Source organism: Haliotis rubra, unplaced genomic scaffold (assembly GCF_003918875.1).
Source record: "Haliotis rubra isolate DU_JTF1 unplaced genomic scaffold, ASM391887v1 Scf1194, whole genome shotgun sequence".
Lineage (NCBI taxonomy): Eukaryota > Metazoa > Mollusca > Gastropoda > Lepetellida > Haliotidae > Haliotis > Haliotis rubra.
The window spans coordinates 362-123,526 of NW_025765108.1; the positions used below are offsets into that span (position 1 = coordinate 362).

Below are 123,165 nucleotides of genomic sequence, written 5' to 3' on the forward strand. Positions count from 1 at the left end.
ATTTCAACAAGCTGTTCCTATTATTTATTATTGATGGAAAGATGTCTTCCAGCGTTTCCATTATTATCATAAATCACAGTAGCTATGGCACCCTTATCAAAGAACAGCATGAACTTGGATTCAGTGAGAGGCCATGCTGACGAAGCTGCTATAACGGTAAAGGACAAATACCGTTATACGACATGATTCCACACTATTTATCTGTATAGCTGTGATATATTCATGATTGACAAGTGGCTGTGATTGAAGGTGTATTGCATGCAATTCATAACATGGGACTGGCAAGGAACGAAGGCCAACCAACCTTAAACTGCAGATGGTAGATGCTACATTACGCCAACAAATGCGGTATGTAAAAATTACTATATTTTGCATTAAATGTTTTCATATGCTGCGCTTTGCAGGTGTTAAAAACGTTGTTTGTCTCCTTGCCTTATGTGTTGTTTATCTGAACCACTCTCTATTAAATGTAATGTATTGCAATGAGTAACTTTCAAGTTCCACCTGCATGGCCCTAACTTCATGACTTCATCCACATGACCGTCATGATTTTCCATTTAATCACGAAGAAAGAAAAGAATTAAAGTCCACAGGTCGATCAACTATCTTTAATTTACAGTGTGTATTCTTATTTTGAAAGATGAGAACCTTAAAATGTCAATTTTGTTCCGTTAATTCAACTTTTTTGGAAGACGAAAATAGCATTTAAGTGCTTATATCATAACACCATTTGCCGCCCTAAAAAGTCTAAAATGGGTGCATAAATGAATATCAACCATGTTATTTCAATATGTATGTATCACATTCTTGCAGGAGGATATATGAGGACGAAAGCCGTTCACTTTGATATCATTCATAACCATGCAAATACCGAAAGAAAACAACATTCTAAGGTTCTGTTATGATCTTAAAACATATAATGCCGCCTATCTCCCTCTAAAGGTCTAAATGGGTGCATAAATGGCTACCATTCTTGTTACCCTAAATAAGTGGGACAGCAGGGATGCAAAGGGACGAAAGTCCGGTCCTTTCAGCTACAACTTCTACTACTAGTGGTAGTGAATACGTAATGGGCAATGGCTAGTGCCGACAAAAGTAGTTTCAGAATCAATTGAGTAGTAGTAGTAGTAGTAGTTTCAGGAATAAAGAGTAGAAGAAACTAGCAGTGGTAACGTTGCTGTAGTAGTAGAGGTTGTAGTAGTTATAGTAGCAGCAGCGGTAAGTAGTAGTCCATTAGTAACTGTGGTAGTAGTAGTAACTGTAGTAGTATTGATAGTTTCGGAATAAAGGTAGAAGAAGCAGTTAGCCAACAATGGTGTCTGTAGTAGTAGTTATTGTGGTAGTATTAGTAGTAGCAGCAGTAGTAGTAGTAGTAGTAGTGAAGTATTGGCAGCAGCGGTAGTAGTGGCGACAGCGGTAGTGAGTAGTAGTAGCAGCAGTAGTGAAGTAGTATTGATATTGGTAACAGTAGTAGTAGCAGCGGCAGCGGCAACAGTGGTAGTATAGTAGTAGTAGTAGCGGTAGTGGTAGTGGTAGTAGTAGCAGTAGTAGTAGTAGCGGCAGCAGTGGTAGTAGTAGTGGTGGTGGTGGCAGTAGCGGCAGAAGCGGTAACGGCAGCAGTGGTAGCGGTAGTGATAGCTTGATAGTAGCGGTGGTAGTGGTAACGGCCAGAGTAGCAGTAGTAGTGAGAGTGAGTGGTAGCAGTGGTAGTGGCAGTGAGTAGTGGTAGCGGTAAGTGGTAGCGGCAGTGGTAGTGTGAGTAGTAGTAGTAGCAGTAGTAGTGGTAGTGGTAGTGGTGGTGGTGGCAGTGGTAGTGAGTGAGTAGCGGTGGCAGTAGCGGTAGCAGTGGTGGTAGTAGTGGTGGTAGCAGCGGTAGTGGTAGTAGTGGCGGTAGTGTAGTAGCAGTGGTAGTAGCGGTGGTACCGGTAGTAGTAGTGGCGGTGAGTGGTAGTGGCAGTGGTAGTGGTAGTAGTGAGTAGTGGCGGTAGCAGTAGTGGTAGTGATGGTAGCGGCAGTGGTAGTGAAGTAGTAGTAGTAGTGAGTGAGTAGTGGTAGTAGCAGCAGCAGTGGTAGTAGTGGTAGTAGTAGTAGCAGTAGTAGTAGCAGCAGTAGCAGTAGTAGTAGTAGCAGCAGTAGCAGTAGTAGTGGTAGTAGCAGTAGTAGTGGTAGTAGCAGCAGCAGCAGCAGCAGTAGCAGTAGTAGCAGTAGCAGTAGTAGCAGTAGCAGCAGTAGCAGCAGTAGCAGCAGTAGCAGCAGCAGCAGCAGTAGTAGTAGTAGCAGTAGTAGCAGCAGCAGTAGCAGTAGTAGTAGCAGTAGCAGCAGTAGCAGCAGCAGTAGCAGGTAGCAGCAGTAGTAGCAGTAGCAGTAGCAGCAGTAGCAGTAGTAGCAGCAGTAGCAGCAGCAGTAGTAGTAGTAGCAGCAGTAGCAGTAGTAGCAGTAGCAGTAGTAGCAGCAGTAGCAGCAGTAGCAGTAGCAGTAGCAGCAGTAGTAGCAGTAGCAGTAGCAGTAGCAGCAGCAGTAGCAGTAGTAGCAGCAGCAGCAGTAGTAGTAGTAGTAGTAGCAGTAGCAGTAGTAGTAGTAGCAGTAGTAGTAGTAGTAGTAGTAGTAGCAGTAGTAGCAGTAGTAGTAGCAGCAGTAGCAGTAGTAGTAGTAGTAGTAGTAGTAGTAGTAGTAGTAGTAGTAGTGTTATTGATATTTTCTGACATTGAACATCATATCCATTTCCTTTCAGAAATATGTCCTGGAATCCCTACTGGCGACAACGGAAGCGGAAACGAGTTCTATCTATAACATCCATCGTCATATTTGTATCGGTCAGAATCCATTACGTTTGTGGTTTGAATAACGCATTCACAAACAGTAGCAGCCCTGGAGCTTCAACATGGAACGAATCTGGTGTCAGTCACGAAGCGTTAGCAGGGGGAATACACAACACAACATTGTCTTTCTATGAAGATGGTTTTGATCCAAAGAAGGATAATTATACCGATAAGTCTGATCCCCGTTCACCATCATCAACAGACAGAAATGAAACCGCCTCCCAAGGAAAAGGAGGTGACGGTCAGATTCACCCAACTACTAGTTCACCATATCCCCTGTACCGGCAATCTACAACAAATCTAATGGACGAGAATGATAATATTTCTCAAGTGGCTGATCAATACCATTCAGCGTCCACCCAAGATGAAGCATTTAACATATCAGCACCCATTTGGGTAACTACGGTAAACAGTTCTTACGATACTGATCTCGGGATCACCTTTACCATGGAATCTTCAGAGACCACTCCCAGAGCAGCGACCACTAGCAAGGCTGTTGGGGACATATGGTATATTTGTCATGGGATTCTGGGAACAGCCGTTGAAGTTTTGGTGTAGTTGGAAACGTCATGTCCATTGCTGTCCTCGTTCATACTGACATGCGCAGTTCCACTGGTATATTGCTGACGTCATTGGCCGTGTATGACATCATCGTGCTTACGTCATACCTGTTCCTGTTGTCGATGGACCAGATATTCCAGCACACACGTGTCTACGCCAACTTTCTCACCGACCTCCACCAACCAACCTATCCGGTCTGGTACAGCATGTCAAGTATCGCGTTCATGGGATCAAGCTACACAACTCTCGCCATCTCCATCGAGAGGCTCATCGTGGTTACTTTCCCTCTCAAGGCTTCCGCCTGGTGTACAGAATCCCGCGCAAAGGCTGCCGTCATCCCTCATCTTCATCTTCCGCTCTGTACAACATCCCCGGTACTTGGTCTTCAGCATAGTCCCTCTTGGGATGAAGCCACTCAGAAGAACGAGATCAGTTTAGAAAGGACGGAATTTTCCAAGACATACTTCTTCAAGGCTGTATACTCTGTCACAATGAACATAACCATCAAGGTGTTCCTGCCTTTGACAGTCCCTTGCTGTGTCCAGCTGTTTTATGATTAGGGCAGTGAGGAGGACCGGATGGTACGAAGAAACCTACAAGGGGGCGGTTTGGGTTCGAACCACAGCAAGTTTTCGGCCATGGTGGTAGCGGTGATGGTGTTCTCGATGACGTCCCTTCTGACTGGTGCTATGGAGGTTATACTCCTTCGCATCAACGACCAACAGTTCCAGACCGCCGATGACTGCGAGGTCGTGTGTGCTGCTGTGAGCGCTGTCTCCGAGCTAATGGCCATTTTGAACTCTGGAATTAATTTTCTGCTGTTTTGTGTTTTTGGATCAAAATTCAGAGAAGTATTTCGACGGCGGTTCTGTAAGAGACGGGAAATGGCTGCGAGGAACAGTCGCTCATATACCATGTCGCTCTCTTGATGAGTATAGAAGGTCAGGTCCTGTTTCGATTTCTGTTAAAAACGTCATCGTTTAATCGAGGCACTAGATAATACATACATAACTCTAATTTTGTCTGAATCAGAACTTTCTCTTAACTCTGCGTGAACATAATCCATGCTCTGCATTGATCTTCATAAGCTCAAAATTAGATCTTCAAGCAGAGAGGTGCGCTAATCGATTTGGAGTAACGCAACAGGCTAATTTTAATAAAATGTACATGATTTGATAAATTGGCATTAAGCAAACCCAGACATTTTCACAGGCAAAGTATTGGGTAAGTATGGTTTTGATTATAGATATGTATGATAAACTACGTTTATGACGACCACTGACTGAGTGACTGAGTTTGGTTTTACGCCGCTTTTAGCAATATTCCAGCAACATCACGGCGGGGGACACCAGAAATGGGCTTCACACATTGTACCCATGTGGGGATTCGAAACCGGATCTTCGGCGTGACGAGCCAATGCTTTAACCACTAGGCTACCCCACCGCCCCTTATGACGATCAAGTATAACGAACTGTTATTGGCTGCCGGCAACCTGCAGTATTAGTAAGTTGAAATGCGTATAACCAGGGAGACTATAGAGACTGTAGAGTATCCCTGGTATAACAAACGTGGGATGCATTGAAATGATATATAATTGGTGGTCCCTTTGAGATCGTTATACTGACTGACTGACAGTTTGGTTTTACGCCGCTTTTAGCAATATTCCAGCAAAATCACGGCGGGGGGACACCAGAAATGGGCTTCACACATTGTACCTATGTGGGGATTCGAACACGGGTCTTCGGCGTGACGAGCCAACGCTTTAACCATTAGGCTACCCCACCGCCCCTTGAGATCGTTATAACCGTAGTTGAGTATATATATACAGTATAAAATGCTCGAAGAGCTCCCTGTTTTTATGTCACTGTAGTTGATCTGCCAGGAGGCCGTGTCAGTTTTGTAACTTCTCTTGATTAGTATGTATGAATTGTTGTTTATCATTCACACATTTGAGGCAATAAAAACTATCAACAGGCATTTTGTTGTATTATGTTATGGAAATATTGTATGGACTGTTGACCCTTTCTAAATAAACTGTCAAAAAGAAATGCAAAATATCAATATTTTCTTAAAGTGTCAACTCACACTTTGCATACATGCATTAGGAACACAGTGAACCATGTGTGTTGACTGCGCTAATCAAAGAAAAAGCGTTGTTGATCCTGTTAATTTTTATGAGCGCTTCTGGTAGCTACGCCTTTGCACCTGACAACAACGGCCTAACGACAACATCTGCGCAACTTAGTAATCGTTTCCAGTCAGTCTAAAACATTAACTGACTTTTCATAAACTCAGAAGTGACACAAAATCAGCCATTTTCTTTTGACAGTGATGTTCGGGGTAAATTTTTTTACAAGAAAATATATAATATTTTCAGTATAATGCATATTACACTTAATGACTATCATAATAACACAGAAACACTGTCTTCAGAAATCTACATTTTACACATACCATTTACAAACATCATTACCCATTGCATACACTGTCCATTGCTTCCATGCTCTAATACACCTGAAAAGAAATATGTTGCCCAAGACAAAGTTTGGTTACACACAACTCACGCTCTGTTTCTGCGTGCGTGTGTAATTAATGTACAGAATCTATACTTTGAAAAGTTCCTTTGAAGTTCTATTAATCACGATCCCAAAATGATGTAATTATTATTTTAAAGGGCAAGTATACACGAAAATAAACCTTTTTGTCTTGCCCGTTTTCATCATGAAAAATGTTTGTCAAGTAGTTTTATATCCAAACCCGTACATATATCAGAAGTAACTCATTTATTTTTATCAATCTTTATATCAATTCATATTTTCAACATTTACCGAGAGTTCTGTGTCCACAATAAACACACCATGGATTATGTCCCTTGGAAATGACGTCATTGGTGCCCAAATGATAAACGAATGACGTCGTTAGACCTTATTAGACCCATTTCACGTGGTGCAGCTATAGGTGCGGTTCTTGTGTCTCGATGCGCAGACTACTGTTTTAATCCACCTGTTGCCTGGCCGTCAGCTGGCTATGTCATCAGTTCTACACTGTAATGATGTTGCAGTTTGAAAAAACGTATACATTGTACTAAATGTGTCACCACGTAACCAAATTGTATAACATTCAACCTGTGTCGGTCGCCTTTTCAACGGTATCTTTTTTCACAAAAACTAAAATGTGCACTACATCTAACTTGCCATCGGCGAATGTGCCGGCATTCTACGTTTGTTACTAAAATTACAATATGTCCTCTTCCACCTTCACTTTGATATCGATACCATATCCATGTACATCACGAAAATAAATGCAATTTGCACTTTTGAACTCTGTTTGAAATTCGTTTTTCTATATCATCCGCTCATTGTAGATCAAATATACTGAAAATTACATGCATCGTAAATCTCGCCAGTTTTTACACATTACTACATCACCATTCACTGCATTTTGCGTGTCTTAATTCAAATGTCAAAGTTTACTGGGAGAATTGAATTTAAAAGAAAAAGACCTATCATTGTGATCAGCGGTAGTTTTGTTGTTGTATGATCAAATCACTAATGCTCGTTCTGAAACATTGTCGATGAACCGAATATCGCTGAGAATGTTTTGGAAAATACTCTTGCAAACACAATTTACGTCAAAGTGAATTTTCAGCCATTTTACAGAGTGTTTATAAAATCACGTCACATGTAGATTCTATGTCGGCTGTATTTCGCCCATAAAATCAATTGTATATAGTTCAACACCATCTTCCTGACACGAATTCCTGAATTTCTCATACAGTTCAAAATAAACTGACAAATGGACTTTGTCACCAATTCGAAGTGTTTCAGTGAAATCGAACGAAATATATCAGATGCCACGCTGGGAAAGGACCACTTGTTTGAAAGGTAAACAAAGCCAATCTCAGATTTTACACTGTGCATCCGCTCGCCTACTTGTTGCATACACTTGCTCATTAGTTTTAGAACATGCATGGGAAAGGTATTGTAGCAAGCGATAGTTAAATAAAATAGGTGTATTCCCATGATTTTCTAGATTCATCACAACATATTATAGTTTCTGAAAGCATGACGCCATGACTGACGCAAACTCACGCACAACGATGACGGTACCTCTCTTAATTTCTGACTATTTCCCTTGGTCACAATGAAACAAGAAAATATCAACCAAACAACGAAAATTTCTTCGACAACTGCAGCGTACTCGTGTCAGTGAACACGCCATTTTGAAAAGTCGCTTCCCGATAGTGATATCATACGGACGTCAACATTGTTATACATATTTGGTATTTTCATCGAGGTGAGGTTATGAATGAAAACACACAAGATCAATCTGTCCTGCTGCTTACATTTTCTGTTCTTATGCTTCTTTCGAATTTTCACAAACTTTTTTCACGTGATTAATTTCAGTATTATTATCTTTTGATTTGGGACTAGACAGCAGACCAGTTTAAAATCAAGTGGCACCAATTACGTCATAATCAAAGGGCGGTAACTCAGGCCTGTTTAGCTCGGCAAACAAAGCTTCATATTGGCATAACATTTCAGCACTTATTTTGAGGGTTATACTTACATTGGTGTATATTTTCAAACATTGGTATTAACTAATTAAAACAGTTCACTTTGATTCACAGAAGAATAAATGTGATTTATTCGTGTACACTTCCCCTTTAATGTAAACTCAGTCAGGTTGCAACACGTTGTGTAACGTGAATATATGTCCGTATTTCATATTGGTACGTACGTGTATGTCAGTAAAGTATGGGTATGTGTGCGTACGTGTATGTCAGTAAGTATGGGTATGTGTACGTACGCGTATGCATTTACGTAAGAGAGCACATGAAAAGGCGTAGGTATACTGAAATGTACTAGAGTGAGTGAGTTAGTTTAGTTTTACGCCGCACTCAGCAATATTCCAGCTATATGGCGGCGGTCTGTAAGTAATCGAATCTGGACCAGACAATCCAGTGATCAACAGCATGAGCATCGATCTGCGCAATTGGGAACCGATGGCATGTGTCAACCAAGTCAGCAAGCCTGACCCGATCCCGTTAGTCGATTCTTACGACAAGCATTGGTTACTGAAGGTCAATATTCTAACCCGGGCCTTCACGGGTCGAAATGTACTAGATATTATTGGAGTTGACATTCAGTGACGTGCAAAAGCCACGTGTGTTCCATGTTTCTGGATCTAGATGTATTCGGTGGGTTGTTTGTGGTTGTTTTGTTGTTTTACGCCGCACTCAGCAATATTCCAACGGTGGCGGTCTGTAAGTAATCGAATCTGGACCAGACAATCCCGTGATCAACAGAATGAGCATCGATCTACGCAATTGGGATGATGTATTTGGTTGAAGATGTGGCAGTGCTGTATATAGGTCAGTATTTTACATATTTGTATATATTTAATGTAATGAAATAATGTATTATGTTTTACTGTAAAATACAGAATAAAATAAACTTGTATAACTTATCTATATACTTAGCTCCTGGTTGACTCATCTTTAATTCAACTTTAATACATGTACTATTTATTATTGGCATGAGTATATTTTGGGTAAGACATCCGCCCGTATCTCCCCTAAATGTTAACGATGGGGAAAAATTTCGGTAGGAATTCCACCCGTAAGCCCCGCTTGAAATGTATTATGATTATTTCTAGGGGTTAGTGTTTAGGTTTAGGGATCAGATTTAGCAATATTACGTTAGGGTTAGGGTTAGGGTGGGCTTTCTGTAAAAACCCATCTATTCTTAGGCATAGAATGATCAAAAACAAATCCAAAAAACCACCCCAAAATGGGGGTTACGGGCGGAAATCTTTCCGAATATACAACAATCCTTGAATGCATTTGATAAGTGTATTAGTTAATTACATTACACACTTAAACAGGACCTGTGCGTTATTCCTAAGCAAGTCCGGTTACAATGAAATGATACATACTGCAGTAATCAGATTTACATTGTTCATCGATTGAGAAACGTGTACATCTGTGGATTCGTCCAATGATGATACATGCTCCCTCAGCTCACACCCTGTAGCCTTTGTGGTTTTCATTCCCGCGAAACCCCAAATGTATAAATCTAGTAAGCTGTGGTATGCAAGGGACCGAACTTATAGAGTTGTTTCCCTTGTCACATTCACGATTTGTTTACAAATGGCAGCGTACCGACGACGGGTCGTAAAAGCTCGGTTGTTGAAGTCAGTGTAGAAAGTTTTGATTAATTACTAAACAGCCATGCCTGTTTCGGGCGTCAGGGGCGGGAAGTCGATGGGGAACTCAAGACAGAAAAAAGAAGATGTTGCAGAGAAGGTAAAAATAATTCGAAATATATTCAAAATTGCAAATATGATATTATGAGCCGCACGCACCTGTTACACTAGACCGCGTCTTACGCAGTTGTTTCAACTTACTGATTGGTCTTGTAAGGTGTACGGTTAAGAGAAGAAGTCACAAACTCAATCGCCCATGTGATTATCTCAGTGGTATTGAGTATTCTCCATTTTGTATGTTCAGAAATGGAGTGTTCAGGTTTTAGGTCCTTTCTCAGACCACAACAGGAATGCCATTGTTAGACATGTGGACCAGAAATGAAATTTTGCCCATCAGTTGTGTTAGCTGGAGTGAGTGAGTAAGGACGCCCCCGTTTTTTAGAAGTATTCCAGCAATATCGTGGTGGGGGACACGATAAATGGTCTTCGCACATTGTATCAATGTCGGGAATCAAACCTGGATCTTTGGTGTGACAAGCAAATACTTCAACCATTAGGCTATCCAACCTACTCTTTGTTGTACCTATGAAGATTCAGGGTAAAGTTGGTCTTCAGCAACCTTAGTAACGGGGATGACTATGACTCAACAACACAACTCATTGTTGATAATTAACAATCACAGCACTACCAATGAGGCTGTAGTATTAAGATCCGGAATTATGAAACACATTTGGCATATATAAAACCAAGTGTAACTAACCTGTAATTCACCAAAGTCAAAATCCTCCATCCATGACTTTCAAACCACCTTGCCAGGTTGGGAGAAAGACAGCAAGCGATTTCACAGTTTCCAAATGCAACTAAATTCAACATCCAATCAAGATGCTGCACATCTTCAGCCAATAGAAAACAAGGACAAGACAACAGACCTGACCTCATTAAGACTTGGCTCATTTGCATAGGAACTACTTTCAACCCTTGACCCAGTGGTGACTATAAATAAATCATGGACTTGTGAAAATGTAAACCTTTTCACTGACAATTGTATTATTGTTTAAGGTGTTATGAACTGATTCCAAACAGGAACATAAGACAAGACGTATTAAAATAGATTGCTTTTCCAGAACATTTTACAATTTGTATATTTTGTACTTGTTACACACTTGTATTTGTTACACACTTGTTTTGTACTTGTTACATTTATAATGTTTATTGTAAGAGGCGACTAACGGGATCAGGTGGTCGGGCTCGCTGGCTTGGTTGATGCATGTCATCATGTCCCAGTTGCCTGAATCACTTTCATCATGTCAGTAACCATGGTAACTGGATATTCTGGTCCAGACTCTTTTTATTTAGAGAATTCCATCATAAGCAGGAATATTGCAGAGTGCAGCTTGAAACTAAGAAACAATATTCTTGTTTAGTATTGTGCTTCAACTTAAGTTGTGTGTGTTCCAAGTTTAACATTATTAAATACATAATATGTCCTTATTAAATCAGAAAAAAGTGAATTTGAATTTGATTTCAGTTTTTGTTCATGATATCCTAATGTGAAGGTGAACTGCAGCCTTATGAGTTATGACTAATGTATGAGTCCTTAAGAGATTTCATGGTTGCTGTCTGTCATATTCTAGGTCCGTGAAATGAAGCTTCGACAGCAGAATTGGATGAAACAGAGAGATGAACACCTTACCAAACCTGAAACTGAAGCTCCAAAAACAAAGTGTTTGTTACTGATTTTACATTGCATAGAGTTTCCATTGGTGGTATTGAAATGTACCCAGGTACCTCTCTGTAGGAAGGTATTTACCTTAAAGAAACTTGAGGTGTGAAGAGTTGCAACAGAAACACTGTTGCTTTCAGGATTGTTGGCAAAAACCGACTTGTGTGGTTGTTTACAATTTGAGCAAAATTATTGAAAAGTGCTTGAAACAAATCAACATATTTCATGTACATAAAATATCTCTGAGTCTTATATTTTAAAAGAATGTGATGAAAATTATGTGTCATTGCCAAACAAAACTCATTTCTTTCCAAGCAGCTGGTAAAGAGAGTACTTCCAATGACAGAAGTGGAGCAAAGAAGGCTTCAGCTGCTGCTACACAGTCCATGTTGTCACGGACACAAAGTGCTGAGGGTCGGCTCAATACCCGACCATCCAAACCATTCAGCGCCAATGGAGGAGGACCCAGTCAAGTAAATACCAGAGGAAAGTTCCAGAATTGGCTGCAGGTGCGACACAACAGTTCTGATGTTGCCCTGGAAACAGCAGACTCTAGTGTAAGGGAGGAAGATGAAGGAACAGTTGACCTAGATGGGGCTTCAGCTTACATCCAAAGGGGAACGTCTGCCCCAGTTTGCCAACAAAGGGATGACTTTTCTGATTTTTCTGAGGGAGAATTTGAAGAGTTAAAATCAAGATTGCTGGCGCCAACAGATTTTGATGCTTTGGCAGACAGAATTGTGTCTCGTGTAAAGAAAGATCTTGATTTAAATGGTACTGATCGTCAATATAAGACAAGTAGTTACCAAAGCAAACGACATGTGTCATCAGAACTGCCATTAGAAAATGAAGATTCATCTTCTAATATGTCCAGTCACCATTGTCCTTGCTGTTCTGAAATAATGGTGGGTATTTTTTTAAGTAATTTTCTCTGATGAGTGGAAATGATTTTTTGTTATTTTGCCCAGTCCATGCACTATTTTATGTGGCCATCCTCATTTCTCCAAGAATGGTATATCTTTTTTTTCATTTCTAAGGCCAGACCAATTTTATTTCTTGTTTTGCGGATCCGCCTGTCTTATTTTTACAAGAATAAGAAAGTAAAAAACAATAAATTTTCCCCTCACTCAAAAATAAAATCCTAATGTTTTATTTGGCTTAAAAATGTAAACATACAAGAAATTTTGATTTTAGATTGTTTTTTGCCCCATATACACTTTATAAATTGCCTAAAGTAACATACTTTGAATATTTAAAAGGAATATTAGTTTGACTGGTGATTTTTGGGGGGATTTTTTCCCTCCTGCCTTTAGGTTTTCTGAGGACAAAAATCCTTAAAACAAGAAATAAAATTGGTCTGGCTTAAACTATGTTCAGAACACTGTTTTACTTAGTCTTCCATGCATTAATGTCACACAGTCACCACTTGCCAGCTAGTAGTGATGTAAAATGTCAGTTTTTTGCATGTTAGCTCAAAGGTTTTACTCATATGTATCACTAATTTCTGTTGCTAGGCAACCCTTAAGTATTCAGTAAGTCTGCTGACAACTATGCGTTTGGGACAAAATGGTGCCTTAGTGACAAGCTGTGCAGCAGTGAAGGCATAGAGCATGCTGACTGGCCAATTGACGTCCGAATTATGTCTAATGTACCCCTGCATTCAAAAGAAGCACAGTGTTTCCGCTGATTTAATAATTTATCGGACACAGTGTGTCTGGTGACCTAAAATTTTACCGGCGATTTTCAGGTATATACCGGAGAACGGAAACACTGAAGCATGCATTGTTTGATGCTTAGAAGATGTTATATCAGACTATGGAAAAAAACAGATTTCTGTGCTTGTGAGTGAAGTATATCATCTTAGAACTCATTTAAAAATGTTCAGACTCACTCTCGCGCTAACCAGCTTTGACTTTATAAAAAGGAATCTGTCTGTTCCAGATTGGTTCCCAGTTTACACCACTGTTGTTGATTCCATGTGGTCATACAGTTTGCCGGGAGTGCAGTCAAGGGAGAGAACTCTGTCCGGAGTGTTACTGTAGCATTGGCTCAACCACCTGTAACATTATGCTACAGCAGATCATACAGGAATACCAGGGCAAGAAAACTATGCAGAAGATTTCTCGGTCACAAACATACAGGAAAGATGATCAGTACAGTCCACAGAATTATCAGGAACACAAGAAAGGTAAACAGGGTCATAAAATCAGATCTTTAACTTTGCCATATCATGACGCTGATCAGAATGAAAGAAGTTTTCATCAGCACTACAGTCCTTTTAGCTCAAAACGGACCGATGAATTGCAATCTAACTCAAAAAGATTTTTGCAGAATTTATGTCCTAAAAATAAAAAAGTTGTTTCACAAACTCTCATTAAAATATTGACACAGTTCACTATTTGTTATGAGGGAGGAGTGCAAAGAGAGGAACAGCCAGGTGTGCGAGAAGCATGAGTGCTGACAAATATATTGATTCATTCACCTGTACTGTTCCATCTCTATCCTTTATCGTACACCTGGCTGTTCATAACAAATAGTGAACTGTGTCAGTATTTTAATGATAGTTTGTTAAATAACTTTTTTATTATTAGGACATAATTTCTGCCAAAAAACTCACAGAGTTGGTCTGATAATTGATTATGATCATTGTTTTGAGTATTATGTGTTTATTATTATTTGATGGAACATACTTACCGGGTACTCTGGTCTCTGTTGGCCGCGACCCATCGAGGGGGGTCGGCCTATCCATGAGAGATGATTTTGACACTGATTTTGAGGGTCTAGTTTGGGGGTCGGCTTATCCATGGGATCGGCTTATAGATGGTCATATACGGTAGTTATCGAGTTAGATTGCAATTCATCGGTCTGCTTTTGAGCCAAACCGACTATAGTAAATGTTAATGCCGTGTACAGTCCGTTAAAAACTTATGTACATGCTTTGCGTGCACCTGGCTGTTCCTATCTTTGCACTACTCCCTCGTAACAAATAGTTTTAATGAGAATTTGTTGGACAACTTTTTTTTATTTTTAGGACATAAATTCTGCAAAAAACTCACAGAGTTGGTCTGATGTTTTGATTGTGATCAGTGTTTCATCGAGTATTATATGTGTATTAGTTTTTGAGTTAGACTGCAATTCATCGGTCTGCTTTTGAGCCAAACAAACTGTAGTCAGCTGGTTAAGTTAGATTACTGATACCAGCCAATTTCAGATTCTTTATATACAAGGAGAAATCTGGCAGCAAACAGAAAAACATTTAACAGACATGAGAATTGTCCACTGATCCGGGATTTTTGTTTCATTTTTAACGTTTAGGAGATCGATGTAAATCTGCAATAAGAAACCCCCAAGATCCCCGGCTAAATTTTCAGAAATTTTTTGTGCTTTGCCGTTCTCATGTCTGATTTATGTTGCTACAAGGTTAGAACTTTAATTTTAGTCAATAGCAGACAGATTTCTGTTACTAACAGAGTGAGTGAGTGAGTTTAGTTTTACGCCGCTTTTAGCAATATTACAGCAATATCACGGTGGGGGACACCAGAAATGGGCTTCACATATTGTACCCATGTAGGGAATCGAACCCGGGTCTTCAGCGTGACGAGCGAACGCTTTAACCACAAGGCTACCCCACCGGCCCTGTTACTAACAGAGGGGTGGTGGCATGGCATTAGAGGTTAAAACATTTGCTTGTCTTGCTTAAGACCTTTCTCAGCCAACAGTCCTTATTTCAAGGAAATAGATAGACATGATGTCATGTTGGTGAGTTTAGGGGTGGTGGGATAGTCTAGTGGTTAAAGTGTTCACTTGTCACGAGAAGACTTGCATTCTCATTCCAGCTGCCAATGATTTTTCCAGTTGCAAATGTGAACACAAGAATAATTCTTTAAAAATTGCAAAATGTACTAGACTCTGATTAATTATGACCCATTCCTGGCCACTCTTGTCCCTGTGTCAGTGCATCTGGGAATGTTTTGTCTGATGTCAATCTTCAGCTTGTTGTTCCCATACCGAAATTAAATCTTTTGGTGAACATTTGCAGTAACTGCTTCAAAATGCTCTTGGGGTGGTGGGGTAGCCCAATGTTTAAGCGTTCGCTCATCACGCTGAAGACCCAGGTTTGATTCCCCACATGGGTACAATGTGTGAAGCCCATTTCTGGTGTCCCCCCGCCATGATATTGTTGAAATATTGCTAAAAGCGTCATAAAACCCAACTCACTCACTCACTCAGTTATTTGTTTGGTCTGGGGAGTTTAGGGACAGAGATATCCACTCTTCCGTTAGTGTTAGTCTGAGACTGGTGTGAAAATCTTCAGGAAAAAAGTTGATAGGTTTGAGTATTTATATAAATCACTAAATGTTGATCAATTATTGTTAAACATAAGAGAGCTAACTAATAAAAATGTTTGAAAGAAATCATAATATTTCACATCACTGGTGAGTGGTGACATACTTATGCCTGGATACCCAAGAAAACAACATTTTGTATATAATTTAGAAGCAGCCCATAGATATAGACATAGCTTTGTGTTTTATGTGAATAAATTAACAAAACATTACATCACAATTGTTTTGGTACGAAATTATCGACGACACAATTTCCCATTGACAATATTTCTGATTATTGATCTTTTAAGCCATCCCTACGAGTTGATTTCTTCCATAAGTGATCTATTTTATGTTAACTACTAGCCCCAAATCAGCTACCGACTAGTTGGATTTGACCAGTAATTCCAGTGGTATCATGTCAGCTTAATTTGGAAGGAAAGAAATCCTCATGTTAGATGTTTACCACACAGTGAAACCCACAACAATAAGGTGCATGGAGTAACCTAGTGGTTAAAGCATTCACTCATCACGCCGTAGACCTTGGTTCCATTCCCCACATGGGTACAACGTGTCAAGTCCAGGAGTTGTGTCCCCTGCAATGATAATGCTGGAATATTGCTAAAAATGGCGTAAAACTATACTCACGCACTCAACCCCACTCACTCACTCACTCTTCCTGTGTTAGTAGGTAATGGACAGCTGTTTCACGTGTAATGGGACGGTAATTGTTCCTGGGAAGTTCATTCACTCGCTCGCTCACTGACTCACTCACTTGCATCACTCACTCACTCGCATCATTCACTCGCATCACTCACTCACTCCAATGGGTATTAAACTGACAAACCAAGAAACCATTCTTGGGTTCAAACCCAGACTAAAGTCTTTGGGGGGCTACACAGCACTCACCGTAGACAACTGGTCTATATATTGTGAAGAAGATGATGTATTTCCGAGACCTGTTTTCACTTTGCAGGAACACATCCCTCAGTGGATAACAACCATTACAAAGAGCAGCTGCAGAATCTCTGTACACGCCTCGACGTCCTGTCGTCGGAGAAGACGTCCGCCCAGGTGGAGTGTGAGAGACTCTCCGATGCTATTCAGAGAGAGGCTGTGCAGGTGCGGAACATCTCGAAGGAGGAAGACAACATCTGCAGCCAGATCGACACCCTGGGAGAGAAGCTGAACATCCTGAGACAGCATCGAGGTGGAGTAATGCGAGAGTAAATGTGAAGAGATGAAGAGTGAGCGCGAGGAGGCACAGAGGCGTCTCACCATGCTGAAGGAGGCGATGGAGAGTCTGAACATTGAGCTAGAAAAGGTAAGTGGCTTTATGGTCTGTACAATGTGTACAGTTGTCAGAAATGTCATAAGCGCCCATAGATATAGACATAGCTTTGTGTTATATGTGAATAGATTAACAATGAGCGTCTGGATCGGGGGGCGCGGTGGGCGAGCTGGCTAAGGAGCCATGCTAGTATTCCAGCGAGCTTGGAGGTGCCGGGATAGAGCCCACCTGTGACCGGGTGTAAAAAACCTTGGAGTCAACTTTGTGTACAGACTCTTTCAGTGTTGTCACAACCCCTAGTGTACAGTACACAACCCTGTGCACTTAAAAGAACCCACGAATCCGTTGGTAAATGACCAGATGGTGGCCACATGAATACGTGCAAACACCTAGTTGCGGGTACAGCAACTTGGGGGAAAACTTGGACAAAGTGCTGTGACTATGTGTCCCAGTCCACCCAGCTGTGAATGGGTACCTCGTAAGGATAGAAATGCCACATTAACTCGGTGCGCCTAGTAGGCAGCAAGATTGGATGCTCCCCAAGGAGTTGAGATTGAAAATTACGATGTGCCATTGTGATGGATATCCAATAATCGAGGGAAAACAAAGCGCCTTTGAGCAGTTGTACTGGATATCGGCGCTATACAGATGTTTGTATGTATGTATGTGTAAAGAAAATGGAGAAGAAGAGAGATTCCTACAAAGTGCTATCTTCCATGCAGCTAAGTATGGTCAAAGTGCTAAAGTGCATATTTATATCATAAGAGGCGACTTCATAGATCAATGCTTATGCTGTTGATCACTGGAGCGTCTGGATCAGAATATTGCTGAGTGCATTTGTAAACAATAAACAAACAAATAAATATAAAACGAAACACATATCAGGCTTTTACCTCAACTCATGAACATAGGGGGCCGGGGACCAGTAATTATGTTTTAGGAGTCCTTGCAGGCAACAGGAGTGTCCTGTGAAGGAACAGTGTAGAGAACTGTACATTTTGATAATGTCTCTAGAGCCTGGAATGAATCATTGATCATGTGGACTCAGAGCTCCAGATAAGATTTAGCTCATGTGGGTACTGTACCCACTGTATTTTTTTGGAGTGGGTATTATGAATGTTGAGTGGGTATTTCATTTTCTGTTACCCACTGCTTTCAAATATGTGGGTATTTCAGTCATTTTACTCCCCTAAGTATTATGTCATTGAGTAAGTTTACTAAGCAGGTATGTTCTGCCTTATGTCATACATAATCAAAACCAACTTAAATATAATGGAAATGATTTCATAAAAAAATCACTCATCCTATACTGACAGTACAACACTAGTCCTATACAAACAGTACAACTTGATAGCAATCGATGTCTTTTTCATTATGCAAGTGATTTTTATAGATATATTCTGTACGCATATGTTTTAAACTTTGTGCGTATCTAACATTTTAAATATGCAACATATATTTTTCAATGCGTAACTCGAAATTTTCTGTGCGTATTTTACCCAAATACGCAGCTTATCTGGGCCTCTGTGGACTGGTGGATGAAATGATGCACGTAATAGCTCTGCAAGAAACAACCAAACACTTAGCAACGTCATACTTGTGTTGTGGGTGCAGTGAATAATATTGTAGGTCCCTCTGGACGCCAGTATATTATTATTCTGCATCCATTCCCTACTTTGTGTGTACTGGATGCACATTTGCACGTTGCACAAAACCCTGACATATGTATGAACACAAGGGTTACAGGGCTGATTATCTTACCTTTACGTGAAACGCTTTAATTTCATTAGTCAATGATGCTTTAACAAGTTTCCGTGTCAGTCTTCCCAGGAAGGTGACAATTGAAAAAAAATATTACCCGCTGCCACGGTAACCGCTAAACTCCCCACGAGAAGCTGTATCGCTAACAATCGTATTCATAATATGGCACATGCAGTCGATGGAGTTCGAAAACCGTTCGATTAGCTGTTTTTGAGTTCCGTATGTACACATTTATTTTACCCACTTTCACTGCTTTATTTAAACTATTTTATACATTGCATCGTTTGCACACTCAGCTTTCACATAATTAACCATAACTATTCTTATAGCATTTTTTAGCTTGTCAGAATATGTTTCACTGATTTTAAAAATCCAGTCTAGAGGCTTACGCCATTTTGTTTACTTGTCAAATAGTCGGTATGTCGAGCTTATCTTCAAAATAAAATAAAATGATATTTTGTACATTTAACATGGGCTAAGATAAAATCGTTGTAAACTTCTCCTCGGGTAATCGTGGTCTGATATGCGCATCTTTGTAGCAGTTTATCCTTCGCAGCTTTACCAGTTCGGGCAACAGCCCTGCTACAAAGATGTGTATATCAGACCGTATGACCCTCGAGAGAAGCGTACAACTTATAAATGATGTTTCATGTCTTGACTTGAATCTGCAACGCAACTGGACTGTTGTGAGGGTATTTGGAATAGCATTATGAGTGAGTGAGTTACGCCACTTTTAGCAATATTCCAGCAATATCACGGCGGGGGACACCTGAAATGAGCTTCACACATTGTACCCATGTGGGGAATCAAACCTGGGTGTTCAGCGTGATGAGCGAACACTTAACCATTGGGCTACCCCACCACCCCAAGAGCATTTTAAAGTTACTGCTAATGTTCACCAAAGATTTAATTTCCGTATGGGAACAACAAGCTGAAGATTGACATCAGACAGCACATTCCCAGATGCACTGACACAGGGACAAGGGTGGCCAGGAATGAGTCATAAGTAATCAGAGTCTAGTACATTTTCCAATTTCACTCTTAAAGAATTATTCTTGTGTTCACATTTGCAACTGGAAAAATCATTGGCAGCTGGAATGCAAGTGTTTACATTAGAGTTATTTCCCTTCCTCTCGAATTAGACTGGTTTGTCTCCCCTAGAACTCTTGGGTTCCTCGCTGCAATTGGCAGCAGCAAGAAGGCAAAGGACAGGACACCAGTCTGTAATCGAGCATCCCAGCCATATCTCCTCGGTTATTTCACGTTTTGATGGAATGACACTTGTTTTATATGGCAAGGATATCACATGGTTTTTTTCAGTATTAGAGTAATATGTGTACAAGGGCTTTGTAATGGCCTTAAGAAGGCCTTAAATTTATTGATAGTAAGAACCATGTTTCCGGAACAGAAAGCAGAGGTGTTAGGCTGAATACAAAGGTCAAGGATACTATGTACCTGGTACATTGTGGTGAAACAGTTAATCAAGTAATTGGTCATTCTAGACATGTTTTGAAGTGAAATCAATAATGGCTAAAAGCATGGGTCTCTCTTAACTTCCACAACAACATCGCTCACATGTATGTTGTGATGTGTGCTCACAGCCAAGCCGGTCTCCGAAGCTGCGTAGTAATCCTCATGAGTATGATCAGTAAAACAGTTAGCACCTCACTGGTTTATTTGTTTGGGGGTGGTGGGGTAGCCTAGTGGTTAAAGCTTTTAGTTCATCACGCTGAAGACCCAGGTTGATTGTCCGACAAAGGGTACAGTGTGTGAAATCCATTTCTGGTGTCCCCGCCGTGATATTGCTGGAATATTCCTAAAAGCAGCGTAAAACCAAAACTCACTCACTCACTCAATTATTTGTTTGGTATGTTTAGTATGTATGACCCAGGAGTTACCTCCCTTGGCCATTGCAACGTGTGTAGTTACCCGTTATCCATTGAAGCCTCGTCTTTGGAAAAAGACCAGTATTAGTTGTGATATATCATGATGCCAGTTTTAAATGATACAAGCCCCTGTGAACTGATGATCAAGATTCAGTTAGCCAAAGTATAAAATTTAAGGCACGACCTTGGTTTTGACTACAGAAGAATAATGTTTCAAGCATATAACTGACATGCCTTTTGTTCAGGGGCCACTTGCACAAAGCGATCTTAGAGCTACGAGTATCTTAAGACTATGCTGGAGAATGGGAGTTACAATCATTGTAGCGCTAAGATCGCTTTGTGGAGAGACCATATACCGATCGGACTTACTTAATAGAACTTACTTAATCGGAACTTACTGATGGGTGAGTGCCTCTCTGAAGACACACATGTCTACAGTGGCTGTACAGATCGATGATCAGAAGCTGGTCAGGGCTGTTTATGGAAGCAGAGCACGCAGTATGGTGAAAAAGGTACAGTAGCTGGCCATAAGTCAGTCATCATTAGTGAAATTTCCCTAGACTTACATGTTGATTACGGTAACTGTTGCAAGAATAATTTTCATAAATTGAGTTGAAGTCATTTTATTTTGATATTTTGCAAAAATATGTGTACATAATTTTCTTTCATCTTTCTTTTGATTAGTTATCGAATCACACTTGATTAAGCACCATATATAAGTACAACTTTTAATCTGTCCCATAGACAGCCATGTTAAACCTGATTGGTATGTCTAATATATGTTGTTTAAGTATTTGTAGTTTTCTTAATAATCATCGGAAAATTGAATGAAAATTATGTGTATGTAGCTGAGATGATTTCCCAGCTGGTAGATGAGTATTGAAAGCAATTCGACCGAAACTACATTCATGAAAATTATTCTTGCAAGAGTTAATTAACATGCAGGTCTATGGTAATTTCACAAATGATGACTCACTCATGGACAACTACTGTAGGTCTAAATTCAGACATCAAAGGTTTATCTAATAATACACAGCTGTTGAGGCATGTTAATTAATTTCTCAACAAAACAGCATCAAATTCATGAAGTAATAGAATTCATCCCGTGGGAATTACATTTGAATAGATTTCCTGCCAACTATACTTGTCATATGATTCGACGTAATAGTGAGTGAGTTAATATTTAACGTCACATCGGCAATACTCAGCCATATCATGACGAACTCGACGTACATTGTGTGCCAACATACATCTTTGATGTGTATTAATTAAAGGCCATGTTGTTGTGTCCTGTTCATTGTTCCGGTTGTTGCTGTAGTTGTTTCTGCTGTCAGGAGAATACTGACTGTAGTTGTGGTGATTGTGTCTGTTGTCATGGTGCTTGTCGGCAACTGGTCTGGGTGTCATGGCACTTGTTCTGGGTGTCATTGCAACTGTTCTGGGTGTCATTGCAACTGTTCTGGGTGTCATTGCAACTGTTCTGGGTGTCATTGCAACTGTTCTGGGTGTCATTGCAATTGTTCTGGGTGTCATCGCACTTGTGACATGTGTCATTGCACTTGTTTCAGTGGTCATTTCAATTGTTCCATGTGTCATTTCAATTGTTCCATCTGTCATTTCAATTGTTCCATGTGTCATTTCAATTGTTCCATGTGTCATTTCAATTGTTCCATGTGTCATTGCAATTATTTTGGATATCATTGCAATTGTTCTGGGTGTCATTTCAATTGTTCCATGTGTCATTGAAATTGTTCCATGTGTCATTGCAATTGTTTTGGGTATCATTGCAATTGTTCTGGGTGTCATTGCAATTGTTCTGGGTGTCATTGAAATTGTGCCATGTGTCATTGCAATTGTTTTGTGTATCATTGCAATTGTTCTGGGTGTCATTGCAATTGTTCTGGGTGTCATTGAAATTGTGCCATGTGTCATTGCAATTGGTTTGTGTATCATTGCAATTGTTCTGGGTGTCATTGAAATTGTGCCATGTGTCATTGCAATTGGTTTGTGTATCATTGCAATTGTTCTGGGTGTCATTGAAATTGTTCCATGTGTCATTGCAATTGGTTTGTGTATCATTGCAATTGTTCTGGGTGTCATTGAAATTGTTCCATGTGTCATTGCAATTATTCAAGGTTTCATTGCAATTCTACCAGGAGTTATGGTGCTTGTTCTAGCTGTCAAGATTATTCCACCATTCCACAACAATATTCGATAGAACGAGTTTAATAAAGTAAACAAATATTTTCAGTACTTCATAAAACAAGATCATCAGTTAAGGGATTTCTTGTTCACAGATATGCTTGCTGTATGTCATTGTAAAACTATTTTGAAAGCCAAAAACTACCATACTGATTTAATGGCAGTCATTTTGGTTAGAAACTCATCATTGTCTTATGTAGATGGTATATATACTGGACAAAATAAATTAGGGATCATGGAAATTTTTGTTTGGTAATGTTATTAAAAATAACATGATGGGAATTTATATATATTGTTCAGAATGCTTTTATTGACTTGAATACGGTTCACTGTATGCTTGTTCATGATTGGCACAAGCTCCTGAGCCGCATCAAAAAAATGTGTAAAAATTTGATTTGTGGTGTGACACTGACAATCAGTTGAGACACTGCCACGGTATTGATATAGTGTATGGTTAATTAAGAAGACCTTGGTAAATCTCTGCATGTTTATACAGCGAAACCTGTAACAATGATCTGTTAATCCAGAGATCTGGGTCCTGATCAACAAAGTGTTCGTAATGCTATGACATTTGTAAGCCAATGATAATCATCTTAATTTTAAGAATGTTGTCTTTCCTTGAAACAGTACTGTCTTGAGGAACACAGTGTTCTGGCACACAGCTTAAATTTTTCCAGAGATGCCAACCCTTACGCTTTAGGCGTAATTGTTACGATTTTGACCATTAAATTACGCCACTACACTTAATCTGCGAAAATTACGCTTTTCTACTCGTTTTTCAAAAATCAGTTAAGTGGATAAATTTTCACAGGGAAGTGTTTCATAACGCACAGGTGCAGGGGTGCAGAAATGGCCTTGCACCGATAGGAATCGCTTACTCTTGGCATCGGACTCATTCCAATTAACTTGCAAGGAATTAAAGTATGTTGAGTCACATGACCAACAATTTTCGATGTATGGAGCTTCATAATGATTGGTCAAATGTGTTTCTGTCTAGAATCTTCCTTTTCGTGAAAACGCGTGTACCATGTTGAAGCCGATGTCGGCAGACAAGTATTACACTTTTAGGTCCAAATTACACTTTTTGACCTCTAGTATTACACTTAGGTCCCAAATAGGGTTGACATCTCTGTTTTCAGTAAAACCTCTTCCTGTTATTGCTGAGCCACTTCCTGTTGATGTACCTGAAGAGATCAAGGAGGTCCCAGACTATCAGGAACATGCGGTACCAGCATGATAACACAGGAGGATTGCCCCATTCTCTGTTCATGCTCTGTGTTGTTGGTGGATATTTTTGCTGCCGTCTGCTTTGAGAGTTCCTTTTTGGGGAGAATCAGAGATTGAACCACTTTGTCAAACTCATCTGGTGGTGGTGGTGATGCTTCTGCTTTGTCACACAGTGTGTAGCAGACGCCAAAGGGCACTGACTGGAACAGACATTAGTCGATTCTAGTAAAAGTGTTAAACTTAAGATTACTCAGTCTAATCGAAAATCATACCTAATTGTTGATACCAAACAAATGACAATTCAGCCTAATTGCCAGTACACAAAGTCAGCCATCAAACCCACTCAGCCACCACAGCTTCCGCAAGAATGGAAGTCGGACTAATGGTAGTTAAGGCCATATTTGGGATTACACTTTCTCAGTCTAGACTACCAGTAGTCCCGACTTCAATTTGTGTAGAAGTCTGAAAGTCTAATCCCAAATTTAACATGTTGTATTCAGGTTGTCTCTTTTCTCGTCTGGATTTGTTGTGTGTTCTGAGAAAATGATACTGTTTGATATCAATGTTTTCTTTTGCAAGAAGCTATATGTGCATGATAAACATCCGTCAGAAAGTTGGTATGAAGATGATTTCTGATAAATGTCATCAAGAAATGAAAGTATATCAAAACCAATCTATATGTCAATGAAAAGGTCTGATGCCATTTTACATCGTAGAATGTGTGAATTAAGTTGTTTTACCTGCTGTGTCAGTAGTTCCAGTGTCTGTAGTAGAAGTGCCAGCTGCTGTGGTCGTTGTTCCTGCTGCTGTGGTCGTTGTTCCTGCTGCTGTGGTCGTTCCTGCTGCTGTTGTTGTTGTTCCAGTTGCTGTGGTCATAGTTCCTGCTGCTGTGGTTGTTGTTGCTGCTGCTGTGGTTGTTGTTCCAGCTCCTGTGGTTGTTGTTGCTGCTGCTGTTGAAGATGTGTGAACTGTTGAAGTGCCAGCTGTTGTGGTCGTTGTTCCAGCTGCTGTGGTCGTTGTTCCTGCTGCTGTGGTCATTGTTCCTGTTACTGTGGTCATTGTTCCTGCTGCTGTTGAAGATGTGTGAACTGTTGAAGTGCCAGCTGTTGTGGTCGTTGTTCCTGCTGCTGTGGTCATTATTCCTGCTGTTGCGGTTGTTGTTCCAGCTGCTGTGGTCATAATTCCAGCTGCTGTGGTCATTGTTGCTGCTGTGGTCGTTGTTCCAGCTGCTGTGGTCATTGTTCCTGCTGCTGTTGAAGATGTGTGAACTGTTGAAGTGCCAGCTGTTGTGGTCGTTGTTCCTGCTGCTGTGGTCATTGTTCCTGCTGCTGTTGAAGATGTGTGAACTGTTGAAGTGCCAGCTGTTGTGGTCGTTGTTCCAGCTGCTGTGGTCATTGTTCCTGCTGCTGTTGAAGATGTGTGAACTGTTGAAGTGCCAGCTGTTGTGGTCGTTGTTCCTGCTGCTGTGGTCATTGTTCCTGCTGCTGTTGAAGATGTGTGAACTGTTGAAGTGCCAGCTGTTGTGGTCGTTGTTCCTGCTGCTGTGGTCATTATTCCTGCTGTTGTGGTCGTTGTTCCTGCTGCTGTGGTCATTATTCCTGCTGTTGTGGTTGTTGTTCCAGCTGCTGTGGTCATAGTTCCAGCTGCTGTGGTTGTTGTTGCTGCTGCTATGGTCATTGTTGCTGCTGTGGTCGTTCCAGCTGCTGTGGTCATTGTTCTTGCTGCTGTGGTCGTTGTTCCTGCTGCTGTGGTCATTATTCCTGCTGTTGTGGTTGTTGTTCCAGCTGCTGTGGTCATAGTTCCAGCTGCTGTGGTTGTTGTTGCTGCTGCTATGGTCATTGTTGCTGCTGTGGTCGTTCCAGCTGCTGTGGTCATTGTTCCTGCTGCTGTGGTCGTTGTTCCTGCTGCTGTGGTCATTATTCCTGCTGTTGTGGTTGTTGTTCCAGCTGCTGTGGTCATAGTTCCAGCTGCTGTGGTTGTTGTTGCTGCTGCTATGGTCATTGTTGCTGCTGTGGTCGTTCCAGCTGCTGTGGTCATTGTTCTTGCTGCTGTGGTCGTTGTTCCTGCTGCTGTTGAAGATGTGTGAACTGTTGAAGTTCCATCTGTTGTGGTTGTTGTTCCTGTCGATGTTGAGTATGTATGACCTGTTGTAGTGCCAGCCGTTGTGGGTGTTGTACCTATTGTTGTGGTAGATGTTCCTGCCGATGTTGAAGATGTTTGACCTGTTGTAGTGCCAGCTGTTGTTGTAGTGGCAGTTGTTCCTGTGACTGTGACAGTTGTTCCTGTGACTGTGATAGTTGAATGTATTTGACCTGTTGTAGTTATTTCAGGCGGCGTGTTTTCAAATGCTGTGGTGCTTGTTCCAGCTGTTGGGGTGGTGGTTGTGTCATCTGTAATAGTGGTGGTTGTGTCATCTGTAGTAGTGGTTTCAGATGATGTGGTTGTGTCTCCTGTAGTAGTGGTTTCAGGTATTGTGGTGGTTGTGTCACCTGTAGTAGTGGTTTCAGGTATTGTGGTGGTTGTGTCATCTGTAGTAGTGGTTTCAGGTATTGTGGTGGTTGTGTCACCTGTAGTAGTGGTTTCAGATATTGTGGTGGTTGTGTCATCTGTAGTAGTGGTTTCAGGTATTGTGGTGGTTGTGTCACCTGTAGTAGTGGTTTCAGATATTGTGGTGGTTGTCTCACCAGTAGTAGTGGTTTCAGATGATGTGGTTGTGTCACCTGTTGTGATGGTTTCAGGTATTGTGGTGGTTGTGTCATCTGTTGTAGTGGTTTCAGATGATGTGGTTGTGTCACCTGTAGCAGTGGTTTCAGGTATTGTGGTGGTTGTGTCACCTTTAGTGGTGGTTTCAGATGATGTGATGGTTGTGTCACCTGTAGTAGTGGTGGTTGTGTCACCTGTAGTAGTGGTGGTTGTGTCACCTGTAGTAGAGGTGGTTGTGTCACCTGTAGTAGTGGTTTCAGGTATTGTGGTTGTTGTGTCACCTTTAGTGGTGGTTTCAGATGATGTCGTTGTGTCACCTGTAGTAGTGGTGGTTGTGTCACCTGTAGTAGTGGTGGTTGTGTCACCTGTAGTAGTGGTTTCAGACGTTGTGGTGGTTGTGTCACCTGTAGTAGTGGTGGTTGTATCACCTGTAGTAGTGGTGGTTGTGTCCCCTGTAGTAGTGGTGGTTGTGTCACCTGTAGTAGTGGTGGTTGTGTCACCTGTAGTAGTGGTGGTTGTGTCACCTGTAGTAGTGGTTTCAGACGTTGTGATGGTTGTGTCACCTGTAGTAGTGGTGGTTGTATCACCTGTAGTAGTGGTGGTTGTGTCCCCTGTAGTAGAGGTGGTTGTGTCACCTGTAGTAGTGGTGGTTGTGTCACCTGGAGCAGTGGTGGTTGTGTCACCTGTAGTAGAGGTGGTTGTGTCACCTGTAGTAGTGGTGGTTGTGTCACCTGTAGTAGTGGTGATTGTGTCACCTGTAGTAGTGGTTTCAGATGTTGTGGTGGTTGTGTCACCTGTAGTAGTGGTGGTTGTGTCACCTGTAGTAGTGGTGGTTGTGTCACCTGTAGTAGTGGTGGTTGTGTCACCTGTAGTAGAGGTGGTTGTGTCACCTGTAGTAGTGGTGGTTGTGTCACCTGTAGTAGTGGTGGTTGTGTCACCTGTAGTAGAGGTGGTTGTGTCACCTGTAGTAGTGGTGGTTGTGTCACCTGTAGTAGTGGTGATTGTGTCACCTGTAGTAGTGGTTTCAGATGTTGTGATGGTTGTGTCACCTGAAGTAGTGGTGGTTGTGTCACCTGTAGTAGTGGTGGTTGTGTCACCTGTAGTAGTGGTGGTTGTGTCACCTGTAGTAGTTGTTTCAGGTATTGTGGTGGTTGTGTCACCTGTAGTAGTGGTTTCAGATGTGGTGATTGTGTCACCTATAGTAGTGGTTTCAGATGACGTGGTGGTTGTGTCACCCGTGGTTCCAGAGTAGTGGTGGTTGTGTCACCTGTGTAGTGGTGGTTGTGTCATCTGTAGTGGTAATTGTGTCACCTGTAGTGGTGGTTTCAGATGTTGTGGTGGTTGTGTCACCTGTAGTAGTGGTGGTTGTGTCACCTGTAGTAGTGGTGGTTGTGTCACCTGTAGTAGTGGTTTCAGATGTTGTGGTGGTTGTGTCACCTGAAGTAGTGGTGGTTGTGGTACCTGTAGTAGTGGTGGTTGTGTCACCTGTAGTAGAGGTGGTTGTGTCACCTGTAGTAGTGGTGGTTGTGTCACCTGTAGTAGTGGTGATTGTGTCACCTGTAGTAGTTGTTTCAGGTATTGTGGTGTTTGTGTCACCTGTAGTAGTGGTGGTTGTATCACCTGTAGTAGTGGTGATTGTATCACCTGTAGTAGTGGTGGTTGTGTCACCTGTAGTAGTGGTGATTGTGTCACCTGTAGTAGTGGTGTTTGTGTCACCTGTAGTTGTGGTGTTTGTGTCACCTGTAGTAGTGGTGGTTGTGTCACCTGTAGTAGTGGTGATTGTGTCACCTGTAGAAGTTGTTTCAGATGTGGTGCTTGTGTCACCTGTAGTAATGTTTTCAGGTATTGTGGTGGTTGTGTCATCTGTAGTAGTGGTGGTTGTGTCATCTGTAGTAGTGGTTTCAGATGTTGTGGTGGTTGTGTCACCTGTAGTAGTGGTGGTTGTGTCACCTGTAGTAGTGGTTTCAGATGATGTGGTTGTTGTGTCACCTGTAGTAGTGGTGGTTGTGTCACCTGTAGTAGTGGCGGTTGTGTCACCTGTAGTAGTGGTTTCAGATGATGTGGTTGTTGTGTCACCTGTAGTAGTGGTGGTTGTGTCACCTGTAGTAGTGGTGGTTGTGTCATCTGTAGTAGTTGTTTCAGATGTTGTGGTGGTTGTGTCACCTGTAGTTGTGCTGGTTGTGTCATCTGTAGTAGTTGTTTCAGATGTTGTGGTGGTTGTGTCACCTGTAGTAGTGGTGGTTGTGTCACCTGTAGTAGTGGTTTCAGATGATGTGGTTGTTGTGTCACCTGTAGTAGTGGTGGTTGTGTCACCTGTAGTAGTGGTGGTTGTGTCATCTGTAGTAGTGGTTTCAGATGATGTGGTTGTTGTGTCACCTGTAGTAGTGGTGGTTGTGTCACCTGTAGTAGTGGTGGTTGTGTCATCTGTAGTAGTTGTTTCAGATGTTGTGGTGGTTGTGTCACCTGTAGTTGTGCTGGTTGTGTCATCTGTAGTAGTTGTTTCAGATGTTGTGGTGGTTGTGTCACCTGTAGTAGTGGTGGTTGTGTCATCTGTAGTAGTGGTTTCAGATGATGTGGTTGTTGTGTCACCTGTAGTAGTGGTGGTTGTGTCACCAGTAGTAGTGGTCTCAGATGACGTGGTGGTTGTGTCATCCTGTAGTAGTGGTGGTTGTGTCACCAGTGTAGTGGTTTTCAGATGTGGTGGTTGTGTGGTGGTTGTGTCATCATCTGTAGTAGTGGTTTCCAGATGTTGTGGTGGTTATGTCACCTGTTGTAGTGTGCTGGTTGTGTCACCTGTAGTAGTTGTTTTCAGATGACGTGGTGGTTGTGTCATCTGTAGTAGTGGTGGTTGTGTCACCTGTAGTTGTGGTGGTTGTGTCAGCTGTAGTTGTGGTGGTTGTGTCACCTGTAGTTGTGGTGGTTGTGTCAGCTGTAGTTGTGCTGGTTGTGGCAGCTGTAGTAGTGGTGGTTGTGTCATCTCTAGTAGTGGATTCAAGTATTATGGCGGTTGTTTCGGGTGTTGTAGTTGTTCCAGTTCTTGTTGTGGAACCTGCTGTTGTGGTTCCAGTGGTACCAGTTTCAGGTGTTTCAGGTGGTGTCATTGTTCCAGCTGTTGTAGTGGCCGTTCCGGATGTTGTTCTTGTGGAACCTGCTGTTGTGGTTCCAGTGGTACCAGTTTCAGGTGTTTCAGGTGGTGTCATTGTTCCAGCTGTTGTAGTGGCCGTTCCAGATGTTGTTCTTGTGGAACCTGCTGTTGTGGTTCCAGTGGTACCAGTTTCAGGTGTTGTGGCAGTTGTTTCAAGTGTTGTAGTTGTTCCAGTTGTTGTGGAACTGGTTGTTGTGGAACTGGTTGTTTCAGATGTTGAGGTTCTGGCTGTAGTGGTTGTGTCGCCTGAAATAGTTCCAGCTGTCATAGTGCTTGTTTCAACAGTGTTGGTGGCTGTTGAAGCTGTTGTGGTGGTTGTGGCACCTGAAGTCATGCTTTCAACTGTAGTTATGGTTGTTTCAGGTATTGTTGTCATGGTGGTTGTGTCATCTGTTCTAGAGTTTCCAGATGGCATCGTGGTTGCTCTAGTTATAATGGAAGTTGTTGTTCCACCCAACCAGGTAGTTGTTCCAGCTGTCATGGTAGTTTCAGAGGTCATTCCAGCTGTCATGGTGGTTTCAGAGGTCATTCCAGCTGTCATGGTGGTTTCAGAGGTCATTCCAGCTGTCATGGTGGTTTCAGAGGTCATTCCAGCTGTCATGGTAGTTTCAGAGGTCATTCCAGCTGTCATGGTAGTTTCAGAGGTCATTCCAGCTGTCATGGTAGTTTCAGAGGTCATTCCAGCTGTCATGGTAGTTTCAGAGGTCATTCCAGCTGTCATGGTAGTTTCAGAGGTCATTCCAGCTGTCATGGTAGTTTCAGAGGTCATTCCAGCTGTCATGGTAGTTTCAGAGGTCATTCCAGCTGTCGAAATGGTTGTTCCACTTGTCCTAGTGCCCAAGCTTCCTGTCACTGTTGCTGATCCTGTTGTAGTGTCTGATGACGCAGGCATGTTTGACGTCGTCGAATAATAAATTGCTGGAAACATTAATTTATATTGATACAGACTATTGGTGTTAATTGAACATTTAACACTGCAGTCAACAATATTCCTGCCGCAATAACACTGAGTAAGTAATCTGTACCAGAAAAGCACAGGAAAAACATTGTGATACATGAAATTCCTTTCTTCAATATTACAAGTCACATGTAGATCTGACCAGCAGATGCCATCTGCCCAATGAATACTGCTTGAGGTGCAGCAAATTTGGCAGAGGTTAGAAGGCCATCAGAAATAGTGGTCCAGAATAGTGGTTGCTGTGTTACAGCTGGGATATTGCTGAGTGAAGATTGGAGATAATCTTAAACTTTGAAACTGGAGTACACAAGAACCTAAACTGTTTGGTTCATTTAAAATCATGTTTGAGCAAAATGTTCGTATCATCGTCTGGAATCTTCTAGTGATGAATGGTAGGCTTAATATCTTAAAACAAAGCCATAAAATATTTTATGTGGTAAATTTCTCGGGAGAACATAATACAATAATCGATGGTAATCCCTTGATCGAGGTAATTAGTTGTATTATTAGAAGTATTTGTTTTGAAAAATGGAAATGTTTTGTTATCACTTGATTAGCAGACAGGTGAAACTAACGACAGGTGTGACATACCTGTACATATCATTCCAAAGACGTAGTCCTTCATCAGCTGCAGCTCACTGAGATGCTGGCCCTTCATGCAGTTGAGGGACGCTGGAGCTGAAGCAATAGCTTCAATCTCATCCACATCCGCATCTTCGACCCCAACGACAAAGATATGTATTCCTGCCGCCTTGGCCTCATCAGCCATCGTGATGGCAGACGTGGACATAATGTTTGATGCCGAATCAGTAATGAGGATGGCCACGTTGGGAACGTCCGGCCTGTCTCCTGCAGACTCCATGAACACCTGCTGCCTCACCGCCCACAGACCCAGAGCGATGTTGGTGAAAGACCAACTCTGGTACTGGACACCACCGATGGCGCTGATGATGGCCTCTCTGCTGGAATATGTATTCAGTTGTAACTCTATCTTAATGTTGACGTCAAATGTGATGAGGGCAACTCGAACCTTCCCATCGTCAGTGCTGGCTGATTGGAGGATGTGGGTTAGGAAGGTTTCGGTAAGGTTTGGCGCTACTGTTCCAATCTGAGAATGAATCACGAACACCACATCTAATGGGGCTCCTGAGCAATCTTCAGACACCGCTGAAATAAAGTGAATATCAGGTGTAATTAAAGTGTGACCACTTTGTAGGGCTGCAACGAATACACTATGTGGCGAATATGATACGTATCATGAATATTGGGTAACGAATACGAATAATTATTCACGAATACAATATTGTAGTTAAGTCATTGATGCACAATATGGAACGCCCATGTTGACAGTTTTGATTCGTCACAGCAATAACCAGTGATCTCACTCAAATTTGGTATGTAATAGTTATAGTCAGCAGTACCATGTGCAGTCTTTCCAAACTAACATGACTTGCACTACTGCAATGCTAGTACAAGTTCCATTCTTGCATATCTCACTTTTGAAAGGGACATAATGGTTCAAGTAAAACATGCTGCCTTAAAAAAATCATAAATATTCGTTAATATTCGGTTCTGGTGACCACGAATAATGAATTGAATTCATGAAGGGCTACGATTCGATTCACCGAATATGCGAGTGAATCGTTACAGCCATACCACTTTGTAAGTTAACACTAGTTGAATAAAAGGCAAGTGTTAGGATTAAGGTAAATTTTAATTGACTGAAAAAACATGACATATTACACTAAAACATCATGAATGCTCCGGACCCGTGAAGGTCCGGGTTAGAATATTGATCTTCAGTAACCCATGCTTGTCGTAAGAGGCAACCAACGGGATTGGGTGGTCAGGCTCGCTGACTGGGTTGACACATGTCATCGGTTTCCAATTGCACAAATCGATGCTTATGCTGTTGATCACTGTATTGTCTGGTCCAGACTCGATTATTTACAGACCGCCATATAGCTGGAATATTGCTGAGTGCGGCGTAAAACTAAACTTATTCACTCACTCACTCATGAATCCTCCGTAAAATATACAATGGAAAAACAAGTTAAAGTGTTACGATTTTCAATAAGGCCAGACCAATGTAATTATTGTTTTACTGATTTTTGTCCTCAGAAAACCAAAAGGCAGGAGGGGGAAAAAAAATCACCAGTCAAAGAAATATTCCTTCAAAAATACTAAAAGTATTTTACTTTTTGGCAATTTATGAAGTGTATATGGGGCAAAAAAACAATCTAAAAAAATTTCTTGTCAGTTTAAATTTTTGGCCAATACAAATATTAGGATTTTATTTTTGAGAGGAGAAAATTAATTTATATATTTTTTCTTATTCTTGAAACAATACGACCGGCGGATTTATAAAACAAGAAATAAAATTGGTCTGGCCTAAGAGTTCTTTGAAAATACTGGCATGGTGGATGGATGCTCAGCTTGCACGTGAGAGACTGAGACCGTGTAGAAATCTATGCAGCGCATGCATCTCTCGGGCTTTGTTCGGCGCCGCCAGAGGTTGATGAATTATATCCAAATAAATGTATTTATTTAGTGCAATAATTTGATGCATAGTTGATCTGGCAATAGCAGTTTGAAACAGTGACCAAGATTTGTGTTTAGTTCCTACTAAGATATGACATACCAGTACATTATTTTTTCCTCATCACAAACTTGGCTCAGAGGCGTACTAAAGGCAGTTCACGGGTTATTCATAATAGGCTTACATGATAACTTGATGAATGAGTGAGGTGAAAATTGATGAAATTGAAGTTGACAATTGGGTCAGTAAGTTGAATGTTGGATAAGGTTATGCATAATCAAAGGAGACCAGAGTTTCTCTTAAATTTCAGAAACTGCTGAGTTCAAGACTTTTAAAGACTTGCATGAGCTATATTGGGTATATATGATTCTGGCTCGGCAGGAAACACTAATGTGTATTATTTGTGTCTTGAAGCTATTTAGGGAGTTATATAGGATTCCAAACAGATTGGCAGACAAATTAAACCAAATGTTTTTATCAAATTTTTACTAAACTGTGTGGTATTTTTACATTGAATTCAATGCAGTAATGTTCATCCAACAAGCAGTTTAGCCTCTGTCTCTTGTTTGGCTCTGTTATAAGTGAAATACAAGTCCCCTCTTACACAGTAATTATGTTAGTTATTAGTTCTAAATGTATCATAAACAACTTGGACGTTTATAATTCCAAAATGAAATATCACTAACTGAGAATATGGACAATGCATTTCTAAAAAAAAAGATGTCTAAATTGAGGTCAGGATGTTAATTATTTCCAGATGCCCAACTTCCAATCATTTAAATGTACCTGGGTTCCTACAGATGAAGAGAATTGCTATATTTATTTCCTTTCATCATGAACGCATCACATAAATTGTCTTACAAGTTCTAACTCTAAATGCCTATGTGGTGATATTTGTTTGACCTGCTTTCCAGACACTAAAAATCCCCTCAGATCTGAATTTTAATTTCTTTTGACTCTTCGAGCAACCAAAACTGTAAACTCTGGCTATCTGTCATCTTTTGACAGAGTGAAATAATCTCCTACAACTGAGAAGTCTACAAAAGTTTCAATCGTTCCATCATGGAATAATAATTCATACAAAATTCATTATTCATTATTACCACTACAAGCAATATATTAGAATTCAGATATTAGGAAAATATAAATATAGAATATTAGTAATAGCTTAGAGACAGACTGTAGTCAACAGTTGTAAAACTCATCTCACAGACATACTATTGAAAAAGGTATAAATTACGGCTACACAATTTCACAGATATTCAAGGTAAAATCCTAGCCTAAGGTATTGAGGACTCAAGCCTGTTAGCAACCCTTTCAGTAATTCAGAGTTATGACCAGACGATTAAATGAACTACTTTCATAAAGTAAACATGTCACCATCTATATTACAAGACTTTAAGCAAACACCAATTAAGGGTTATAAAGACATGGCCCACAGTAAATGCATCTATTGTAATCCAAGCACCTATAATTAACACATCAGATTAGGCTCGTTAAGATCTAGCCCAGGGTAAGCATCCAAGCATCCAGTAAAAGTGCCATCGAGATTAGTGCCAGTTGAAATAGGATTAACAGGATTAAGAGTAATTGCCTTGTCTTGTCATTAGTAGGACACACCCCATTTTGCATATTCTGTATTTGATAGGCTAATGTAGGTTACTCCCATTTTTGTATCAGTGAACCAATCGTAATCTCTTTATTGTTTTATTTGTAGATAAAAAGTCTCTAACTGCATTTGTCCATTAGTAGGGTTTAGACTCCCAACACAGGTCAGCTCTAGCCCTCAGCCCAGAGGGTTGTACCAACTCTCTGTGGCCACCCCATGTTACTCCGTTATTGTAAATAAAACTGTAATTAGCTTCTTGTGACTTCGTACTCTTTTGCTGAGTTAATTCCCCCAAGCAGACCAGCACGTCAGATAGATAAGGGGTTTCACCGGAACCATCACTTGGACCCTAGACCCTTATCATAATAGTTTACTCATGCCTAAAAACTCACCTGTTACTAATCGCCTTAACTTTTTTTTAAAGATATTGATTTTTTTATATTGCGCTCTCCAAGCCTGCATTTTGGTGAGTAATTTGTTTATAATTTTTATTGTTGTTGTTGTTTCCATCATGCAGTCTCTATGTGAAATACTTCCATTTACAGTTCATGTCCACAGATGCATTGAATATTTTTAATAAAACATTAAAGTTTGTCCTCAGCTACATTTTTTTAAGAAGTGGTAATTTCATCTTATAATTAATTCATTATGTCCTGGAACACATCAAACGAATGCAAATCATGGTATCAAGCCAGTGAAACCATGTTGAAGCTGCCTTGTGTGTGTGTTCTACATGGGAGAGCTTCTGAAAAAGATGTTCTATTTGTTACTTACTCTACGGAGGTGTGAAGCTGGGTAGAGCTGCATCCGCCTCTCCTGAAAGTACAAAACACGTTAATATTAATGTGCTGCGATTAGGTGCCTGACTCTGAGGGTGTGGGTTTGAATCCCTGATGGGATACAACCTAACAAATGAACTAGAATCTGTACTTTACTAAGAAAGTGTAATCCTAAATATAACATGTGTTACATTTTACCAGTTTCTAAATGGCATTGTGTATTCACAGCTTTCAGATGTGGGAGCTGTGCCAATACACATTTGTCAGAGGGGTACACAGAGGGGTACACAAAGTCAGTAATCTAAACTACCCCAGTCTCACTTACATTTTCGTGGTGGCTGAGTGGGCTAGACGACTGACTTTGCAGTGTTCACGAATAGCGTCTGACCCTCTGACAAATCCGGCAGATTCGCCAATGGTCTGATAGAAGTCTACAACCCTGCCGGCCCCAGTGTCTGACTATTTTTCACAGTGACTTTGACTGAAGTTGTTATATGTGACATATGACACTTGTTTGCTGTTTATACATCTTATGTTTGTTAATAATTTCAATGCCAGTTATGAGAAATGTTAAATCTGAAATGTTTATTTAATTTTATTCTATGGGTCCTGTGAATTTTCAATGGGTCAAACAGACATCTGAAACTTACAGGACCGAATGTCTTGTTACTTTGTAACACCATTCGTGAACACTGACTTTGTGTGCTGGAGATCAGGTGCCTGTAACTGAGGGTGTGTGCTATCAGGTGGCCATGTATCTGATCTGAGGTGTGTGCTGGCGATCAGGTGCCTGTATCTGAGGGTGTGTGCTGGCGATCAGGTGCCTGTATCTGAGGGTGTGTGCTGGCGATCAGGTGCCTGTATCTGAGGGTGTGTGCTGGCGATCAGGTGCCTGTATCTGAGGGTGTGTGCTGGCCGGGCGATCAGGTGCCTGTATCTGAGGGTGTGTGCTGGCGATCAGGTGCCTGTATCTGAGGGTGTGTGCTGGCGATCAGGTGCCTGTATCTGAGGGTGTGTGCTGGCGATCAGGTGCCTGTATCTGAGGGTGTGTGCTGGCGATCAGGTGCCTGTATCTGAGGGTGTGTGCTGGCGATCAGGTGCCTGTATCTGAGGGTGTGTGCTGGCGATCAGGTGCCTGTATCTGAGGGTGTGTGCTGGCGATCAGGTGCCTGTATCTGAGGGGTGTGTGTGCTGGCGATCAGGTGCCTGTATCTGAGGGTGTGTGCTGGCCATCAGGTGCCTGTATCTGAGGGTGTGTGCTGGCGATCAGGTGCCTGTATCTGAGGGTGTGTGCTGGCGATCAGGTGCCTGTATCTGAGGGTGTGTGCTGGCCATCAGGTGCCTGTATCTGAGGGTGTGTGCTGGCGATGGCATCAGGTGCCTGTATCTGAGGGTGTGTGCTGGCGATCAGGTGCCTGTATCTGAGGTGTGTGCTGCGATCAGGTGCCTGTATCTGAGGGTGTGTGTGATGCATGACTGGCGATCAGGTGCCTGTATCTGAGGGGTGTGTGATCAGGGCTGTATCTGAGGGTGTGTGCCTGTATCTGAGGTATCTGTATCTGAGGGTGTGTGCTGGCGATCAGGTGCCTGAGGGGTGTGCTGGCGATCAGGTGCCTGTATCTGGCGATCAGGTGCCTGTATCTGAGGGTGTGTGCTGGCGATCAGGTGCCTGTATCTGAGGGTGTGTGCTGGCGATCAGGTGCCTGTATCTGAGGTGTGTGCTGGCGATCAGGTGCCTGTATCTGAGTGTGTGATGGCGATCATCAGGTGCCTGTATCTGAGTGGTGTGTGCTGGCTGGAGGGTGTGGCGTGGCCATCAGGTGCCTGTATCTGAGGGTGTGCGCTGGCCATCAGGTGCCTGTATCTGAGGGTGTGCTTATCGCCTGTATCTGAGCTGGCGATCAGGTGCCTGTATCTGAGTGTGTGGTGCTGGTGCCTGTATCTGAGGGTGTGTGCTGGCTTATCAGGTGCCTGTATCAGGTGCCTGTATCTGCTGGCGCCCATCAGGTGGTATCTGAGGGTGTGTGGCGATCAGGTGCCTGTATCTGAGCCTGTGCCTGCCTGTATCTGATCTGGGGGTGTGTGCTGGCCATCAGGTGCCTGTATCTGAGGGTGTGTGCTGGCGATCAGGTGCCTGTATCTGAGGGTGTGTGCTGGCGATCAGGTGCCTGTATCTGAGGGTGTGTGCTGGCGATCAGGTGCCTGTATCTGAGGGTGTGTGCTGGCCATCAGGTGCCTGTATCTGAGGGTGTGTGTGCGATGGCGATCAGGTGCCTGTATCTGAGGGTGTGTGCTGGCGATCAGGTGCCTGTATCTGAGGGTGTGTGATGGCGATCAGGTGCCTGTATCTGAGGGTGTGTGCTGGCGATCAGGTGCCTGTAACTGAGGGTGTGTGCTGGCGATCAGGTGCCTGTATCTGAGGGTGTGTGCTGGCGATCAGGTGCCTGTATCTGAGGATCAGGTGCCTGTGTGATGGCGATCAGGTGCCTGTATCTGAGGGTGTGTGCTGGCGATCAGGTGCCTGTATCTGAGGGTGTGTGCTGGCCATCAGGTGCCTGTATCTGAGGTGCCTGTATCTGAGGGTGTGTGCTGGCGATCAGGTGCCTGTATCTGAGGGTGTGTGCTGGCGATCAGGTGCCTGTATCTGAGGGTGTGTGCTGGCGATCAGGTGCCTGTATCTGAGGGTGTGTGCTGGCGATCAGGTGCCTGTATCTGAGGGTGTGTGCTGGCCATCAGGTGCCTGTATCTGAGGGTGTGGGATGGCGATCAGGTGCCTGTATCTGAGGGTGTGTGCTGGCGATCAGGTGCCTGTATCTGAGGGTGTGTGCTGGCGATCAGGTGCCTGTATCTGAGGGTGTGGGCTGGCCATCAGGTGCCTGTATCTGAGGGTGTGGGATGGCGATCAGGTGCCTGTATCTGAGGGTGTGTGCTGGCGATCAGGTGCCTGTATCTGAGGGTGTGATGCTACGCAAAGTATCTGAGGGTGTGGGATGGCCATCAGGTGCCTGTATCTGAGGGTGTGGGATGGCGATCAGGTGCCTGTATCTGAGGGTGTGTGCTGGCCATCAGGTGCCTGTATCTGAGGGTGTGTGCTGGCGATCAGGTGCCTGTATCTGAGGGTGTGGGATGGGCCTCCACAAACAAAAGTACTAGAATTGGTACTTTACTGAGAAAGTTTTATCGAAAAACTAACATGTTACATTTGACCACTTTCTAAATGGCATTGGTTATTCATAACATCAATATTTAGCATAAAAAATTATTTTGTTTATGTCTAGTTTACAACACAGACAGTAATATACGATATCAGCAAGGGGCAGTGGGGTAGCCTAGTGGTTAAAACATTTGCTTGTCATGCCTAAGACCCAGGCTTGATTCCCACATGGGTATAATATATGAAGCCCTATTCTGGTGTCACCTGCCATAATGCTGGAATATTCCTAAAAGTGGCATAAAACCAAACTCTCTCTCTCACTCATATCAGCAACAGTTTGGAAGTAAACCAGGGATCCATTTAAGCATTAAGCTTGGTCACTCCTCATAAAGGCTGATAGGGGTTGCAATCACACACTGATGCACTAGTTACATAGATGCCTTCCAGTAGGGCTGGGATGGGTCCAAATATTCTACCCGGGTACCCCAACCCCTATTACCCTACCCTACCTGGATACCCGTTATGTAAATTCCTGACATCAAATTTGCAATAAATGGCAATATATTCTTCAGCTTGGAGGCTAAAATCTCAAGGTTTTCAATATCTTAACCATGTATTATATTCAAAAGAACTGGCTGTAAATTATAGCTATATCTTCAAAGACGATACGACTTTTTAATTATGAAAGAAGAACATATTACATTGTTTAATTTATTAGTCACATCATAACGGGCCCGGGTATTGAGACGGGTACCCACCTGTCCCAGGTATCCGGGTTATCTATCCCAGCCCTACCTTCCAGGGTCATGCATGTTGCATTGAAAGTTAGAAACAGCTTTATTTTGTGGAACTAGTTAAAAATAGGGGGTTTATCTTGATCTGATTAGAAGTCATTCTGCCCAAGTCTGCAGCTAGTGCACCCTTGAAGATCCGGGTTAGAATTGATCTTCAGTAACACACGCTTTTCGTAAGAGGCGACTAACGGGATCGGGTGGTCAGGCTCGCTGACTTGGTTGACACATGTCATCATATCCCACTTACGTAGATCGATGCTCATGCTGTTGATCACATGAATATGTGGTGCAGACTCGATTGTTTACAGACGTTATATAGATGGAATATTGTTGAGTGTGCCTCCGTGGTGTAGTGGTTAGAGCGTCCGCCCGGAGAGTGGAAGGTCGCGGGTTCTATCCCCGACCGCATCATGCGAAAAGACGTTAAAATATGGTACTTGTTGGTCCCTGCCTAGCGCTTGGCATTAATGGGTACAACAAGGACTGGTCAGCTCGGAATCAGTATAATGTGTCTGAGTGGGGTATTCATGCTTCACTGCGGCATGGTATCTCAGTGAGCTAGCACTATAAACCCAGCTTAAGTCTGGGCTAGTACAAGCAGCAGCACATACACATACACACGCATGCACGTCGTCATATGAGCGAAATATTCTCAAGCATGACCTCACCTCACTCATTCACTCGTGTCGGTACAAATTCCCAAACTATAAATATGTCCCAGTATATGATGTCCCAGATACCAGCCAGTACTGCACTAAATACAGGTATCATGTGTCCTATGTCATGAAGTGCAAGTATTGTTGTGACAACATGGAAAGGCTCATGGGAAATCAGTCCTTAATTACCCCATTCCCAGCAACTATGAAACTCATGTGGAGAAGCTTGTCAATTCATTGTTGTAGGCTACAAAAAAAGTTTGAAAAGTCTTTCATCAAAAGAAGACTAATCTACATCACGAACACAGTGGTACAGATAAGCTGTGTATCTGCGTACATTACGCAAATATTTATGGGAAAACTCAATTCCTATTAAGTCTATTGCGTACAAGTACGCTTGAAATTTTGTAAAAACTCAATTAATGTGATCTTACATGCGTACACACAAACATGTCAAATCTTAGCTTACCTACCGGGGGATAGATAAAATAACTGAGGTATATTTAGAGGTTCTATTTCAGGAACTTGGCAACTTGGAGTCTTTCTTACAGTTTCTCATATTACAGATCAAATATAAATAACAAACATTAACATTTAAACTTTACTATAGATTTAAAATTAATGGAAAATAGCAAAATACCCAATTGAGTTTGAGTGAGGTAGGAACAATTTATTTGGTTACTCAAAGGACAATTTTAGGATACCCATTTGAGATGAACACCAGCGAGTACATAACTCAATGACCCAAAAAGTTACCTGCAGCTCTGCCAACAGCCTGTGCTGGACTTACAGGGTGACTTGGAGGATTTGTGGACTGGTATCTGGGTCATGTATTTAAGTGAGGGGTTTTATGCTGCTTTTAATAATGTCCCAGCAATGTGATGGCAGGGAACACCAGAAATGGGCTCCACACATTATACCCATGTGGGGAATCAAACCCAGGTCTTTAGCGTGATGAGTGAACGCTTTAACCACTAGGCTGTGGGGGAGGATTTAGTGGTCACTCATCTATTGTCAGAATATACAACTGTAAAATATTTGAAAAAGGTGTCACGAAATGTCCTTGGGACTTTTAAAGGTTTTAATATATATTCATGAATACAACTGGTCAGTTGTATCATATATTAAATTTAGGATTACAATTGTTTGGTAAGTTCCAAATTTCTTCTCTGTTGTGTCCAATCGTTGCCTATTCTGTTATAAAAAAATAAGTATTTAGTAAACCCTCAACTTTTAATTGTATATATCTGAACCAAGGTGAGCTTCTGAACCTGTGGTAGTCTGGTGGTTAACTGTCATATCCTATAAGATTTGACCATATACAACACATGGACAATCTGAAATGTGTTCACTCTTCACTCTTCAGTTCATAATAATATTTGAACATGACAAACACTTTTAGTTTTGGGGCGATTGAGAATCAGAGATGATGATTTTGATAATGATGATGAGTATGATGATAATGATAATTACAATGACAGTAGTGATTACAGTGATGATGATGATAATGATAATTACAATGACAGTAGTGATTACAGTGATGATGATGATAATGATAATTACAATGACAGTAGTGATTACAGTGATGATGATAATGATAATTACAATGACAGTAGTGATTACAGTGATGATGATGATAATGATAATTACAATGACAGTAGTGATTACAGTGATGATGATGATGATAATGATAATTACAATGACAGTAGTGATTACAGTGATGATGATAATGATAATTACAATGACAGTAGTGATTACAGTGATGATGATGATAATGATGATTATGATAATTACAATGACAGTAGTGATTACAGTGATGATGATGATGATGATGATAATGATAATTACAATGACAGTAGTGATTACAGTGATGATGATGATAATGATAATTACAATGACAGTAGTGATTACAGTGATGATGATAATGATAATTACAATGACAGTAGTGATTACAGTGATGATGATAATGATAATTACAATGACAGTAGTGATTACAGTGATGATGATAATTACAATGACAGTAGTGATTACAGTGATGATGATGATAATGATAATTACAATGACAGTAGTGATTACAGTGATGATGATGATGATGATGATAATGATAATTACAATGACAGTAGTGATTACAGTGACAGTAGTGATTATGATGATAATGATAATTACAATGACAGTAGTGATTACAGTGATGATGATGATAATGATAATTACAATGACAGTAGTGATTACAGTGATGATGATGATAATGATAATTACAATGACAGTAGTGATTACAGTGATGATGATGATAATGATAATTACAATGACAGTAGTGATTACAGTGATGATGATGATAATGATAATTACAATGACAGTAGTGATTACAGTGATGATGATAATGATAATTACAATGACAGTAGTGATTACAGTGATGATGATAATGATAATACAATGACAATGACAGATAGTGATTGACAGTAGTGATTACATGATGATGATAATGATAATTACAATGACAGTAGTGATTACAGTGATGATGATAATTACAATGACAGTAGTGATTACAGTGATGATGATGATAATGATAATTACAATGACAGTAGTGATTACAGTGATGATGATGATGATAATGATAATTACAATGACAGTAGTGATTACAGTGATGATGATGATGATAATTACAATGACAGTAGTGATTACAGTGATGATGATAATTACAATGACAGTAGTGATTACAGTGATGATGATGATGATAATGATAATTACAATGACAGTAGTGATTACAGTGATGATGATAATGATAATTACAATGACAGTAGTGATTACAGTGATGATGATGATGATAATTACAATGACAGTAGTGATTACAGTGATGATGATGATAATGATAATTACAATGACAGTAGTGATTACAGATGATGATAATGATAATTACAATGACAGTAGTGATTACAGTGATGATGATGATAATGATAATTACAATGACAGTAGTGATTACAGTGATGATGATGATGATAATTACAATGACAGTAGTGATTACAGTGATGATGATGATAATGATAATTACAATGACAGTAGTGATTACAGTGATGATGATGATGATGATAATGATAATTACAAAGACAGTAGTGATTACAGTGATGATGATGATAATGATAATTACAATGACAGTAGTGATTACAGTGATGATGATGATGATAATTACAATGACAGTAGTGATTACAGTGATGATGATGATAATGATAATTACAATGACAGTAGTGATTACAGTGATGATGATGATGATGATGATAATGATAATTACAAAGACAGTAGTGATTACGATGATGATGATGATGATGATAATGATAATTACAAAGACAGTAGTGATTACAGTGATGATGATGATAATGATAATTACAATGACAGTAGTGATTACAGTGATGATGATAATGATAATTACAATGACAGTAGTGATTACAGTGATGATGATGATAATGATAATTACAATGACAGTAGTGATTACAGTGATGATGATGATGATAATGATAATTACAATGACAGTAGTGATTACAGTGATGATGATGATGATAATGATAATTACAATGACAGTAGTGATTACAGTGATGATGATGATGATGATAATGATAATTACAATGACAATGACAGTGATACAGTGATGATGATGATGATGATAATGATAATTACAATGACAGTAGTGATTACAGTGATGATGATGATAATGATAATTACAATGACAGTAGTGATTACAGTGATGATGATGATGATAATGATAACAATGACAGTAGTGATTACAGTGATGATGATGATAATGATAATTACAATGACAGTAGTGATTACAGTGATGATGATGATGATAATGATAATTACAATGACAGTAGTGATTACAGTGATGATGATGATGATAATGATAATTACAATGACAGTAGTGATTACAGTGATGATGATGATGATAATGATAATTACAATGACAGTAGTGATTACAGTGATGATGATGATAATGATAATTACAATGACAGTAGTGATTACAGTGATGATGATGATGATAATGATAATTACAATGACAGTAGTGATTACAGTGATGATGATAATTACAATGACAGTAGTGATTACAGTGATGATGATGATAATGATAATTACAATGACAGTAGTGATTACAGTGATGATGATGATGATGATGATAATGATAATTACAATGACAGTAGTGATTACAGTGATGATGATGATAATGATAATTACAATGACAGTAGTGATTACATGATGATGATAATGATAATTACAATGACAGTAGTGATTACAGATGATGATGATGATAATGATAATTACAATGACAGTAGTGATTACAGTGATGATGATGATAATTACAATGACAGTAGTGATTACAGTGATGATGATGATAATGATAATTACAATGACAGTAGTGATTACAGTGATGATGATGATGATGATAATGATAATTACAATGACAGTAGTGATTACAGTGATGATGATGATGATGATAATGATAATTACAATGACAGTAGTGATTACAGTGATGATGATGATAATGATAATTACAATGACAGTAGTGATTACAGTGATGATGATGATGATGATAATGATAATTACAATGACAGTAGTGATTACAGTGATGATGATGATAATGATAATTACAATGACATGACAGTGAGTGATTACAGTGATGATGTGATGATGATAATGATAATTACAATGACAGTGGTGATTACAGTGATGATGATGATAATGATGATTACAATGACAGTAGTGATTACAGTGATGATGATGATAATGATTACAATGACAGTATGATTACAGTGATGATGAGATATGTAATTACAAAGTGATGATGATGATGATGATGATAATTACAATGACAGTAGTGATTACAGTGATGATGATAATTACAATGACAATTACATGATAATGATAATTAGTGATTACAGTGATGAGTGATGATGATAATGATGATAATTACAATGACAGTAGTGATTACAGTGATGATGATAATTACAATGACAGTAGTGATTACAGTGATGATGATGATAATGATAATTACAATGACAGTAGTGATTACAGTGATGATAATGATGATAATTACAATGACAGTAGTGATTACAGTGATGATGATAATGACAATTACAATGACAGTAGTGATTACAGTGATGATGATTACTATGACAGTGATGATTGTGATGATGATGATGATGATGATGATGATGATGATGATGGAAATTAGGAACCCTGGCAGTACAACAGTAGTGATAATGGTGATGATAACATCAATGACAGTGATTACTATAACAGTGATGATTACTATAACAGTGATGATTACGATGACAGTGATGATTACGAATGGACACCAAAATGTTTTGAATATTGCTACATAGTTACTTACTGATGTACCCTGGTTTGTCAAGACACCAGAATGTCCAAAATAGTACACAGATCTTCATCGCAGAGACCCTTCATTAGACAGATCCTGAACCACAGCGTTCCCCATCAGACTGAGCTGGTCCCAACTATGGTGAAGAAGTAACACTCTAACATTGTCTCTGTAGCTGATATGTATTTCTTACTACATGTAATCAATAGCTGTGATGTACACTTGCTATCATGGACTTGTAATTACCGTAATTCCAGTAGTGTGTTCTCATCATAAAATCGACCGCCTCCGTGGTTTAGTGGTTAGAGCGTCCGACTGGTCGGCTCGGAGTCAGTATAATGTGTCTGAGTGGGGTAATCATGCTTCACTGCGGCATGGTATCTCAGTGGGCTAGCACTATAAAACCAGTTTAAGTCTTGGCTAGTACAAGCAGCAGCACATACACATACACACGCATGCACGTCGTCATATGAGCGAAATATTCTCCAGCAACATTAAACCCAATTTCAACTCACCTCACCTCATCATAAAATCATTGATGACTTAAATTTGTCTTTTCAAAACGTTTTGACAACTGATTAAATGCGATCTTTGTCTTGCCTTTTCTTTTATATGATTAAATTTATGTATTATTGGATCCAAAAGTCAGAGTAGGTTGTGTTAAGTATTTGATTCCATTTTTTCTAAAACAAGGCCAAATTATTTACCTCTTTTTATGAAAAAAATAAAGGAACGTGATTTGATTGGTTGTTGATTGAGAAATTAGCCAATAGCTGTGAGGCTTTCATAGTGATCTTTGCAAAGAACTAGTACTTGTTGATGCCCTGTCTGGCACTTAGAGTGGAAAAACAAGGACAGGGCACACATGCACCAAGTTATCTGTGACTGCAACTCTCATAATCCAAAACAGTGTAGATAGTCTTGTGCTAAGATTACTTTGTCCAAGTAGGTCCTGTTCTTGTTACCAACAAGTACCATCTTTTAACATGGTTTGGTACAATACATCCAGGCCGCAAACTCTTTTTGCAGATGCTCCAGACCATACCCGTGAAGATCCGGGTTAGAATTGGTCTTCAGTAACCATGCTTCTTGTAAGAGGTGACTAACGGGATTGGATGGTCGGGATCTCTGACTTGGTTGACATATGTCATCATATCCCAATTTTGTACATCAGTTTTCATGCTGTTGATCACTGGATTGTCTGGTATGTACTCGATTATGTACAGATAGCCGCTATACAGCTGGAATATTGCTGAGTGTGGCATTAAAGTCTAGACCATGGAACCTGTTGGTGTTCCAGTAACCGTATCTGTTAATAATAGTGACTTTTGTTCTTTAAACAAATATGTTGATGGTTTATGTTGTTCATGTACATCAAGAAGAAATCTTTTTATAAAATTGGGCAGGCCTGAGGATATCATCCGACAGCCTTTTTTTTGTTTCATTTTTTATATAACGTTGATCTGTTTTGTAAATAAACTTACAAAAACAATTTAAAGGCCTTAGATATGTAAGTTGTATTTTATTTCATATACATCTAAAAATGTTAATGAATGTTAAATAAAAATTTAAAAATAGTTCTTAATTGTTTGATATATTTAAAAGATGTTTTATCGATGCATATAGGTGTCAGTTTAAAACCTTTCCAGATTCCAAAATAGTGCAATTTGTTTTAGTTTGTTAAGTATTTACAACAATAATTACGGTAAATGATTGCAGTGTGTTAGTTGAGCTTCCTTGTACAGTACATTCTTGAAGCAGAAACAGTAAAATCCATGAGAAAAGGTTCCTCTTGCTCCATTGATTTTCATGGTTGAATGTTAATTATATGTATTGATCATTGCCTTTTCCTCAACATTTTTTGTTGTCATTATTTACTGTTCCATTGCGATTACTATGATGCGATGTATTGGCAGTACTGGTGTATCACTATTTGAAATGCTAATTGAATATGTATCACAAAGTGTTTGCAAAATGTTGTTTTTCATAATCATATGTATTTTGTCTTGTGTGCAAAGTTTACTAAAATTGGCAAGTCGAATTTAATTATATTTCTCTGCTATATTGTTGCAATATGAAAGTCAGGCCAACACTGACCCGTGAAATTCAGGGTTGAAATTGGTTTTCAGCAACCCATGCTTGGCTTAACTGGTGACAAATGGGATCGGGTGGTCAGACTAACTATCTTCATGGACACATATCATGTATCCCAATACACTAATGCTATGTAACTGAATATAAATATATATAATTTTGATCCTAACAAATAATTAAATTTGAATTGAACAGAAGATGGTGAGATTCAGAGGAAATCTAGACTTTCTTCATAAAGAGCTTTAGCATTGCAGGGAGGGCAAGGTAGAAGGGGAAATAATTTGGTTCAAGGACTATGAGACTAGGTATCCCAATTGCATAGTTCGATGCTCATGACGTTGATCACTGGATTGTCTGGTCCAACACCATATAGCTGGAAAATTGCTGATTGTGGCATTAAAGAACAAACAAACAAACCCAGGTGTCACAAACACACACAGAGGCAAGGCAATTGTTCATCAGTTACAACATCTGCAGTGCACTTTCTTGAATGTTAAACAATGTTTCCCAAACTGTATTATACAATTTTTGATGTACCCAAATACATAGGTTAGCTACAGTAATTCTTCGGTCTATAGTATATTCGTTTGAAATAAGTTATTTAAAAATGCCATTTAGTTATATATGAAGTAATTGTTTTAATATTGATTGTTTTGCTACATCTCAAAAACCTGAAAACCATGCATTGCTTCACAATTGACCAATTGAACAATAACTTCAGTTGTTTTGTTATTGTGTGGGCAGATAAGAGGATATAGAGAAACGATTCAATTGACAGAATGGCGCTGTAGTGGCACTAGCAGATCGATACTTTCACATCAATTGGCTCATATTGTTGCTGTATTGATAGTGGTTGAAAAGCGATGAGTGATATTGATCTGAAAAACTTAACATTCATGGTTCCGTTCCTGGATTGCCCTAAAATATTTTCTTTTTTGTTTTTGGTCATTACCATGACGACTTTCAAGGGTTTCATCAAAATAGTAAACTTGAAAGACCTGTACCATTTCTGGCTTTCCTCCTACGTAAAGCGACCCATGAAGATCCGGGGTAGAATAGGTCTTCAGCAACCCATTCTTGTCATAATAGGCGACTATGCTTGTCGTAAAAGGCGACTAACGGGATCGGGTGGTCAGGCTCGCTGACCACCTTGACACATGTCACTGGTTCCCAATTGCGCAGATCGATGCTCATGCTGTTGATCACTGGATTGTCTGTTCCAGACTCGATTATTTACAGACCGCCGCCATATAGCTGGAATATTGCCGAGTGCGGCGTAAAACTACCCTCACTCACTCCTACGTAAAGCTGAGATTGCAAATTATAACTGAAATATGTTGTGATAAACCCAACTCACTCATGATGTTTTTTGTTTTAGGTAGGGGCAGTGGGGTAGGTCAGTGTATCAAGAGTTTGTTCGTCACGTCAATGATCCGAACCCATGAAGATTAGAATTGGTTAGAATTGGTCTTTACAACCTGTGCTTGTCATGAGAGGCGACTAGTGGGATCAGGTAATTAGGTTTGCTGAATTGGTTGACATATGTCATCGTATCCCAGTTGTGTAGATCGATGCTCATGCTGTTGATCTCTGGATTGTCTTGTCCACACTTGATTATATAGCTATAACTGCCATATACAGTCCGTTTGGCTCAAAAGCGGTCCGACGAATTGCAATCTAACTCGAAAACTAATAAACATAACATACTCAATGAAACGCTGATCATAATCAACACATCATACCCACTCTGTGAGGTTTTTGCAGAATTTTTGTCCTTTCTCTGCACTCCTCCCTCATAACAAACAGTGAACTGTGTCAATATTTTAATGATAGATTGTTAAACAACTTTTCTATTTTTAGGACAAAAATTCTGCAAAAACCTCACAGGGTTGGTATGATGTATTGATTATGATCAGCGTTTCATTGAGTATTTTATGTTTATTAGTTTTCGAGTTAGATTGCAATTCATCGGTCCGCTTTTGAGCCAAACGGACTATAACTGGAATATTACTGGGTGTGGCGTTAAATAACAACCAAACCAAACCAAATCGTCAATGGTCCGGGTTCGATTTTCCTTATGGGTACAATGTTTTATGCCCATTCTGGTGTCCCCTTGAATATTGCTAAAAGTGAAATATAACCATACTCACTCACTCACTCACTCATTTGTTTTAGGTGCAGCTGCTTTCAGAGGCATGATGGATGAAAGGAACAGACATCAGGGGCACGTCTTCACTTTTATGACCAAAGACTTGGCTCTAAATACTCTAGGCTTGTGTCTTTGTGAGTTCTTCTGGAGCAGGAAAGAGCTGAAGTAGTTCATGGTTCTTCTCAATGAGGATTCAAACAGTAGAGAGAAGGAACAGACATCAGTGTCTTCACTTAGATGACCCAACTATTTGGTGGGCTACCAGGTTCCAAGAGCTCTGGGTTTGGCTCTTCATGAGCTCTTGGAGGACAGATCTGAAGTTGCTCATGGCTCAGTGAGAATTCCAGGATAGAATGTATCTGTAGAACCACAAGGCAGTCCATAGAAACAGGTCCCAGTAGACTTTTCTCTCAATTAGCATTCCTGGGCACAAGAGACGAACAGATTTCAAGTATCCCATGCTTGTCTCTCCTTTGTTTGGAGTAGAATACATCTCAAGTATGCTAACTCCAGTGGCTGATTGTAGGATAGAATATATCAAAGAGTATTCCATGCACATTCCAGTATCTCACTTTACATATTCCATGGAAGATAGTTTCCTGGAAGCTTCTCTTCCCATGTGTATTCTGTGGCAGAACAGATCCCCAGTAACCAAACCTTGAGTGTGAGTATCCCAGGTGAGAGGTGTTCCTCTTGTTTGTCTTCCTTGAGGGTGAGGTGAGGTGAAATTGGGTTTTACGTCGTGCTTGAGAATATTTCGCTCATATGACGACATGCATGCGTGTGTATGTGTGGCTGCTTGTACTAGCCCAGACTTAAGCTGGTTTTATAGTGCTAGCCCACTGAGATACCATGCCGCAGTGAAGCATGAATACCCCACTCAGACACATTATACTGACTCCGAGCCGACCAGTCCTTGTTGTACCCAGTGATGCCGAGAGCCAGGCAGGGACCAACAAGTACCATATTTTAACGTCTTTTGGTATGACGCGGTCGGGGATCGAACCTGCGATCTTCCGCTCTCCGGGCGGACGTTCTAACCACTACACCACGGAGACGGTCCTCTTCCTTGAGGGTAATCATGGCAGAGGACCTTGTCTATGTGGGTATAGCAGACAGGATAGGTCCCCAGTACACCATGCTTGTCTGAGTGCAAGTATTCCAGTGTACATACGTCCCCAGTACACCATGCTTGTCTGAGTGCGAGTATTCCAGTGTACACAGGTCCCTAGTACATCATGCTTGTCTGAGTGCGAGTATTCCAGTGTATATAGGTCCATAGGACACCATGCTTGTCTGAGTGGGAGTATTCCAGTGTACATAGGTCCATAGGACACCATGCTTGTCTGAGTGCGAGTATTCCAGTGTACATAGGTCCCCAGTACACCATGCTTGTCTGAGTGCGAGTATTCCAGTGTACATAGGTCCCCAGTACACCATGCTTGTCTGAGTGCAAGTATTGAGTGCAGGTCCCCAGTACACCCGTGCAAGTATTCCAGTGTACATAGGTCCCCAGTACACCATGCTTGTCTGAGTGGGAGTATTCCAGTGTACATAGGTCCCCAGTACACCATGCTTGTCTGAGTGGGAGTATTCCAGTGTACATAGGTCCCCAGTACACCATGCTTGTCTGAGTGCGAGTATTCCAGTATATATAGGTCCCCAGTACACCATGCTTGTCTGAGTGCGAGTATTCCAGTGTACATAGGTCCCAGTACACCATGCTTGTCGAGTCGCGAGTATTCCAGTGTACATAGGTCCCCAGTACACCATGCTTGTCTGAGTGCGAGTATTCCAGTGTACATAGGTCCCAAGTACATGATGCTTGTCTGAGTGCGAGTATTCCAGTGTACATAGGTCCCCAGTACACCATGCTTGTCTGAGTGCGAGTATTCCAGTGTATATAGGTCCCCAGTACACCATGCTTGTCTGAGTGCGAGTATTCCAGTGTACATAGGTCCCCAGTACACCATGCTTGTCTGAGTGCGAGTATTCCAGTGTACATAGGTCCCCAGTACACCATGCTTGTCTGAGTGCGAGTATTCCAGTGTACATAGGTCCCCAGTACACCATGCTTGTCTGAGTGCGAGTATTCCAGTGTACATACATCCCCAGTACACCATGCTTGTCCGAGTGCGAGTATTCCAGTGTACATAGGTCCCCAGTACATCATGCGGGTGGTCAGGCTCGCTGGCTTGGTTGACACATGTCATCGGTTCCCAATTGTGCAGATCAATGCTCATGCTGTTGATCACTAGATTGTCTGATCCAGACTCAATTATTTACAGACCGCCGCCATATGGCTGGAATATTGCTGAGTGCGGCGTAAAACTAAACTCACTCAGTTGTTGAAACAGGCAAAGAATTGCTTTGTTCTCAACGAGCTTGTTTATTTCACAGTCCCTGACCCATATTAATTTCCCTTCTTTCTGGTAATGTTATAGCTATAGAAGAGGCCAACTCTTTCCACATGTTCAGGTAGGCGTCTTTTGACTTTTGTCCTACCCTAACGTAGACATTCTAAATTTTGTTGACCTCAGTAAATCCTTCTCCCTAAGACCTTGATGGTCCTTTGGAGATATGCTGATGTTCTGTCAACATGAGTTGTGTCTTATGCCACATTTACCAGTACTCCAGCAGTATCACAGCTTGGGATATTGCAGCATTATCGCGGTGGAGGACACCAGAAATGGGCTTCATGCCGTGTACCCATGTGGGGATTCAAACCCGGGTCTTCAGTGTGATGAGCGAATGCTTTAACCACAAGGCTACCCCACAGCCCCCTAAATGTGTTTTCAAAAACAGTGAAATATGCATTACCGGATATCCTCATTTACATGGCACTACTGAATAATTATTATAGTCTTGTCTGCCAAACCATCATTAGTGATATTAGGACAGTACATGTTCTGATCTTGTAAATAAACAACAACAGTTTACAATACTTTGGTATCTTTATATTGATATATTTATCAAAATCACCAATATCCTCTAGTTTATATCACATATTTACAGATTGTATACAAATATACATAACATCCCTCGGTCGACCAAGATATCTACAATTGTGTGTTGTTTAACCTACAGACCATTCAAACAAGAGGTGAGTGACTTGTATTGAATACCACCTTGAGTACAGGTCATTACCTGGGTTAATTGGAGATCTGAACTCACCAGATCCTGGGATGATTTAAGGGACACAACTCTGCACAGCCAAACCTTTCTTACCACTGGGCCATGCACGCAAAGGTCTCTGAACCTGCAGCATGGGTTGCAGAAGACCAATCTAACCCGGATTGGGTCCTTCAGTGTCTCTAAACATTCAGTATGACCTTCAACTGACACCAAGTTTGAGTTTAATGTTCATGGCAGCCAACTCGGCTACGAGGTAGCGGAAGACGTAGGGGACGGCAACGACCTGTATGGTGTCTGACCTCCGACACACCTTGCAGGACCACACCCGGCGGGACTCAACTGATGCTGCTGCAGTAGCCACAGGTGGCTTGTCAAGACACGGAGACAGCAGACTCCCACACGACGTACAGATACGGGCCTGGAATATACACACACAATCAGCAAGAGAGAAATCTACAGTGTCACACATGTCTTACAAAACTTGAGCCACAATTAGTTGTCCCTTTCAAGAACATTATAATTTTTATACACCCTAATGTGCAGAGATGTATGATCTATCTAGTGTGCTTTCAACCAGATCTATCATATCTTAATCGATTCGCTTGTAATCAAATTATTGACATATCTTTTTCCATATGATCTCATCTATATTACTATAACATCACAGTAGTACAACAAACCTGAGACAATGAATACATACTTTCAAGAACATAATATTTTTTACTTAGCCAAAATAAGAGCTAAGTGTGCACAGATCTATATTTTCATCGATGCACTTGTGATCAAATTATTGATTATTTTCCACAAGATATCATCCATATTATGAAACCAACACAGTTATACAACAATCCTGAAGTAATGAATACCATCAACCAGGGCTCCAGATAATTTTTCATGATCAGGAGTACATACTCCTTATTTTGTTCGATATACATTTAGAGTACTGAATGGAATTTAATGGAGTATCAGTAATCTTGTGTTTTGTTTCATATATGCACCACAAACATTTTGCTACTTATGGAGACTAAATTTCAATTGGAAACGAGCGGCGCGTGAGGGGTTTCAAGTGAAATATTTAATAAGCCATCAATTCAGTAAAGCATGTCTCTGATTTTCAAACACACTAGGAATTATCTCCATCTCTATGACCCATTTAAAATCGAACTTCCTCGCCTAAGGAAGACACCTCGTAATCCGGCATGGGCTTAGAGGGCATTGAACTTCGTCTGTGAAAGGGATGTAGATGCCGTTCTTTACAACCTAACAATATTCTGTCCAAAGAAATCAAACTACTGTTTATTCAATGCAATTAGGTAATACCGAGATCTTGGTTTTTTTCCATCCCAACTCCTGCGACTAAAACCAGCCTATTGTTTTGTGTGCCCGTGAAACTGTACCCCCTGGCCACACTATAATGGAATGCGTCTGACCTACTTATTTTCTTGGAAGTAGACAGTTACGTAACAGTTTAAAATGGCGGGACGAGCCAGTGTTGTTTACATTTTGCGAAAGGTTGAAATTTGAGTGACAGTGGACAATACTTGACTGACAGTTGAATCTGAACCCTGCAGAATCGAAGAATAGATCCTTTCCTGATCAGCCCTCGACCTGTAACTCATCAAAGACTGTTGATTTTTATGACCGGCCCGATCATGATTTCCGCATTACTGCCTCCACCCGGCATGCGACAAAGGAGTGACAGTACTGCTGCTTATTGTACATGCGACTAACTTGTGATTCCTTGGAACTTTGTTTTCATCGTTTGGGACTGGACAGGACTGTGTCAAAGCGTTTTCAAAGTAGATGAACATAACAGTGACAACCGAGGAAACTGGCAGAGAGCTGAATTATTTTGTGAACGATGTAGCGGGATATGATGGAGTATGACTATGAGTGGCATAAATGTGGTGTTTCGCCAGACCGTTAGATCTATCTTGCAAATTTCCCATTCTAAACGGAATTAAATATACCATTTACCAGGTAGGTAAATGTTTACTAATGTTTTGCTGCATATTTTGTATAAATAGGGATATATTTTACAAGGCTTTCTGATTTATTTGTTAGATATTGTTTTGTTTATGTTTTGGGCTGTGTATTGTAATTGAGTTTGAATATTTTTATAATAGAAGGTAATATGATAGTGAGGTTCCCATATAATTGTTGGAAATCACATAACCGTATTTTTCGAAGTTTAAATAAATGTTTTATCACACATTTCCATCCGCCTGTTGTGTTGATATTAGTCATGTTGGTGGTCAAGCTGAAGTAGTGCGGCAGTGTTCTATCACGATGCGCAGTGAAGCAATGAAATCAAACGCATTTTTAATCCAAAAATTTCCAATTGCCTGTGTGGAAAATTCGAAAGTCAGCGTCAAAATCTATGGAGTTGTGGTCAAACGGAAGTAGTTCTCACAATAAGATTTGTTAATGCGCGGTGAAGCGGCCTTACAATCAGATGAGCGTCAATCCACAATTGATGCCGTCTGATTTTTCTGTAACAATCTTATGTAATCAATAAAACAATACTTTTTCAGATAAATACGCCTGTAAATGATTCTAAGAGCATACACCATTGCTGTGGTGCGTATCTGCTACGTTTTCTAAATTATTTCCTACAGTATCTTGCATATTTTTTTGTCCATACATATGCCAATATGACCATTATCTGGAGCCCTGCATCAACTTTCCCGGATGACATGCTCTCAGAAATATTGCAGCTGCATGCATGAGGGTGGTGTCTGCAAATAACTGTCTGGACCTGACAATCCAGTGACTAACTTTTCAGACACGACACATTTGATACCAGAAGTCACTTTTTATGGCAAGCATGGTTTGCTGAAGACCAAGTTTTACCGTATCTACACGGCCAAAGAAGAAGTGAATGAGGGGAATGGGTATGGTTTTACGCCACTTTTACCAATATTTCATCAAGAAACAATGCTTCACACATTGTACCCATGTGGCAAATCAAACCCATGTCTTCGGCGGCAAACAAGCGAAACTCTTTAACCACTAGGCTAGAGCACTAGGCTAACCTGTATATAAGCCTCGTCTATTGGAAAATATGAAGGTTTTGTGGCAGAAAGTAACAGATTTAAGAATGCCTTGCTGCATTATAATCAAATACAGTCAGACCCAGGTACATTAAACCTTGCAGGATCGAGTGCAGATGAGCAATAATATACCGTATTTCCTCTAATAAGCGCCCGGGTGCTTATATTTTTCAACTGTCTTCCAGACCAGAGCCTTATTCTAGAGATTCTTAACTTTGATCGTAGCCAATGTATTAAGAATGGGCTTAAGAAGTTCGCAAGGCTATGAACGTTTCGAGAATAGCTAGCCTGGCGCTTACTGGGGCCCGGTGCTTATTGCGCTTACTGCTTGTAAATAATTATTAGTGAGCATTACGTCAAAGCATAGAACCGTTCCTTAATAAATTTATTTTTGGATCAAGGCAGAATAAACCGAACCCAGCGCGCTTATTAAAGGTTGGGCGTATCTTAAACCGTTGCTTTACCTTCGGCGCATTTTAGAGGAAATATGGTATATTGTGAGGTCGCTGGGACTGGAGATAACGGATCTGACTGTAGTTCTGTTTGAGTACATCTGCTCTGGAAGACCAATACCAGGGATTTACATGGAGTCCTGTATTTGAGGGTCCTTGGGACTCATACTTTTAATTTTCAGGGGTCCTGGACAACAAAATGGGGGTCCCAGACACTTAAATTGCAAATAATACTATAACCCAGCCAGTAGCAAACTCAGTAATAACTTATTGTCATTTGATTGGAATTTTTACCCAAAGTATTTGGACTTTTTTCTGTGTCCCTGTGGACGCGCTAATAAATTTTGTTGCGTCCATTGTCAATTTTTATATGTATAGGACGCAGGAATTCGCGTCCTGTAAATCCCTGCAATACTGACCAGTGTTCCATCGGAGCAGTTGAAGAGTCTGTCATGGATGAGGAAAGCTGTGCCGTGAGCTATGAGGGCGTCTCTCTCCATCTCTCCAAACCTGATTCCGCCGGCCCTCTTCCTCCCCCTGAACAGGTTGGTGAGTGAGGGAATCGACAGGACCTGTACTCCTCACCTGTAACAACATACATCTTCTTCATGACATGCTGCGACATCAGGGTCAATATCCATACACTATGCAATATGCTTCAATAGCAAGGTCGATAACATCAGCCAGTGTATGAAATAAGGCCCGTCCGACCGCTCGAGACTGGTTAGATTTCAGGCGGACTGTCTAGATTTACAGCTAGCCAGCCTGATGGTCTGGTAAAAAATTTACATGTTATATACATCTGAGTCATATCTTGGTGTCTGGTCTTGTTAAATCCATTTTGGACTGGTAACATTTTGCACAGCCCTGATATCTGGCTGCGGTTTTGGCTTATTTCAAACAGGGACTGACGAAAGCAAAACATCTGACAAGCAGTTACAGAGAAAAGTGCTGTGATTTACAGTATGTTAACTCCACAACCACAAGTGAACACAAGTTCACTCATCTGTAATTGACTGTAGCTTTTTTGATTGTTTTCCCATTTTGTTGTATTGGTCAACAACAATGCTGTAATTTGACAATAGTTATAAGCACAGCCCAGTGATACGAAACTAAAAATATGATACGAAACTAAAAATACGAAACTAAAAATTATCACTCCTGCTTTTTTGTGTTACTTCTGTCACTTGAGGTTCATACGTTTCATTATAAGGTTTATAGCTATACAGGTTCATATACTTTGTGTTGATCTGAAGCGCGAGATTATGGCTGGAAATCACTAAAATTCCCAAATATTTGAATGTTTTGCATAGTACGAACATTATGAAACTACTGGTCAGGTAAACAACTCATCTTAAAAAATTTAGGTGAACCTGTGAGGTTTTCATTTCTTTGGGTTTATATACATTTACTGCAACTGATCCTGTGACAGTTGTAGGGAGGTGGGAGGCCCTACCCCAGGGAAGAGCATCTTCAAAGATTTGAAAACCCCTACTGGTTTGGCTAATTCTTTGGTCTTCCAGTTTTAAGGAATGAATAACTGTTTGTCATAACATAAAAAAGAATTTGAAGTCTCAGACATCTTTGCTAGAAAACCAGAGTAGGAGGAAAAGAAAATCAAAAGTGGATATGAATTTGAACGTCTTGGTTAGACGGCCAGTGTAGCCAATACCACTCTGTCCTACCTGGAACTTATCGGACACCATGTGACGAAGTCTCTGGTAGTACACGAGGCCGCAGAAGATGTTGACCTCCATCTCTCGGCCATTCACACCGCTGTACATAGTCTCTGTGCCATAGTAGTTGTAGCCAGCTGCAAACAAAGTCACAGTTTATTTATTTTATTGAACCATTTAATGAAACCAAACTATTTTATGGAACATAATTGCTTCAAAAGAATCAGATGAGTACCCATATGATAAATGTATTTAAAATATTAAGAACATTAAAAATTCCTACAGCTTCACTTATTAAAAATATTTACAATGAAAATCAAATATTTAATTTATCATGACTGACACCAAAAACCCCACTTTTTCAATATGTTTTTCTTCTGCACAAACGCAAGTTACGAAAACAAGTTTTAATTATGTTGCATATTTGCAATGTGAAATATGTCTTTTCCTTTCTTGTAATGTCGTAAACATTGATCTGCCGATTCCACACTCCTCAGCGAAATCCCCCACACGAAGAAATCAAAGCTTTGTTTCCGATCATTCAGATAATGTTACCTTGAACTTTATTTTTGCATAGTTTCGTAACGTTTGGCTGTGTGATTGATCACGAGGATGAGGTCAATACAGATCAGCGGCCGCGTCATACCAAAAGACGTAAAAATATGGTACTTGTTGGTCCCTGTCTGGCTCTCAGCATTAATGGGTATAACAAGGACTGGTTGGCTCGGAGTCAGCATAATGTGTCTGAGTGGGATATTCATGCTTTACTGCGGCATGGTATCTCCGTGAGCTAGCACTATAAAACCAGCTTAAATCTGGGCTAGTACAAACAGCCACATATGCAAATGCATGCATGTCGTCATATGAGCGAAATATTCTTAAGTACGTTAAACCCAATTTTACCTCACCCCACCTCAGTAGGAAAGACAAAGTTACTTTTGGGTCAAAAAGATATGAAAATAAAAAAAATAACCATGTCCAAATTTCAATTTGTATAAGATTGGGGAAATAACTGTATTTGTTGAAAAAGTATGATAACAATTATATTCTTTGGAATATTCATCATGAAAAAGTTCAGGGAGGAGCAAATACCTGCTGTCAACATCTTGCCGAAGTGGTCGATAGCGGGCTGTTGTTCGGAGAATGTGAAGGGCGTGGCATCGTGGCAAAGGCCATGGAGGGCGGATGACTTCCCCGCCATGATCTCGATCATCATACCTGCACAACAAAACAGTGAACTTGTTGACGCTTTGTCATAGAAACATTGTTTTTAGTAAGTGACTGACCTTATGTTCGCTTTTAGCAACATATCAACAATGTCACATTGGGGAACACCAAAAAAAGGTTGGCAAGGGCCTTATACTGACTGACTGAGTTTGGTTTTACGCTGCTTTTAGCAATATTCCAGCAACATCACGGCGGAGGACACCACAAATGGGCTTCACACATTGTACCCATGTGGGGATTTGAACCCGGGTCTTCGGTGTGACGAGACAACGCTTTAACCACTAGGCTACCCCACCGCCCGGCAAGGGCCTTATAAAAACTATACTCAAATTGGTTCGCAATATTCCAGTAATATCAAATCGGGGAGATAGTAGAACTGGGCTTCACCAAGTGGGGAATTGAACATTTGTCTTCAGGACATGAGATATGGGCTTGACACTCTGTGGGGATCTGAACCCAGACTCCTGCCCTGGCAAGCAAACACTGAAACCACTAGGCTACCCCATCTCCCCTAACATTAGGGATATGACTTTCCTGTTTAACTGCAAACACAACACAAGTACATATCAAGTGAGTGAGTGGGTGTAGTTTTACGTAGTTTTTAGCAATATTCCAGCAATATCATAGCAGGTGACACCAGAAATGGACTTCACACATTGTAACCATGTGGGGAATTGAGCCCAGGCCTTCGGCGTGACGAGTGAACGCTTTACCCACTAGGCTACTGCACCGCTGCAGTACATATTATCAAGATTGGGCCAGACAAACTAGCGACTATTATTATGAACAACTCCATGCCAGTATGATGACATACAATCACCATGGTAACAGTGCCTGACCACACCCATTAACAACTTACATCTGTAACACTGTGTACTGTGTCAGCCACCAAGGTAGTCAGTGAGTGAGTGAGTGAGTGAGTGAAATTAAGTCCTTTCAGCAGTATTTCAGCCATAAATGAGCGAGTGAGTGAGTTTAGTTTTACGCCGCACTCAGCAATATTCCAGCTAAATGACGGCGGTCTGTAAATAATTGAGTCTGGACCAGACAATCCAGTGATCAACAGCATGAGCATCGATCTGCGCAATCAGGAACCAATGACATGTGTCAACCAAGTCAACGAGCCTGACAACCCGGTCCCGTTAGTCGCCTCTTACGACAAGCATAGTCGCCTTTTGTGGCAAGCATGGGTTGCTGAAGACCTATTCTACCCCGGATCTTCACAGGTCCAGCAATAAATGATGCATCAATAATCAATACATTTAGACTGGACAAAACCTGTCATCGATGGACAGTACAACAACTAGATTAACATGGATTTGATTTAAAACATTCACCAAGCTGAAAGGAGTCACATATGTCAGTTAGTTCCTGACATCACTACCAACCTATCGTCATTCTTGACGGGAAGCCATGAGGGTTGAAAATAATGTCTGGCGTCATGCCACTCTCCGTAAACGGCATGTCCTCGGCTGGCCAGAACATGCTGCAAATAGAAATACTTCATTCTTTAAGGACTTCCGTCTCTTGCCAGCTGTAGCGAAGGAAATACGAGAACTTGTTTCTCCCAAAACACTGAAAGGTATCCAGTGAGCTAGAGGACAATATGAGTGAGTTTAGTTTTACCAAAAATAGGATTCCTACATTGTACCCATGTCAGGAATTGAACCTGTGTCTTCGGCGTAATGAGCGAACGTGTTAACCACCGGGCTACTCCACCAACCTCGGCGCACTACATGACCTACGGGTATGTTGAAATGGCATGTATCACAAAGTGACCTATATGTATTGAAATCTGCAGATCTGTCATCTCTGACCACTAGGTCTTCCTATTAATTGTTCTCTAAGATTAATTCCAAATACTATAAACATTTCCTGACTAACCTGCAAATTCCCTTCTGGCCATGCCGTGTTGCGAACTTATCTCCAATGATTGGGTTTCTCTGCAAAACATAATATCATATCATGAGTATAGACAGCAGACAAGACTATTCCCATAATGCAATATTCTTGCATGACACACAGACACTACAAACAGACTTTAACAATACAATATTTTATTCATATTATTCAATGCATAAAAGACTTACTCCGCCATATAGCTGGAATTAAACAACAACCAACCAGCCAACCAACCGTTTGGAACAAAACAAGTGTGTTTACTGTTCTACCAAGGACCAAAGGGGAGACAAACATGGAGACAATCCTGAAAGGGGAGACAACTCCATACCTGTATCCTAAGCATCAAGATGGCTCTCTGCAACAGCCCGGTTCCACCGTCATCTGATGGGTTCTGCAGAATCTTCACGCTGTCTACATAGGCTGCCTCCTGGCTCTTGTATTTCTCTACTGTCATGGCACCAGTCTGGATGTTCACGTAACTGGAAAACAGCAACAAATTACATACCACTTGCTGGCACTGAGGGACCGTTCATAATTTATGGTGAGAGGGTGGTGGTGATAAGAAGCATGTACAATGTGAATGCCCCCACCCCCACCCCACCTCCTCTAAAATTTATGTACAAAGTAACTGACACCCCCTGCATGTCATATACAAAATCAATGACATCACCACCACTACCCCTAAACATTGATGACCCCCCTACTAGGGCTCTCACGAGTCCAAAATTTGGGACTCGAGTACTCGAGGGGTCAGACCCGACTCGGACCCGAGTACCCGACAATTTGGATGCTTATCTGAAACCAACATTCAGGCATACACGTGGCTGTTCCAACTTCCAATCTACGAATAATGCAACATGTATATGTGAATCTAAACGTTCTTGAATAAGGCAATTGATATTCAATGTCAATGGAAGTATCGATTACCTTTCTATTATTGCACGTGAAGGCAGCGTAAGTGTCACTGTGACCAAGTTGTATGCGATCAATAATGTGATCAATAGAAACCAATCAATGTACTTCTTTTTTCTCTTGGTTATAGGTTTGACTGCGCTTTCAAGATTATTTAATATTAATGTGTCATGCAGTTACGACATATTAGCGACTTTTAAACATTCACCTAGACGATAAGTCACATAATCAATTAACCTTAATCATGGTTAAATTGCGGCAAAACAGGTGCCCAAACTGATATTTAGACAAAGCATTCATTGATTGGTGCTGCATTGGATATCTTGCAAAAATGGATCGACTATGAGACTTAAAGAAATATAATATATAAAACAGGATTGATGTTTATTTGAGACTTCTTATAGTGGAAACATTTTGGTTTCAAACTAAAGACTAACCATTTATTAAGTAACACTACATTGTATTTCTTCTTCCGAAACTCTCCTGAACGGAGATCACGTCAATGGTATTTATTGTGATTAAAACTTTAACTATTTCAGGATTTGGTCTCCAAGTGTGAATGTTATTTCGAATGGGTATGTATGTGTTGATTATTGAATATGTAACAATGAAATACGCTGAATAAGAACGACTGAATATCTATGTAGAAATGAAGTTGAACAACAAGAGTGAAGACTACTTGTATCAAATTGTTTGTTTAATGAACTTAATGCAAGAAGGCAAGAACACAAGGCCAAGTTTTAAAGAACATAGCTTATTATTGAAACACGACACATATCTTTCATTTTTGCTTTAGAATTTGCCGTTAAAAGTGACATAACTTTATCACGAAACAACAAGTCAATAACACAACTTCATGAAATAAAAATATGAATACACACCCGTATGCTTTCACATATAGCCTAACAATATGGATAACATATTTACTTTAAACCAAACAAATTTAAAGTCTGAAACAGCATGAACTTATACTGATACTGAAAATGAAACAATAACTTTAACGTTTTTGTGGACACTGTTCTTGTAGATGTATACAGTCCATCAGTTTGTAATGTCGGGGAAAGCCGGTAAGGCAGGCAAAGGAGCTTGGTGAGGGGTCTCTGTGGGAGTGGCAAGGGGGATCTCTGTTCTAGTGTCATCAGGAGTTTCTTTCTTAATAACAGGGTTCAAGCTTGAGACTGAAGGGGGTTCTTCCTCTTTTAATGCGTCCCGTAGATTCTTGTTTAGGAATATGATTGCGTCTGCAGTCTCCGGACTCAAGGCATCCCGTTGTTTAGTAATGGTGAGTCCGGCAGCAGAGAACGCGCGTTCAGATGGAACACTGGTTCCAGGTATACAGAGATACCTCTTGGCAAGTGATGCTATACGTGGGAACAGGTTCTCATTCTCCCGCCACCAAGATAGCGATAGAGACTTCAAGGTAGACCTTTCTCTCACTCGTGTTTGTGCGTTCAGGAACTCAGTGTATTCTGTTCTGATGTCTCGTTTGTCTTCGATGTCGTCTGATATTTCGATGATGTCACTGAGCAGGAATGACATCGCATCTTCTGATTCACAGAATTTGAATTTCTTCACAGTTGGCTTCGCTGGCTCGAAAGGAGATCCTGGCTCTTCTTTCACACTTACAGCCGTAGGTAGGTCAACGTCGGTACGCGGCTGGTCAACTGCTGCCTGAGTGATGAGGTCAATAACTGCATCCCGGACTTCAGTTCTCTGTTCGGGCTTAAGACACTTCAGGTTTTTGTAGCATGGGTCAAGTGCTGACGCTATCAGGGTAGGGGATTGTAGGAATCCGTCCTGAAAGAGGCGTGAAGAAAGACCGGCGGAGATTCTCGTCTTCATATCACCGATGATGTTGGCATCAACATCTCTCACTACAAGGTGATTGTTAACAAGTGCAGGGACTAAAGGGTAGACCCCAGATGCCGTTGGAAATTCCTCACTACACAGAATTTCTGTTGCTGAAACAAGAGGTTTCAGTGCTATGACAAGCTGGTCCACCAACGTCCAGTGGTTGTCCTTTAGGTCTATGTGTTTGTGTTTCTTGAGAAGGGGATCACAAAGCACTGCAACAATGTCACCATGCAAGAGTGACAGCCGGTCAAGCAGAAAGTAGACGGAATTCCAACGCGTCACAACATCGGTGATGACATGTTTGGGGGTTTTCCTAGTTTTTTCTGATGACTTTCGAGAAACTGTGTTGCCATTGTCGACTTTGCAAAGAAGGCCACAAGTTTGCGTGCATGCATTAGCATGTTTTCAATGCCAGGTACCTTGAACCCATCATGAACAGCAATTAGAGTGTGTGGGCAAAACAGTGGACATGGGGATAGCCAGCCGTTTTTGCTGCAACTGACATGTTTGAAGCATTGTCAGTTGTAATGCCAGACACTGTATTGATACCAAATTCCTCCTGAATTTATTTCAGATTTGCAGCAATTTTTGCACCGGTGTGCCTCTCCTCTACACGTCGTGTTACAAGGATGCATGACTTTAAATTCCAATCTGATAAGTAGTGGGCAGTGACAGTGATATAGCCGTGAGTGGCTACGCTTGTCCACATGTCCGTAGTTAGGGCAACGGCAGGCACTGTTTTGAGTACTGATATTATGTTCTCCTTGCGATCTTCATACGACTTCATGAGGTAATTGTGAATTGCCGCTGCACATGGGACCTGGTAATTTGGGTTCAAAGCTTCACAGAAAGCCCTGAAACCCTCCCCTTTAACAAGGCTTATTGGTCGCATATCTTTAACGCACATAAGCATTGCTTTTTGCGTAATACCTTCATACCATTTCCTGTCAACAGGCTTGCGACTTTTGCTAACAAAATTACCAAACTGCCCCAACGTTGTTTGCTGAGCTGGTTTTCTCTCTACAGAGCTTATTTGCGGGTGCTTACAGGATAAATGCTTGCGCATGGAACTTGTTGTACTACCTGCTTAACTAAGGGAAACACCACAAAGACGGCATTTCGTCTTTTTGGCCACTACATCAAGATCAAAATGCATCCAGACATTGGATTTCTTCTCACGATCATCCATCTTGATTGCGTAAGGCGTTTAGAGTTATCTCCCCTGCGAGTCCTCGAGTCCTGCTTTACCCGTCTCGGCCCCAAGTACCCGAGTACTCGTGAGAGCCCTACCCCCTACCTCCCCACAACAAAATGGGTGCCCCCATAAAATCATCACACACACCCTCAATAACACCACCACCCAACCCCCCTCCCCCCAAAAAATATATCAAATAGATTCTAGTGTATGTGTCACTTTTCTGCTGCAAATTGTCATTACAAAATACATATTGACATGACAAGGACATCATGAAAAGGCATTAAGAAACAGCATCCTATACATCAAACTTGGATCCATGTAACCAAACACATTACCCCCGGGCTCCATCCAATTCAGCATTCATAAATTTCATACCGTCCATTGGTAATTTCAAGTAATTTTCCCTTTGAGATATTGTCAAGATAAGTGTAAAGTGTTAGTAAAACATTACTCTAAACATTGTCAAGTAACACCTGGTAATGTCTGGAGAGATCGGTTATAACGTTGTGGTTTGTTATTATGGGTGAGGTGAGGTGAAATTGGGTTTAACGTCATGCTTGAGAATATTTCTCTCATATGACAACGTGCATGCGTGTGTATGTGCGGCTGCTTGTACTAGCCAAAACTTAAGCTGGTTTTATAGTGCTAGCCCACTGAGATACCATGCCGCAGTGAAGCATGAATACCCCACTTAGACACATTATACTGACTCCCGAGCCAACAAGTCCTTGTTGTAACCATTAATGCCGAGCACCAGGCAGGGACCAACAAGTATCATATTTTAAGGTCTTTTTGTATGACGTGTTTGGGGATCAAACCCGCGACCTTCCGCTCTCCTGGCGGACGCTCTAACCACTACACCACGGAGGCGGTCACCATCAGAAGGAAATAACTCATAGCTACATTGTTGCTTAATGAAGGTGACTAATTAACACCCCCTGTCACTGCAAGCTATTTCTATATGTATTAGTTTCCTGTACATTCATAACTAGACAAGATTTGCTAAATATAGGGCCTTTTTAGGGCAAAGCACATCGAATTAGGACCTTTTCAAGGCTTCAACGAATTTAGGACCTTTTTTAAGTTAAAACTCCAAATTTTTAGGCTTTTTCAATCCTGTGCGAATCAGGAATGTGATTATTGCACTTATATAGTTAAGTCTTTGCACCATTGTGTGTCGTTGCTGGTAGTGAGTGAGTGAGTTAGATTTTACGACGCTTTTAGCAATATTCCAGCAACATTTGGAAAGGAACACAAGAAGCGGGTTTCACACATTGTACCCATGTGGGAATCAAACCCGGGCCTTTGGCGTGACGAGCAAACGCTTTAGCCACTAGGCTACCCCACCTAGACTTATGCCAGTGTTGTAGTGCCAGCCTATAAAGAACGCCATGCCAAATATAGACAAACACGGTATTATTCTGAGCCAACAAACCTAACAGATGGTTCGCGTTCTACCCATTCATGTATTTCTCTGTTTCCTATCAGTATATGTTCAATGTCCTACCTGTACAGAGCGTCCCCGTCCTGAAGATAGGCACCGACTGGGGGCAGACCATCCGAGTCAAGATTCCATTTCTGGCTCGACTTGCTGGGTATGTAACCTGACAACAGGAATGATTGTGGCATACAGTTCAAGTCGGGTTTGTACATGTAGGTTGGATCAGAGGACTGCACGGTATTATCCATGTAACAGGCCATTTCTTCCCCGGTCTAAACTTTCCCCGGGGAGAATCTGGCCTTGGCCAAACTTTCCCTGGGGAGGTTTTGTCCTAGGATATTCTTACCCCGGGAAAGTATGTCCTAGGCCAAAGTTTCACCGGGGAAAGGTCGGCCTATTACACCGGCATACCGGTATATCGCAATACGCCATTCAAACCATACATATTGCAATTTTTTGTATGAGAACTGGTATATTGGGGAAATGAAGTTTTTGTGATTATCTTTATGGTTAAAATTAAAGTCTACACATACTTTCATTCACAACAAATGTTTCCTGCATCATTCAATGACTAAACGACATACTGTCATACTAAAAACTGCATGAAAAAGAAAATAGAAGCCATAAAAATGCAACCTAAGTTTGACATTGCTGTAGAGGGGATTGTAGGGCAAAAGCCCCTGTGGACAAAAACCCGTAAGGACTAAAAACCCAAATGACCATGAGGACCTTTGGACAAAACCCCAAATATGTTTTAACTACTGAGTGATTGACTTAAGTGACATGTTTTGATTGAATCAGTAAAAGAGATTATCAGTGACAGGAATTAACAGGCTTCAATAATCAACTTAATATTTCGTTTGTAAACATTATTAAGGATGAAGCTTCATTATTGATGAAGATTAACTGACTTCAAGAGTATTAAATGTTTAACTTAGTATTTAGATATGGACACATTATTAAGTATCTCAACTCACTGTCATATTACAACTGGTATAAATATATGCTCCATAAACTAAGCAGGCAGTAGCATTCCAGCATGGAGGTATTGAAGAATAATAGGGGTGGTGTCAAGTTGAAGAATAATAGGGGTGGTGTCAAGTTAAGCCAGGAAGGTGATGAGAGGAAAATTAGTGTTCAAATTGTGATGAACCCAGTTTATGCTAGTGCTCATAGGTGCTCATATTGTATGTCATATCGGATAAATAAAATATTTGAATAATAAACAATCTTTATTATTCATTAGGAGCTTTTGGGTTTTTTGTCCAACATGGTGGGGAGTTTTGTCCTAAGGGGGCTTTTGTCCACATAGGTTTTTGTCCGATTAGGGACTCATAATGTAGAAAATAGGATCGACATGTACAATTAGTATCACTGACTGTCAAACACTTAGGTTCCCAATATATCGCAATACGTATCGCAACACGGGTACCTGAATCACAATATATTGCAATACAGTTTATTTGCCAATACACAGACCTAATGAGAGACATGTACCACTGTCAGAAATCCCACAACGCAGCTTTTATCATACTCAGACTCAGCACAGGATGTCATTCCTACTCGTATGGACACCACATCCAATGGTTGGGGACTACCATACCTTTACTCTTAGGGTCCGTTCATAATTTATGGGTGGGGGAAGGGGGGTAGGGGCTTGGGGAAGGTGATGATGATTTTCATAGAAAAGCATGTACAATGTGAATGCCAACACTAAATATTATGTACAAAATATGTGACCACCCCTTGCATGTCATGTACAATATCCATGCCCCCCCCCCCCCTTTTGTAATTTATAATCATATTTGTTTCTTATTTTTGTGTACAAAATTGGTGACCCCACCCTAGTACATTTGTACAAAATTGCTCCAACACACACCTATCCAGAATAAAATGAGTGACCCCCCTTAAAATCATCATCACCACCCCCTAGCCATAAATTATGAACGATCCCTTATGTGGTTAATATGTTTAATTACATGTGCAGACTCATTAAATATGAAACAGTACAATATATTGAAAAGGTGGTGTAAGATGTGACGAATCCTCACATGGAGACTGCTGTGGCAGAGGTACTATGTTTGCCACGTGGAACTCTGGGCCGGAGAATGGGCAGTTGATTGGATAACTGAACAATTTGTTTGCATTTCAACAAACAGAATAAAATAATGGGGCCAAGTTCACCAGCTAATAAAGAGGGCCCCGTTCCTAAAAGCCATCGTAGCGATAAGATCATGGTAACTCCCATACTTTAACATCGACTTACGGCTGTCATAGCGCTACCATCGCTTTGAGGAATGGGGCCCAGTTTACTCGGAAACTGCTCAAAAACCCTGAATAGTCTGAGCAAACTAAAACACTAGATGTCCGTTAACACTTGGGGACAATAAATGTTTGAGGCGGTCCTAGTTTACTCAGAAACTGCTCAAAACCCCTGAATAGTCCGAACAAACTAAAACACTAGATGTCGTTAACACTTGGGGACAATGAATGTTTGAGGCGGGACCTAGTTTACTCAGAAACTGCTCAAAACCCCTGAATAGTCCGAACAAACTAAAACACTAGATGTCGTTAACACTTGGGGACAATGAATGTTTGAGGGCGGGACCTAGTTTACTCAGAAACTGCTCAAAACCCCTGAATAGTCCGAACAAACTAAAACACTAGATGTCCATTAACACTTGGGGACAATAAATGTTTGAGGCGGGGCCCAGTTTACTCAGAAACTGCTCAAAACCCTGAATAGTCTGAACAAACTAAAACACTAGATGTCCATTAACACTTGGGGACAATGAATGTTTGAGGCGGGGACCCAGTTTTCTCAGAAACTGCTCAAAACCCTGAATAGTCTGAACAAACTAAAACACTAGATGTCGTTAACACTTGGGGACAATGAATGTTTGAGGCGGGACCTAGTTTACTCAGAAACTGCTCAAAACCCTGAATAGTCTGAACAAACTAAAACACTAGATGTCAAGTTAACACTTGGGGACAATGAATGTTTGAGGCGGGACCTAGTTTACTCAGAAACTGCTCAAAAACCCTGAATAGTCTGAGCAAACTAAAACACTAGATGTCCATTAACACTTGGGGACAATGAATGTTTGAGGCGGGGCCCAGTTTACTCAGAAACTGCTCAAAACCCTGAATAGTCTGAACAAACTAAAACACTAGATGTCCATTAACACTTGGGGACAATGAATGTTTGAGGCGGGACCTAGTTTACTCAGAAACTGCTCAAAACCCTGAATAGTCTGAACAAACTAAAACACTAGATGTCGTTAACACTTGGGGACAATGAATGTTTGAGGAACGGGACCTAGTTTACTCAGAAACTGCTCAAAAACCCTGAATAGTCCGAACAAACTAAAACACTAGATGTCCATTAACACTTGGGGACAATGAATGTTTGAGGCGGGACCTAGTTTACTCAGAAACTGCTCAAAACCCTGAATAGTCCGAACAAACTAAAACACTAGATGTCGTTAACACTTGGGGACAATAAATGTTTGAGGGGGACCTAGTTTACTCAGAAACTGCTCAAAACCCCTGAATAGTCCGAACAAACTAAAACACTAGATGTCATTAACACTTGGGGACAATGAATGTTTTGAGCGGGACCCAGTTTACTCGGAAACTGCTCAAAAACCCTGAATAGTCTGAGCAAACTAAAACACTAGATGTCCGTTAACACTTGGGGACAATAAATGTTTGAGGCGGTCCTAGTTTACTCAGAAACTGCTCAAAACCCCTGAATAGTCCGAACAAACTAAAACACTAGATGTCGTTAACACTTGGGGACAATAAATGTTTGAGGCGGGACCTAGTTTACTCAGAAACTGCTCAAAACCCCTGAATAGTCCGAACAAACTAAAACACTAGATGTCGTTAACACTTGGGGACAATAAATGTTTGAGGCGGGACCTAGTTTACTCAGAAACTGCTCAAAACCCCTGAATAGTCCGAACAAACTAAAACACTAGATGTCGTTAACACTTGGGGACAATAAATGTTTGAGGCGGGACCTAGTTTACTCAGAAACTGCTCAAAACCCCTGAATAGTCCGAACAAACTAAAACACTAGATGTCGTTAACACTTGGGGACAATGAATGTCCTCCTTAACAAAGGAGTCTTCACAATGGATTTAAAGCTATCAAGTTCCTGTTGCATTTTTATTTCAAGTGGAAGTCTATTCTCTAGGAATGGTAAAGCAGCCTGAAATGTTAGACTGCCGCATATTAGTAAGTTTAGTTTTACCCCGCGTTCAGCAATATTTCATCAACATCATAGCGTGAGACACCAGAAATGGGCTTCACACATTGTAATTTGTAGCCATGTGGGGAACTGAACCTGGGTCTTCAGTATGAATGCTTTAACCATTAGGCTACCCATTGACCCTGATAACTTAAGACCTTTTGAAAGTTTATGTTGGTGAATGAATATGTAACTGTTTCATGTCTTCAAATAAATTTCATTCAAACTTTTAATGTCAGCTTACTAAGAACGCAGGAATACTTCGTGTTGGTTGCTGTTTCCGTCTGAAGAGAAATAGACTGAAAAACAAAGAAACAAATTGTACTTCTAACTTATAAGGAGAGAAGAAATTTAATGATGTTTGATGTTGCTTTAACCCATTCAACTCCGCAGGCCGAATAATCGGCCACAATGTTATGAGTCCCCAGACACCGGTGGCCGATTAATTGGCCAGGCAGTAGTCACGTCAAAATGAGACATAATTTTAGGAACCTACCTGACTTATGATTCATATATTAAATCTATCACATTTCACAATGTCTGAAAACACTTATTTAATTTCAACTGATCATATATTATCTGCAGAATTAAAATTATGAACTATTTTTCGCAATGTTATTGAAAACGATTCTCGGAAACATGCTTCGGCAGTGGATCCACAATAACATTGTCAAAGAGCAAAGTAACGATGTTTCGAGGAAATCATTAAATAATTTGAATAAACTAATGAATAAAATCAACAATAGCATTCATGAAATATTTTTATGTACTAAATTGCTGACCCCCCTTACCTCCCCAGGACAAAATAAGAGACCCCCCTTGCATATCATGTACAAAATCAATGACCCCCCCTTCCCCTTCCCATAATTTCTAAGAGTTAAGAAACTATTTCCCAACTCGACTGACAAATATTTTGTCCCCCCATCCAGGATATCAGCAAACTTTGTTGTGCATGATTCTGAACCACAAGCAAATATTGTCTTTTTTATTTTGTTTGTTGTTTAACTCCACACTCAGCAATAATCCAGCTATGTGGCAGTGGTCTGTAAATAATCGAGCCTGGACCAGACAATCCAGTGATCAATATCATGAGTATCGATCTATGCAATTGGGATACGATGACATGTGTCAAGCGAGTCAGTAAGCCTGACCAACTGATCCTGTTAGTTGCCTCTTACGACTGCTAACACAGATCTTCATCGGTCTACTTCTGAGTAATGATGTCTGTTAGTTGTTACTTTTGGCAATTGGGATATGACGACATGTGTCAAGCAAGTCAGCGAGTCAGACCAAGTGATGCTTTTAGTTGCCTGTAATGACTTCTAACATGGATCTTCATTGGTCTGCTATTGTCACGTTGTTCATTGTGATACAAAAAATAGCATTTCAAGGTTGGAGGTTCAATTTAAACTTCCCTTCCTCTAAAAATCTGAATGCACTTTTCCTGTTTGATAAAAAAAGAAAGAATAGTAATTGAGAGTCAGCTATCATAGGTTGTTAATATGATTTGAAACTTCTGATTGACCAATCACAATTGAGTATTTTCTGAGGTTACAGTTACCTGAGACTTGTATATACAGCCATGGGCCAGACCTCTCTCTGCCGATGACTTGTTGATGATCATAGCATCTTCCATGTCATAGCCCTGAAAGAATCAGGTGGGTATATACTAGGGTTGGGTATCGCCAAAATGTACGTATTGCGATACATTGTAATATGTGTTGGTGTATTGCAATATGTTTTGCAATATATTGTGAAAGTGTAACACATGGGTTAAAGTAGTGAAATTACTGTTTCCTTTCTTTTGAAACAATGCCACTGGCCACTGTCAGGACTCAGACATAATTGTACAAGAGATCAATTGAAAATGTTTCCAATTTGAAGACTTCGCTCTAAAGTTTGGAACTTGAGAAAAAGCGTCAGCAGCTGCATCCGCCAATTTGGTTTGTTTATCCCTACGAGTGATGGTAACAATCTATTTTGTTATTTATATGGTTTAAAAGTCAGGCAAATGCAATTATATGACCAATAAACATTCTCAAAACTATTAATGTGTAACAATATAAAGGAAATACAAATGCTATTAGTAGTTTGAATACATCACGAAAATTACTGATCGTATCGGGAGAATCAGTTTGCAAAAAGTGGACCGCAATATATCGTATTGCGCATTGCGAAGTTCGAATTGCAATATACCGGTTAACCGGTATTATCGCCCACCCCTAGTATATACACCATCAACTCCTCCAACTGTGAGTCAGGGTGTTTGTGTGTTGTTACTGACAAACCAAGGGTTGAAACCTCAGTCACTATTCCAGCGACAGCCAAGGGACAAAACTCTGAACTATGTGTGTGTGTTAGACCACTGTATAACATTAAAATAAGGTACTTTTCCAAAGACAGCAAGATGTCAAATTAAACTAAGGTATCATATTAAGCTATGGTATCACATTAAACTGAGGTATCAAATTAAATTTGGATACCAAATTAAACTAATGTATCACATTACAATAACAGAAGGTTATAAATTACACCAAGGAATCAAATAACATCTAGATTACAAAAAGTGGCTAAATCACAAAAAGGTATAAACAAGTATAAAATAAGAATGAGGTATAAAAAATTACACAACGGTTTTAAATTAAGCCAGTCTTATTTTGATTGAATGTAGGCTGTATAGCTCTACTTACTGTAAAGGATATGACAGGTGTCGCTACTGACTGTATAGGATATGACAGGTGTTGCTACTGACTGTATAGGATATGACAGGTGTTGCTACTCACTGTGTAGGATATGACAGGTGTTGCTACTGACTGTATAGGATATGACAGGTGTTGCTACTCACTGTGTAGGATATGACAGGTGTTGCTACTCACTGTGTAGGATATGACAGGAATAGCAATATTCCAGCAACATCACGGTGGGGGACACCAGAAATGGGCTTCACACATTGTGCCCATGTGGGGATTCGAACCCGGGTCTTCGGCGTGACGAGCCAACGCTTTAACCATTAGGCTACCCCACCAACCCCACTGTGTAGGATATGACAGGTGTCGCTACTGACGTATAGGATATGACAGGTGTTGCTACTCACAGTGTAGGATATGACAGGAATCGTTACTCACTGTATAGGATATGACAGCTATCACAGCGTTGGTGCCAGGAGGGTAGATATCAATACCCAGATCAGAGTAGTATTTAGGCCTGACGAGTGGAGACTGTGGTGTCAAGAGACGGTAGAGCTTGTTGTCGGCGCGGTGGGCGATGTTGTGGCAGGCGGTTCCCAGCGTCTGCTTTGCCATCTAGAACACGATACAACATCTTACATGGCAGTTGGATCTCACCATTAGGGACCGTTCATAATTTATGGCTAGGGGGGGTAGGTGATGATTTTAAGGGGTCACCCATTTTGTTCTGGAGAGGGAGGGGGAAGCAATTTTGTACACGTGTAATATGGGGGGTCAGCAATTTTGTAAATAGATATTATTAAAAATTATGCTTAAAATTTATGGGAAGGGGGGGCATTGATTTTGTACATGACATGCAGGACTCTGAGGGGTCACTTACTTTGGGGTGGGGTCATTCACATTGTACGTGCTTCTCCATAAAAATCAACATCGCCCCCTAGCCATAAATTATGAACGGTCCCTTATATCACATTTGTTGTATCTGACAGCTGTATCTGACATTTGTATTTGACAGTTGTATTTGACAGTGTGATGAGCAGACACTTTAATAACTAGGCTACCCCGGCCCTCCACTAACATTAGAAGTCCCTTTGAGTTCATTTATAGTATAAATACATATATATATCTTCTTCATTCGACGTAGTGAACCTAACAAATTCATCAGATACACCAGAGCCAAATCTGTTCAAATCAGTGAATCCAAAAGGTGACTGGAATGCTGGATGTTCCCTGGACTCACCTGACACAGGTACATGTTCCTGGGACTCACCTGACACTGGTACATGTTCCTGGGACTCACCTGACACTGGTACATGTTCCCTGGACTCACCTGACACTGGTACATGTTCCTGGGACTCACCTGACACTGGTACATGTTCCTGGGACTCACCTGACACTGGTACATGTTCCCTGGACTCACCTGACACTGGTACATGTTCCTGGGACTCACCTGACACTGGTACATGTTCCTGGGACTCACCTGACACAGGTACATGTTCCTGGGACTCACCTGACACTGGTACATGTTCCTGGGACTCACCTGACACTGGTACATGTTCCTGGGACTCACCTGACACTGGTACATGTTCCTGGGACTCACCTGACACTGGTACATGTTCCTGGGACTCACCTGACACTGGTACATGTTCCTGGGACTCACCTGACACTGGTACATGTTCCTGGGACTCACCTGACACTGGTACATGTTCCTGGGACTCACCTGACACTGGTACATGTTCCCTGGACTCACCTGACACTGGTACATGTTCCTGGGACTCACCTGACACTGGTACATGTTCCTGGGACTCACCTGACACTGGCACATGTTCCTGGGACTCACCTGACACTGGCACATGTTCCTGGGACTCACCTGACACTGGTACATGTTCCTGGGACTCACCTGACACTGGTACATGTTCCTGGGACTCACCTGACACTGGTACATGTTCCTGGGACTCACCTGACCTGAAACTGGTACATGTTCCCTGGACTCACCTGACACTGGTACATGTTCCCTGGACTCACCTGAAACGGGTACATGTTCCCTGGACTCACCTGACACTGGTACATGTTCCTGGGACTCACCTGACACTGGTACATGTTCCTGGGACTCACCTGACACTGGTACATGTTCCTGGGACTCACCTGACACTGGTACATGTTCCTGGGACTCACCTGACACTGGTACATGTTCCTGGAACTCACCTGACACTGGTACATGTTCCCTGGACTCACCTGACACTGGTACATGTTCCTGGGACTCACCTGACACTGGTACATGTTCCTGGGACTCACCTGACACTGGTACATGTTCCTGGGACTCACCTGGCACTGGTACATGTTCCTGGGACTCACCTGGCACTGGTACATGTTCCTGGGACTCACCTGGCACTGGTACATGTTCCTGGGACTCACCTGACACTGGTACATGTTCCTGGGACTCACCTGGCACTGGTACATGTTCCTGGGACTCACCCGACACTGGTACATGTTCCTGGGACTCACCTGGCACTGGTACATGTTCCTGGGACTCACCTGACACTGGTACATGTTCCTGGGACTCACCTGACACTGGTACATGTTCCTGGGACTCACCTGACACTGGTACATGTTCCTGGGACTCACCTGACACTGGTACATGTTCCTGGGACTCACCTGACACTGGTACATGTTCCTGGGACTCACCTGGCACTGGTACATGTTCCTGGGACTCTGGTTGAAGTCGGAGAATGGTGTCATATTGGCCAAGAAGCTGAGTATGCTGGTTGGGGCAATTTCCTGATGTGTGGTCACCTTGGAAACAGTTACCATGGTTACTCGCATTGGTCATCAACTCTCACGTAACACCAATATGAAATTTAGTTTGTAATGTTTTGAAATGCCTGGGAGACTAAACGTACTTTGCAGAGATCAGGAAGGATGACAAATACTGAACCTGACATGTATGTAGTTCATAGATCTATGGTGGCTTCCAGGGACACAGGTCTCTAATAACTAATAGAACTTAAACAGGAAGACATGGTCATCAAAATCCTCCACCACACGGTTCCTGTTGTTTAACTCCACCACCACATTCATATCCTGAAAATACATACCAAATTTGGTTTCCCTATCTATACTGGTTTCTGAGAAAATCTGTCCCCATTGGGGATATTGTGCACTGAGTCAAGAAACACACGACAAGGGTCGTATCTCTGTAACAAATTGTAACAAGGTTTACTTTTTACGAACTCCATCAAGGCATTCATGTCCTGAAAACACACATCAAATCTGGTTTCCCTTAACGGTTTCTGAGAAAATTTGTCACCATCATCTCAGACGGACGGACAGAGCTCAAACCTATATCCCCTTCACTTTGTGGCGGGGGATAGTAATCTAGGATTGTTTTGGTCATAGGACAACTAATCTGAGAACACATCATCCTCCATGAGAAAGAGTGAGTGAGTTAAGTGTTACGCCGCACCCAGCAATATTACAGCTATACGGCGGCGGTCTTTAAATAATCGGATCGGGACCAGACAATCCAGGGATCAACAGCATGAACATCAATCTACGCAATTGGGATACGATGACATGTGTCAACCCAATCCCATTAGTCGCCTCTTACGACAAGCATGGGTTACTGAAGATTAATTCTAAACTGGATCTTCACGGGTCTTACATGAGAAAGAACTGTATGATCTAGCTAAAGTCTCTTATTTCATTCATTGCAGACAAACACAGGCAGTTGTCTGATAAACTGTTTGTTGTTTGCACACTCGGTGATTTTTAATCCGATTTAAGTGGTGGTGGTCTGCTGGGATACGATGGCATGTGTCAAACAAGTCAGCAAGTCTGACCACCCAATCCTGCTAGCCGCCTCTTATGACAAGCATGGGATGCCTAAGACCAATTCTAACCGGGATCTTCCCAGGTCTGACAGTCACTGGAAACATGACAGTAGACATAATCACGTAATGCTAATACAACACTCTCACCATGGGTGAGGTGAGGTGATATTGGGTTTAACGTCGTGCTGGAGAATATTTTGCTCATACCGGTATGTCGACGTGAATGCGTGTGTATGTGTATGCGCGGCTGCTTGTACTAGCCCAGACTGAAGCTGGTGTTATAGTGCTAGCCCACTGAGATACCATGGCGCAGTGAAGCATGAATACCCCACTCAGACACATTATACTGACTCCGAGCCGACCAGTCCTTGTTGTACCCATTAATGCCGAGCACCAGGCAGGGACCAACAAGTACCATATTTTAACGTCTTTTGGTATGACGCGTCCGGGGATCGAACCCACGACCTTCCGCTCTCCAGGCGGACGCTCTAACCACTACACCACAGAGGCGGTCTCACCATGGGTGAACCAGCCACTACTTACCCCGGAGTGGAACTCCTCCTCCGTGATGCAGATATCGAGGTAGACCTGCTCGAACGTGCCTATCATTTCCACCATCCCCAGACTTAGGTTGAGGACGGGCCGCATCATCCTGGTGGGGCCCATGAACAGGTAGACTGCTGGATACTGGCTGGCAAACTCGGTCTTGGGAACCAGGCAGATCTCCAGAATAGCCGGCACCTAGGGAGAAGAGACCATTGTCATAAGAGGCAACTTCCAGGATTGGGTGGTAAGGCTTGCTGACTTGGTTGACACATGTCATCCTATCACAATTGAGAAAAGCGATGCCCATGACGTTGATCACTACATTAGATTATTACAGATCTCTGACACATTGCTGGAATATTGCTGAGTGCAGCGTTTAAGTGAATGAGTGAGCGACTGAGTTTACTTTTATGCCGCTTTTAGCAATGTCACAGCAGGGAACACCAGAAATGGTCTTCACACATTGTACCCATGTGGGTAATTGAACTCGGGTCTCACGCGTGACAAGCGAATGCTTTAACCACTAGGCTACTCCACAGCTCCTGTAGCGTTAAACAAACAAACAACACACACAAACACAATTACAGCTTCAGCCATCTCAACTAGCACAGTACTGTTATTCATGCACGATCAGGCTGACAGACTAGAAGGGTTGACAGCTTCGACCTAATTGCGGTAATAAAACCGACCATGTCGGTCATGTAACTGACCTTATCAATTCCCTTGACTTTCATGACGCGAAGTCTATCACAGAAGTTTTTAGCAAGGTTGTCGCTGATGTACCCAACAGGGATGCCATCCAAGTAGACGGGGTAGCTGCCCTTCACCGTGCCTGGAGATCTGTCTTCCAGTCGACACAATCCTGCGTCCTCCATCACCGTCAGGAGGTGCGTCTTCTTGTGCTGCACCGTCACAACCTGTAACAACAGTTTACAGCCCTTCTTAACAACAACACAGATTACAACCTCTATTAACAACCACATAGTTTCCATTGATAACAATCACACGGCTTCCAATCCCTCTTAACAACCACCCAACTTACAACCTCTCTCAACAACCACACCGATTACAACCTCTCTCCACAACAAAACAGATTAAAAGCTCTCTAGTCCCACCACTCTCTCTACGACCCCCATCTCTAGCCCCTCCCCTCTCTACAACAACCCCCATCTCTAGTCCCTGCCCACTCTCTACAACGACCCCATCTCTAGTCCCTTCCCACTCTCTACAACGACCCCATCTCTAGCCCCACCCCTCTGTATGACCCCTATCTCTAGCCCCTCCCCTCTCTGTCTACAACGACCCTATCTCTTGCCCCTCCCCCTTACTACAATGACCCTATCTCTAGCCCCTCCCCTCTATGACCCCATCTCTAGCCCCACCCCTCTCTGTACGACCCTATCTTTAGCCCTTCCCCTCTCTACAACAACCTCATCTCTAGCCGCTCCCCCTCTCTACGACTCCATTTCTAGCCACACCCCTCTCTGTACTACCCCTATCTCTAGCATCCTCCACCATCCCCTCTGCAACGACCCCCATCTCTAGCCCCTCCCCTTTCTGAACAACAACCCCAATCTCAGAACGTATACAACGACCCGTCTCTGCCACCAACCTGACAGCTATGAGTGAGATGGTTCATCAGGCCACATGGAGCGCCATCTGGTGTGTGTACAGGGCAAATGAAACCTGAAAGAAAGATTTTATGGAATTTGATTCTGATTGAACATATTCCTCTGACTGACTGACTGAGTTTGGTTTTACGCCGCTTTTAGCAATATTCCAGCAACATCACGGCGGGGGACACCAGAGAGGTAAATGTATGGGCTTCACACATTGTACCCATGTGGGGATTCGAACCCGGGTCTTCGGCGTGACGAGCCAAACCACATTCCTCTGCTTGTCAAATCATCATAATAGGGGCGGTGAGGTAGCCTAGTGGATAAAGCGTTGGCGCATCACGCCGAAGACCTGGGTTCGATTCCCCACATGGGTACAATGTGTGAAGCCCATACATTTACCTCTCTCAGCGAATACCTTAAGGAAATCGTTGTAATCCAGGGTAAATCTGTATCTTTCTTGGTAAATTTGCTAATGGTTACAATTTTGTGTTACAGTTTCTCCAGACAAAATGTCTCCCGCCATGATATTGCTGGAATATTGCTAACAGTGGCGTAAAACCAAACTCACTCACTCACTATCATCATAATAATCAGCAAAACATATCCAGTTATAACCACTTGATGAGTCCAATCCATGGATATTCTCATGCCAGTAAACTTTCCTTCCAAAGTTGGAGAAGCCACCCAGTAGTGTGTTAATAATGTAGCCAATAACATGACAGAGGTTTGTAAATAATCAAGTCTGGATCACACAATCAAGTGTCCTGCATAGATTTATGAAATTGGAGTATGACTGATTCGATAAGTTGTCTCCGAAGAGCATGGGTTACTTGTGTTTGCCTACAAAACTAGGGTTCAAAAGACATTGAACCATTTATTTAAATGGTCAAGAAACGTCCAGTTTTTTATTTCAAGAGTCCTGAAACCCACAATTATTCATCCCATGGGTCCAGAGACGTCCAATTATTTATCTAAGGGTCCTTAACAAACCATAGGGAGTGGTACAGTAATAAAAGTTGTGTATTGTAAGATTAATAGCTACATTTAAAACAGGAGTTATACATATTTCTTGTAGAGAATTTTACACAGTGAATATCACTGTGAGTGAGTGAGTTTAGTTTTACGCCACACTCAGCAATATTCCAGCTATATGGCGGCGGTCTGTAAATAATCGAGTCTGGACCAGACAATCCAGTGATCAACAGCATGAGCATCAATCTGCACAATTGGGAACCGAGCCTGACCACCCGATCCCGTTAGTCGCCTCAACCAAAATTAGAGGGTTTTTTAAGTTTGTTTTAGCCGAAATTAGTCGCCTCTTACGACAAGCATGGGTTACTGAAGGTTCATTCTAACCCGGACCTTCTCAGGTCAAATATCACTGTGCATCTCAAGGGGCACAATAAATATATATTAACCCTGGGTTGCTGAAGACCAATTACAACTTGTATCTTCTCAAGTGGGATGGGAGGTGAGGGTTTGAGGTTTGTGGTTTGTGAGTTGAGGGTTGTGAGTTGAGGGTTGAGGGCGGAGGTTTGAGGTTTGTGGTTTGTGAGTTGAGGGTTGTGAGTTGAGGGTTGAGGGCGGAGGTTTGAGGTTTGTGGTTTGTGGGTTGAGGTTTGGAGGTTGAGGGTATATAGGCATCCACACTGACAAGACATGACAGCCTGGGGACACTGTTACAACCAAACTATTGACAATAGACTAACCCCAGGCTTCGGGGCGGAGCTTGCGGACTCCTGTGGACCTCATGGTGGTGAAGACCGCTCCTCGGTGGACACACCGGAAGTGGGACAGGAACCGGAAGAAGTTGAGTTTGTCAGCCACAATGGCGAAGCCATTATACTGGAATGAGACATGGGAAACTCATTATTTTGATGTGTCAGTGGAAGTAAACATTGACACAGTGGCAGCAGTCACACACCCTGATGCCAGAAACCTGCATAAGCCCTAACACCTGACCCCTCATACTTGCAGTTCCAGACAGTAACACAAAACATGCATCAGAGACCCACATCCAGGCCTGCACACAATGATTAAAACACTTGCATGAGCCCAACTAACTGATCCCCATATATGCACAAGCACCCAAACGTGACCAGTACACTTGCAAAACACACACACACACACACACCCCATCCTATACACCTGCATGAGTCCCACACCCTGACACCCACTCCTACATGACAACCACATTGTGATCCCACACCTGCATGACACCCCACCTGCATGACACCCACAACCTGATCCCACACCTGCATGACACCCACATCAGACCCCAGACCTGCACCACACCCACAACTTGATCCCACACCTGCCTGACACCCACACCCTGATGCCACACCTGCATGACACCCACACCTGATCCCACACCTGCATGACACCCAAACCCTGATTCCACACCTGCCTGACACCCACACCTTGATGCCACACCTGCATGACACCCACACCTGATGCGTCACCTGCGTGACACCCAAACCCTGATACCACACCTGCAAGACACCCACATCCTGATCCCACACCTGCATGACATCCACACCTGATCCCACCCCAAACCCGGATCCCACACCTGCATGACACCCACACCCTGATCCCACACCTGCATGACACCCACACCCTGATCCCACACCTGCATGACACCCACACCCTGATCCCATACCTGCATGACACCTACACCCTGATCCCATACCTGCATGACACCCACACCTTGATCCCATACCTGCATGACACCCCTACCCTGATCCCACACCTTCATGAGTCATACACCTTGACCCCCATGGCTGCATGACTTTCACATCCTGTCCCCCAGACCTGTATGACTCCCATTTCCTGACCCCATACCTGCATGAGTCCCACACCCTGACCCCCAAACCTGCATGAGTTCATACCCTGACCCCCAAACCTGCATGAGTTCATACCCTGACCCCCATACCTGCATGAGTCCATACCCTGACCCCCATACCTGCATGAGTCCATACCCTGACCCCCATACCTGCATGAGTCCCATATCCTGACCCCCATACCTGCATGTCTCACGCCCTCACCCCCACACCTGAATGAGTCCATACCCTGACCCCCATACCTGCATGAGTCCCAGACCAGATCGAGATGTCAGGTTTCCAGTGGACAGGAGATACTGTACACTCCTCGTCACTTCACACTTGTCTCCACCTGACTGTGACAGTGCACGCTGAAAGGCAGCTGAAATACATTCATTATGTTAGTGTTACCATGGAAACAGTACAATTATGAGAGATTATTCAATTTTAACATGATAAAGGATACTTTTAAAGAATCATTTGTTTCTACATTCACAAGGCTCAGACAACTAGCTATTAGACCATGCATTATGTCCCTATTTCCAAGATCAATATATCACATCAACAATGAGACCCATATCCAAACACCTACGTCGAGACCCATATTCCACACCTTCACTGAGACCCATATCCCACACCTACACCAAGACCCATATCCCACACTGAGACCCATATCCCACACCTACACTGGACCCATATCCCACAACTACACTGAGACCCATATCCCACTCTGAGACCCATATCTCACACCTACACTGAGACCCATATCCCACACCTACACTGAGACCCATATCCCACACCTACACTGTGACCCATATCCCACACCTACACTGAGACCCATATCCCACACTGAGACCCATATCCCACACCTACACTGAGACCCATATCCCACACCTACACTGAGACCCATATCCCACACCTACACTGAGACCCATATCCCACACTGAGACCCATATCTCACACCTACACTGAGACCCATATCCCACACCTACACTGAGACCCATATCCCATGCCAAGACCCATATCTCACACCTACACTGAGACCCATATACCACACCTACACTGAGACCTATATCCCACACCGAGACCCATATATCACACCTACACTGAGACCCATATCCTACACTGAGACCCATATCCTACACTGAGACCCATATCTCACACCTACACTGAGACCCATACCCCACACTGAGACCCATATCTCAAACCTACACTGAGACCCATATCCTACACTGAGACCAATATCTCACACCTACACTGAGACCCATATCCCACACTGAGACCCATATCTCACACCTACACTGAGACCCATATCCCACACTGAGACCCATATCTCACACCTACACTGGACCCATATCCCACACTTACACTGGACCCATATCCCACACCTTCACTGGACCCATATCCCACACCTACACTGAGACCCATATCCCACACTGAGACCCATATCCCACACCTACACTGGACTCATATCCCACACCTACACTGAGTCCCATATCCCACACTGGACCTACACCCACACCCATATCCCATACCTACACTGAGACCCATATCCCACACTGAGACCCATATCCCACACCTACACTGAGACCCATATCCCACACCTACACTGAGACCCATATCCCACACCTACACTGAGACCCATATCCCACACCTACACTGAGACCATATCCCACACCTACACTGAGACCCATATCCCACACCTACACTGAGACCATATCCCATACTGAGACCCATATCCCACACCTACACTGAGACCCATATCCCACACCTACACTGAGACCATATCCCATACTGAGACCCATATCCCACACCTACACTGAGACCCATATCCCACACCTACACTGAGACCCATATCCCACACTGAGACCCATATCCCACACCTACACTGGACCCATATCCCACACCTACACTGAGACCCATATCCCACACCCACACTGAGACCCATATCCCACACCTACACTGAGACCCATATCCCACACTTACACTGAGACCCATATCCCACACCTACACACGACCCATATCCCACACCCACACACGACCCATATCCCACACCTACACTGGACCCATATCCCACACCTACACCGAGACCCATATCCCACACCTACACTGAGACCCATATCCCACACCTACACTGAGACCCATATCCCACACCTACACTGAGACCCATATCCCACACTGAGACCCATATCCAACACCTACACTGGATCCATATCCCACACCTACACTGAGACCCATATCCCACACCAAGACCCATATCCCACACCCACACTGAGACCCATATCCCACACCTACACTGAGACCCATATCCCACACTTACACTGAGACCCATATCCCACACCTACACACGACCCATATCCCCCACCTACACACGACCCATATCCCACACCTACACTGGACCCATATCCCACACCTACACCGAGACCCACACTAGTCCTGAATGTGCCCCACTCACCAGGTGTGAGCTCAAAGTCATCCACTGCTTCAGCAGCCTTCTGTATCACCAACTTCACCCTCATGAGGAAGTCATTCATCTTCTCCTGCAACACACATCAATCCCATATCAGTTTGGTATCTATCACACATCATTCTTGTCAGGTATATCACACATCCTTACTATTCATCACATATGTTCCATGTCAATTGCATATCCTAAACATCAGTAACATATGCACCATGTCAGGTACACATCCTCCACGTATGTCACATATCTGTGACATTAGTCACATATCCCCCCCATGTCAGTCACATATCCTAAACATCAGTCACACATCTGCAATGTTAGTCACATAACTGTTACAAAGGAAAGCCAGCCATATATACTTCACACATCAGTCGCAAACCTGTGACACGTCACACACTGGTCACACCTGTCACATGACACACACTGCTCAAACCTGTCACATGACACACACTGGTCACATCTGTCACATGACACATTCTGGTCACAAACCTGTCACATGAAACACACTGGTCACAAACCTGTCACATGACACACACTGGTCACAAACCTGTCACATGACACACACTGGTCACAAACCTGTCACATGGCACAGACTGGTAACAAACCAGTCACATGACACACACTGGTAACAAACCAGTCACATGACACACACTGGTCACATGACACACACCGGTCACAAACCAGTCACATGACACACACCGGTCACAAACCAGTCACATGACACACACTGTCACAAAGTCACATGACACACACCTGGTCACAAACCAGTCACATGACACACACTGGTCACAAACCAGTCACATGACACACACTGGTCACAAACCAGTCACATGACACACACCTGTCACATGACACACACTGGTCACAAACCTGTCACATGACACACACTGGTAACAAACCTGTCACATGACACACACTGGTAACAAAGTCACATGACACACACTGGTCACAAACCTGTCACATGACACACACTGGTCACAAACCTGTGTCACATGACACACACTGGTAACAAACCAGTCACATGACACACACCGGTCACAAACATGTCACATGACACACATTGGTCACAAACCTGTCACATGACACACACTGGTAACAAACCAGTCACATGACACACACTGGTCACAAACCAGTCACATGACACACACTGGTCACATGACACACACCGGTCACAAACCTGTCACATGACACACACTGGTCACATGACATGACACACTGGTCACAAACCTGTCACATGACACACACTGGTCACAAACCTGTCACATGACACACACTGGTCACAAACCAGTCACATGACACACACTGGTCACAAACCAGTCACATGACACACATTGGTCACAAACCAGTCACATGACACACACTGGTAACAAACCAGTCACATGACACACACTGGTAACAAACCTGTCACATGACACACCATATTAAACACACACTTTTCATGGCATAATTCAACTGTCTCTTATCTCAATGCCGAACACCTGCTGTCTGGGTTTACCTTGATGACCATCAGCATGAGATGTCCGGACAACAACAGTTCATGGTTCATGGGGTTGTCGGGGGAATCAGCAGCACACTCGCCCTTCGTGAACGCGTACAACTTCCTCGCCATGTGACTGCAGTCAGACAAGGAGTGAGTGAGTTTAGTTTTACACTGCTCTCAGCAATATTCAAGCAATATGATGGCGGTCTGTAAATAATCGCGTCTGGACTAGACAATCCAGTGATCAACAGCATGACCATCAATCTACGCAACTGGGATATGATGACATGTGTCAACCAAGTCAGCGAGTCTGACCACCCGGTTCCGTTAGTCGCCTCGAACAACAAGCATGGGTTAATGAAGACCAATTCTAACCCGGACCTTCACGGGTATGCACTCAGAGACAGCCATGTAAGACCACATGAAAACTATAGCACGTAGCCAACACATTTGAGTCTACCAGTCCAAATCTGTCTCTTGACATCATTCCATCAAAATCTTAGCATAACATGTGTTCTTCTAACAACAAAGTCGACTAGACCAAAATAAAATTTTAATAGTCTCAGGCTATTTGCTTGTTCCTTAAGTGGAAGTCTAGCACTGTTGACAGTCTTGGGCAAGTATATTGTTTCCCAATTTAAACTAAAACAACAAAATTTAAGCTGTCATAAGAATTTATTAACCTAAATGTCCATATGTTGAGTGAGTGAGTATGGTTTTACACAGCAATATTCCAGCAATATTTAGCAGGGGACACCAGAAATGGGCTTCACACATTGAACCATGTGAGGAATCGAACCCGGGTCTTCGGTGGGATGAGCGAACGCTTTAACCACTAGGCTACCCTATTGTCCCCAACATTTTGAAGCTGATGGAGAGGAACCTAACCAATGACATAAAAAAATACTCACATGAGAAAGTCAAACTTTTCTTTGTTGGATCTAAGATGCATGCACACAATATGTCTGAAAAAATAATAACATCAACTTCATTCAACAACACTTGAGTGAGTGAGTGAGTGAGTACAGTTTTACGCCACTTTTAGCAACATTCCAGCAATATCACAGCATCGGACACCAGGAATGGGCTTCACGCACTGTACCCATGTGGGAATCAAACCCGGGTCTTCAGCGTGACAAGCGAACGCTTTAACAACTAGTCTACCACACAGCAGAGAGATATCTGTGTGGGTACAGGTGGGTAATGAAGCTACCAGCAAGGTTTCCACGGTTATGTATCTTTCTAACACTTCAGTTGTAGGCCTTACTAACGAGTCAAAAAGACTTACATATTAATTACTCTTCATGGAGTAATTCATCTCACTAACTCTTCATGGTCATACATCTTACTAACTTTTTGAATCATAGGTCTTACTAACTACTCCCAGAGTTGTGCATTATACTAACTCTTCATCAAATCACACAGTATACTGAGTCCAACTAACTTTACAGTCGTATATACTTACCAACATCACAGAGGTACATCTTACTAACCCTTCACAGTGTCAAATATCTTACTGAGAACTGAGTTGTCCACCTTACCAACGTCACAGAACGTCACAGACCTACATCTTACAAACTCTTCACAGAGTCAAATATCTTACTGAGACCTGAGTTGTCCATCTTACCAATCTTCACAGATGTACATCTTACAAAACTCTTCACAGAGTCTTAAACCCTTATCTTACTGAGACCTGAGTTGTCCACCTTACATCTTACAAAACAGAGTCACAGAGGTACATCTTACTAACCCTTCACAGAGTCAAATATCTCACTAAGTCAACGTCACAGAGGTTCACAGAGTCAAATATCTCACTAAGTCACCAGTTGTCCGTCTTACAAACTTCACAGACGTACATCTTACAAAATCTTCACAGAATGATATATCTTACCAAGTCCTGAGTTGTCCACCTTACCAACGTCACAGAGGTACATCTTACCAACCCTTCACAGAGTCAAATATCTCACTAAGTCACGAGTTGTCTGTCTTACCAACTTCACAGACGTACATCTTACAAACTCTTCACAGAGTCATATGTCTCCCTGACCTTCACAGAGATGTATGTACCAACTTATTTACTCTTCACAGAGTTGTTCGTCCGTCTGACTGTTCACAGTGCATTAAGCCTTACTAACTCTCGTAACATTTCCCTGAGTAGAGTACTAACTTGAAGAAGAGTTCCCCAGCCTGTTTGTCAGAGATCCATGGAGGACAGAATCTGTAGGCAAGCTTGGCGCGGAAGTGTTGGCCGATGTGCTTGAGTACGTCCGACGTGGTGAACAGTTCGTCTGACAGAGTCTCCTGCAGCATGTTCACCACACACCTGGAATGAGTCAATAAAGAGATAAATATACTGTGTTTTCTATGTAGAGCTAAGTTACAAGCTGGTTTAATCGACCTGTGAAGATCTGAGTCAGTAACTAGGGGTGAAACTGTACACTCTTACCATGGTACGGTATTTATTGTGGTACGAGGCCTTCGGTTCGGTCTGTTTCTGTTTGGTATATATGAGGACTTATTTCCGGGAAAATAGCAGCCATCTAGCAAAGAAATGCGTTATATTTTGCCAAAATTGATTAGATTTCTAGACATTTTAGAAAAAAGGTTAATAAAATGATGATCACTGGATTGTCTGGTCCAGACTTGATTATTTACAGACCGCCACCAAATAGCTGGACTATGGCTGATATCACCATAAAAAAACAAACATATCAAACCAAAGCTGTTGTCATCATGCCAAACTGAACCTGGAACTCGTGTACAGTCTGAGAAAGTAAATGTTAAATTTAGCCTGGTATAATCTCGACACTGACAAAAAAGTCTGATTTTTCCATTTTGTGTGGAGTGAGTGCATGAGTTTAGTTTTACACTGCCTTTATCAATATTCCAGCAATGTCACGGCAGGGAGCCATTTTGTCTGGAGAAACTGTAACACAAGATCATAACGATTAACAAATTTACCAAGAAAGATGTAATTTTTAAAGTAAAATTAATAGTTTATACTTATCCTGACTCATGATCTTTTGCTTATCTCCCTTTCCCTTGCGAATGGTAGTGGAACACTTGAATCCCTTGAAGTTCCCGAAGCGGACGTAAAAATACACTCATCCACGTGTTACCTCCCTTGCCCTTTCCCGCGCAAACCATATCATGTGACGTGTCCATACTTGTCACTCTCTCCTTATTATCAGCCTCTGCACTTGGATCTGCTGTGAAATCTCAATTGTCTTCAACGGGGAGGTTGGGAGGGCTTCTCGTCATGAGTCAGGATAAGTATCAAATATTAAGTTTACTTAAAAAAATTACGTATTTTTCCTTATCCTGACTCATGATCTTTTGCTTATAGAATCCGACAGATTGGTGGTGAGTCAAGCCACTGGATTCAACAGCTGTCCTAAGATACGTCCTGTATCCCCCCCATGGGAACTGCTAACGGCATTTCCGTGATCCTATTCTTCAAACTTCCGTTATAACTTGTGGGGACCACTTCCTTGTCTTACTTTCATCTCAGACAAGTTGAATCATGTTGATTCATGTGGCTACAGATAAACTAGTATCTCCTATACTAGATATCTTATAACAACCCATAGATTATGATAAGATCCTATCATAAATGAGTTGCGACCCTTCCACTTACAGGTAAGGTTATTTATTACCCGTACAGGATCTTTAATCACTCATGCTAGCCTGTCTTAGACTGTGTGCATGGACTTTCAACTAGTACTATTCCTAAGTAAAAGTATCTACAAGTCAACGTGATAAAGGGTGAGATTTTTCCAATTCAGCGCCTTTGTGGAAAATTACCAGACGGAGGGCAAATCTACGTGTGCTAGCTTATCTACGCACCAGGAATCCTTCAACGAAGAGATTGTACCTCCTCACGTACCCCCTTTACTTCTACCTGAAGTATCTATGAGATCTACGACTGTTGACCTCTACTACTACGAGATCGTCCCCTACTACAGTCACAGCAGGAAGCTGTTGACGTACTACCTCTTACTTCTCGGAGTCAAGTTGAGGCACATAACTCTTCAGCATTCGCAAACGCTTCATCTACACCGTAGCAGTGTCAACCTATGCTGAATCGATGATGTCCATGATGGAACGTAGATTCCAGAAGGTATCGAAGGCTAAGGAAAGCCTCTCATCTACCGAAACCGTGCGCAAACCTAAGGATAGGTGCGAACCCACGGGCCTGCGCGAATCTACTCCTCTTGGATCTACACCTCAAGGCTACGTTGGAAACGTATACCTTAACGAAGGTTCACACAGTGGGACGACTCTGTCATCTTGGAGGGTGATAGAGATGACTTACCTACTCTATCTACGTCGAGAACATTGAAGGATCCTGCTCCTACACCTAGCCTCTCTAGAATTGAGATCTCATATTTCGCACAGACCAGAGGTTCGCGAAACATTCGCGAAGAGATAGCTCACCTCACAAGGTTCGCGAGGCGATGTATCTACTGATAGAGGTTCGCGGACAGAACACTCTCAAGATAGACGTTCGCATAGGGAGGAATCTTCAGATAGAGGTTCGCGAAGCGAGGATGAAGGTTCAAGAAGGGAAACAGGTTCGCAGATGGATGAACTGTGAGACCTAGCTCTAATAATCAGGAGACTTTGAACTTGCAAACGGACCTCCTCTTCACAGACTCATAAGTTACAGCATGGATTGCTAACGCACAGCTTTGAGAAAGCTACAGACATCTACAAGGTTTGAGAACTCTCAGATCTACAGGCAGATAACAGCAACGTAGACATCTACAGGGTTCGTGATACCCTAGGGTTACCAAACCCTTACATCAACAGGCAACTTGTAAAAAGTGAAGTTGACGATACGAATTTATTACCATAACGGCTGAATAAAACGAAGCATTGATGGAAACGGATGCTGAGGTCTTATACCAGGTAGCAGATGGCTCGCAAGTGCAGATATTGTCGCTCACTTACTCACCCAACCCAACAGAGACGCACTGCATATACGCTTGATGACTTCGAGCTCATAATATGATATCACTCAATGAAGCTGATAACTCAGTACTGGACAACCTTAAGACGCAAGCTGTTGGAAAGAGCTTAAGGTTAACATCGCCTTCAAGTATACTTGAACGGACGCATACAGATGATTGTATCAACACTCGCCACTCAGCATTGGGATTAGAATGATATCCTATCAACTAGATCTATACAGACATACGTCTCGACAGCCTCCTTCGTCATGCTCGGAATAAGTGATTCATATCACTAAACAAGATTTACACTTGGAGCAACCCTTAGTCAGGAGGCTTATATGAGCAGCGTAGGATTACGCGAGCTTTTACTCACAGATTTTATGGAGGCCAAGTGGCTACAACACTGGTGACGTCATGCTTGAAGCTGATTGGTCCACGTCAGACAACGCCTCCCACTGACAGAGCAGGCTCCAGCATGGTTTCTCATTGTAAACAAACCCGTGGTACGGAGGAATACTTCATCGGCAGCCTTGGAAACAGTATACAACGGAAACAGTATACAACTACGGCCTGTTATCATCATGGAAATCAAATAGATGTCTAGCCTTGACAACAGGATAAATGATGTTTATTTTGGAAGTTGTCGCTAATAGAAGTCGGTATGAGTACCTGTACCCTGCGATGCTACACGGGAGCCAGCCTTGCTATAAATAACAACGCTTCGATGTCAACACAGATCGCCTGCATATATAAGGGGAAGAATTATGTAGCAGAGGTTAGCACTTCCAATGGAACGTCCTATCGTTTGGAATATCGTAGGCTCTATGATTATTCATACGAATAACCAAGCCTATCGGCACCTATTACAAGATCTACGCAGTGCCAGATATCAGGACGGCATACAGGTTCTTCAAAGTGCCAATCAACTCAGAGAGCAGATGAACTTCTCAATTAAGTTGCTCACGCAACTAGGATGGCTAGTGAACCTGATGGAAATTGGAGTTAGAATCTATCAAGATCTTCAATTGCTGGGAATAATAATTATCCCAATACAGGATTGAAATGTGATCCCAGAAGATCATTGGGTCAAGATATTAGCCATGATTCAACAAAGCAGTCATCTCTCCGTTAACACTACGAACATGGCAAGTGCTACTCGGTCTGTTAACCTCGGAGCAGGACTTGACGCGCACAGGAAGGTTACAAATAAGACCGCTGCAACGGTTCCTGATAAAACATTTAGACAGCGTCGACCCTATCTTGCTGCCAGAAAACCTCAGGGAGATATCTACAGTGTTGGACACACAGGTCGAACGTTTGCTAAGGGACCTTATTTACAAGAGCCGACGTCCAACACGCATCTTTACGCTGATGCTCTGATGCAAGGATGGGTTCGCGCACATCTCAAGCGGCCCCTGAGGAAAGTGGTCCAAAATAGAACAGAAACTGCACATCAATCTGCTAGAGATGAAAGCAGTGATCAGCACGCCTTACAACTATGGTGAAGCTTGCTGAACAACAAGATGTTGATGATACATACGGACAACTCTACAGTAGCGTTCTCCATAAACCGCAAGGATCCACAAGGTCTCCAAGCCTATTGCAGCTCACTTTCCAGTTGTTCCAGATAACACAGGAAGCAAACGCCTGGATAAAGAAGCGTGTCACATATGGAGCCAAGAACGCATTGCGGCAGACGGCTCTCAAGAGCGACTACACCCGGTCACTCCACGGAATGGATGCCCCATCCAGAAGTAAGTTTGAACATAAAGATAGTATCCACTTGCCATAGACCTGTTTGCCACGAGGTTCAACAAACAACTAGAGACGTTCGTCTCACCAGTTCCAGATCCTCAAGCCTGGGCAACAGATGCACTGAGCATGTCGTGGGAAGGATTAAACAGCTACGCTTTTCCACCCACGATATTACTGCCAAAAGTACTGTTCAAGATCAAGCAGACTCAGATGCTACAACTGACTTTGGTTGCGCCTTACTGGCCAGTGAGAGCATGGTTCCCAGACCTGATAGGAGATCTTGGAAACCCAGTAATCAAGTTACCAGATTGGCCAAACCTACTAAAACATCCGCACACCAAGCAAGTCCACGGAAAACCAACAGTGTTCCAGCTACACGTGAGGACAGTATCAAAACATGCTTGAAGAAAAGAGGATACTCCGCCAGGGCAGCCAAAGCAGTAACGCTAGCGTTACGCAGATCGACTTCGTAGCTCATATGACGTCAAATGGCTAAAGTTTGACACTTATGCAAGGAAGGAAAGGCTTCATTATGCGATGATAGCCACTCATCCTCAAGTGGCGGAATATCTATGTCATCTTAGACAGACTAGACATCTGAAGGGTTCGACACTATCTACATACCTCGCTGCGATCAGTACAGTGATTACTTTGAAGTCAGGCATCAAGTTGACGAAAGTACCAGAATTACTTGCTCTGTTGAGATCATTTAAGCTGGAGGACCAGCAAAAGAAATTCAGAGCTCCAGCCTGGGATCTAAATGTAATTCTGCGTCATCTTACGAGTGATGTCTACGAACCACTAGGTCAGATTACACTCGAGCTGCTAACACAGAAAACGCTGTTCCTGCAGGCGTTAGCCAAAGCAGCTCGCATATTGGAGATACATGCCCTGGACTGTGGTCAAACTACTTTCTACAGAGGGCAAAATAATGCAGTTCATCTAGGACTTAGATGGGACTTTATTGCCAAGAACCAACTACCGTACCAGCGCTCTCTACAGTCCTTGGTCCACAGGATATAGACGACTTATCCTTGTGTCCAGTCAGAACCCTGAAGATATATCTTCAAAAGACTGAAACGAGGAGACAAAAATTCAAGCACCTGTTCATCCCAATATCAACACAGACTTCAGCAGAAGTCTCAAGAACGACCATATCGTTCTGGATGAGAGCCGTTATATTGAGAGCCTATAAAGCAGCAGGACTAGAACCTCCTAGAGCTTCCAACCCACACGAAGTCAGAGCACTGGCATCAACATTAGCTCTGCATGGAAATTGTTCTATACCAACAATTAAATGGAGGGCTGCTTTTCGAAAGTCGGACACGGTGTTTGCCAACCACTATCTCCTAGACATAGTCAACTAACGGTTCCGCAAAGGCGCTGAGTTGGAAAATCTCACCCTTTATCACGCTGACTTGTTGATAACTTTTACTAAGGAAAAGTTTCTAAGTCCATGCGCACAGTCTAGGACAGGCTAGCATGAGTGATTAAAGATCTTGTACGGGTAATAACCGTACCTGTACGTGAAGGGGTTGCAACTCATTTTATGATAAAGATCTTATCATAATCTCTATGGTTGTTTGTTATAAGATATAAGCTGAGATAAGATAATCCTTTAGGGAAGCAAACGGCATGTCATAACAATTTACAAATAATATCCAGTCCTGTCTATCTTCGGGTGGTCATGCCACCCATATATTTTGAGACATTTAATACGATGGCTGATTTAAGGTTTCCATTGGTATCATACCCTTTTACGTATCTCAACATAAACTTTATGATCCATAAATGAGACATATTCAACACACATGAAAAAGCATAAAATATCTTTGAGATGACCCCTTGTGCTTGTAGGCAGTATGTGCATTTCATGCAGGGTGAGTCAACGGTTCGTCGTCATACCTGGCTGAGCGACCTAATTGCCATCTATAGTCCGATCTATTGTTTTTAGTAGCTATTCGTATATTTTCTAAGTTTTGCCCCATTTTACGAGTAAACATGCTTTTCTGGAAATGCTATTACGCATCCCACAGAATGCCCAGTTAGGCCGATGTGGGTTATTTCGATACATGCTTTTCATAAATTTGTGAATTTTAGGGATACAAAGTAACAGCCAAAAACAGTTTTTTTCTATTTCCGACAGTACTTTAACTCATAATTCAGCCTCGAAATCATAGAGTAACATTACATTTCATTCTTGAGGTACTTATTTAGGAATCAAGAGAAAATAAATTCTAGCATACACACTGTCGGGTACCTTGCTGTAAACAAACAAGCAAAGCCAAGTTAATAATTCGAAGGAAGAAACAGATAGTTGATTTTTTTTGGGGTGGGTGGGGGTGTTTAATGCTTGAGTCAGCAATATTCCAGGTAAATGGCGGCGGTCTGCGAACAATAAAGTCTGGGCCAGACAATCAAGTGATCAACAGGGTGAGCTTCAATCTAGACAGTTGGGATATGATGACATGTGTCAACCAAGTCAACGTGTCTGACCTTCCGATTATGTTTGTTGCGTTAGTTGCTGCAGGATGTAATTTTGGCGGAATTTACCCTTTATAGAAGGAATCTTCTTCCTTCCCCTTGGTGAGCTCATCAAAGATGAACTTGTCTGTGCAATCTATCAGTCCCTGAAACAAACACCTACAGGCTTGTACATGTTAGAATTAGTGAAGTTGAAAAAGATATCAGAAAGGATTTACAGATATCCCTACCCCATTCACTGTATTGCGAAATATATATAAAATAATTAATAAAATACTGCAAAAAGCACACTTATGAACATTTTATGGATCACAATATGAACTATTAAATACTTTAATACTGAAAATCAGGGTGGTCCTTAACTTGTCTGTTGTTGAGTATATACTGCATGGTGTCTGATTATGCTCATCACAACTAATTGTGTCTTCACCATTCATTTTCCATGTAAAAATTTGTCATATGAAAATGATGAAAACCTATGCCTCATTAATAAAACTGTATTCCTACAACTCTGTATTGTCAGTTTTCTTAATAAGGGGACATTCATAATTTATGGCTGTGGGTGGGGAAGGAGGGGGGAAGGAATGATGATGATTTATATGGAAAAGCATGTACAATGCGAGTGACAGTTGATGCGAGTGAAAGTTGATGTACAAAGTAAATGACCCCCCTTGCATGTCATGTACAAAATCAATGACACCCACTTCCCTTGCCATATTTTTTAGTATAATTGTTTAATATTTTTATGCCCAAAATTGCTGACTCCTCCAGTACATGTGTACAAAACTGATGATCCCCTGCTACCTCCCCAGAACAAAATGGGTGACCCCCTCCTTAAAATCATCATCACCCCCTCTTGCCATAAATTATGAACGGTCCCTAAAACCGTTTCCCTACAAACAAACCTTGAGAATGGTCATAAGTGGGATGAAGAACATCTCCCGATTGTAGATGAAGCACGTCATCATGGCACCAGTGGTCAGATAGTGGAGGTACATGTTCTGAGAAACAAGGTCAGTGAGTGAGTGAGTGAGTGAGTAAGTGAGTTTGGTTTAACGCTGCTTATATCTATACAAGTTATACCAACCAATATATACTTTCGAGATATACTCTACAACATATGACTGACTGACTGACTGAGTATCGTTTTACGCCGTTTTTAGATATATTCCAGCAATATCACGGCGGGGGACACCAGAAATGGGCTTCAAAAATTGTACCCATGTGGGGAATCGAACCCGGGCTATGACCAAACGCTTTAATCACTAGGCTACCCCACCGCCCCCTACAACATATGACATATGTGACATACTGTATGATATTTTATACAAGATATACTATACAAGGTATATCATACAAGATATATACCAAAAGATACACTATTCAAGATTTAACATACAATATATACAGAAACATAAAATCACTACATTCAAGGGAAAGTTTTACAGTTTCATGTTAACACCACAGGACGCAGCAAGGATACCAGAACGGTAACTCAGGTTTCACTTCTGGGGAGCTTGATTGTTTCAGTGGTTGAGTTACCTGCCCCTCATGATCCTCCTTCACACATCGACAGGTGGCGCCATACTCTGTGTACCCATTCCCTCGCATCCGCCATCGATCTCGCTTGAAGCACAGAGGCTGATCCGGGATAAAAATACTGATTGATAATTTGACATCATTTGAAATCTAATCATGGTATACTTTTGTTAAAATGCTGCACTCAGCTATATTCTATATGGTGACCCATTCAAGCTGAGTGAGTGAGTGAGTATAGTTTTATGACGCACTCAACAATATTCCAGCTATATGGTGGCGGTCTGTACATAATAGAGTCTGGTCCAGACAATCCAGTGATCAACAGCATGAGCATCGATCTACGCATTGGGATATGATGACATGTGTCAACCAAGTCAGCGAACCTGACCACCCGATCCCGTTAGTCACCTCCTATGACAAGCATGGGTTACTGAAGATCTAACCCGATTCTAACTGTATTTCTACTCTGCGCACAAAATTGGAATTTGAGTTTGTTCCTGTATATGTCATATAACCCAGTCATTTCCGATGGGGATTTCTTGTTTCAATCCAGTGATCAACAGCATGAGCATCAATCCATGGAACAGGGATATGACTACGAACCTGACCACCTGATACAGTTAGTAGCCTCTTACGAAAACCAATTCTAAACTGGATCTTCAGTGATGGGCAGGAAGTAAAGGTATACTGAGAGCACTGATTTGTGACCACGTACACTCGGTCATATGTCATACACTAAAGATAGATACACTGATAAATACCTACCACGTTTCTCCTGTTCATAATTAACATCCGTATGACTTTCTCATTTCCATTGACCACAAAGTAAGTACAGCCTCAGCAAGTAAATACCTCAACATGATGTGTAAAGAAGCTTGTGTGTTGTTTAACCAGCAAGTCCAATATACTTATTTTCAACAAAATCAAGATGATCAACAGCACTGGGATATGATGACATGTGTCAACCAGGCCAGCAATGAGCCTGACCACCCTGTGTTGTTTGTTAAACGCCACACTCTGTCATACTACAGCTTGTGTGTTGTTTAACTCAGCTTCCATTAATTGTAAATAATCTGGGAAGATTGGTTGCAGTGACTGTACGACCAAGCAATCAATCATGTTTTCTCATAATCGAACACAAACAATTCTGGAACACTTGTTTTCATAAACAAGGTTGGTTTTGTCTGTTACATTTCATAAGCACTACAAGCTCGTTCCAAGTCATGATTGAATATATCTTAAAGACTCTAAGAAATTTATGTTCCTTACATACTTGTCATCCTTTAAAGATATGAAATTTTGCACCAAGAAACCCCAAAGAACTACATGTTTTTTTCCCTTATTTGAGCATTAATAAAAATAACCATGAACATTTCATAAATGACGATAACCAATTATTTTCGATGATTGATCGGTTGTAATGAACCAATCATCAATTATGAGATTTTAACCAATTCCCAACACTAATAATGACAGCCTGTAAACATTCAAGTCTGGACCAGACGACACAGTGTTCAAACGCATTAATCTACGCAACTGGGATACAAAGACATTCATCCATCAAGTCAGTGAGAATGACCACCAAATCCTATTCATTGCTGACCAGCAGATGGCTGAAGACCAATTCTAACCCGGATCTTCACAGATGGTGAGTGAGTGAGTGAGTGAGTGAGTGAGTGAGTGAGTGAGTGAGTGAGTGAGTGAGTGAGTGAGTGAGTGATGAGTGAGTGAGTGAGTGAGTGAGTGAGTGAGTGAGTGAGTGAGTGAGTGAGTGAGTGTGTTTGAGTGAGTGAGTGTGTGTGTGTGTTTGGGTGGGCGAATGAGCGAGCGAGCATGGTTCTACACCGCTTTTAGCAACATTCCAGAAGTAGCATGCATATATGGGCTTCACACATTGTACCCACGCTGGCAATCGAACCCGGGTGTTCAGCATGACGAGAGAACGCTTTACCCACTAGGATACTCCACCACCCCTAATGAATATGGGACACATTTCCGCAACAAGTGAACTAAATCTGAAATTATGATCTCAAATTGAGCACACAAACCTCTTCATCTTCATTCCGCTGGACCAGCTGTGCTGGCGTCAGTTTGGACAAATTACAAAGGTCAGACTGAAAAATAATAAGAAATCTACACATGATTAACAAAATCTTCTGAGTCTACTTGTCTTACACTATCACTTTGCAATATTTTAACTGAAATTTAGTATCCTACACTGAACAAATATTATACAGAATACAAGTTGGGGAATGAATATTTGAGTTCAATAATCATTTTGTAGTGAAAATTGATCAACATAAGCATATCATGAAAGAGACCTTGACTTAGAAATGTGCCCAAATAAATGTTCACTTACTTTCACCATGAAGGGCAGGTGCCCCAGTGACTGTTCCTTGACCTTCCCATGATACCTTCACCATGAAGGGATCACCATAATGGGCTAACTGGTGCACCAGTGACTGTCAGTGAACATTACCTTCACCATGATGGGCAGGTGCCCCAGTGACTGTTCTCTTTACTCACCATTGCCCACTATTCCGACCTTCCTTCACCATAATGGGCAGGTGCCCCAGTGACTGTTCTCTTTACCTTCACCATGATGGGGCAGGTGCCCCAGTGACTGACATGATGGACAGGTTTGAAGGGCAAACCCCTTTCACCATGATGGGCAGGTGCCCCAGTGACTGTTCCCTTCACCTTCACCTTAATGGGCAGGTGCCCCAGTGACTGTTCCCTTACCTTCACCATGATGGGCAGGTGCCCCAGTGACTGTTCCCTTACCTTCACCATGATGGGCTTCACTCATGATAAGGGGCAGGTGGCCCCAGTGACTGTTCCCTTACCTTCACCATGATGGGCAGGTGCCCCAGTGACTGTTCCCTTACCTTCACCATAATGGGCAGGTGCCCCAGTGACTGTTCCCCCTTACCTTCACCATGATGGGCAGGTGCCCCAGTGACTGTTCCTTACCTTCACCATAATGGGCAGGTGCCCAGTGACTGTTCCCCTTACCTTCACCATGATGGGCAGGTGCCCCAGTGACTGTTCCCCTCACCATAATGGGCAGGTGCCCTGACTGTTCCCTTACCTTCACCATGATGGGCAGGTGCCCCAGTGACTGTTCCCCTTTACCTTCACCATGATGGGCAGGTGCCCCAGTGACTGTTCCCTTACCTTCACCATGATGGGCAGGTGCCCCAGTGACTGCTCCTTCCCTTACCTTCACCATGATGGGCAGGTGCCCCAGTGACTGTTCCCTTACCTTCACCATAGGCAATGGGCATAATGTGGTGCCCCAGTGACTGTTCCCTTACCTTCACCATGATGGGCAGGTGCCCCAGTGACTGTTCTCTTACCTTCACCATGATGGGCAGGTGCCCCAGTGACTGTTCCCATGATTACCTTCTTACCACCATGATGGGCAGGTGCCCAGTGATGGGCAGGTGCCCCAGTGACTGTTCCCTTACCTTCACCATGATGGGCAGGTAACCCCAGTGACTGTTCCCTTTACCTTCACCATGATGGGCAGGTGCAGTGTGCCCAAAGTGACTGTTCCCTTACCTTCACCATGATGGGCAGGTGCCCCAGTGACTGTTCCCTTACCTTCACCATGATGGGCAGGTGCCCCAGTGACTGTTCTCTTACCTTCACCATGATGGGCAGGTGCCCCAGTGACTGTTCCCTTACCTTCACCATGATGGGCAGGTGCCCCAGTGACTGTTCCCTTACCTTCACCATGATGGGCAGGTGCCCCAGTGACTGTTCCCTTACCTTCACCATGATGGGCAGGTGCCCCAGTGACTGTTCCCTTACCTTCACCATGATGGGCAGGTTCCCTTACCTTCACCATGATGGGCAGGTGCCCCAGTGACTGTTCCCTTACCTTCACCATGATGGGCAGGTGCCCCAGTGACTGTTCCCTTACCTTCACCATGATGGGCAGGTGCCCCAGTGACTGTTCCCTTACCTTCACCATGATGGGCAGGTGCCCCAGTGACTGTTCCCTTACCTTCACCATGATGGGCAGGTGCCCCAGTGACTGTTCCCTTACCTTCACCATGAGGTGGGCAGGTGCCCCAGTGACTGTTCCCTTTACCTTCACCATGATGGGCAGGTGCCCCAGTGACTGTTCCCTTACCTTCACCATGATGGGCAGGTGCCCCAGTGACTGTTCCTTACCTTCACCATGAAGGGCATGGGCAGGTGCCCCAGTGACTGTTCCCCTTACCTTCACCATGATGGGCAGGTGCCCCAGTGACTGTTCCCTTACCTTCACCATGATGGGCAGGTGCCCCAGTGACTGTTCCCTTACCTTCACCATGAATGGGCAGGTGCCCCAGTGACTGTTCCCCTTACCTTCACCATGATGGGCAGGTGCCCCAGTGACTGTTCTCTTACCTTCACCATGATGGGCAGGTGCCCCAGTGACTGTTCTCCTTACCTTTTCACCATGATGGGCAGGTGCCCCAGTGACTGTTCCCTTACCTTCATGGTGAAGGGCAGGTGCCCCAGTGACTGTTCTCTTACTTTTATTATGATGGGCAGGCGCCCCAGTGACTGTTCCCTTACCTTCATGGTGAAGGGCAGGTGCCCCAGTGACTGTTCTCCTACTTTTACCATGATGGGCAGGTGCCCCAGTGACTGTTCTCTTACCTTCACCAAGATGGGCAGGTGCCCCAGTGACTGTTCTCTTACCTTCACCAAGATGGGCAGGTGCCCCAGTGACTGTTCTCTTACCTTCACCATGATGGGCAGGTGCCCTAGTGACTGTTCCCTCTCTTCAATCAGATGACTCCCAACATAGCATCCAACGTGGATTTCCAGCAACCCCTTGTAGCTCATACCCCTCTGTCGACACTATAGACCAAGCAACATACACCTATAGACCATCCAGGCAATGGCTGCCATCGTTAAACATTTTTAGAGACACATTAGCTAGGTTTATTCCATCTGAGTAAACATATGCTCAGTATTGATCGTTACACTGCTATACTGAGTCTAACAAACCCTAGTAGGTCCCGTCAGCTAACCCTTTGGACTGACCATTCAGAACACAGCTTACCAAATCGCGAAAGTTAACATTCACACATACCGTTTGAACCTTTACCTAAAAAACTTGAACAATTCAGAATGCTATTTTAGGCATTACCGCTTCCGAGTGACACACATGGAGGACGCAATGAGTAAATGGTCACTGTAAATAGTGTTTTTGTCAATATTCATGGATGTCATCTTGCGGAAATATGAGCTAATAGTAACCATGTCATTAGAAATCCCTGAGCGTATATACTGCAGGTCAAATATCTGTATTTTATGCAGAATTTTGTTTGTTGATATATCAGTGTCAGCGACCAGGGAAGAGAAAATTTAGAAAAAGTTTGCAAGTGGTGCCGAACCCTAACAAGTAGTCATAGGTCGCTCAAAGGTTAGTTGACGCGACCTTCTACTAGGGTTTGTTAGACTCAGTATAGCAGTGTAACGAATAATACTAAGCCTAAGTTTACTTAGACTGGGTTTATTCATACAAAACATCGAAGGTGTTGCAGATACAGAGACATAAAAAATGTAACCATGATACATTGGTTATCAAATATTTTTGATTGTTTGCTGGTTAACCCCGCACTCGGCAATATTCAAGCTATATAGAGGTGGTCTGTAAGTATCTGAGTCTGGACCAGACAATCCAGTGATCAAGAGCATGAGCACCAATCTACGTAATAGCGGTGCTAGCGAGCCTGACCACCCGATCCTGTTAATAGCCTCTTACGACAAGCTTAGGTTACTGCAGACCAATTTTAACCTGGATTTTCATGGGTCGGCAATGTATCATATTTGAAACTTAAGTCAGGTGAGCTAAAAATGTAAAATGTCTACAGCAGTATTAGAAATTTTAACTATAAATTGTATAATCATATACTTATCCTATCTCATGTTATGCACTTCTCTCTCTCTTCTACGACCATGGCGTGGAAACGTGCTGTAGGCTAAGTTGAATCAAATCATCTTGGCCTCTGTCCTACCTGACCTCTGCCCTCACTCAGATTGCTGATCTGTCAATCATCTCTGTAAAGCGTGCTAAGCGCTCAGATGGTCACATGACATCCCACTAATGTCATTCTCGTCTTGGAGCTGCATGTAATCTGTGATGCGGGGAAGGTCGGTACCATAAAAACTCCAGCACAGACATTCCGTTCGACAAAGCGGTTATGGAAGGTAAATCAATTCCTTCAGGTTTAATTGTCGGCCTCGAGAGACGGGCGTAGAAATCGCTGTATTGGGCAAAGCTGGAGATGGCCTCTGTATGTTAGGGTTTGGGCTGAAGTCAGAAGGCCTAGCAACTATTGCCACTGAAGAAGGGATCTCTCCTCAGACAGGAAATGTTCAATCAGCCAAACTACCATGACAGTACTGAAGAAGTGCTGAATGTAGTAGGTTCGGGGCATGGAGATTGTCAGTCAATCTACAGGAACGTTCACATTGTACACAGATTGATGAAAATCGTACAGTCTGTGATTGCAAGAACGTATGGTTCACCAAATGAAGTGTTGGTCCGCCAGATGGAGTGAGAAAATTAGTAGATGTGATGCATGGGATCGTCAATCTACCGGAACATTCGTAAAGTTGATGGAATGGCGGAGGTAAAATGACCGGTGACCCCAGGAATGTTTGTAAGGGAGACGAAGGTAGTAAAATCTATGCCTGCGTACCGTCTGGACATAGCTGCAGTGAAAACTGAACTGAGGGCTTAATCTAGGAACTGAGTAACCCTAGCCAAAGTGAAAGCGTTCTCGGGTGATTCTGTCTGACACCCTCGGTAAACTGTTTCTCTCAGCTGGCTGACGAATCTCGACATAATCACTCTTACCGGGAATAGCACCGTTCATCATCACTGGAAATTAAAGGCTGGGATAGTTATCCGCTTTGTGGGACCAAGACTAGTCTGTCAGGGCACTTCACAGTCACTCTAATCATCAAAAGTCTCCGGTAATCAAACAGTAGTCCGCCATTGCAAATGCTACCCACAATGCAATAGTGACAAAATCCGAACAACAAGGTCTTCGGTTAACCAGGCGAGTCCCAACCCATAAAATCCGGGCTAAGGGACGCTAGCTACTTGATCAAACATCACTGCTGGTACCACACACAGAAACTTGACACATCTGTCCAGAAACTAGCTGATGATGTGAAAGCCCAGTGATACACCATAATGCTGCTACAAGTAGTCTGTAGTAACAGGACTCAGTGAAGTGTCGTAAAATATTCTTGAATATCAAGCTGGTCCAGGAATGCACAACTGGGTGGTTGTAGAGCTGATATCTACGTTGAAGGGTAGATTCGTTGAATCAAAGCATTCATCAAAGGTGAAGATCGGAAGGGAGATTACGGGGGAATCTGGAAAATCCGGGATCGTCAATCGCCGCCGTAATTTAAAGGCCTGTGCTACTGAATAACTACTACCTCTGTACAACCAGCAGAAACGATGCACTAACTGGAAGTGCCGCACTTGATGGAAGCATTGATACATAAGAGAGCGGCGCATTGGAGGAAAGCGGCGCTCTGGATACGAGCAGCACACTAGTAGATAACATGGGATTGAATGAAAGCGGCGCATTGGGACAAAACACTGCACTTGGCTGAAGTGGCGCATTGGTGTGTAGAGACTAGTGTTGGGAATTGGTTTAAAGCTCATAATTGATGATTGGTTCATTACAACCGATCAATCATCAAAAATAATTGGTTTGCGTCATTTATCAAATTTTCCTGGTTATGTTTGTTAAGGCACAAAAAAGAAAGAAAGAACATGTAGTTCTCTCGTGTTTTTTCGCAAATTGCACAAAATGCATTTGCAAATTTTACATCTTTAAAGGATGACTAGTGTTTTAGGAACATACATTTCCTGGAGTTGTTGATAAATTTAATCATGACTTGGAACGATCTTGAAGTTTTTGCAATGTAGAGACAAAATCAACCTAATGAAAAATATTGCTATTGCAAACAAGTGTTCCAAAATTGTTTGTGTTGAAGTTGGAAAAATTGTTGAAGGTAAACTCGCAGTAGAAAAAAATCACTGTAGGAAAAGTACTTTGTGAACTAGCAAACAAAGTCATGTTGACAGTAGGCGCATAGGGGTAATCAGATGATTCAGCGAATGCTGACAGTTCGGCAAACACTGTCGGATCAGCGAATACTGTTGGAGTGGCGATCTGGTATGGTTTGGCGACCAGGATCGGTTCTGAGATCTAGGTTGGTTCGACGATCTGGATCAGATAGGTGATCTGGTTCGGACAAGTTATCTGGTTCGGCAGGGTGATCCGGTTCGGCCGCGTGATCTAAAGCGATGGGTCAAACGTGACCGGTGCACTCGTCTAAAACGCTGTACCATACAGTAATGGTGTACTGGACTAAAAACAGTTTACTAGGTTGAATCCATGTTCCAATCGAAAAGGCACACTGGGCTGAAGAGTTGATCCAATCGAAAGTGGCGCACTGGGCTAATGAGTTGGACCGAACGAGAGTGGTGAGCTGAAGTGAAAAGGTGCACTGGCCTCTTCTTCCCTCTATGAGAGCGACGCACTGGCACAAAGTGCTGGACCGAACTGAAACGGTGAAACTGTGACGGTGAAGTATGAAGTTCACTACCCGAGTGGGGAAGTCATCCTGTCCCGATCCTGGACTTGAAGTCTGGGTCGGAATAACCAAGGTCATTCTCGCTGAGGTAGGAATCCGATGCTGCATCGAGAAATCTTTGTCCGGAGATGGTGATGAACGGCGAGCTGTTTGGTACGGACGATCTCGCTTCAAATGTTGAGATGAGGATGGACCCTCAAAAAGCCTCCGACGATCCCTGTCTACCACTCGCCTTGTGCCCATTCCACGATAACGGAGAATACTTCATCGTCCAAATTGGCACAATAAGAGCAATGGTGAGGCCCGTCACACCATCCGATACAATCAACGCACAGTGTATGAGGGTCAGCGGCAGGAAAAGTTACTTCTGTAATTGTCACAGTGTTATCTCTTCCGAGGAAGATCGATTACTTTACCCATGATGAAAAGTAGAGTGAGTGAGTGAGTGAGTTTGGTTTCACGCCGCTGTTAGCAATATTCCAGCAATATCACGGCAGTGATCAACGGCGGGGGACACCAGAAATGAGCTTCACACATTGTACCCATGTGGGGAATCGAACCCAGGTCTTCGGTGTGACGAGCGAACGCTTTAACCATCAGGCTACCCCACCGCCCCTGAAAGAGTATAATACACGTCCACACCAGTGGGCGACAAGAAAGAGAATGACAGTAGTGGGATGTCATGTGACCATCTGAGCGTTTAGCACGCTTTACAGAGATGATTGACAGATCCAGCAATCAGAGTGAGGGGAGAGGTCAGGCGGGACAGAGGCCAAGATGATTTGATTCAACTTAGCCTACAGCACGTTTCCATGCCATGGTCGAAGAAGAGAGAGAAATGCATACCGTGAGATAGGATAAATTTTTTAAAAAATGTAAATTTTGCAGTGAAAAAGCAAAATATATTCTTTACCAACAAAAAAGGGATTTCATATGTGTGCATCATCTTGGGATAAACTTATAATACACTATCAACATCATCAAATATTTACTGAGCATGGTCCCATTCCACAATCTGACTAATGATACATGAGTGAGTGAGTGAGTGAGTGAGTGAGGTTAGTTTTATGCCGCACTCAGCAATATTCCAGCTATATGGAGGCGGTCTGTAAATAATCGAGTCTGGACCAGACAATCCAGTGGTCAACAACATGAGCATCGATCTGCACAATTGGGAACCGATGACATGTGTCAACCAAGTTAGCGAGCCTGACCACCCGATCCCGTTAGTTGCCCCTTACGACAAGCATGGGTTACTGAAGATCAATATTCTAACCCGGACCTTCACGGGTATGTTATAATACAACAGTCATACCTCTATGGTAAAGAATAAGATGTTATACAGTAAATATGACCTCTTCATGGGACTGATATCATAACCAATGACTGATGTGTTTAATACAGAGGCAATAAAATATAACCAACTGACAAGTATTGGACAAGTATTGGACAAGATCAAGTACTGGGCAAGTGTTGGAAGAGCACTGGACACGTACTGGGCAAGTGTTGGACAAGTATAAATAAGTACTGAACAAGTATTGGGCAAGCACTGGACAAATACCTGACAAGTACTGGGCAAGTACTGGACAACTATTGGGCAAGTACTGGACAAGTACAAATAAATACTGGATAAATACTGGTCAAGCATTAGACAAGTATTGAACAAGTATTGGACAAGTACTGGACAAGTACTAGACATTTTCTGGATAAGTACTGGACATCTAATGGACAAGAACACAGTCTTGATTCCATGTTGGACTTACCTCGGTGGGGAACACCTGGAAGGTGCTGGCATGCTTGTTGTTCTCGGACACACATGGTGAGCCCAGCGACGGATTCTGAACAAACAAACAATGGACAGATGTGTAAACAATACATTTAGAAATAGTTTAACGTTGAATGTGTACAGATGTGTATGATCACTGACTAAAAACTTAGATTCAGAATTCAGACACATTACCATGATCATGAGCAAAATCTTACTTCTTGTAAATCAGCTTGGAATTTGCTGAGTGAGTGAGTGAGTTTAGTTTTATGCCACACTCAGCATTATTCCAGCTATATGGCGGCGGTCTGTAAATAATCGAGTCTGGACCAGACAATCCAGGGATGAACAGCATGAACATCAATCTACGCAATTGGGATACGATGACATGTGTCAACCATGTCAGAGAGCATGACCACCCGATCCCTGGAATTTGCTGGAAATGGTATGTATTGGACAGAGCTCTGTATTAATGAGGTGACATTGGACAGATTCATACAGTATAATGCTGGCAACAGAATTAACATACAATAAATTCTAACACTATTGTCAGGTATTGTATAACACCACATTCAGCAATATTCCAACTAAGAAATAAGTCAGTAAATAAAGAAGTCTGAACCAGACAATCCAGTGATTGTTGGGCATTGATTAATGCAACTGGAATATGACGATGTGATCAACCAAGTCAGCGAGTCTGACTGAACTGAACTTAATTACTTTCAGACAGACCACTAGTTGCCTCTTAAGTCAAGCTTGTATGAAACCTTTCAGGGAAGCTATAATCTTACCTGTAATTCCTCCGCAAATTGAAAAGAAATATACTCACTGAAAGGGACAATGTTACTTGATCATTGTTGGGAAGTTGAAACCGTAACGGGGCAATATCCTGAAATATAAACATTCCAACCGAAATGAGTCTAATAAAAAACAACCCACAAATGAGGGAAAGACTTCTGCCTGTAACACCCATCTTTGGTTTTTTATCATTCTATGCCTAAGAATAGATGGTATCATATTTCATATTGTTCAACATTTTCTGTAGATATTTTCATTAGTTTCTTTATTGTTGAGATTACTTTCCCTTTAATTTTTATTTCACTACATCACCAATTTACATTTTGACATTTCAAGAGGGGATTCCAGGCAGAACTCTTACTTAAAGAGCTCTTTGAGCTCAGCTAAAAACATTAATTTCAATGTCAAATCTTCAAAACGAAAAGCTACACCAAATTCAGCAATCTTTCGGAAAGAGTTCCTTCTGTTCCCCCAACTCTAAACCTAACCCTAACTTAAATTTTGGACTTTCAGTCATTTTGTGAGTTCTCTAGTAATTCTTGTGTTAGGTTTTGTTAATAATGTTACTATATTTATTAATATTACTTGGGATGGGGGAACGGGAAGAACTCTGGATAGATTTCCACCTGTAACCCCCGTATTTCTTTTAATCATTATATGCCTAAGACTATACGCCTATGTTTTTTTTATAAACAGCATATACCTAACCCGAAACCCTTACCCTAAAACCTAGCCCCAAACCTAACCTTAAACCCTCGAAATAATCCTCATAAATAGAATACATTTCGAGCGGGGGTTACGGGCGGAACTCTTACCAGAACTCTTACCAATCTTTCTTGTGCTGTTCTGTTTTACATCAATGATATACTGAACAAACAAATAGGATTCATTAATAAATATGGGGACATTTTAGGGTGGTAAAAAATGGACACACAATTTAATTAAAATATCCACCAACATATTTGTAACTGGCGTGGTCTGGCATATACCACAAAGGCAAACATTTCTTGTAGATGTCATTTAATGGCAATAATAACTGAAGAAGGCCCAAGTGTATGGCCCTGTGCCCTTTGCATCCCAAACGTCAGGAAATATGTTTGCTACACCTCTATAAGCTATTGTGAGCGATGACCAGTGACCAGACAGACTGAAGTGAATAGGGAAGCTGACCAACAAAACACCCTGCTATTGAATATAAGGGGCCTGGGGCTGGGGCAAGACAATAGAGATAATAGACATGATGATAGACTGACTGACTGCCTGACTGAGGAATCAAAGTGGAACTAAACCCAATCATGCCTTACATATGTATTTTATAATGAAGTTGAAAAATAATGTTTGGGCAGACTGACTGACTGACTGAGTTTGGTTTTACGCCGCTTTTAGCAATATTCCAGCAACATCACGGCGGGGGACACCAGAAATGGGCTTCACACATTGTACCCATGTGGGGATTCGAACCCAGGTCTTCGGCATGACGAGCCAATGCTTTAACATTAGGCTACCCCACCGCCCCGACATGATAGACAACACAAGCACAAAGGTGACTACGCTATTGTGAGAGTGAAGCAGGTTAGATTGAGTGGTTAAGCTAGGGCAATACTTAGTGATGAAAATACAAATTAAAATACACTTGCTAGTATATACATACTTACATACTCCTACATATTCATGATTTTTAAATTTTATGTTTTGTATAGATTCTTTGAAAAACTCATGATTTGTGGTCTTCGGTTTTTCAAGGCACTGTATATACCGGTATACTAACAGGCTGTTAGCATGGTTAGAACATGACCACTTGTTTGCAAATGACAACTTTTGATATTTTTTTAGTCATTAGTCATGTGGATATAGTACTATCACATATACAAACAGATATTTTACTGATATTCTGCTATTTCAAGGACAGTTGACATTGGCCTGTACTCATGCATTCCTCTTTTCACATTGACATGTACACAAGCAGTCCTGAAGTTATTGTGTAGAGATATGTAACACGCCTTTCAAATGAGGAATCGGACTGTGACAGAGCTACAGATAACGTTTTGGGTCATTGAGTTATGTACTCACCTGTGTTCATCTCAATTGTGTATCCTAATTTTCCTTCGAGTAACCAAATATATTGTACCCACCTCAATCCAACTCAACTGGGTATTTTACCATTTTCCATAAATTTGTATAAAATAATAAAGTTTAATGTTGGTTTATGTGTTTGCTATTCATATTTGATCTGTAATATGAAAAACAATAAGAAAGACTGCAAGTAGCCAAGTTCACGAGTTATCTGTATATCTGCTGTGACTCCCTTGACACATGCAGACTCCTAAGTGACAGTGAATGGGGAACAGACTGGGATTTATCCCGAAATGGACAAGGACTGTTCTTGAGGAACACACTAGGAGAGTTATCGAGGAACGTACCAGGACCGTTCATGAGGAACAGACAAGAAAAGTTATTGGGGAAAGGACTAGAACAGATATCGGGGAACATACCTTGACTGTTCTTGAGGAAAAAAATAGGAGAGCTATCGGGAAACGTACCAGGACCGTTCATGAGGAACAGACTAGGAAAGTTATTTGGGAAAGGACCAGAACCGTTATTGGGGACCAGACTAGGTGACGACTGAGTAGCCAGGAAGTGAGTATGAGAGAGTATGCTTTTTCTCCACTTTTAGCAATATTTCAGCAATACAATGGTGGGGGACATCATCAGGGAGCTACCAGGACAGTTCTTACGGAATGGACAATGGCAGTTATCAGAGGTTACCATTACACTAAGTTACAGTTATTGGGGTACGGACAAAGTTATTTGTATGACAGAATCTGAGACAACTGGGTTCACTGACCTTGACGCTGCTAATTCATTACTTACATCAACTGCTGCTTGAAGACCTTCATGAATCAGATAGTTGAACGACTCTATGTGAGGTTTAAGCAGATCATGAAGGAGCTGTAAAGTAAAGATGCAATACACATGAGGAATCAAAGTGGAACTAAACCCAATAATGCCTTACATATGTATTTTATAATGAAGTTGAAAAATAATGTTTGGGCAGACTGACTGACTGACTGAGTTTGGTTTTTACGCCGCTTTTAGCAATATTCCAGCAACATCACGGCGTGGGACACCAGATATGGGCTTCACACATTGTACCCATGTGGGGATTCGAACCCGGGTCTTCGGCGTAACGAGCCAACGCTTTAACCACTAGGCTACCCCACCGCCCCTTGTTTGGGCAGAAACAGCCACATTACAAATCTACTTACTGTTTTTCCTTAGCTCAGATTTCTAACCTACTTAGAATATTGTACTCAAATCATGCCTCAATATTTTCACTCAATATCTTTACTATCTACATAAAAAAGTTGACATGTAATATTTTCAGTGGAGAATATGGAGATAAATAGTGTGTTCAATATACAGCTAGAATCAATTTAACGTTCATTTGGCAGTTGCTTAATTGGTTCCATATTCAATAAAGCATGGTTATATGTACAGTTTAACTAGATTTATGTCGAAAACATGGTATGTTTATCTTGTAATTATATGCCAGTCACAAATAGTATAGTTTGGATAAATATTGCATGTACTGCACTTTACTGGGCACACTTTTTCATATTTAAATTAGCCCCGTGTGGAGGATCGAACCAAGTTTCCCGGCCTGCACATGTTGAAGCTGAGCTTGACAAATGAGTTAATCTAACACCCCACCACAGGACTATGGGACCCATCACAAATTCGTCATTGGCACTGAATAGGTTGTGCAGCAGCCATTTTCTCTGCAAAACTCAAAATATGATAAGTGCTTTAGATTTCTTCATCAAAAGAGGTTGCTAAGGGACCGTACATAATTTATGGCTATGGAGAGTGATGATGATCTCAAGGCATGGTCACCAATTTTTTCTTGGGAGCTGGGGGGGGGGGGGGTGGGTGGGGTGTCAGCAATTTTGTACACACGTACTATGGGGGGGAGCAACTTTGTACATAAATATATGTTTAAACTTATATTTAGAAATTATGGGAAGGGGAGGGGGGTCACTGATTTTGTACATGACATGCAGGGGTCACTTATTTTGTACATAAATTTTTTGGGGGCATTCACACTGTACATGCTTCTCCATGAAAATCATCATCAACCCCCCTAGACATATATTATGAACGGTCCCTAACCCCAGAGAGCATATTATAAATAATCAGAGCTACAGATAATCGCAAAAAGGTGCCAAGCCCTAATGAACGACACACAGGCTTAATCGGAAAGGTGATCAAAGATAGAATAGAAACGGTTGTTTAAATTCCTAACCCAAGCATTATTATTAACGCTGAAATACAGTCTATGACGTCTTAGTTTGGGTCGTGCTGCCTAAACCTCGCCATAAAATATAGAAATACGATGTTAATTGTTATTAAAATTTAGAATTAAAATTAGAATAATAATTCAGCATTATTAACGCTACGTTTCCTAAATCTCCATTAAGGACGTGTCAGCAGAATGCAGTAGAAATTTATAATGATATTTGAAGTTTGTCCCATCAATTCGCCAGTCGCCACGCCATCGTCGTGCGCGAAAACTAAGGGTCTAAACATGAATATACATACATGGCAAATGCCGACTGAGACACGTTATTATAAGCATTTCATAAATAGTTCACCTTGTGTTGTTGAGCGTTTGGTTTCCCAAAATCTGGCACAGTCAGATGTTTGAAGTTTAACTCCTCCACGAATTGTTCTGTATCACTTGCCATTTTGCCATGTGCTTATACAGTTTGACAACTTCCGCTACAGAACTCCGCACCGAGTGGACAGGAATCTAATTATACCGCACGGAGACAGTACCGCTATGCTACGAGTTTTCAATGTTCAGCGATCCTCACAGCGATGGTGAGCGGTGTATAGAGTTTTGTATGCAACCGAAGGTGTATTGTTTGTCTGTCTCACAGTGCCTGGTAATGGTGATCCGATTAATTGAAATAATCGAAGATTGGTCGCAGTGACTAAACGACCAAGCAATCGATCATGTTTTCTCATAATCGAACACAAACAATTAAGGAACACTTGTTTCCATCAACAATATTATTCACAAGGATGGTTTTGTCTGTTACATTTCATAAGCACTACAAGCGTTCCAAGTCATGATTGAATTTATCTTAAAGACACCAAGAAATTTATGTTCCTAACATACTAGTCATGTGAAATTTGGCAAAAAACCGCCTTATTTTTTGTGCATTAACAAATTTCATAAATGACGCTAACCAATTATTTTCGATGGTTGATCGGTGGTAATGAACCAATCATCAATTATGAGATTTTAACCAATTCCCAACACTAGAGCCTGGCCTGACATTACGACTCGGGTACTACAGGTACAGGGCTCCAGATAAGGGCCGTATCGGCGTATGTACGGATAAAAAATATGCACAATACGAACGGACATATTTTGGAAAAAGTAGCAGATACGCACCACAGCAATGAATGAATGAATGAATGAATCTCTTTATTTCCTCCAGATTATATTCCGAAGATCATTATAAACATGTACATGAAATATTTACAGCAACATAATCACAGCAATATATTCACAACACATTCATATAGTCATATATATGTACAAAGAAAGGATGAAAGGTCTAGAATGTACAGTTTAGTGAAGGAAGCAAGGAATATAGGTATTTACAGAAGAGGACAATCATACATCTCCATGACATTTCATCAATATCGTTAGTAACTAGTAGTTCACCCCCAGAAAATAGTGATAACATTTCATCTTCAGATAATAATTCTATTTGTACATAAACATCCACATGAAAGAGATCTATAAGTTTTGAAAAGAAATTATTTCTGTTGTACATATAGTGTTCACAGTGTAAAATTATATGGCAGTCATAATCATTACAATATCTTTTTGCAGAGTTCACAATGTTTTGAGAATTTTCCCTTGAGCTGATTTGTACACAAAACTGTAATATATCTTTAAACTGTGGGTAAAAATACATCAAACAATACAATCTATGTACACCAAAGAAATTGTGGGTCAAGCGATATCTATTCATATCGTGCCTTACACACACGTGAGAAATCCATCGTTCAGTTTCAGATTTATTTATGCAATTAACAGTTATTCTTCGCCATGACGATTTACATGGAAACCTTCCAAAATCGAGATAGTCACTAAGATAATTGAAGAGACTGTATTTTAAACTGGTTTGAATAAGTGTGTCACATATACTGTGTAAGACAGCTGTTCTGTTTTGAAAGGTGGCTAAATGTATTGACCTGTTTACACAAGAGTAGCAATGCTGTGGTGCATACATGAAACGAAACACAAGATTACTGGTACTCCATTAAATTCCATTCAGTACTCTAAATGTAAGTTTTCCAGTACTCTTATATTGAAAAAACAAGGAGTACGTACCCCTGATGTTGAAAAATTATCTGGAGCCCTGAGGTATGTACGTTTTTGAGTAAACAGGAAAAAACGGTGCAGGGAATATTAAGTAATGCCTATTTGTAAGCATCTTACCAGTAAGAAACGTGTACTTCAGCAAGCAGCACAAAGGAGGGTCTAAACCTCTGGCGTTCTCTCTATAATTTTAATAGCTTTCAATATCTTTTCTGATAGACATGTGGATTGCAGTTCCCTATACTAATGGCCAAAATGACATACGTAATTCCTATTTTACTTTGTGTTCCTTTCCTTTCTTGGGTTGGTGGGGTGGCTGCACGCCGAAGACACGGGTTCGACTTTCCCCATGGGAACAATGTGTGAAGCCCATTTTCTGGTGTCCCCCGACGTGATATTGCTTGAATATTGCTACAAGCGGCATAGAACTAAACTCGCCCGCTCCTTTCCTTTCCTTTGCATGTGTTGTTGATGAGTGTAACCGGCGGGGCATATATCGCATTTACATATATTGCACCTACATGTGTTCGTATGTGTGTATGGCCACTTGTTCTAGTCCGCACTAGTCGGTTTGTTAGAACTGGTCAAATAAGATACCATGCTGCTGTTCAACACAGTACACTGACTTCACGCCGACCTGTTCTGCAAACCGAAACATGAGTCGCATTAACCTATTCAGACAATTCAGTTTCTTGTTCCATAAGAAAATGGTATTTACAAGTTAATTTTAATTTAAACCTTTAATAACATCGTATTTCTATATTTTATGGCGAGGTTTAGGCAGCATGACCCTAACTAAGACGTCATAGACTGTCCCTGTTTGATGAGGTCGTACAATGATTCACAATTCATCAGGCTCACTGGTTACACCTGTTATGTGTATTTTGCGCTTATTCAGTGTAATTTTGTAACGCACAATGTGATTGATATAATATCAAGTCCGTACCAGACCGCCAAACTTTTCTAGCGGCAGAGCCTCGTTTTGAGATTCCCACGATTTCCAGATTTCCGTCTGTCAGAGCACGCTGCATGACGTGTTTGTAAGGATTAGAAGGAACGTAGTGTTGCAATATACAAGTGCTTAGATGTATCAGATAATACTAATTAATATTTATGTATCCAGTTGAATGAATTGGTCTCAAAATTCTGGACTGGTTATTGTACTATGTTGCGCAATAGGACGAAACCCAATCAGCAGGAAACAAGACTTGTGTAATCAATGTTTTGACTTGTTGTATGTCCTTTATGCCGAACAACAGGCAGGGAAACAACAAATACCACCTTTCAACGTCATTTGGTATGACGCAGTCAGGGATCGAACCACCAACCTTCCACTCCCGGGGCAAACGCGGTACCCACTCCACTATAAAAACACCATGCAAGGAGGATATACACAACGTATGGTTTGTTTGTTTGTTGTTTAACGCCTCACTCAGCAATATTCCAGCTATATGGTGGCGGTCTGTAAATAATAGAGTCTGGTCCAGACAATCCAGTGATCAGCAGAATGAGCATCGGTCTACGCAGTTGGGATACGATGGCATGTGTCAACCAAGTCAGTGAACCTGACCACTAGATCCCGTTAGTCACCTCTTATGGCAAGCACAGTTACTGAAGACCAATTCTAACCCGGATCTTCACGATGTTACATGTTGTATACCTGCCTCTTTGGTCGGAAAAGGCGTGGCTTAGGAAGCGTCACAGCGTTGGGTTTCCGATTATAATTCCACCCAATCGGAGGCATTCGACTATAATTCCACCCAATCTTAGGCATTCGACCACGTGACGTCACGAAATGACGTGATGCCGTTGTGGTCGGTCCGTTGTCCCTTTTGTAAAATTTTCCTGTTATGTTTGTTAATGCACAAAAAATAGGAACAATACATGGTGTTCTTTGCACTGCAAATTTCCCATCTTTGAGGGATGACTAGTATGTTAGAAACATATACTTCCAGGAAAATTCAATCATGACTTGGAACGAGCTTGTAGTGCTTATGAATTGTAAATTTAATGACACAGACAAAAACAACCTTGTGAAAAATATTGTTGATCCAAACAAGTGTTCAAAAATGGTTTATGAGAAAACAGGATCACTTGCTTGGTCGTTTAGTCGCAGCGACCAATCGTCGATTATTTCAATTAATCGCACCACCACTACAATGCCATCCTCGATAATCTCCAGGGTATACGTTACGATCACTCTCCACTATACCCTGGATGCATCCACGGCTTGGCCCGATAATTATATTACCTCCCTTTGCTGGCTCCACATTCTCACAGTAGCCAATCAGCTAAGCCGCCTTTTTATCCGAGCTTGCCAGTGTCAACAAAGATAGCGGTCGCAGTCGGGAAGGTTTGTTCGCAGTGCCACTCATATTTTTGGGGAAATCATACATACAAATTGACACATCTGAAACTTTAAAAAGATATATGAAAGAACTCCTTCTACCTCTTTTAGAGTACCTCTGCATCAATTGTGTAGCCAAGTTTAAACGGTTAGATAATTTACGAAGCGAAAGTGAGTTGTGATTGGTTCCCAGCGTAGACACCTGATTGGATAAAATGCCAGCAAAGGGAGGTAATAAAATAATCGGGCCAAGCCGTGGATGCATCCAGGGTATAGTGGAGAGTGATCGTATACCCTGGAGATTATCGAGGATGCTACAATGCATGCAGTCTGTCCTGTGTACTGCAGCATAAACAAAAACATACCCGTGGGTTCAATGAGAATATTTGGTATTTTTTATTGACAAATAAAATAATGGAGACAATGTGTTTATGTAAAATAACAGATCAAATAAAATGTCCATATATGCATTGAAAAAATAGACAATGGCAGTGGTTTTTTACTTCCGGTTCAAAGGTCAACTTAGACTGAAAGCGTCGCGAAAGTTGACAAATAAGTTTCATGCAAGTGTGGCACACAGATCTGAGATGTCTGTGCACACAGCTTAACATATTGCTGAACAAAAGCAAATAAAACAAAATGAAACATCCATTCATCCATTCTAGTTCCATGCAGTTCAGATAGCCGTACATTGCAGGGGTGGAAATAACCCATTGCCCGACGTCCGAGTCCAGTGTTTTTTCTGTCGGGCAAGCAAATTTGTATATCACACTGTACCGGTGTCCAGTTGACTTTCCAATGTTAATTATGTTGTATATTTAAAAAATCAACAAGAAAACGGCCGGTCTAGTGGAAAAATTATCAGGGCAAGTGATTTTACATGTGTCACTGTACCGGAGTACACCAGCAATTTTAAAGTTATTTCCACCCCTGCATTGTTATCACAAACCTACTGAAGGCATGTTTAAGGCCAGCAATATGCTTTATCTTTCACTGGATTGTCTGGTCCAGACTATTATTTACAGACCACCGCCATATTGCTGGAATGTTGCTGAATGCGGCGTGAAACAACAAACCAACCAACCAACCAAGCTTAATCTTTCTAATGTCGTTTCGGGGTTTCTCATCACGAGGATGGTTGCCGATTATTTCGTGTGTTTCTTGTCTAACGCCGTACTCGAAACTTATCCAACTATATGACAATATAATCTGTCAATAATCGAGTCTGGACCAGACAATCAAGTGATTGCCACAAGAGCACAGATCGACGCAATTGAGATTCGATGACGTACCTGAACAACGTAATCTAGCCTGACCAGCAGGCTCTGTCGTTGCTTAAATAATTCCAGATCAGCTGATATCACGAATGTTAGAATATCCTATATATCTTTACACATGATTATAGAGTACAGCTTATTTCTCACATTCGTGAGATTAATTTGTTTGGTAATATCCATGCAACGACACAAGGGCCTGTGGCCTGACCACCGATCCCGTTAGTCGAGTCATACGACAAACATGTTGAGGACCTATCGGGCTGATACATACCGGCAATATTGATACATACCAGAAATGGGCTTCAAAATTGTACCCATGTGGGGATTCGAACGGTCTTCGGCGTGGTAACGCTTTTTAAACAGTAAACATGATATTCTGAAAAATTGGTGCTATGCATATCTCAAAAGTTGCTACGCATAAAAATTATGTCTTCATCTTTACTGAATTATAAACGATTATCAAACAATCTGTTGAAGTTATTATTTCTGTCAGCACATATTTCCCTTAAACTTTTTAAAAAGATACTAAAAAAAAATCAAACAATGTTCGTTGTAAACATTTCCTGTTTTAAACATGATCTGTGATCTGACCAACTGGAATACATACACAAATATTTGTTATTGAAAGATAATTTTAATCACTGTTTCAAGGCAATAGTGTTTTCACTAATCTTTTAACCGACCCTCTATTTCTTTATATCATATACTACTCTAATTTGGATAGGATATCTTTGTTAACATATCCTTTTATTCCTATCAAAGGCGAGTAGTATTAAATTAGATGACATAGCAAAATGGGATGGTGCTTCTCTATTCCCATGTTTACTTTATAGTCCCTACCCCCGCCCCGACTTACACTCACGGACGCACGCATACTGCATCTTATACTTAGCGAGATTTGCAAACAACTAAAAGGTGTAATTACAACGTAAATTGTCTCTTTCACAACCTCTTGCTCCGTGGGTACCGGAATGACACAATGATGTAGACATCGATTTCTCACTCCCCTGTTTGTCAAATTCCGCCATGAGAACTATAAACCTTGGGCCCGTGGACCACATGCATTCTTTTCATCAGAACATACAGCACCTTATAGAGCTTAAACTTTGTTCTGACACAAAAAACATGCTACCATCTTTCGGTGTTGGGTCATATGACACAGAAACATGCTTTCATCGATACGATACGTAAAGCGATAATGGAACGATACGATGCAGATATGCTATCATTAGTTATTTTCTTTAAAACGGTGTATTTTGATAACAAGAAACTGTAAATTTTGACATAACCGTCAATTTCTGGTGAAAATTCACAATTTTAAGGTCAACGATACATATCACGATACGGAAAAAAGTATCGATATATTTATTGTCAGAAATAGTATCACGATTATCGATGCCACGATATATCGTCACAGCTCTAATGTTAACACATAGTACTTGTTTCCCAGCCTGGCAATCGAAATTCAGTGGGTGAAAACATATACTTGATCAAGTCACAGATAGTATATTGTGTCTACGATGTTAAACTGCGAAATGTTCTCTCAGTAGCACCATAAAACCGGCATTAGTCGGGACTAGGACAAGCGGGCACACACGCACACACGCACACACGCAGTCATGTCGTTATGTAAAAGCAATAATCATGAACGTGAGATTAAACACATTAACCTCACCATTACCCTATCACAATAATACATGCATAATACCACGGTAATATTATCATTACACAAACGCAGTCATTCACAGTAAAACCTTCGAAAATATTAACCATTCATTTGAGAGTCTGACACAACAGCAGAGCAAGTCCGTATGGTACAAAATACAAGACGTGTATATTACAAATATTTCAAATATATACATATAAGGTATAAAAGACACATTTGGCACAACTTCACAATATGATGACTTGGTGGCCCACATTCAAAACTGTCGGCATTTGTCCAAGCCTTACTCTAGACTAGCACAGTGACACGAGTCTACTAGCCAAGCAATATCCGGTTCATATTGGCCTCTACTTCCGGTTTCATAAGAATCTACATCCGGTTCCATTAAAATTTATATCCGCTGTTATTTTGCTACACTGAACTCATGCGCACCCAGCGTATGGAACCAGTCTAAGAGAACTGATCTCCAAGGTGTAGTGACCTTTCACAATAAAAAAAACCAATCATTGGTATCAACCTTACGTATGAAACCAATAACTTGCCCCTGCGTGAATAAGGCAATCACTACTGTAACCCTATATAAATCTGAAATGCAAGAGCAAGATAGGGTTTTCTTCAAGTAAGCTAACCACGACAGGCATGGCCGTTACAGCGTACCCTTTCAAACGTTTTACGATTTAGAAAACTAGCGTAGGAAAGAGCTTCGTGTGAGGCCGTTGACATCGTACCATGGAATCAACATTGATGATGCACGTATTAAAATACGCAGTTGATTTGAGTTTGATAATGATTATGAGAAAAAGGAGATAATATAGAAACGAGAAATCAAATCCTCCAGTACCCCTAAAGCTACCTCGATCTAGCAAGATGTTACAGTGTCACAAACTCATAACATTTACCTTTCACAAAGAATTAGCCATATCAACCTCCGTAATCCGGACGTAATGATAGTCTGGATTAACAAGTGTCCATATTAACAAATCATAATATTTGATATATTAATATTTTGAATATTCAGGGCCAAGGGTGCCGTTTACAAAGCAACGTCAGCGCTACGATTGTCGTAAGTCTTTGTCCAACGGCGCCTATTCCCTCTCCGGGAAGAAAAATGTTTATGGAGAAATTTGGCCCGGATTAGCGAGAGTCTGTTATGTTGTGGTGCAGGGTGAATGTTTGTATCAATGCATCTTTCTTTGAATATTTTCTTTTCCCAGAAGCTTATGATTTACAAAGAATTGGTGTAATTAATCCATACACTTCAGTGCGCTAGGAATCGTTAATATGCAACATGACATAAATAAATATAAATTCATATAGCATTACTTCCACTGTCAGGGACAATATAACGTGGCATGTACAAATATACCCTCTGAATGCTCACACAATCGCTCAGTTATTCCTCCAAAATGTAATATACTTATCATATGCATCCTCGTACACAGAGTATACCATGTTTAACTTAGCCGTCCAGCTAAACTCTGTTTAAACGAGATAAAGTCCGAGGCAAGGCTATGGCGCCGTCGAACTGCTTAAGGGTAAGTATAATACTGGATTATAATTCCCCTGATTGTCGAGGATGATACAACTATTTTAAAACAACAGCACTATAATACAACCACGCATCGAGAGACATATCTTTAATACAACACAAAGATAGCAGGGTCACGTAGTACATTAGTCACATGTACTTAAACATGTTTAACTCGAATTCCTCGAGATAATTCTGTCGCGAAATATGTATTTCGACACAAGCATAGTGCCGATTTTTACCATGGACCCGATCTGGATGTTTGCTGGATGAATACAGTTACCTCCTGAATAAGCTATATCGAGTTATCGTAAGCGCCTGTTGAAAATAATTTCAAATATAACTGCTTGAAATCGTCATTTATTTCTATAATCAGAATGATTTTCCACTTTTGTGATTCAGATCAAACCGAAAACATTCGAAATATAAAAACAGACGGGATAATTAATCTTAAAGATATATTCAACCGAATAAATAAACGTATTTTTAAAAATACACTTGTGACTATGTATCTGATAAATATTACCGGTATATATGTAGATATAAAACCCAAACAAATAAAAAGCATCACAAGCTAACTACAATATGGACAGATAAGACAATATCAATTACATCAGTTGGTCACAACTTTCGTACACATAAGTGAAAATAAACACTTCCTCATTTATTCATAGTCTTCGTACCTAATTCGGTGATATTTACAAATGGCTCAGTTTAAAATGAAACCAGCTTCAGATGGAAAAGAAATGGAATACTTCACCTTGGTGTGTGGAAATGTTATATATATGGGACCATGTGACAAATGAAGAGATGATCCATGGGTGGAATTGTCGCACTGTCAGGAGATTAACGACATATTAATATTATTAATATTGTTTTTATTAAAATGCATATTTCACCCTGTACAATACTGAAATGTGTTAAAGTCTCATAAGAGAAACAGTGTGTGTGTGTGCGTGCGTGCGCGTGTGTGTGTGTACACGGGAAATTGTGAGTGAATGAGTATAGTTTTACGCCTTTTTTTTTAAGCAATATTCCAGCAATATCAAGACAGGGGACATGAGAAATGGGCTTCACACATTATGTCCATTTGCGGAATCGAACCAGGATTTTCGGCGTTATAGCGAACGCTTTAACCGCAAGGCTACCCGCCGCCCCTATACCAGAAATACGTTCCACCCACTGCAACAACCACGAGGGAAGTCGAACCCGGGCATGTAGCGTGTCAGCGAATGCTGTAACTATTTGGCTACTTCACACGAATATATCGCACTTTAAGGAGTTGGATATAACGAACAAAAAATAATTTACAAAAAAAATTAAATGTTTGTTTACTTCGACATATAACGTGTTAAATTATAAACTAAAAACAAAAACTACCACTATAAAGCCCCACACCATGTCAGTGCCACACGTCCCTGTAGGCGAAAATTAAGGCCGACAGTGCGAAACGATATTGTTTAAGTAATACAAACAAACGCCCTATATTCAAATGGCAAGCGGAAATACTGGATGGCATGTAATTA

The 123,165-nt window shown here is 41.7% G+C and overlaps 2 protein-coding genes across 2 annotated transcripts; one reads left to right on the forward strand and one right to left on the reverse strand.

The window, feature by feature from the left end:
- Positions 1-9,540: 9,540 nt before the first annotated feature.
- LOC124261423 lies at positions 9,541-50,652 on the forward strand. Its single transcript, XM_046695745.1, has 6 exons — positions 9,541-9,687; positions 11,222-11,312; positions 11,629-12,215; positions 13,252-13,498; positions 16,612-16,959; positions 49,971-50,652. The coding sequence occupies exons 1-5, from the start codon at positions 9,613-9,615 to the stop codon at positions 16,863-16,865; spliced, it is 1,254 nt and encodes a 417-aa protein (XP_046551701.1). The 5' UTR covers positions 9,541-9,612; the 3' UTR covers positions 16,866-16,959; positions 49,971-50,652.
- A 2,233-nt stretch (positions 50,653-52,885) lies between these two features.
- Positions 52,886-113,254, reverse strand: LOC124261445 (DNA-directed RNA polymerase I subunit RPA2-like). The gene is given in 32 exon segments (XM_046695763.1): positions 52,886-53,497; positions 57,004-57,123; positions 57,125-57,169; positions 58,270-58,397; positions 59,353-59,478; positions 60,876-60,973; positions 61,372-61,430; positions 61,718-61,868; positions 66,861-66,957; positions 71,294-71,348; positions 72,611-72,694; positions 74,175-74,351; positions 76,422-76,529; positions 78,110-78,307; positions 78,823-79,029; positions 79,725-79,798; positions 81,441-81,576; positions 82,814-82,932; positions 85,006-85,090; positions 86,510-86,627; positions 87,406-87,459; positions 88,662-88,817; positions 95,758-95,834; positions 96,594-96,689; positions 97,231-97,329; positions 97,993-98,063; positions 99,272-99,341; positions 101,968-102,087; positions 107,622-107,696; positions 108,453-108,512; positions 111,293-111,370; positions 113,074-113,254. Coding segments are annotated over 32 exon segments (3,453 nt in total). The 5' UTR covers positions 113,167-113,254; the 3' UTR covers positions 52,886-53,278.
- Between the last annotated feature and the right edge of the window lie 9,911 nt (positions 113,255-123,165).

Bases quoted from the DNA above. Each gene is read 5' to 3' on its own strand.
- LOC124261423 (XM_046695745.1), top strand. From the start codon at position 9,613: ATGCCTGTTTCGGGCGTCAGGGGCGGGAAGTCGATGGGGAACTCAAGA. The intron at 12,216-13,251 runs GTGGGTATTTTT...TGTCTGTTCCAG, and splicing joins CTTGCTGTTCTGAAATAATG to ATTGGTTCCCAGTTTACACC. The intron at 13,499-16,611 runs GTAAACAGGGTC...TTCACTTTGCAG, and splicing joins TTATCAGGAACACAAGAAAG to GAACACATCCCTCAGTGGAT.